We start from the raw sequence: 118,431 nt of genomic DNA on the forward strand, positions 1-118,431 counted from the left end.
TCTGTTATGTTTCTGTCTGTTCCCCTCAGTTTGTCTGGCCCTCCGTCCCTCCCCCTGTACCTCCTCCGGTCCTCCTCCCTCCTGGTCTCCCTGTTTTATGTTTTCATTTCTGGTGTTTGTCCCCCATGTGTTCTGGTCTCTGTGTTGTGTTTTGTCTTGGAGCGTCTGGGAGCCGCTCCGTAGAGGGGGGGTACTGTCACAGTGTCTGGGTTGTTGTTCCCCGGGGTTCCACTAGATGTCCTCCTTCTCACGGTGTCTGTCCCAGATCACTTCCTGTTTCCTTATATGGTCACCTTCCTACTTGTGTAATTGATTGTTCCCACAGCTGTCTCCTGTTTCCCCATTATCCTTCTGTGTATAAATACCCAGTCTGTCTTAGTCTGTGTTACGGAGTCCTTGTTTAATGTTGCGTATTATTCATGTCCGTCAACTCTTGTCTTGCCTTGCTTTGCCTTGCCCTGTGTTCGTGTCCTGTTTATGTTCTGATTTGGATTCTCTGGTTTTGACCCTGCCTGGACTGTTTACCCCTTTGGATTATCCCTAATAAATCATACTTACCTGCAATTGGTTCCTTCTCTTCGTGTTTCCTAACACATTACGTGACACAATTGTTGTAAAAAATTATATTATAAAAATGATGTTCTTTGTTTGTGCTTCATTTGGGCAGGTTTGTAAGATATAAATATTATTTAGTGATCATTCTGAGGTCACTCAGCCCCCCACATGCTCCAAATTTACCCCAAAGTCTTCTTTCTTCTCATGTGCTGGTTTGTACCAGTATTTTTTTTTTTTAACAATACAGTTGAAGTAATAGGTAGGTAAAATTCAAATGGCAAACCAAATCACATGAAATAGCCACAGTCACTTAATTGCTAGTAGCCATATTCATTCACTTAGGCTAATTAATGTGATGATTGCCAATCATACATTGCCAAATGATTAAGCATTTCATGTAAAATTCATTTAAACTTTCATGTAATTGTAGCACTGGCCCCCAAGGTCTAATTTCCTGCAGATGTCTGCTCTAACTCTAGTCAAACACATCCGAGCAAGCTAATCAAGGCATTAAGGATTGCTATGAATTACTGGCAGGTGAAGTTTATCAAGATTGGAGCAAATGCTGCCTCGACATGCTATCAGAATTAACATAAAAACTATTTTATTTTCCTAGTTGTAAATTGAAGCATGAAAGCACTTTAAAGTCGTATTTCCAAATAGGGAACTCTGAGACAATTTTGATACCTGAGTTTCCTAGCTGGGTGGGCCATAAACTTTAAAGGTGCCATCTGTAATGTTTGGCAAAAAAAATCAAGTCATACTCCACATTCCATACCAGATGGGGGCAATATGCCTCAATAAAGTGAATTGGTCTACTCTAGAGTAACAAACGAGAAACGGCATAGTCTCTATTCTCCGCCCCTACTTTCACAACAACACTACAGCCATAGCCGAAGCCTAACTGTGCGTTCACACCACTGGCATCTAGAGCATCAAAAATCGCTCTTGCCGCTCTGCTCACGACGCTGCAGAAAGATTTGTGAGCGCTCAGACGCTCTAACGTAGATCGAATGCTTATTTTGTATTTAAAGCGGCTGCAAAGCAAACAAGCTTGTTGATCTCGTGTAGACTAACCACAAGGAGTTATAACCTCATTAAATATTGTTGTGGACAAAATATTAGGATCCTTTACTTAAAATTAACAATCTCAGACACCTTGGTCCACGTATCACTTTTAATTCATTTTTTATGTCCTTGTACGCAAACAGGGACACATCATAGATTAATACAAACGCAAAACAGCAATAATCAACCTGTCTTTATTCTGCTTGGGAACTAATGTGCCAACTCTCAAGCATTCAGCGTGAGACACACGCAATTGACTCTTTTCACACGCTTTCACTCCACACATCAATTTTTTCACGCACAGAAAAACCACAAAGCAAACAGGACAAGGAGACCAACAGACTAGACAGAGCAGGTTAGTTTTGAAATAAAACAACGGGTAAGTTATAGCTAGCTGTTTATCAAACGCAGCTACGGTTAGCCATCGCTAACATTAGCACGTTTATCGAACAGCCTTCGATACATTTCTATGCTATAACTTCCCGAAAACAAATACACAAACATATAAAACAAACTTCTAGCGAAATACAAAACAGCATCTAACTTACCAATCGAAAAGAAATGTTGCAAGTTCAGAGTCGAACCTCATTTCTTTCAGGTCCATCAATTGTCTCCAGCGATTAAAAGCAGTGCCGATGTTTACTCTGGTTCGGCTCCTTTTCTTATCGGATTTGATTTGTGATTCCGAGCACGGTTGTTTCTCTGTAGCGGGTGGTGGTCTCTTGCCAAGGGCTTGAGCCATCCTTCCGCTATCTTCCCTGAACTGAAACGAAGTACTGTGCTGTACTTTCCACATGATTGACATCAGGTTCAAGTACGCCCACAAGACGTGCGAGTTATTCGTGTATTGCAGGTTGGCTGGTGGTTATGTTGCCCGCACACCGCCTCCCATGGCCAAAACTGGTATTACGACACCTGTCGGGCTGGGGCTAGTAATGCTAATGCTAATTAAGGTTGATATCTCTGCAGCACTATAACTTGACATTTTTTTAATGACATCATCGCCCTTATTTCTTCTCATTCTTTTGATGCGTGTAGGTCATGTTATGGATATTTTTACCTCAATTTTTGCATATGGCACCTTTAAACATGGCTGAGTGACTCGTATTTTTTTATTGTTTTTTGTTGTTGTTTCCCACTAAATCTGCATTGTCTTGTTGTTCAAGTCTCGTATAGCATGTGAAGCAAGCATAAACTCTGCAGGAAACAACAACAATTCCCAGACAGCAAGCAGTTTCAGCCCAGATCTGGCCCACATTTGGTCCGCATGGATTTCATTCGGGCCAGATGTGGGCCAGTTCTGGGCCGAAACTGCTTGCTGTCTGGGGAAAAGGCGGCTGCGCACAAACAGTGAAAAGTGTGTTAGGACTACATCAGCACTTTTGGAACACCGCTTTGCTTGATTCGGAACTAATGTCCATTTTTAGAATGTTCTTGAACTTCTGTTTTGCTCTAGCTCTGTATTACATTTTTGTCAAAGAGTGATTAGCTGGTGAAGTGGATGTACTCCTTGTAGAGTTACCAAAAGTTATCATGAGCACTGTAATGTTTGAAGCGGAAATCAAAACAAATGTCAGCAGACCGGGATTTTAAAGAAGCAGTTCATTCATAAATCTGTCAAATCTGCTGTGGAAACACACAGGATATGGTAAAACAGAAGACGAGCGCCGTGCTCAAAAGTGTCTCTATAACATTCTTCAGAACATCAATTTTTATGTTCTACTTAAGAAAGAAAGACAAGCAGGTAAGTAAATTCTGACAGGATTCTCATTGTCTGGGTCACTTTAAATAACTAACCTTTTAAATCAGCATTGCTTCAATAAAAATCCCTGTGCTAATCAGAAGAGGGCACTATGAGACTAAAGTATGTTTGTGCCATTAATCCAAAAGCCTTGATATCTCCATAGGCCACACGATTTTTCTTCCAAGAGTACATTTAATGAAAAAACCCTTCGCATTTAGTGAAACGTTTCATATCACAGCTGAAAAGGAAATTCTAAACAGTGAAAATAGCCGAAACTGAAGCAGAAGGGGCCAGTGTCCCTTCCCAGCCCCTTAAAGCATTTGTCCGTTCTCTTTCTGTTGGGCAACAGACTGCCTCTCTTTATGAGCTCTGCCTGTCCTCCAGTTTCCATGGATACTTCAGCACTGACTCCAGGAGAAGTGAGTGGGCTCAGGATGTTTGAGACATAATTAATGACAATGGATTACAGTCAGTGAGCGCCCTGAGCTCCCGCAAAAGAAGCTTAACCTCACATACACCATAATTAGTGTTCATGAAAGAGGACTAAACATAAAACATAAAGACTCAGAGTTCTGGCTGAATTGTGCTGTCCTTTCAGTCAGAGGTGATATTTCTGCGGCTGAGGTGACGTGTGTATGTGCCAGTTTGCACGTTCTGGGTATTGGGAGAAGTGTGGCTGCGACACGCGTGGGTGTAATAGCATTAGAAAGTCATGCTTGAGCGCTTGGATATTTCAGAGTGTAACTGAGACTCTATGTGATACATGAATTTCAGTTAGGTGTTATTGGTGATGTTGATACGGCGGATGGTGTTCAAAACGGTCACGCTTTGTGATCATAAATCATCTTTGGTTTTGCATCAGTTGTATATGATAGTGTTTGGATAAAAAGACTTAAAATGACTTAAGTGATCCAGTTCCCAAACCGGTTTGAATGTGAACGCTAAGTGGATTACACAAAAATTAGTTTCACTTAAGTTCTTCTGTAAATGTTGTGGTGCTATATTGTACTATTTACTTTTATATAGCATAAACATTTTGGACATTTTGAAGATCAGGTCTTTTAATGTTTTAACATGTTAAATGTATTTTGATTTTGCAAGGATGGGGACATTCTAGAAGCTTCTGGAACATTTCTAGAATATTCTGTAGTATTCTAGTGTTTTTCAGGAACATTCCGGAACATCGTGGGACTAGTCATAAAAGGCAAAAATCATCCAGTGTACACTTCTGAAGTTTAAGATATTTAGTAACAGTTTATGCCAAACTATTCTAAGCTCAATAATAATCATGATTTTGTTTTACTTAATTTATAATTTTATTATGCATGCTATTTTATAATCTTTATGCATGAGTAAAAACAGCTTGTTAAGTTGTCAAAAATGGTTTGTGTGTGTGAGCACTGTTCATGATACACTAAAAGTAATGTCAAACATCATAAATAAACATTAAAAATAAAAGCAAAACACTTTTATAAAAAGTTGTTTCATGGTGTTATAAGTGCTTCAACAAAAGATGACAAGGAAGCATCTTAAAACCAATTTGAAATACTATTTCGGTGAGCCCTTGCATGTTGATTATGTTTACACTGTAAGCCAAACCCACAGATCGAGCACATTTGTGTTTTTCCCTCACACTTTCTGTAATGTAATATAATGAAATGCATTCAGGTCAGACCAACCCTCGTTTCGCCTGTGGGACTCCCAGAGCACAATGGTTTCCAGGTCAACAGGAACAAGAACCAGCAGTCAGTAAAACACCATGACAGCCCGACTCTTACAGTGAAGCTTTTAAAAAGATTCATAAAAGCATGATTGACAGCTCGCGTTTCCAGCACTCGCTGGGTCGTTCTGAATTATGTTTAGATCTGTCCCAGTACGACACATTGACTATGCTGCTTCTTGGCATCTACAAAACATCATGCCTTGTCCAATAAGGCCACTGCTCCCCTATGATCCAAAGCACCTAGCCCCACCTCTCTGGGAAACCTTGTCGCCTGTCTGTCATGTTCCCACGTTTTCTATTTAATTTGCTTGTGTAACACATTTCTAGGTAAAGGCAATGCTGAAAGGTATAGAGCTCCTGCGGGGGGCAATGATTTACTGTTTTAATTCCCACAACATTAGCTGTAATAAATCAGCCTGCGGTGTTTTCAAAAGCAGCCATCTTACGATCGAGTCTTTGGATGATAAAAGAAGGATTAAAGGGAGCACTGAACATATAAGCAGGAACGTTTTCTGCAGATCACACAATATGAGGCGAGATAAGCAGTGTGTTAGCAGAATAATCTTCTGGGACTCAGAAAAAATAAATAATTCAATTTAGGGCTTTGTCATTATAAGGTTTAAAGCATAAGAAAAAAAAAAAAAATATATATATATATATATATATATATATATATATATATATATATATATATATATATATATATATAATTTTTTTTTGGACCTTTGTTTAATGCAAGATAATGAAATATTTTATTTCAGTAAAAAGAATCAAGTGTGCATTTTTGTAATTCTTTAATGTCTTCTAGTTATGTATTCAATAAAGTGTTCAGTCAGAATTCCATCTGTGTTATTCAGCATAGAAATGGCAGCTTCTATTACATGAAACAAATCTTTTTATTTTGCTCATGATTCGTATTAATATGAACAAAAAATAGTAATAAATAAATAAAAATAAAATCCAAACTATTGTTGTTGTTGTTTGTGGTGTATTAACAATAATATTTGTATTGTATTAATAATTGTTGTATTATTATTATTATTATTTAATATTGTTGTTTTATAAAAATTATTTATAACACTCTGAGAAATGTACACTCTACGTATATAACATACATATATATATATACATATTGTTATTATTATTATTTTTTTTTTTTGAAAAAAACACAAGCCTGAAAAAGTTTAGGTTGGTAAAATGTATTACCTATAATACAAATATAATTTATTTGAATATTACGATCTGAACCTAAATATTTCCACCCCCCCTACCACAAATAAATAAATACAAAATATTTTTTCTGCCTGTATAGCCCTTTGATTACTTAGCATATATATATATATTTTTTTTAAAGCAATCAAGTATAAATTGTATTGATCAGAACTGTTCCACCTTCCATGACATTTGTTTTATTGTTTTTCCATAATTTAAATTCAAATGAATAATTTTCATATCCAAATCCCTCAGTCAGGTCTCTAAAACTTCTGGAGAAAAACAAATGCCTTCTGTCGAAGACAAATGGAATGTGTTGGGTGCCAGAAAGACGAGATCTCTCAAGACTAAAGGTAAAAGTCTAAAGGGTAGCACTGATTGTCAGATGAGGGAAATATACAGACAGTCAATGCTTAGCTTTGAGTAAATAAAAGTGAGGTTTTATGGTTAGTGCAGTGCACCACAGAGAGCAAGTCGTACATCTTCACAGGGGAGGTTTATTTACTCATGTTTAGCAATTGAGAAGTAAATCCCAGTCCAGGACCCCACACCTGCCTGTTTCAGCGGGTCTCCTATAGGCTACCGGGGATTCCTGATGGTGAACGATTGGACTGTCTATTGGAGAAAACAGAGAGCATGGTTTTTGCCGAGCCATCACCAATTATCCCAACTTGTGCTGATGTAACGGGAATCAATTTCACAGCCACGGGCTCTCAGGGGTCCCATCACCTCATCGTCTTCCTGTCAGAAGATGTGGGGCTAAATTTGCCTCTGGCACCATTGGAAAATAGAGAGATTATTAAAGACATTCATCATAGGAGAATCTAAAACTGTCCACTTATTATGAAGTACAGTTCAAATAATAGAGATCTACAGCCCTTGTGGAATAAAAGTCCCCTTTGTCCGGGCTCTTCCCACATTTGGCAGCGAAAAGGAGCCCGGAAGGAGTTGTTTGCCTGAATGTGTGCAGAAGGCTGGGCTTTTAGCACAGCACCAGTGGGAACTCATGAAAATGCCCTCAAGCCAACACTATATATAGCAACGTCCACAGCAGTAAGTAGCACCATGGACTTGGGTTGGTTTTCTGGGCAGCATGGGAGGTATATTGAGGGGTTTTTGTTTTGAGTAGGGTTGGGATAATGTATTACATGTAACACGAGTTATCGAATTACCCCCCAAAGTAATTTACAAGTTACTAACTTTCCCCCAAGTAAATTTACAATAAAATATTGGTGTTACTTTTTCAAATCGTTAATGAAATTTACTTTGTTTTCCCATTCATTGAGAGAAATTGGGAGTGAAGTGCTGAGCAGTTCCCTCAGCTTATATTACAAGTAACACGAGTTATTGGATTACTTTTTCCCTCAAGTAACTTACAAGTTACTTACTTTCCCCCAAGTAAATTGACAATAAAATATTGGTGTTACTTTTTCAAATCGGTAATGAAATATACTTTGTTTTCCCATTCATTGAGAGAAATTGGGAGTGAAGTGCAAAAACAGTTCTCTCAGCTTGATGCTTTTTAATTTACTTTTGGTGCAAAAGTGCATTTACAATTGCAAAAAAAGCTATATATATATATATATATATATATATATATATATATATATATAAATTATAAGTAATAGAGTGAACTGCTATGTTACCTTTTTCTTGACAATATTTTGAAATAAAGAAAGAGTCAAGACATTTGTTTGCAGTGTTCTCTGTCGACTCTTTAGAATCAGAACAAGAAATCTTGATTCTTTCGAATCAGTTTCAGGCGTTTAAAAATATATAGTATATATAGAAGAAAACTATAAAGTAGGTTAAATGTAGCAAGCCACATTTCCATGTAGCCTATTGTGCCAATTAATGATTTCCGAATAATTATGTGCAGATAGAAACTGGAACTGCCTCACACCCCACACATAGACATGTGGGGGCATTTAAACGAGGCGTTTTAGGAGGCTCTGGACGAGTCTAAACTCTTATTAAGAATATCTTTTTGAGTTTGAGACTTAAAGGGTTATTGCATCCCAAAATGAAAATTTTGTCATTAATCACTTACCCCCATACCACAATAAAAGCTTTGTTTGTCTTCGGCTGGCCAAACAGCGCTACACAGAGGAGAGGAATGTTGAAAAGAGTCGTTATTTTTGTTTTCTTCGTGTACAGAAAGTGTTCTCGTGGCTTCATAACGTTACGGTTGGACACTGATGGCAGATGGACTATTCTGATGATGCTTTTCATACTTTTCTGGACCTTGACAGTTTAACTTACTTGGCAGACTGTGGGACAGTCTCAATCCTCCCAGTTTTCATCCAAAATATCTTAAAATGGTTCTGAAGACAAATGAAGCTTTTAAGGGTTTGGAACAACATGTGGGTAACTGATTAATGACCAAATTTGCATTTTGGGATGCAGTATCCCTTTAAATCTTTGCAACTTTATGACCCCTTTAAATGCTTTTAGTTACTTTTAGTAGTTTTGATAGCTGAGATATGGTGACAATATTAATGATCAATATCATAAAAAAAGGTTTGCTGTAAAGTATATAATGTTTTATGTATAAGCAGTGCTGGGTAGTAACTGAATACAAGTTATCTGGATTATGTTATCAGATTTCAAAAATCAAGAAATGTGATTATAGTATAATGTAATGTAATGTTTAATGCATTTTATGATGTTGATATAAAAAAATGGAATACATTTCCATTCTCTTTGCTTTTTTTTTTTTTTACATGTTATTAACAGAAATAATCTAAAAAGTACATTCCCTACAATTAGTATTACTTTACTAACTACAATTTTCATCATGTAATCTTTAATTAGTAACAGACTACAGTTTTTAAGTAATCTACCCAGGCTTTGATTTGATACTGAGAATCATGAAATCTGTAAGGTTTGGTTTCAATACAAATTGTCTAGCTATGGTTATATTATAACACTGGTTTATAAAAATAACGATGCAGGTTGTAGAAAGAGTCAGCATCATCAGCAGCTCTTTTACTGTGTTCTCCCTTCTGTAACACTTCTGCTCAATAAAATTCAAATGACTCATGAACAGGCCTCCTGTAATCATTTAGCTGCTTTAGTGCCATTATTTCCTTCACTCCCCGAACCTCCTCCAGTCCCTCTCTCTGCCCCTCTCATTTAGAAAATATTGATTTACAATGCATTTTACTGTTAATAAACACTTTGATCACTATCAAAGGGCACCTATAATGCACCGGTCCTGGGTGTCCCCAGAATGTGTTTCTCAAGGACACGTGAGGCGCAGCAGAGGTGATGATTTGTTCAGACTGCAGCTGGGGTGTTTTTGCATGAGAAAGTCGACAGATGTAACATCACAGAAGGACATTTTTCATTGTGTTGAACTTTTGCCACACTTATTAGCCACACAAGCAGCCTAATTAAAACTAGTCATCGGTGACTCATCACTTCAGTCTCAAACAGTGGAGGGAGGAGCGGTCCATAATGTGGAATGGTGATATTATCAGGAAATAATGAATTTGGCTTACACAACTAACAACAGACAATCTAATGCTTGTGCGACAGATTCCTTTATATTTACTGAAAATGAGGTGATCTGGCCATCTGTGATCAATGTGCAGTAGAAAGCATTAACCTGGAAGAAAGAAGTAAAAATAAAAAAAGTCTGTTGTGCTGTCAATAGATGTGCTAATTAAGGGCAAATTTCTAAAGCAATATCTCTCATGACCTGACAAACATCACATCTCTTCATAAAATGTACTCATTTGACTAGCTGTTACAAACACGCCAGGTTCCACCTCCACACAATCACAGCGCACACCCTCACCTGAGTTCTGAACCATCACCACCTGACCCTCATCACCTGCCATCCACCACAGCACCATAAAAGCCACACACACGCACACAGTCATTGTCCGGTCACGTTCGCGACAAGATTACTCATCTGCGCTAACTATAAGGACTAACTCCTCTTTACCTTCTCTCCAAGGAAACTCTCCGAGTTCTACTCCTCCTTCTCCTCTCTAAGGATTGTTCCCGAAGACTCCTTCAAGAAGGTGCGTGTGTGTGTGCCTTCACCTCCAACCCAGCACGGATCCATACCCCTCATTCACTCCTCACTACCCGCTCCTCTGCTTGTGTCTTAAATAAACATATTTCTCATCTGTTAATCCTATGTCTCTGAGTGATTCGTAACAGATGACCGGACCATCACCGAGAGACACAAGCATGAGCCTCACGGACCCCTTCCAGGAACTGGTCGATGCACTCCGCCGTACACTCATGGCAGCACCCGCATCACCACCACCAGCAAGCACTTCTGGAAACCCTGTCATCTCTCCTTCACCCGCCGTGCACGCCAGTCCCATGGCCCGGCCAGCGCCCTACTCTGGTTCGGCGGAGGAATGCAGCGGTTTCCTTCTGCAGTGTTCACTGGTCCTGGAGATGCAACCGCTCTCTTACCCCACGGATCGATCGAAGATAGCATTCATCATTTCCCAGTTACAAGGCAAGGCATTGCAGTGGGCAGACTCTCTCTGGACCCAGAATAACCCTGTAACCCAGTCATACTCTAGTTTCATCGAACACTTCCGGGAAATCTTTGGCAAACCAGCCTGGGATTCATCGATCGGTGAGAAACTCTATAACTTGAAACAGGGAACTATGTCTGTCAATGATTATGCCTGACAGTTCAGAACTCTGGCGGCCTCCAGTGTGTGGAACGAACAGGCCCTGCTCACTACCTATCGTCAAGGATTGGATCCCTGAGTGCGGTTGCATCTCGCTGCATACGAGGACACCATCGGCCTTGCGCGATTCATCCAGCTGTCCATCCGCTTCGCCACTCGTATGCAATCGTGCTTGGAAGAGCACCAGGGCCAGGCTCATTCCTCCACACCGCTCTGCTGACCAGAGAACGTCAGCTCCCCAGAACCAGCCAGCGAGCACATGCTCGTGGACTCCTACCGCCTCACTCCGGCGGTGCTCCCGGAGTTCCTCCATCAGTTCGTCCTAGTCTACATCGATGACATATTGATCTACTCCCGGAGCAAGGCTGAACACCAACGCCACGTTGTGGAGGTCTTGCAACGCCTGAGGGACTACCAACTCTACCTCAAAGCGGAGAAGTGTACATTCCATCAACCCTCAGTGCAGTTCCTTGGGTACACCATCGACCGCAGTGGCATCCAGGTGGACGAGGGGAAGGTCAGCGCCGTCAGGGACTGGCCCACTCCAAACACCATAAAGGAACTGCAGCGATTCCTTGGCTTTGCCAACTTCTACAGACGATTAATTAAAAACTTTAGTACCATCACCAGCCCACTTACCAACCTTCTCCGTCAGAAGCCCAAGTCCCTGTCATGGACTCCTGCCGCCTCTGAAGCCTTCCAAACCCTAAAACAGGCTTTCACGACCGCCCCACTCCTTGTGCATCCGGATCCAGAATTACCATTCGTCGTGGAAGTGGACACCTCTACCACCGGAGTGGGAGCGGTCCTTTCTCAGCAGCAGGGGACACCCAGCCGCCTCCACCCATGCGCCTTCTTCTCCCGGAAACTCAACCCGGCGGAGGTCAATTATGACATTGGCAATAGGGAGCTACTAGCCATCAAGCTCGCCCTGGAGGAGTGGAGACACTGGCTGGAGGGAGCAAAACACCCTTTTCAAGTACTCACAGACCATAAAAATCTGGAATACCTCAGAGCAGCCAAGAGACTCAACCCAAGACAAGCCCGCTAGGCACTATTCTTCACCCGCTTCCAGTTTACCATCACCTACCGCCCCGGGGCTAAGAATGTCAAGGCTGATGCTCTGTCCAGATGTTATGCACCCGAAGAAAAATCAGAAGACCCCGAATCCATCCTTCCTGACAAGGTTATAATCGCCCCTATCTCCTGGTCTGCAGAAACTCTCCCTCCAGCCGAGGTCCGCAACAACACTCCGCCGGGTTGCCCTCCAGGCCTCCAATATATCCCCAGGACACAGCGCACTCCTCTCATTCACTCAACCCATACTCACCTGGCACTGGTCTCCCGGGGGTCAATGGAACCCTCTCGTTGCTACGGGAATGCTTCTGGTGGCCCAACATGGCCTCGGATGTCAGAAGGTACGTGAGTGGATGTACCAGCTGCACCATGTCGAAAAGTCCTCGCCACCTACCATCCGGCAAACTTCATCCTCTGCCCGTTCCCAACCGCCCGTGGTCAGCGTTTCACTCCCTCCTAGGTGTGGCCATCAGCCTGTCCTACGGATACCACCCGCAGTCCAACGGGCAGACGGAAAGAAAGGTCCAGGAGATCGGACGCTTCCTCCGTAACTTCTGTCATGGTCACCAGAACTCCTGGAACCAATTCCTGGGGTGGGCCGAGTACGCACAGAACTCCCTCCGTCAACCCACCACTGGTCTCACACCCTTCCAGTGCGTACTCGGCTAACAACCACCTCTATTCCCCTGGTCTGGAGAGCCCTCTGATGTTCCCGCGGTTGACTATTGGTTCCGGGAGAGCGAGAGGGTCTGGTACGCGGCTCACCACCAACTACAACGGCCGCTCCGTAGACGCAGGACGACAGCCGACCTTCGCCGTTCCGAGGCCCCCCAGTACCAACTCGGTCAGAAGGTCTGGCTGACTACCCGGGACATCCACCTGCGTCTGCCCTGCCGCAAGCTCAGTCCCAGATACATTGGCCCAGTCACCATCACTCAGCAGATCAATCCGGTCACTTACAAACTACAACTCCCTCCTGAGTACCGGATTCACCCAACCTTCCATGTTTCACTGCTCAAACCTCACCATCCTCCTGTTCTTCCCTCCACAGAACCTGGCGAGACGACGGCGCCCTAGATGATGGCGCAGCCTACTCGGTCAAAGACATCCTGGACTCCCCGCGGCGTGGTGGTCAGCTGGAATATTTAGTGGACTGGGAAGGATACGGTCCAGAAGAACGTTCCTGGGTCCCACGCAATGACATCCTAGATCCCGCCTTGCTGGACACCTTCCACTCCATGCATCCCAACAGACCAGCTCCAAGAGGAAGAGGACGCCCACCACGTCGTCGGGGTCCCTGGCCCTCAGGAGCGGGCCCTGGGGAGGGGGGTACTGTTACACACACCCCAGGTTCCACCTCCACACAATCACAGTGCACACCCTCACCTGAGTTCTGAACCATCACCACCTGACCCTCATCACCTGCCATCCACCACAGCACCATAAAAGCCACACACATGCACACAGTCATTGTCCGGTCACGTTCGCGACAAGATTACTCATCTGCGCTAACTATAAGGACTAACTCCTCTTTACCTTCTCTCCAAGGATACTCTCCGAGTTCTACTCCTCCTTCTCCTCTCTAAGGATTGTTCCCGAAGACTCCTTCAAGAAGGTGCGTGTGTGTGTGCCTTCACCTCCAACCCAGCACGGATCCATACCCCTCATTCACTCATCACTACCCGCTCCTCTGCTTGTGTCTTAAATAAACATAATTCTCATCTGTTACTCCTATGTCTCTGAGTGATCCGTAACACTAGCTCTGATATATTGGTTGAACACAGACGCCTCTTTGCTTTTAAGAGAAAAATGCTGATCATATCTGAATACAAAAGAGCATGTTTTTAATTTAAGAATTAACATTACAGTTACCAGACATTACATTTAGCAGATGCTTTGATCAAAAGCGACTTACAAATGAGGACAATGGAAGCAATCCGAATCAGCAAAACAGCAATAATAAGCAAGTGCTATGACAAGCCTTAGTCTAATATATATATATATATATATATATATATATATATATATATATATATATTTATTTATTATATTACATTTCAGTGCTTCCAACACTCATTTATTATATATAATCATAAAAAAAAAATATTCTATTTTTTTTTTTTTTTAGAGAAAGGCTGTAAGAAACATTTTATTTTGAATTTATGGTTGTGGTTAATGCCATGACATTTTTAGAATCATTCCATTTAAACGTTATTGATTTTTTTTTTTATAAAAGAATCTGAGTTCAAATGTAATTAACTTGAAGAGTACATTTGTAAGTAATTTTGTTCATCTTTTTAAAGTTTCCTTTTCTTTGTTTTGGATACTCATTTTTTTTCATTGACCAAATGCTATTAATAACAGTATCTCCATTTTGTTAGCTAAATAGAAGTGGATTGTAATCTGGGTGATAAACTTGCTCTTTATGGCAGCCAATGGACCGAATGATTACGTGGCCCAAATATTGAGTTTTTCACAGCCATTAATGCAGACGGTGGGCAGTGATTAGGGCTAAACAATTTAAAATCTGGGTTTTGTGCTCATTTACTGTCTAGGAACCAGATCCCGTGGACATTTCCTATCTTCGGCTCAGGCCGACAGGATTATTGAGTTTGATGGGGTGATGGATCCCGCTTGCAGAAAGTGCCCTGCGCTTTAAAAGAACAACCCCTGAGGTGCTGCTGCCATCCAAAAAATGGATCTCTTTATCAACTATCTCAACAGACATTTTGGAGATATAAAGGCCTGGCTGTGTAGGATGCGTTATCATACAAACCGCAGCAGTAGTAAACAATACAGTCTGTCCCTGACTCATACATATATCAGAAGGCATTGCTTTTAGTCCAGCTGAGCTCTGAAAGGAGAAGGCTTGGCCAGAATTGAGCCATGGTGCTTCACTCTCCATATTAGTCCAAAACACAGCCGCATGTGGTAGTGTGTGCTATATATGTAATCTTCCTCTCCTGTGCTCTGACTGCATGTGATCTAATAGTCTATAGGAGTATATTAAAGTGTAAACCAGATGCAGGCTTTGTCCCGTTCTGTTCAGCAGAAGAAACCGTATGTGTGAAGGATAATCAGATCAATAACTAATCCGGCGCTAAGGGAGCCCGGTTTCTCATTAGTCTGCATGGATCACATACTGTATCTGGCAACTACTTGGATCAATGTAGTTTTACATAACTGTAGTGTAGATAAACATGCGTGCGGTTATATCACGCCGCGCCGCGCCGGTGCACTTTTTCAAGCCCAAAGCACACACAGGGAACGTAATATTACAGTATTCAAAAGGCTTCATTACACCAGATGTGCTGGTTGAACCTATTAACTTTCAAGTGTTTTAAACATGTTTACCTGTTAAATTCACAAAGCGTTCATTTGTGGAACACACACACACACACACACACAAAAAATCATTGCCTTAATTTATTATCTGATTAAAATGCAGTCTTTGCCGTCACCTTAGCAACTGCTTGAAAAAAAGGTGGGCGTTGAGGGGGCAGAGAGACGAGTCTGTGTGTGTCTGAGAAGAGAGAGAGAGTGTGTGTGTGTGTGTGTGTGTGTGTGTGCGCACCTGTCAAATGTAACTTGCAGAGCTCCGTTGCCATGTGTTGGAAAGTCAGATTTCCAGTCGTTGCCAGAAACAACCTTGATTTGAAGAGGAGGTTGATCTTTATATTAGAAGATTGAGTCGGTTTCCTGCTTTAATGGACACTGCAGATAACAAGCAAACCTTCACGTCATCAACTACAGTAGTGCCATGTTTTAATATAAATGTCTGGTTCCTTAATATGAAATGTAACACTTTTTCACTATTCACTAAGAATTACCTAAAACATAATCTTCTCATTGATAGTTGTATAAAGTTATGTTTAGGCATCTAAAATATGGTTATGCAGAATAAGGAATTGATTTGTGCATCATAATTACTAATATACAGCCAAGACACTAGTAATATGCATGCTAATAAGCAACTAGTTAACAGTGTTCCCTCATCTAAAGTGTTAGTGTGTGATTTTTCAGTAGTATTTCATGACACTGTGGCTCTGTGATGCTGTCTAAACATTGCTGTTTGTTTCAGTGGTCCAACACTGGTAGCAGTGGCGGGAGTCGGGGTCCAAGTGTTCGGCGATGCTGTAACTCAGGCCCATTTATGTCAACTACATATTTTATTTTATGGTGATATGGTGATCTAAACAGGGTGAGATGAACAGAGTGTAATAAACCACATTTGTGACCCTGGACCACAAAACCAGTCTTAAGTGTCAATTGCGCAAAATTTAGATTTATGAAGCTGTCCATTGATGCATGGGTTGTTTGGACAATATTTGACCGAGATACAACTATTTGAAAATCTGGAATTTTCAGGTTGCAAAAAAATCAAAATAATTTGAAAATCTCCTTTAAAGTTGTCCAAAAGAAGTTCTTAACAATGCATATTACTAAGCCAAAATGAAGTTTTGATATATTTACGGTAGGAAATGTACAAAATATCTTCATGGATCATGATTTTTGGCATAAAAGAAAATTTTTAATTTTTTGCTAATACTATGTATTTTTGGCTATTGCTACAAATATCACTGTGCAACTTAAGACTTAAGGTTTTGTGGTCCAGGCTCACATTTATTGTGTAAAAAACAAAGTCTGTACCAAAATTACATTCATTATAGACTACATGATGAATCACATACAATTGTGGTGTCATTTCATTGTTGTCATTTCGTCGCCATTTTTGACCCTAAACTCAGTGTTGCAGTGATGCCATTAAAGAACCATTTCTGGATATGTTTGGTTCTTTTTTTTGTGTATGTGTGTGCGAATTTAGTTGTTAAATGCACGAGTTATGAGAAACATGAGATGTGTTAGGAAAAAAAAGTATTTGAATATCACTTGTAAACAGTATATTTTAATAAAACAATATGTGATAAAGTCAAACTATGCAAGAAGTGTAAAAAAATATTATGTTATTGAGTATTTGAGGTACATAAAGTGCTGGTAATGAAATTAGCCTTACAAAGACAAATGAATGTTATCAAACAAATCAAAAGTACAATCTATTTTTTTTAATTCGCTGATAATTTTTTAAAACAGGCGTGCATTCTGCCCTTCTCTCTCTCTCTCTCTTTTTTTTTTTTTCATGATGTGATGAAAAAGTTAATGAATTTTAGAAAAATTACAAAAGTAAGAAAAGTAATGAAACCAGTAAGGGTATATAAACTCTAAAAGTGTTTCATGTATTTTTTTTAAAAAGTCCATAGGGTCAAAAGAACAATGTATATCTTCTTTATTCGCGGGTAATCTTTTAAAAACAGGCATGCAGTCTGCAATATATAAACTACAAATGCTCTATGCTATGTAAGAGCACTTTTTCTCCCAGAATAATTTTTTGACTTCTGAGTTTTCAATCAGCAAAGATGGCAGCATGCAGTTATTTCGGCTCCCTGCACCAGCCAATCAGCTGCCATTGAGATGAATGAGAATGCTCGGTATATGTCTGCAGTCTTAATTCTTATAAGAGAATTAAATCTTAATAAAGTCTTAAGTCTTCAACTTAATGTTTAAATATCTAGATGGCAACCTAAGACCCTGCTTACACAAGTGCGTTTTTGTTTCAAAACAGTGTTTTACAATGAAAACGATCCTCGTCTACACTGGCGTTTTCACTGCGTTTCAGAAATGATCTCCGTTCACACTACACAACGGAAAACACATGTCAGATGACCATACATGCAGAAACAAACATAGATATGTATACGTAAAAAATAACTAAAGAATATAGTAAACTAACACAGTTAAACACAATATAAACATGACAACATAATAAAAAACATGATTAGGTTATCCAAGTTATCGGTTTTTGCAAATAAACTCTTCATATATTATTAAATACTTACACAATTAGCATAGGCTACTAAATATAGCATATCAGCTTTATCCTGTAAACTATTAAACTAGCTTGGATGTGTTATCCAACATTGGATCATGTACTGTGCCTGGTGTTGAATTAATAAGACTGGAACAGCCCTTGGTCACTGCTGCACACTAAATCTGAATGAGAATGTGACATAATCTCACTCTTGCATTATTCATGGGGCGGCAGAGATACAGAGCGAGCCAGCGAGAAAGTGCATCATCCCTCCCTGTGATTGTTTCATCAACAGATGAGCCCACCTGTTTCCCTCTCTCCCTCTCTCACACCATCTCTCCCTCTCGCACTCGTCTTCTCACCCGCTCCCTCTCTCTGGTCTGCTGTCTGTCCTCACATCCTGTGGATCTTGGCGAAGCCGATGAGTGAGTTTCTCTCGGGGAGGAGAAAGGAGAGGGGGCGGTGTGTATGATGTTGTGGATCTGCATTCAAGCTGTGACTGTGCTTTCCATTCGCACTTAATCTGTCAAGATTTCTCCCCTCCTCACACATGAGCTCGGTGCAGAAGTACACTGGCACCATTGGGTACAGAGAGAGAGTGAGCAAGAGAAAAGGGAGAGACAGAAGGAGAGAGAGAGAGAGAGAGAGAGAGCGGCGGTGTGTGCCTCTCAGACTGCGCAGTGATGCCTCGGCAGCTTCGGGAACCAGGTGCACGTTCCTTTCACTAATCGCCTCTTCTTCCTTCTTCCAGGCTTCGGACAAGGAGATGCAGACCATAAGGTACGTGGCTTTACCTTTCTGTCATTTTCTGTTCCTCTACCCCTCTCTTTCTCCCATCCCTGATGCCTGGACTGCAGCAGGAATTCACCCTCGCAGCGATGCCCGCGCTCTCCACCAGAAAACGGGGGTTTAGCTGCTTAGAAAGCTTCAGTCTGTTCTGGAAGCTCAGTTGTTTGGGTTGGTAATGCATTGTGGATCACATCCGAGTATTCTTGAGTAGTTACATTTGCATTTTAGGATGTGCATCCTGAGGATGAAGAGATGTAGAAAGCCACATAATGGCCATTCCCAAACTGAACGGCACCTTTCCATTGGCTGGAGAAGATTCAAGCCGTGCATGTGCTGTCATCAGATAGCAGTTCCCCAAGGCAACTTCAGAGATGGGGCTTGGGATATTATTTATGAGCATGCTAAGTGTTGACTGGCGCTGCTGTATATTATACTATAGAAGTCATGTTTGGGGGGTAGGTATGACTCAAGCTCGGTGGGGGAGGCTTGACGGATTTATTGGGGGTTCCCCCTCCTTCGCATTAATTATGCATGGATTAGAGGGTGAAACAGAAACGCTCCAAATCATACTGATGGATTTTAGCTTTGTGTTGCAAAGAGAAATGGAAAAAGTGCTAAGAAAATGTATTTGCGAGAACTCTGCGTCCGTGATGAAAGCTCTTGTCACAGTGGATCGCCTCGATTGAGATGTCAGTTCACAATACAGCAGTCCAACATTAATTTCCTAAAACATGTCCTGCCATGCATATCTGAACTAGTTAGACGAATTCAATGAACTGCATTGGATACATTAAAATGCATACAGATATTAAGAAAGCAGACCTAATCGTTTGTGTGGGGGGTGCAGTTTTTAATGTGGAATCGAGTATAGGTCGTGGTTTAAGTTAACAGTGCACCAAAATATAATCTGTCGTATTGATATTCCCAGTGCTGGATGAAATAATTAACAAGTCATTTTAATTGAGTAGTAATGAAGTGACTGTTGGTTAGCTTCTGTTATAATCACTCCATAGGTGATGGTGTTGCTGCATTGTGTGGAATAAGCGCATACGAAGGGTGCGAAGGTCTGAATCATTATGTCAGAGATGATTCTGCAAAGGTGGTACATGACGGCTGATGGACAGAATATGCAAACAGAAGGTGAAACACCAATTATCATCTCAATTTTTTGCAAGTGGCCAGCATGGCCTGGACCCCTCGGTGCAGCAATTCTGATGTAACACACTGAAATTGTTCCTTCTTGGTCCTTTTCTCTTCTTCCACACAGTAAAAAAGCATGAGATCCATTCACATTTAATTCAAGAATGATATTTCAAATGACAGGAAGTTACTTTTTTTTTTTTTTTAGTTACAGTATGATCTTTTTGTATATAAATGAGTCAAACTTGCAAAGCCTGTCAAAAACATGCACATCAGATTTCACCCCGAGAAAATACAGACTACTGTATACATTTATGTTGTTAAATTAGATTTTAATTTATAATTGAACTATATATTTATAATATCACTATAAGCAGATATATAGCTAAATATATATATATATATATATATATATATATATATATATATATAGTCTTTTTAAATATGCCATTTTATATTACATTAATGAGAACTAGGGAAATAAGCTTACTGCATCGCAAACTAATCTTAATATGCAACAGGCTTTATTTAGATATAATTTCTTTGAAGGTAAAATATGATTGTGTTGAGATATGTCAAAAAAAAAAATGGATGCATGCGTGGTCTGCCATTTCAAAACATGGCAAAATTGTAGTTTTGTAATACAGTCTGCAATATATATGTTTAGAAATACGTACATATATTATGTAAGAATGATGCATATGAGATTATTAGAGTAACAGAAATTTGCTGCGGTGTAACTATTGTGTAAACACATTACGACGAGGGTCTTTTGAAAAGTAAGGATTATTTTCCAGGCGAAAGAGTGACTTCTGCTCCTACAGCAGCACAGTTAGACTGTCCAGAACTGTTGCATATGATCATTCTCTTGGTTTCAGTGTATGTGGCTCAGTTGAATGATATCCCCAGCGACGTGACTGAAAACAATCTTTGTTTTGCAGCCTTGGGCTCCGGTGTTCTCATCTGTTCTGAAGAATTGTTTATTAAAACATGTTTTAAATCAATCGGTGCTGCTATTTTGAACACTTGTGAGCGCATCTTTTTGCTGTTGTATGTGTACATATCTCCGCATGTTCAGAAATTTCTACGTACCATTCAGCCTGATAACATTCAGGCTTGCAGATGTAATATTTTATTTCTGAGAGTGTAGCAGATCCCAGCATCTCAGAGGTATACTATGTGTGTGTTTGTGTGTGTCACTTAATTAGTTGTTTTTTTACATCAAAATAGTAATAATGGAAAAAAATATTTTAGATAAATATATTTTGCTGAAAATTTTTGCATTGTGTTATTGATATTTGTATATAAACATATATACACTATTTCCACAAATGGAAATGATTCCTACTGAAAATGATTATTTAAGTATTTTATTAGCTAATTGTTTCAATAATTGACGCTAAATATAAATGCAAGTAATTTATGTATTATTCCTTTGATTTGAACTTTGATGTAAAATATGACCCAAGCATGTACTTTGTGAGATGCTGATATGGCTTATCAACCATTATTGCTTTCGAAAGAACCAAGCGGTAGGTGCTAGGCACTGAAAACCGAAACTCGACTGGGACAATTCACCTCATTCGGTGTCATGACAAGATGTCGTCCCCGCAAAGTTTCCTATCCTAGTTTTCAAGCAGTTTTCTACAAAAATGGATCTAAATCCCACAGCAAAAATGACTCCCAGTTGATTTGCTGGGCACCATGACACATTTTATCATGGCCCCTTGGCGTGACGTGTTGCTGCTGCTTCTCAGATTTCCGTTGCTCATCCACAATTCTTCCCGGATAGACTGTCCCGATTCTTTTCCTCTTCGTTTATCTGCCATCTGCAGGCCGCGTAATCCATTTAAGCCATAATTATTCCCCGCTGTTTGCAAGTGGGTGGCTGGTGGATGGAGGGATGATGTGAGATTGAAAGTGATAGATAGAGGGCGAAAGAGACAGAGAGAGTAACAACAGATCAAGTCAGTGCAGATGAATGACTGGATTGTTCCATTGTGTTTTGTGTGAATATAATGGCTTCTCTTGTTACAGTCAGAATGACATGGCATTCACAAATCGTCATACTTCCATAACGTGATGTATTTCAGATTGAAGCAAAACAGTCAATGAGAGAAAAAAAGAAAATAAATAAAGAAATGTAGGGCAGGACTCGATTTTATCCATTGGGAATTTAGCGCATTGTAAAAAGTGGGCGTTTCATGCTAGAAAGGATCCAGACCTGAATGCGATGTGGAGGAGTGCTTCCGACTTGACTTTTGAGGAGGTTTTTTTGGCCAGGAACGTGGAGACTGAAGGTCTGAGTTGTATTGGCTATGACAGTATCCTAAAGTAATGTGGAAATCATTCTTTAGGCAGCTCCTGCTGACTATCAATTGTGACGTTAAAACCCAGAAAACTCAACATGTATTCCCCTTCCAGATTTTCCTATGGGATTTATAATGGGTTTTTTTCAATTCAAAAGTAAAATAGGTCTGTATTAAATATAACTTGATATTACGTGGACGTTTCATTGTACAACGCAAACTGCGCACACTCACACTCCAAACGTTCTTTTGTAGTTACTTATAAAAACATTAAAAAAAATTATTAACATGCTTTGAAATTTCACAATTATGAGAAAATCTCCTATAGAAAGATTTGGTCACACTTTAGTTTGGGGACCAACTATTACCTCTGGCTTTTGTCTCTGATTTGAGAAAAAAATGAACAGAGAAAATACTATAAATACTGTAGGTACAGACTGTGACTAAATATTTATAGTCATTTCAAATGCATTGGTGACACTCAGGAGAATTATGAGTGTATTTATATGTGGTAGTGCAAAGCACGATCAAATTCTTGAACAAATGCCCTCATTCTGCACCAGTTCTTTTTCATGAATCAGTGAAAAAACTCAAGAAATGGACTCGAACTTACTCATGAGTTAGAAGTTTGAATTAGATTCGCTCAGGAAGCGTGCTATTGCTGTCTACTTCACTGAACCGTGAGTTAATTTCTGCCGTTCTTCTGAACTTTATTCATCAGAGAATCCTGAAGAAAGAAAGAAAGCAGCTGTTTTCAACATTCGTAATAATGATAAATAATTATGCAATATATAATAATTATATTTAACAATATTATTGATTTCATACTATATTTTGATCAAATAAATGCATTTATTGTTAGCTTAAAAGACCCCAGACATTAAAAACGGTTTTTAATATTTTAGGTTTGTAAGACTTACAATAAACTACTGTATTTACTGATTTGGTTTTCCTGTGACAACATGTAATTAAAGATATATTCATAGGGTTACACTTTTTTTTTTAAGCCAAGGTGTTCTTGTTAAAGTGTAATTATACATTTAAGTACTGATGAATGTTAATGAACTACATGCATTTACTATATAGAGAGGGTTAGGGTTTGGTTTAGGGTTAGTTGCATGTAATTGTGCATCATTTATTATTATGATAGTAAGTACATATCATGACAATGCGTATGAATACAGAAATACGGCAAATAAAAACGTTGTAAAGTACTCGTGGTATACATTCGAAAAAATTGACTTTTTTCCAACATTAATTTCCTAAAACATGTCCTGCCTGCATATCTGAACTAGTTAGACGAATTCAATGAACTGCATTGGATACATTAAAATGCATACAGATATTAAGAAAGCAGACCTAATCGTTTGTGTGGGGGGTGCAGTTTTTAATGTGGAATCGAGTATAGGTCGTGGTTTAAGTTAACAGTGCACCAAAATATAATCTGTCGTATTGATATTCCCAGTGCTGGATGAAATAATTAAAAACGTTGTAAAGTACTCGTGGTATACATACGAAAAAATGGACTTTGATGCATATAATTTATAGTTTTCGCATGCATGATACAAAAGTTGTTGCAGTGCATATGATATGCAGGTTTTGTGTACATATGCATATATTATTGGTGTTAAAGAAATGAAGGAGACTGTTTATCATGAGATCCAGATGTAAGTTTGGTTCATCGCAGTGTTGGCAAGTCTATGGTATTTGGGCGACTTTTATACTGTTTCCACGTGTTGTTTTTTAGTCCACAGGGCTAGATGATCCCCCATCACCCCTTTTGACTATATTTTGACCAGAACTGGAAAGGAGATAATTTTTAATAAACATTGGACTGGATTTGTTATGCAGACCTGGCAACCCTTGTCCAATTTGATTCCATGTTGTTTAGTTGATCCACAGACTTCGTGGGGTGCATGTGTTGTGCATCATGGGATGTATGCCAGTGCAGCCATGTGTGCACATACCAAGAGGGGGTTTTCTGGGAGATAATGTCTCTGCGTTGCGAGACGCAGAATACAAAGTCCCGTTCCTTTCTTCCATCTCACTCCTTCCCCTCTAATCTTCCAGCTCCACTTGTCTTTCATTCCCTCCCTCGCGTCTCTAAGATGTCAGCTGCTCTTTCCGAAAGATCAAGCACAGCCAATGCAGCGGCTGCAGTCCCCCGTGATATAAGACGCATTGGGTTCTGTGGCCCGCTGTGGGATTATACTTGCCTCTCGTGATGTGGTAAATGTTCGTGGGTGAGGATTTAGGGAGATGTGTTATATTGACACCCTGCAGTGATTCAGGCGGGAGAGAGAAAAAAATGAGTGTGCGATGAGTCAGAGGTGGGGGAAAACCAAAGAGAAATGCATAATCAGTCATCACAAAAATCTCTCATTCCTCACCTGATGGACTGGATGGAAATAGGTGACATGAAGACAGGAAAAATTATGTCTTTCAGTGCAAGTATCTGTGCAAAAATAAAAACAGACAAGTAAAAAGGCACTTTCCATGAATAGGATTTAATAAATGGCATTATTAATTTTTTTAAAGCATTGGAGTTAAATTATAGTGTACTATAGTACTAATATAACAACAACAAAAAAAACGTAATAATAAATAAAACTGTATAGACATGTAACATTATAACTAATAATGTTAAGATAAAAATAAATACAAGTAACAGAAAGTATATGTTAAATCTATAATAGTATGACACTAAAATAATGCTACATTCTGTATGTGAGATTAAAACACTTTAAATGTCAGCAAATTTCTGACTTCATCTTGTTGCACACCACATAATATTCTTGTTTAAAATGAATGTTAATTGTCAACATCACTCGTAGTGTAGTGGTGCCTTGAAAATTAAAATGATGAAAGTAATCAAAAAAATGATTCAACAATGCATTGACCTTCACATGTTATGTTGATATGTAATTCATTTTATTTAAAAATATATTTATTCACTCATTTTAATTGCCCAAAAATGTTTTGCTGTCCCTCGCATTATGTATTTCCCCTATTAGAGCAAAATCCTTTTAGTCTTTGACAAACAGTATAATACAGTTAATGGTTGCACTTTATTTTACAGTACGTGTACTTCCATGTACTTATAGTGTACTTACAGTGTTTTTATCTAAGAAAGTTCTGGTAACACAAGGTAACTACATGTGGTAGGGTTAGGTTTAGAGGTAGGTTCAGGGTTAGTACCTAGTTATTACATAGTTATTGTAATTACTATAATAAGTACATAGTATGTACATGAGGAACAGGACTGTAAAATAAAGTGCTACCCAGTTAATGATAAATGCTATTACAGTTTAAAATAAGTTTTATCTTTTATTATATATCATAAGGTCATTTATTCCTTTGATGCAAAACTTAATTTTCCGCATCACAATCATATTAGAATGGTATCTGAATGAGCAAGTAACACTGAAAGAGATATTACTCTTATAATTTGAGTAAATATTCAGTAGCTAGTTTATAATCTAGTGAGACTGACAATCCTTTTCTGAAGTTTGAGCACCTCCTTTCAAACGTTTGAAGAGTTTCGGGCCTTGTTTCGAACCCTATTATTGGAAAAGTTGCCATAAATGTATGGTATAAATATTCTCCAAACTGCAGTACTCTATATATTATCTGTGTGCATCTATGCACACGTAAAGTTCTGCATGTGAATGTTTCGATGAAGTCGCAAGCGGTCTCATCACTTTCCTTAATTCATCTCGCCGCTCACGATCGCTCCTGTGCGAGGGACCTCCAGTCAAACCGAGGCATCGGCCCAAAGAGGTTAATTACGCCTGTCACCGCGCGCTCATTCTCGCCGTGACAGTTTCATGCACGAAGCTCCAGATGAATCGCAAGTTTGATGACACTTTCTGAATTGCTGTCGCTATTCTTTTGTAATATGATTGCAAGCGCCACCAGCCACTCTCTCTTTGCTCTGTTGGCAGGATCTCCAGCGGTCTGTCAGGGCTGCATGGGAAACTTAACCTCAGACCCAAGCAGGAATAAGAGGAATCCCTGTTAGGGAACCGAGAATACATACACAGACCTTCATGAGAGGTGGTCTACTGCGAAAAACCATGAAAAAGATATACATTGGGAAAACAGCCCTTAAAACACCTCGGAATGGTTGTAAACATCAGAAAAAGAGGTAAGATGCTCTCTCACCCCAGCGCAGTCATCCCATTAACCATGTTCATCTCCGTCGAGTGCTGAGCTGTGACAGACTGACCAAAGACTAATATTACTATAGTGTCACCATACTACATTTTGTTAGGGGAATCTAGCTTTCACTTTACGTCAGGCTTAATGCTTTTGCTTATTGCCTGTCTGCATTGAGGCATCAGCAGTGATAACAGTGTGTGGTGTGTTTTCTGCTGTCTCCTGTCCTGTGGTGGCGTGTGTGTTCTCGCATGTGTATATCGATTGCCAGTACATTAATTGCTCAGACGTGTTACATCCTCACTGCTTTAGACACGTGTCGTCTGGCCGTCTGATCAAGCGAGTTTTGTGGCCGTCGGCTCTGTCAACAGTCAGAAAGTCATTACCATTCACCGCACATCTGTTCATCAATATTAAACCATTAGACGCTGGCAGTGGTTCTCTTTTGCGTATCATAAAACGCTGCCATCTCTCCCACTCCATCCCTGCATGTGTGTTTGATCTATAAATAGATCGTCTGTACATGGCATTGGTCATGTGACTAAGGATCAATATGGGAAAAACTGGAAAAATGAGTGTTAGGGATTAAAAAGGCCAGTAAACCTGATTTACCAAGGCACTCTTAATGCGAGTGTGTTTGAGTTGCACTAAATGTGATCAGTGGGTTGTTTGACAGTTATCAATCATGTCAGCAACAATAAAGAATAAACACATTCATAAATCTGGCCCAAACTAAGGGTGTAATTCATACAAAAATGTGCATTCCCTTTATTGATCCTGAATGTCTGCCTGATCCATGCAGAACGGATTCTGGGACTATTTTGTCCATTTTTGTCATATGAAGCAAATGTAATCACATGCGCATGTGTGTGCAGCTCTCTGCAGGAACAGAAGGAAGACCTGCGCAAACGTCTCTCCTACACCACTCATAAGCTGGAGCTTTTAGAGCGGGAGTTTGACTCCACGAGGCAGTACCTGGAGACCGAGCTGCGCCGAGCCCAAGAGGAGCTCGACAAGTTCACCGACAAATTACGCCGGTAAGACAAGCGGATACAATAGCATCTGGCCTTAATATAGTGGGGCTTTCTATTCACATATGGCAACTAACTGAACAATTGATCAACTTGGCTCTCAATTTGCCTACTTTACTATGCTCTTTAAGTATGCACCTGCTGTTGATGCAAAAGATATTAGAGAAGCACAACATTGGATTTTTGTCAGTAGGCTAATATTTTTCATGTGTTATATTTGTGATTTTTAATTATGTAGGCTATAGCATTTGACCTTTAAATCTTAAATCATTAAAATTACTCAAACTTAAGGTTAATACAGTAATGTAAAAGTATTTGCACCCCACCTGATTTTGAATTTTATTGTAGCCTATGTTCCTCTCATAGTATGGGTTTATATTAGTCAAGACACAAAGTATTCCCAAAGTGTCCGAATATGCCTACTTCTTTTCTATATAGTTGGCAATAATCAAAATTAAAAAAAAATTTGAAGGTTGAAAGTCTTCTTGTAAAGCAGTTACATTTACATTACATTTGGTCATTTAGTAAACACTTTTATCCAAGGTGACTTACAAATGAGGACAGTGGAAGCAGTCAAAATCAACAAAAGAGCAATTATATAAAAGTGCTATAACAAGTCTCAGCTAGCTTAACGCAGTACACGTAGCAAGGGCTTTTTAAATAATATATTAAACAAAAAGAAAACAGATAGAAAAAGAATAGAGCAAGCTAGTATTAGAGGTCTTTTTTGCTTTTGTTAATTGTATAATAAATGAAAAGAAAACAGATAGAATACAAAAAGATTTTAAAAAAGCTAGTGAGTGTTTTTCATGTATTTGCAATACTACTACGGGGGCACCTGGAGTGATGTAAGGGAAGCTGCAAAATATGGCTAAATAACAGAGAACATGTTCATTGATTACAGCAATAATCCAAAATTAATTTGCTTAAATTATTAATGACAGTTCTAACTAATGTGCTTCGAATTACATATTTGACAAAGTTCCTGTTTTCAGGAAACATTAGCTAGTCACAGGCTTGTCTTTCCAACAGTGCATCGTATTACGGTGACTAAGAAAGTTAAGTTACATTGTTGTTCAGGAAACACACCTCTGAAGTATAATTGTCTGCTACTTCTGACTATCTGCATGTGAGCTGAATATAAAGCATAATTGTGTAATTCTGCAGGGCATGATTTACACAGAATCCAACACCAAAGTATAATCAGGTCCATATCTGCATGGCTAAAAACAAACAAAATTGCCCTAGTCAAATCCATGACTTTAATCCAACAGAAACTTTCACAGTGGTGTTTTGAATGTATTTGAAATTGCACTTAGTATTTTTTGCTTTATTAAAAAAAGTTTTACTAATAAAGAAATTGACTTAGTTAACTCTCGGGGGTTGCCATGTTGAGATCCAACACTTTCTCACTACCAACTCTTCAGGGCACTCCTTTGTTTTTAGTTGTTTGCATGCATATTTAAAAGCAGAAACCATTTTATATAAATGTATACTTTCATTGGAGCACCTAACCCCACTCTACCCTAAACCTATCTCAAAAGGATCCCGTTCCATCAAAACAGTTGCATCTTATTCAAAAAGATATTCCCGAATATTAGCATGGTGCAGTTGGTCAAGAGCCAATGGCTTATCACAACCAAAGCTGACGTCAATCAATTTTTGAATTTGTGCACAGACTGCAGACAGGATCTGAGCTTTAAAACAGGTGGAGATCGTGTCCAAGTATATATATATATAAAAAAAAATAACCAAGGGCTTTAAACAAACTCAAGGTCAAACATGACTTGAATGTCACCACCATCAAGCTTCTGACAATTCTTTATTCAAAAAACATTTTGCCTGAAAGTTTGAGTTGGAATAGTTTGCTAGAGTGCAATTAGAAACACAAGAAGACTCTAAAAGCAGAGTAGATAACGCACTGTTTTGCGAGATAACATTAATTGTTCTGACAACCCATGTAGTTCCATTAAACCACTTGAAACTGCCATTTCCAAGACGAGTAAAAACCTAGATGTATTACCAAATTATTTTGCAGTACAAAAATGCAGGCATTTAACTAAAACCCTATTTAAAAACCATTGACTTTAGGATGATAGAAGCAGAAGTACTAAAATTCTGACATGTTTATGGATTTTAGCCCTATTGAACCTGTAGAGTGCAGTGCTTTATGGTCCCATCCCAAATCACACCCTAAACTCTCTGAATCTTCCTCTGAGTCCACACTTTCATGAAATCGTGCCGCTTTAACTGCTGGGTGGAAGTCTACTTTGGAGATTCTGAAGACTGGGACACCCTAAGGCCCAAAACACGCTGCACGATTTCAGCAATCCTATAAATTCACTGCATGTCACACAGTGCGACGTGGATCTAATAAACTTGGCTACGACGTGTGCAGACTGTGCGATGATGACACCCATTAGACCAGGCCTACAATGCACGTTACTTTTAAAGAATAAAACAACAGCATGCGCTTGCAGCAAACAAAAAGATCATGATAAATCACTTTAGCTGTTGTATTTTTTATTTGTGCTGAAAGAAGTGGAAGCGGCAAAAGAAGAAGGAATAGGAGCTCGAAGTAGGCAGTTTTGTGTCACATTGATTTCATGTCGTATTTTTATTGGTTGGTCAGTAAACGTGGATCGTAGCAGCAAACACACTGTGCGATGATCATGCTGTATCCTAGGCTATCTGTGGTCATAAGACCATGACAACGGCCGTCTTTGAACCTCTCGCACTGTACAACACAGGACCACTGATTAGGAGCCACAATCACAGAAATCACCACGACTGTTTCACAATAAAAATCGTGCAGTGTGTTTAAGGCTTAAGGCAGGGGTCTCCAACCCTGCTCCTGGTGAGCTACTATCCTAAAGATTTTAGCTTCAACCCCAATCAAACACACCTGAACCAGCTAATCAAGGAGTTCGGTGCTACTTGGTAACTACAGACAGGTGTGGTGTTGCAAGTTTAGAACTTAAGGCCATATCCACACGTACACGGGGTATACTTATAAACAGAGTTTTTCCTTCTTCCATTAAAAAAAAAAAATTCCATCCACATGAAAATGCAAAAGCATACTATAAAGCACTGTTAAGAGCATGCCAAGCCAACAGGTGCCAATATAATCTCAACCGTGAAGTCATGTTGGCCAATCAGAAGCCTGAAAAAGTTTCCAGTAGGCAGAGATAACAGCGCATGCTCCGATGTCACAAGCCCAAATCTCGATTACGATTACACTGCAACCGGAGTTTCTGAAATTCTTCACCTTGGCAGGGATTTTTAAAAATGTTCTGTTTCAATGACCTAGTGCAGTGTGCACGTGTGGACGAACGGCCAAACCACGTAGAAAAAGCTGCGGTTTTGAAAATAAAGTGGACAGGGCCTATATCTGCAGGACGGTAGCTCTCCAGGAGCAGGGCTGGAGATGGTCTTGTGGACTTGACGGACACAAGCACATGATGGCCATTGTAAATTAGCAAAACTGCAAGTGCACATAAAGTGTTTCATTTGGGACAGGGCCTTTATCATCAGTAAATGAAAATGGAAATGACTGCCATATTGACCACGGTGAACTCCATTTTCAAGGAAAGAAAACACACACACACACACACATCACAACTTCGCATTATGCCTTTACTTAAGGTCTCTTTTACTCTATTTGGGGAGAAAATAGCAACCATTTAGCTGTGAATACTGTTTAGTTAGATACAGTGAATAATAGAGAGTATCATAGACATCTTCACATCATATACATTTTTTTTGGCAGCTGCCATCATGTTCCTATTTTCTTTCATTTAAAAAGGTGCTTTTGCCATAATATTTAAATATTCTACAATTTGGGATGCACTGTTTCTAACCTGGCCTACTATTGTGGATGGATAGTAAGCGAATTGGGACACAGACATTGTTTCACTTCACTTGGCCAATGCCAAGTGCGTAGGAGTCAGTTATACAGTTAAAGCTTGGCTATGTGTTGGGCTCCTCGGTCCATTGTAAAATAAATGTTATGAATTGATGCCGCAACACATACCATAATATAATGTGGAAGATGAACAGGTGGTGAGAGTGTTGGCAACCAACATTTGATTATCTAACAGATGTATCTAAGAAATAAGGAAGGCATTTAAGACCTTCCAGTGGATGCTGGATTAGAAAAAAGACGTTTTGTTCATGTGTTTCCCACAGAATTCAGAGCAGTTACTCAGCACTGCAGAGGATCAACCAGGACTTAGAGGATAAAATCCACCGAAATGTGAGTGCACACATTGGCCACACAACTAAAAAAAAGCACAAATTATACAAGAGGTGTCTGGGTGAACGTACACACACTGCTTTTTTGTTTTAATGTGTGAATGTTTTTGTTTGCATATGTGTTTACGAGTACTCGATCTGCCTGTTTAAGTGTTTTCCTGTTTAAATGGGTTTTCGGCTAAAAGTGTTTACATCGCTGTCCACACTTTCTGTCCATGTGTATGCATGTTTTCTGATGTGGCAGATTAGGGAACGTGTGAAACATGTACAATAGCGCCGAATGCACTAAGAGTCTATTTGAATATCAATACACTGCCACGGGTGCCCCTGACGTTAATTATAGTCCATTAAAGCAGCCTGTCCGCCTTCACATGACAGTGTGATAGTGAGTCTATTATGCTCGCAAAATCTGCATCACAGCCTGTTTGTTAATTTGAAGTTCGAAACAATTCAATTATAATTAGCCTGCCGCTGGAGAACATTGTATGACTATAACATGTCTGTATTAGGTTCCACCCCTCAGGGTTTACTCTGAGTTTGTTATAGTAAACACATTTTTTTAGCAACAGATTGCGCCTATAAAGACGTCAGTGATGACCCTGAAGGTTATGGGTTGAGGTATGAAAAGAAAATCATCTGATATCAGCCTTCTATTGATGTTCCTTTCAGTATGCCAATTAATTCCCATCTGCTGCAGGTATATCCTAGAATTACTAAACACGTGCACTGACTTCTCCCAGTGTGGAATTGTCTATGTTAATACTGGTGGTCTTATTACTGAAAATGTGCTCCTTTTAATCCAGTCACAGCACCACGATGATGAGAAACGGGCTCTTAGCAGAGAAATCATCGTCCTTAACAATCATCTCATGGAGGCTAAGATGACCATTGAGAAACTGAGAGAAGACAATGTAAGAGAAATAATGAAAATGTGATTTCTTTTACACACTGAGGCTTAATGATGGTCTTTCAAAGGATGGTGTATTTGCTTTTCGTTACCTAATGTTCCTTTTCTACCACTATCAATAGGACTTGTACAGAAAGGATTGTAACCTGGCTGCACAGCTCTTGCAGTGTAATAAGTCGCATTACAGAGCCCAGTTATCTGAGGTAAGTTGGCAGACAAACCTTGCTGAGTAGATGTGGCCATTATTGCTTTATTTTTGGGTGCTACAGTATGCAGTAATTTGTGACATGAAAAACTTATTTACTTCATTATTTCCTTTCTCTAGGCAATTGTTTTTTTTTAATTAACCATGATTTTATAAGGATGTGCATGATTTTCCATCCTGTAAGGTTCAACCAAGCAGCAACCTCCCGCTCTCTTTCGTGAAGCCTATACGGAAGTAGTGATGTCGTTCGTGAACGAATTGTTCTTTTTGAACAAATCTTTTAGGTGAACGAATCCTTTTCGTTCATGCAATCCACTGACTCATATTTCTCGTTCACTGAAGTTCCTCCCTCCACAGCAGCGTGGCGCTATTAGCAGCGCATGCGCAGCTCGGTGAACCGGTTTACAACCATTTCATCCTGTCAAAGAATTACTCAACCTCGAGCCAATAGCCTTCGATTATGAGATGTGACAGAGCATGTGATTTGTTGAATGTAGTGAACGAATACGCCCTTCAATGAACGAGTTTCATATGAGTCTGAACGAGATCTAGAGATTGTATCTTTCGTGAATGAATGACTGACTTGACATGGGAATTAGTTCGTTCGTGAACGAGTTAAATGATTTAGTACATCTCGTTCATGAATGAATGACTGAACTGGCACACATGTCATTCGTGAATGAGTTGAATGAACAGATACGTCGTTCGTGAATGAAATGAACTGGTATAGCTTATCTCGTTCGTGAACGAAATGAATGAGAGTAAACTGGGTTAGTCTGCCATTTAGAATGTCAATCTCGCAAAATGCAAAGCGCAGTTACAGGTACTGTGCACATACGCTTGTTTTGATATTTAGCATACAGAACTCCACGTTTAATCCCTGATTTATGAATTTGAATATATAATATACAAACTGTCTGACCAAACAATTAAAATGCTAATTAGGCAAGAAAACCTCGTGCTTTGTTCATCTGAACAACTTAATTAGACTTTATATAATGAATGCGATTATGCACACATTTTTATAAAGCCAGATCAGTTTTTGTAACTAGTAAATACGTTCGTTGACTTAAGACATAACACACTCTTTTTTGCCACCTGGTGGCATATTTTCTGTACCGTATTTTTCGGACTTTAAGTCGCACCTGAGTATAAGTCGCATCAGTCCAAAAATACGTCATGATGAGGAAAAAAACATATAATATGGACTGGACTATAAGTCGCATTTATTTAGAACCAAGAACCAAGAGAAAACATTACCGTCCACAGAGGGCGCTCTATGTCTTCAGTGTAGACTAAAGGAAAACTGAGCAGCATAGAGCTCCCTCTCGCGGCTGGAAACTGTAATGTTTTTTATTATTGGTTTCCATTTTTTCTTGGTTCATGTCAAATTAATTTTGATAAATAAGTCACACCTGACTATAAGTCGCAGGACCAGCCAAACTATGAAAAAAAGTGTGACTTATAGTCCGGAAAATACGGTAATACGAAAAAATTATCACTGAATGAATCAATAAACGATTCTGAACAAATCATTTTGGTGAACAAACTGAAAATGAATGAATCTCTTGAAAGAATCATAATTTCCACCACTATACGGAAGTGACGTAAACTGTAATTTGTAAACTGGTCACTAGAGGCTGGCTGCAAAAGAGAGTCAATCCCAAAGAGTGTTTGCGCTCAGATATTGAAAGGCTAATTATAACAGCTATTAAAAAAGCTTTTTTTTTTTTTTTTTTTTTGCTTTCAACATAAGGTATATATTAAAAATAAAATATAGCCTATAATATACATCACCATTCCAAAAAAATAAAATAAATAATAATAATAATAAAGCTCAGTAAAAAACAAATGACGGTTTTGAAACAAATCTCCTCTGCTCAGTAAGGTTGCATTTATTTGATCTAAAAAATTATAATAAATATATAACTAAATACAGCAAACAGAAAATCTACAATTTGAAAGAACTGCTTTTTCTTTTTTTATGTTTTAAAATGCCTTTCCTCTCATGCTAAAGCTTCCAGCTTTCAGTGTCACAGATCCTTCAGAAATCAAGCTGATTGAAAAAAATAAATAAATATATATATATATATATATATATATATATATATATATATATGCTAATATTAAGTATCTAATAATGAAATGCACATTTCTATTTAACAACGATAAATTGAACAATGAACAAACAAAAGAGCATAACAGAAAATTTACAACTGGTCTGTCAATGTGTTGGATATTAGTTATTTATAGCCAAACTTCTGTTCCCAGCTTTTATATAGCCTATTTGGATATCATCCGCACAATCTCTTTTTCCAAAGGTATTTTATCTAAATAAACTCAGCTATCCCCTTTAGTGCAATGCCACTGAACCAGTAAACTTTTTTTGAAAGACTGTAGGAAATCATGAAGCAGAATTCTGAAGCTGGGATCTATTCATATTTAGGTCACCCACAGTAAATTTTGTTCTTGTTTAAATAGATATTGAGGTTCTGTTCCAATTAAGAATAGATGACTCTTCTGGCATGGTGAAAGTTGGAGGATATTTAAGTAGTACTGTGCCAATAAACCTGGCAGTTTATTCTTCAAATCTGCTCCAAGCCTTATGCCATGATGTCTAGAACAGGGACTTATGTTGGAAAGCTGCCTGCTGTAAAAACCTGTTCATATTTGGAATGGAAACATCAATGTGCCTGTTACACAATGTGTTCAAGGATTCAGTCTTGAATATTGTTTTATATGAAATTGCCAAAGCATTGGCACGAAGCATTCATTAAAATAGCCGGACAAGGTGTCTCGTGGTTATGAGAAAAAATTCTGAATTTCTGAATAACCATAAAGAAATTTCTTTAAAAGCATCCCAAAAAATCTCAGATGTGACAACACTCAGAAGGTCAACAGATGTTGTATGAATTAGATATCAAATTGGATTTGTTGAACCGAGACCAACCCTACTGATTTTGAAGGAATACAGTTTTTGCTTTGTCTTGGCTTCTCTTATTATGTTTCTATAATTAGCCATGTTCTGTTAGCTAATTAGCTGCAATTTACTTTCTTCTTGTTGCTATGGTGAAAGAAATGAGAGGTAAAAAAAAAAAGAGTTGTGATATTGAATTGATGCCCAGTACTCCGTGTATGGTGTCAGTGTTCTTCCCGTGTGTAGTTGAGTTCTTCCCTCTGGCCAATTTTGAAATACTAAAAACCATGTACTTACATAGACCATTAGTACAGACTTGTCTGAAGATTTAATACTGGCCTTTAACAACATCTTTGGCTGCCTGCTTTGCAAATGGTTTTCACTGGGTACTTTGATTCCATTCACTGATCTCTTGTATGTTTTTTACTGCCTCTTAAGGATATTGACCTCACCTAAGCTATTATGCCCTCTTATCCCTCCCAAATAGGATTCCATAAGAGCCTATATTTTTCTCTTAGTGTGCGAGTCTTTCAATTCCTATTGTTAATTTGGTCCATCTAATGGAAATCTGTTTTACTCTCTTTCAGTTGCCTGCAGAGTTTCAGGAGCGTGTAAGCTTGCACATGGAGGGTTCTTCACTCTGCCACTCCCCATATGCTGACACAGTGCCTGCCTCTGTCATTGCTAAGGTCCTGGAGAAACCGGACGAGGTCTGCAGCAGTCAAGCCTCTCGCTCACCCAGCCCACAACCCCAGGAACGCCAGGGCTTCCTTGTGGGCACAAGCCTTGTGGGTAGCACTGAGCGCCTTGGCCTCCGAGCTACTTACAAATCAGACCTTTACAGCAGTGACACAGCACTTTATTGCCCTGACGAACGGAGACGAGAGCGCAGACCCAGCATGGACCTCCATGGACAGCGGACAGTGTATGAACCCCAGAACTCCACTGATAGCAACCCAGAAGAAGGATCCATGTCCCTGCAGCCCGGCTTCTCGCAGGACCACTTCCGAAAGTTTACAACTTCTGTGGGAGGAGGCTCTAGCTCTTACTCCAGCTTTAGTGGAGGAGGGTCAGAGGACAAGGGTCAGGATCCCCCAAGCAGTGCTGCATCTTCTCCACGTCACCAAGCCCTTTACATGGACTGGAGGGATGGGGGTGAATACGAGCACAAGAGTGACTCTTCCTGGGAGAGGGAGAGTCCAAGCGCTTTTTCCAAGGGCCACACTTTTCAACCACCTGAGACCAGCCACCATCAGAATGGTACCTCCCCCATCTACAGTAGAACAATGTCCTCCTGTTACAGTGAACCTTATGAGCCCCTGCCAACTTCCACCTCACCCAGCATCACCTATGGTGACAGCCGGCGTGGAAGTGCTTTTGCTCCTGAGGAAGAAGAGCTGGTTGGTCGGTGGAGGCAACTAAGTGTGGAAGATCTGAGTGCCCATTCATTACGCAGTCCTGGGCGGGCCTCACCCTACAGCTTTTCTGAGCAGCACTTCTCTGTCCGGCCTGCAAAAAATTCGCCTTGGTCCACTCTACAGTAGCTTCCAGGAGGGTACTGACTTATACCACCATCATGCTGGGGTAGTAGATCCCTTCTCTAGCCCCAGCCCTGAATGCAGCCCAGGCCTACGCCAGCAGCAAACCCAACCTCACCTTTACCACTCCAAGGAGGATAGCCAAGAGTCCGAGCACAGCCTCTACAGCCCCAAGGATGGTGGGGTGGCAGCCGGGGGTCAGGTTACAGAGTACGTTGACGTAAGTCCCAACAGTTCAAATGAGTCACTTGACCATGGATCTCTGGAGATGGCTGCTGAGCTACAGCATTACCAACCCGAGAGGCACAGCGTGTCCCCTCAGGGAACAACCCCACCACCTCCTCCACACCAGCCATACCAAAAATTTGGCACACTAGGGCTGTCACGTAAGGACAGTCTCACCAAGGCACAGCTCTATGGTACTCTACTAAACTAAGAGCAGAGTTTCTTGGTTACACTCTTTTACAGTCCTGTGGTTCTCTACTAAACTAAGAGCAGAGTTTACTGGTTACTCTCTTTGACAGTCCTGTGGTACTCTACTAAAATAAGAGCCGAGTTTCCTGGTTACGCTCTTTGACTGTCCTGTGGTACTCTACTAAACTAAGAGCAGAGTTTCCTGGTTACTCTCGTTTACAGCTCTGTGGTACTCTACTAATCTAAGAGCCGAGTTTCCTGGTAACTCTCGTTTACAGCTCTGTGGTACTCTACTAAACTAAGAGCAGAGTTTCCTGGTTACTCTTTTACAACTCCACGGTACTTTACTAAACTAAGAGCAGGGTTTCCGGGTTACTCTCTTTTGTCAGTAGGTTTTGAATGTTTAAGCTACAGTTTGAGCCAAACACATGATGGGATTTTCTGTTGAATATTTTCAGTCCATCAGCTCTCTTATAATTTTCTCTCTATTTCTGTATCTGTTACAGTGTTTTCTAAACATCGAACATTAATTGCTCATGTTTCTACAGTTGATATGAAGCTCTAATATTCAGCACTATTTGTATAGCCTATTTTGACAGTTTATTAATGGTTCTGTGTGGTTTGTGAGAAAGTATTTTAAGTGCATTAGCTGAATTATGAATTTTTGGAAACTTGTGTAAAGAGAGAGAGATTTACTTTATTTTACCAAAAGCCTCCTGGGCTCATAAAGGTTTGTGAATGGACAGCACATGCTATGTAAAAAGAAATGCTAATTTTGACAACAAAATTTATCTTTTATTATATAATTTATGAATAGCTGTATTTATTGTTAAGTATGCTATATCTATAATTGTTTAAATGTAACACTATGGAGAGATTCAAAAATCTATATAATTGTAAATAATTTTTTATTGCTATAAATAAGGCAATCAGCACAATTATACAAGCTGCAAACACTTTAACATGCCTCAAATGAAGTTAAATCATGGTGACAATTTGAGATTAATGATCCAGTGACACATTGTTCCACAGGTTTGTGGGCGAGACTTTTTTTTTAGAATAAATTCTGCATGGATTCATATTACCCCCAAGTCATCCCTTCAAGGTCAGGTCTTAGCCAAAGTGAAATCTATTTCTATTTCAAATAGATTTGATACTACTCAAATCTATTACACCATCAAACAAGTACATTTTGAAAGCACTGGGCTTTTTATTTAATTTTTTTTACTTCTGATGTGTTTTGTTGGGTGATGGAATTTCTGAGGTGATTGCTCTTTTCGATGTTTTCTCTCTTTTGTTCCTCAGTGCTGTAAGCCCCTCCCCTCAGGCCCTCTCTACCTCACGATTCAATCCCTCTCTCCTTTCTTAATCAGCTGGGATCCTGTGTCAGTTGACACAATGATGCATGACTCTGTTTCTTCTGTTTTGCTTTCTATATCTAATAAAGCACAATAGTTGCACGTCTTTCTCTTTAACTTCCTTTTTGTTTCCTTTACTGTTGAAGAGCTAGCCTGGCTACCGATGTGTATTGGGTAGAATTAATAATCTGGAGTTCTGTTTCCTGCATGAAATGTTTCCTTGTTGTATGTGAATGGCAGCATACAAAGGAAAGACCTTGGTCCTCCTCCACAAATGACAAGAGTTTCTTTCCAGCATTCAATTTATTCAGTCTTTACAGAACATCAGAAGCACAGCATTTACACTCAAAACATTTCATGTTAGCGCGTGTGATTAAGGACAGTAGCCAGTAAAATCCCTACAGCTCCACTCTGAATTAAATTGATCTAATAATAGCTAATGCAAAGAGGTATATAGTGGAGGAAATTAAATTCATGCAGCAATTACTCTGATTCACTTTTTTGTTTGAGTAGTGACACCACACTATATGAGCTACAACCTACGTGTTTCCTTTTTGATTTCATTTGGGAACTGAAATGCCACGAACATCATCAAATACATCTCAAAATGAGTCACAGGGTGGGAGTTTATTTCACAAAGATGATATTCTGGGAGACTAAAGTGTGTCTAATTCACGTCAGAGAAGAATATGTCCATTAAATTAATTGCTGATCAACATTAAACTACATTGATGTAATAACTTGGTCACCAGTTAATCAACATTGAGAGATATGCAGTGGTGCACATGCTATTCTGTATTCATGTTAGCTCTGAGCCATGTGTTTCTTGGGCACGTTGCTCCTGTCATTTGTATTCAAGGGATATGTCGGACTCGATACTTTCAGGCTCTCATTCTCAGAGAAGAGTGAGTCACAAGCCTGAGGCCATCGCTGAAAACACTGCAGCAAAGATACAGGGAACAGATGGAAATTTTAATTCTCTGTCCCTTATCCAGCAAATCCCTCAGGTACTAGGCCAAAAACTCTCCCCAAAAATCCAGTGCACTGATATTCGAGGTTTGCATTTGCCACATTTGTGAAGAGTGGTTCTGCTTCATCCCCTCACCCCCTAAGCCCCACCATGCTTTCACTCAGGTCCCAGAGCCGTTTAGCAGTATGGTCATCGGTGGCTTTAGACAACAACTGTTCTTCTTCGCAATTAGCAAAGCATTTTCCAGACACACCCTCAACTTCAGGCGAGCAAGCCAGGTACAGTGGGGTCTGAGCACCCTCCAGTGGGCTTTTGAAGAACATCCAAGAGACCAGCATGAAAAGAGGCTTAATCAGCAGGGGGATGTTGACGTGCCTGCCCAATCTGGTCCTTACGATACCAGGAGTGAGGGCATTTACAGTTACCCCAGTACCATCCAGCCTGCGGGCCAGCTCGCGAGTAAACAGTAGGTTGGCAAGCTTGCTCTGGCTGTAGCAAAAAGATTTGTTGTAATTCTGTTCGCTGTTCAAGTCCTCGAAGTTGATGCTGCCATACTTGTAGAGCTTGGAGGAGACCACGACGATACGGCTGGGAGTCGACTGCTTCAGGAGGTCCAGCAGAAGGTTTGTCAGAAGGAAGTGACCCAGGTGGTTCACTCCCAACTGCATTTCATAGCCCTCTTCTGTCCTACTGTAGGGACACTGGTAGAGACCAGCGTTGTTGATAAGAACATCAATCCTCGGCTCCTCCTAATTTTGTAACACAATTAGGAGTTAAGAAAATTTGAGTTTGTGCACATCTAATCACACTTAGTTCATCTAGTGTATAAATGCAATAAAGAAAACAAACAAGTTTAGACACATGAAAAATGTGGTACAGTCGTTTAGCTTGGCAAAGACTGAAATGTACAAATACAGATAGACTACTATCCTCAAGTCTTCTGGCATGCTGTTTCAGAGGCAAAAACTGTGGATATAAAGACCTCAAGGAGGCTGTCGTAGGAGGGAGAATGCTATTCTATCCAACAGAATTTTGTGTAGCTAGATATTGACTCGCTATGTAACTAAAATGGCTTTATATAAATGTTTATTAAATCTACATGGGAAATAAAGGCTGGCTGTCACTTGAAGTTGATACAATGGCTGTATGTCAGTAACTTAAATGAGTTTTTAAGTAAAACCAGTAAGACATGCTACATATACCACAAATTCATTTAATTTATCAAATTGTTTAATTAATGTAACACTATGAAAAGACTTAAAAATGGATGTAATTGGAAATGATTTATTTAGCTTTAAATATGGCAGTCGGCATATTTATACACATTGCAAGTCCCAAATATTACAAATCCCTCAGATGAGTTAGCCTAAGTCATGATAACAATTTGAGATTTCACTTCGAACCATTGACGGATCGTTTCACAGTTTTGTGAGTGAGACCTTGTGAAAATATCCTCTCAACCAAAGTTATACTTCTAATAAATTTTTCTTGTATGTTCATAATTAAAATGTAAATAAAATTAAAATATGAAAATTAAAATGACGGTAATAATAAATTGTGACGGAATATTTCTGACGCTCTCGGAAATGTTAAAGTATAACACAACCTCAGCAAAATACCCACAGTCAATACCACCCACATTAAAAAATAATATAGTAATTTCTAGTAAATAGTGTTTTTGAACGATACTATTGTAAGGTGCATTATACTCTATATATCATACTATTTACAACACTTTTTTAATGAATGCTACATCATAAATGTAGTATTAACTAAAGTGAACTGATAAAATGTAATAAATACTGTAGTATACTTTAGTTTTTTATAACAGTAACCAGGAATCTATTGTAGGATAATATATCCTATAGTTATAGAAAACTTAGTAGGCTACAGTATTGGGTCAAGTAATTTGATTATATTACTATAGTTGTTATATTACGAATTACCACAATAAATTAATTCAAGAACTTTTCTATAGCATGGTTAAAAAACACTATAGAATTTACTATAAATTACTATATGATTTTTTTCATGTGGGATGTTGTTATGGTATAATTACCACAATAATAAGTGAAGATAATAATATGCAATCCCATTAATCCGTGCTTGTAACATTGTAAGAAGCGAATTTTTCATTTTTCATGACTGGTGGCTAGAACTAAGTTGCCACAATTTAATTGTGCTAACAATAATTGTAGTAATATGGTTAACACAACAGGAAGAGTACATAATATATCATATTTCATATCATATCCAGGACATTGGATAGCTAATTTCACTGAGAAACCCAGGTGCTCAGTGTTTGACCTTTAGTTACACAACATGAAAGTGTTAGCTCTTTTCCTGGTTTTTGTGAACTACTTTGGCTATTTTCTCAATAGTTTTTGCCTGAGCCATTTCTTCGTGCATGAATTCATACTCCATGATGTTGTAGCATACATTTAATGACAGGCAACATAGTTTCAAAAGAGAAAGAGACAGTTGTAAACAAACCCTGATAATTTCCTCGCAGAAGCTGCGCACAGACTGGAGCGACGCGAGGTCCAGGTGTTTGACCACGACCTCTCCCTGGTTCGGACCGGCTTGATTCTTGATGTCCTGGGCCGCCTCCTCGGCCCTCTGTCTGTCCCGACAGGCCATGACCACACGGGCCTGCAGCTTCAGCAGCTCCGCGGCCGTCGCCCTCCCGATGCCGCTGTTCGCCCCGGTCACTATCACAGTCTTTCCGCGCATCAGACCCGCGGGGAAACGCAGCAATTTCAGCGCTTTCCGCCTGAAGAATATTCTCCGGGCAACGAAGAAAACCCCACCGCCGAGGACAGCGGCTAAAATGACCGCAGCAGACATCAGTGCAGGAGAGCAGCCGAGTGTTGAATAACAGCGTGCGCGTGAGCACAGCTGTACCACAATACCCAGAATGCACTGCTTTGTTATGGGTTAAAATGTATTTCCCCTATGTTGGAAGTGTGTTACACGATGCACCATAGAGCTTAATTATAATAATCAGCATCACTGTATGCAAACGAAACGTAAATTTGACTATTAGTGCAGCGTTTACGGTAATTTATTAATAATAGCCTATAACTGTATAAAATAAAACAGTTGCAAACAACATTCATTCATGATCTGTGACAGTTCCTTGGATATGCTATTATGTACAAACGTTGATGTTATGATATAACAAATGTGTTATAATATATAGACTACAACAACATCACTGATAGCACACAGAGACATCTATTTGACATCTGCATCTGCAATAGTTTTTACAGTGTTTGCTCATCTGCAATACGTCCAAAGGATGTTTCTTTTACATTTAGCCATTTAGCAGACGTCCTTCCAAAGTGACTTACAAATGAGTAATCATACGTTTCGTATCAGATGTCAAAAAGGTTCTTAGAAGATGTCTTTATATGATTGAGAAGTAGGCTATGTAAAACTGAAATCTTAGACATCTGCCAGATGTTTATACACAGCAGATGTATAAACATTCCTTTTAACTGAACACAATTGTTTGTAATTTCTGCTTGATTTTTTTTTAGAGTTGGTATTTATTGATCAATGGTTTCCAGCTTCAGAATAATTTTCTTCTTTGGTGAAAGTATTAGCGTTGTAGTTCACTTATAGACATCCAGGGGGTGACACCGTGGCTCGGGAGTTTGCACTGTTGTGTTGTCCCCGGATTGAGTCTTGGCAGGGACAGAAGGCCAATCTTTGTGGAGTTTGAATGATCTTTACTCCAGGTGCTCTGGTTTCCTCCCACAGCTTAAAGACATGCAGTTTACGTGAACTGAAGATTCTCAGACTTGTGTATAGATTGACTTGAGTATGGATTAACTGCTGTAGTTCTCGCCATGAATATAGCCATATATGCTGGAATGGCATTAAATAAGAAAAAAAAAACAAAAACAACCAACCATAGGCATCCCAAAAGTGAAATAAAACAACTGAATACACTTAACAATATTTTTTTATTATTAATTTCAAATACAAAGTTTTTTTTTATACATAAACAGTTAAGTCCAAAGTTCAGAAAACGTACTGTCAGTAAACTTTAATAAATAAGTGTGCTAAAGTGCTACACAACTACACATATGTTAGAACTACTGGTAAAAACATTTAATTCTGAACAGAATTTTGTTGTGTTACCTTTAATTCGATGTCACAGTCAAAAAAATCAAAATCCAAACTACATTCTTAAAAATATATAAACCATATATAAATACAGCAAAAAGGCTAAACACATATTCCTGTTAGTAAGTAGTAATACTAGCTCATTTTAGTACAATTAAGTGGCACTCTGTAGATGAACAAGATCAGTGCAGGCTCAAGAAAGAGAGGAAGTGGAGTTAAAGGAAGCAGACGAGAAGCTTGAATCTACGGTTGCTAATGATATACTGCTGGTGTGGCTGTGGTTCTTAGGACTGGCTCTCAGTATTTGGGTCCTCGTATATGTAACTGCCAACACCTCCAGTGTTCACTCCTGAACAAAAACAGCGAAACTATATTATCATGGGTTAAAGATCAATATTTCAAACCTCAAAACAATGAACGTTTACTAGACTCTAATAAATGCTGGGCGGTTTCTTTAAACATGGACTAACCAAACTTTTAAGTTGAAAATGTAATTGAAAACATTTTGGGCTATATTTTGATCCAAAGTTGGGTTGAAAGAATCCAGCATTTTTTGAGTGTATGATTTAAAGAAGTGTAACAATAGTTCACAAAATCTTTTGAGGCATATTTAGAACAAGAATTGTTAAATTACTAAAACGTGATGATTTTTACCAAGCTCATTGTTCTGAAAAGCGCAGTGTGCTCTGATTGGTCAGCTATCCAGTGCGTTGTGATTGGCCAAATACCTCAAGCGTGTGATGGAAATGTTACGCCCCTTACCATATTTGTAAACACATAGTGTCTCAACAACATGGTGGCTGTGGTAGCAACAATACTACAGTTAAGCCTTTTTTCTTTGCGTGAACATTTGGGCGGTGTTATGCAAATCTTCCAAAACAGTGACGTAGACATGTGGGGGGGTGTTTAAACAAGGTGTTTTAGGAAGTTGTGGACGAGTCTTAACTTTTATAAAGAATATCTCTTTGGGTTTGAGACTTTAGTCTTTGCAACTTTACAGATCTTATATACAGTAGGCACAAACAGCTTGTAACACTCCAAAGAAAAATACAAACTTGAAATTGCATAATATATGACTCCTTAAATATGTGTAAGATAATGAACAATGGGAAATGTACCTTTTGGCCCAAAGAGAACAGCGTAACAGGGTTTATGGCAGTACGGCTGGCCATCGTGCTGCAGTTTAAAACAGAACCCATGTTCACTATTAAATCACATGTAATCAAATCTGGATGAATTGCACAACAGTTTAGTCTAGATGTTTTTGAGCTGCACCTTAGAGAGGGGATAATTACATTTCTATTCCATCCATGCAGATACCTTTTTTTTTTTTGACCGAATTATATTTCAAATGCAGACATATATATAGTGAACATCTCAATATAAGCAACTACATATATATATTATTATTATTTATTATTTTTTTTTACTGAAAATATATTTAGTTTAAACCTTTAAAGGCATATAGATCACAAAATGTACTTTGACGGACAAGATAATGTCAAAATATAAATTATTTAGATTGAAATACAGGCCCAAAATAGAGTAGAGAATATGAGTAACTTAAATTCGCTATATATTTTTGAGCTGAGAATCAACAGGTCTTTCCGTTGAAAGTGTTTAATGCTGTCTCTGTCCCTCACCTCTGCATGGCTGCCTGGAGCCAGAGTCTTGCTGCACCTCTCACAGCGCAGACAGGGCCTGTGCCAGTCTTTACCCAGGGAGCTGACCTTTTCAGCTGGAACACAAAGAAGGAAACACGGGCCCTTCTGTAAGCATCAGGCAACCTCAGGAAATGTTAATGTATGTCCCGGCACTGCTGAACACACAAGTTCCAGCGCAAGTCCATATTTGGTGAACTTTGCTGTCTGAATGTCAGCGCTTACCGAAGTACACTGTCTTGTTGCACCTTGGGCAGATGTTCGGCTGACCAGAAAACGAACTGAAGCTTGCAGCTGGAGAATATTAGGTAAACAGTTATTCTCAAAAATATCATTCATTTAAATGACATTAACATGTAATTACCATAAATTTGATACTCCTAAAATAAAATACAGAACTCATTATCACCACCCTCTTTGTTCTAGAAAGCGCAGTAGAATTTGTCCATGCAAATGTCGCATGTGTATTAAAGCCCAACATATACATTTAAGGATAGTTCACCCAAAAAAATGGAAGTTATTGGTAACAAAGTAGTTGCTGGTGGGCGTTAACTTCCATGTGACCAGCAACTGTTTGATTATCCACAATCTTTAAAATATCTTCTTTTGTGCTCAACAGAAGAAAGAAACTAAATGATAAAATGATGTAATTTTCAATTTTGGGTGAACTGTCCCTTTAAGTCTGTGGGGGGGGCAGGCTTTTTTTCTAAAAAAAAGACTGAAAAATTTGCTTCAGTTACTAACAATATAAAAGTGATTTATACAATTTTATAAAAATCCTTAAAGATTTCACAGCAAAAACAAACCGTGAGCTGAAGGTGGACAACTTTAGAACTATGCTATAAACTATCAATCAGACAACAGAAGTCATGACGCAGATCGCAGATAACAATCATTTTTTTCAAGGCAAGTTTTGATCATGCTGAGAATTTAGAGGCATATCAAACAAATACAGTAGGCTGTGTAGTAAAATATTTAGTCTCTGCATTATTGTCTATAGTAATATAAACTCACCCTTCACTGGGCCCCTAGTAGCCTTTTTCTCTTCAGCCTTGGGCTTGGTTTCCATTGCATCGTGGACAGTGTCTTCACTCACCGGTGTTTCATAGACATATGATCCAGCTCCGCCGATATTGACACCTATAGGGATATGACAGGCAGTACAGTTGCTTCTTTTTCTGATTGTATTTGACACTACAGTGTGTAAGAATTTAACATACATTAGCATTCTTTAACATATCTTTTTTCTCAAAAGAAAAAGTCATACAGGTTTGAAATGACACAAGGCTGAGTAAATGATGATATAAATCACTTTAATCCATATCTGAAGATCAGATATTAAAGCTGCTCTTGTGCAGGCTGTCTGTCTCATTAAGAATCTGTAGCATCAAAGGAAGGGGTGTCCTACTTGCTGCAAGCCCCACAAATTATGAGAAGAAGGCACTAATTAGATGTACTGCACCTTTTGGTCCATAGAGGGCAGCATAGCATGGCTTGTGGCAGTATGGCTTCCCATCATGCTGTTAACAGTGGAATAAAGCACATCACTCAGATTAATTAGGCATCCAGTTCCTGTCGTACTTGTACGTTTTCATCAAAAATTAACACTCATGCTGTCCAGTTTATAATGCATGAAATATTCTCAACATCTAAAGAGTAAACAACTGCACCGGCCCTTTTGAAAAAGAATTAGGCTACGCTTTTAAAAAGAGTCTTATTATGAAAATAATACACTTTAGAAAAGTACAAATGCTAATTGGAGTAATGTTTTCTGACATGTATTTTAAAAATTTTTAATGAATGCAACTAGTTGGACTATGTAATTTCATGTTTACTTTTATTGTCTTTGAAATATGGTTGTCTAGTACTGCCAAATGAAGTGACAAGCATTGATGGTAAACTAAAAAATATCTTAATGTAAAAAAAAAAAAAAAAACTTGTATGCCATGTGTTTAAATATATTTGTATATGAGCATGGTGAAGTTGCATAGTACATTTAAAAATATATTTTTAGTAACTTTTCTTAACGATGACAGAAATACAGAAAAGAGTAGTAATTTGGCATGCTATTCCAAATTCAGAACTGTCTTTATGAGTGTGTCATAAATTGTGATTTACTTACAATTCAATTCAATTCAATTCAAGTTTATTTGTATAGCGCTTTTTACGATATAAATCATTACAAAGCAACTTTACAGAAAATTACGTTTGTACAATATTTAGCAGTAGCTTATAAGTGGTGACTGTCACTTTGTGTGCATATGATAGGAATTTTCAGAAAAATTAATACAAGACGTAGTCAACCAGACGATGAATATTGTTAACAGCAATTATTATATGATGCAATCACACTTGTAGCAATATTTGTTAGTTCTGTTTGTTGTTTCAGGGTTAGACTCGAAGCACTGATTAATAACAAAATTGCTAAATAAGAGTAACATTTTGAATTTGCAAACTAGAAATCAACATCACTGACATCAGATGTAATATTAATGTATATCTGAATATCATGATGCAGCAACTTCCAATGCAGTAGCAAATATACATGAAGGAAAAGTGCATTTAACGGGATCTTTATCTTCAACACACTCTTTAACGGGTTTATTTTTTATGTTATTTTTTTTAGCCGTCTTCCTCTCACCTCTGCATGTCCTCCTGGATTCAGAGTCTTGTTACAGCGTTCACACTTCAGACAGAATTTGTGCCAGTCTTTTCCCAGGGAGGTTACTTTTTCCGCTGCAAGACACAAAGAGATTTATTCCCTTTACAGATCATCATTCATCTGAAGATGTACATTAAGATGATGGTTTAAGGGGCTCTTTAAATAAAAGTGTTAAACCTCTTTCCTGAAGCCAACAATTGAGCTGAAATGACTGCGTAGAGACTCTTACTGTAATGGTGCCCGGCAAAGATCAGAGCTTTTATGAAATGGTGGTTTGAGTCTATCCTGGACCATTTAGTCTTTTGTCAAAGCACATCTTAATGAGTCTCAGTGAGAAATAATGTGAAGAGTATTGTCCGTCTGTTTACTGTCTCACAGAGGATGTCTGGGTGATGTGGATGAAACACTATCATAGAGTGAAAGGTTCTTATCAAATCTGACCTTGTCATATCGAGGCCAAAATATTCCAGACACGTGCCTCAGGGAGCACAGAACACCCTCATGAGGTGATCTCCACAGAGCAGTGTCACGTCTCTCGGAGTTAAAGAAGTGGTTGATTGCGACGTCACTTTTTTAATGTTAGTTAGTGTGTAATGTTGCTGTTTGAGCATAAACAATAACTGCAAAGTTGCAGCGCTGAAAGGTCAAAGTCTTTTTAAATTCTGGCAGTTTAATAAGGGACAACAACGAGCTTCTTCACATGTCTGTTACGTCACAAACCCAGACAAACCCCGCCCCTGGGAACATGCAACAAAGGAGGTGAGGCCATGTTGTGCTGCATTAGAAAAGAGGAAGAGAAAACTAGGGGCGCACGTAAGAATCTGTGCATATATGAATCGCGATTCTGTCTTTTAAGGATGCTAATAGATTCACAAGTTCCAAAATCATTGTTTTAAAGCAGTGGATCTCAATCCTGTTCCTCACGGCGCCCTGCTCTGCATCTCTCTCAATCTCTCATTCAGATCGTAAGAACTGTTTCATTTATACACTGATTTTCACATAGCTATGAGAAGCATTAAACATGGATGCGCGTATGGTTGCTGTGCTGTATTAAAGCTTTAATCAGAATAAAACCGTATATTAAAAGCTAACAGAAGCAGTAGCATTAACAAACAACAGCGTATCTAAAAGTATAAGACAACAACAAACAAACATAGCATTAAGAGCCGTGCTTGCACAGGTTCTGTGTGATCCTCTTCATTAATAATCTCTGCATCTCAATCAGGCTCAAATTGATAAGCAATATAGAGGACGTCATTGTTTACAAAACAACCAGAGCATATTCTGAGCTTGAGGGGGGCGGGATGTTCAGACGCGCTCTAGAGGCGCTTTAGCCAATCACAACACACTAAGCCAGCTGACCAATCTCAGCACATCGTTTATTTCTGAGGGAGGGGCTTCATAATAACAGGAAATAAATAGATGCGTTTGTCAGAGAAGGGACAGATCGGTGTGGAATAAAGGTCAATTCTGTGAAAAATACGTTTTTATTTTTATTGTTGATTAACTTTTGATTAAATGTTAGACTGTACCCCATAAACGCAACCAAGCCTAGAAAAAAAACAGTCAACCACCTCTTTAAGAGCGAAGAACTGCACAGTAACATTTCAGGTCAGACTTTGTGAAATCCATTCAAGGATGTTTAGGCAAGTGTGTTTATTTGTGTGTGTTCTGTTGCAGGATGTTGCCTCAGGGTAACAAATCCATTTTCTTCATTTTGTGAGCACATGATGCATATAAGGCAATAAACCAGCTAATAAAGAAGGGATAACTTTGAATAAACTAGTAAAAACAGTTCTAGCAACTATTTGTCTTAAAAAATATATATTTCTCAGCATGATACACCATGTGTTTCTATCTATCTATCTATCTATCTATCTATCTATCTATCTATCTATCTATCTATCTATCTATCTATCTATCTATCTATCTATCTATCTATCTATCTATCTATCTATCTATCCAGTACTTACACACACGTCAGTGAAATAAAATGAATCATGGTGTCCACCAAAATATTAACCATCACTACTGTTTTAAATGTATATCCAGGAAATGTTCCTTGAGAAATGCAGCATATTTGAATGATTTCTGAAGGATCATGTGACACTGAAGACTGGAGGAATGATGCTGAAAATTCAGCTTTGCATCACAAATACTTGTTAAGATGTATAATAATATTTCACAACATTTCTGTTTCGACTGTATTATTCATCAAATAAACAGCCATGGTGAGCATGAGAGACCATCATCTTTTAAAACAATAATCCATTATTATATATCAAACTTTTTAGTGACTTTCAGAGAAACTGAAATACAAATGTAGCCTATTAGCCAGTTATAGTTCCTTCATGTAGCAGTTTGACAATTTTCCATTGCCATGCAGTTTTGTTTCAGGCAACTGGTTAATTGGAAATAATATTTATTTATTATAACATTATTTTATTATTTTTGTATATTTTATATGTATTTTTTGCTTTTATGGTGTCTATTTTATGCTAAATGCATGCGATATTACTTTTTTATTTAATCTTATCTATTTTCTTCTCCATCTTTGTGCTCACAAACACAGCAGGACAGTAACAAGATTAAAACTGTTTGTTTTTTCGTTGAACAGACAGTAATTAGTCCTTGTCTCTAGATTTGCAGTTCTCTTCAATGCTTTTCATGATGCCATGATGCCAAATGAGCTGTTTCCATAGTGAGGATATTTGTGGCAAATTGCAGTCTGACAGAAAGTTACAGAGGTTGCAAACACTAATAATTGAAATACTAATAATCTAAATAATTTAATGACTTTCATGAACCAAAAACAAAAAAGGTTAATAAAGGAACAGTTCATCCAAAATTTAAAATTTACTCACCCTCAGGGAATACAAGTGTTCGTCAATGGATCCTCTGTAGTGAATGGGTGCCGTCAGAATGAGAGTCCAAACAGCTGATTAAAACAACACATTAATCCTCAAGTAATCCACACCACTCCAGTCCATCAATTCATGTCTTGTGATGTGAAAAGCTGCACGTTTGTAAGCAACAAACACATCATTAATACGTTTTTAACTTAAACAATCACTTCTGATCAAAATACCAATCTCTAGAATCCATAATAACACTTCATCCAGTGAAAAAGTCCATCAATGGTTGTCTTCTCTTTTGTTAAGAACAGTTTTGGACTGCTTTTAAACAGTACTTGATCTGTGCATATTTCTGTCCTTATTCAGACTAAAGAACAATTTCACCAGGCAGAGGACACACTATTCGGGAAAGAGGACTTGTATTTTAGTCAGAAGAAGCAAGCAACAGTTTGAAATGAAAAACATCTTAATGACAAATTTGTAAATTGTCTAAAACACAGCTTTCTGTTTCACAAGACGTTGATTAATGAACTGGACTGGAGTGGTGTAGATCGCTTGTGGAATAGCCTATTGTGATGATTTTATCAGACTCTCTTTCTGACGGCACCCATTCACTACAGTGGATCCACTGGTGAGCAGGTGATGCAATGCTACATTTCTTAAAATCTGTTATGAGTATAGTATCATTTTTGGGTGAACTATTCCCTATAACCACTGACTGGAAAGAGAAAGGCCTGCACAAACTACTGTTATATGGCATAAATACATGTGTGCGGGCAAAATGCATGTACCTAAAAGCCATTTAAAAGTAGCCGTGTGCCAGGCTGCATACTTAAAGGTTATTTGAAGTATTCAAATGAACAAGAATGCTTTCTCGGGTCACAGCTGTGAAAGTCTCAAGTAAGCGAGGAGAAGCCAGAGACAAAGTGGATCTCACATTTTAATTATTATAATGCTCAGTGGGAGGCAGTCAGCTCAGCATTTGATATTAGCACAAACAAAATGTTTAATCATGCATGTTGATTTGATGCTTTGAAAGAACAGAATGAATGAATGAATATTAAATGTCTTGACTGCTGTTAATGATAAATAATCAATTAATACAACGACTAATTACAGTGTGGGGACAAATGCCAGTGACACCTGCAGTTGAAAATAATTTTGGCCTAGTTACATTTCACCATGAGATAAAAAGCATGAAAAAAACATCTCTGTTAAACATTTTCCAATAAATCCAAATCTGTTACACACCCCATTCAAAGGAGGATTTGGAATGAAGGGAAAGTAAAGGTCTAGACTGGACAGGTGAACATGTTTACGGGACTCATAAAATGGCTCAAATCAGGCCGACTGTGGTTGCATTTCAATATCTGGTGGTTTTATTGGTTTATGCTAATTGCATACTTGTTTCACTCATGTTTGTTCACATAAAAGAAGTCTCAAAGCCTATTGAAAACCTAATTAAGCGATTATTCTTGCATGTTTTACAGTCACCAGATTTAATTAAAGAGCATAGCTATTCTAGTGCAATTGGATTATGAGCATTAATAGTGTCATGTAATATATTATACAGTCATATTTCATTCATCTTTATACATTTCACGCGTCTTCCATTATAAAATCAGAAAACTCTCTCTCTCTGTGTGTGTATAGCTATACAGTGGTGATTTCCATTTAGTTTATTTCACTGCACTAGCTCAATTTGATCTCTCAAATAGGTTACCATGCACATAAAATACTCAGCAGATAACATAGCTTGATTAGATGCAGCAATCTTAATCATAAACCGTAATTAATTTACTAAGAATATCGTGCAGGCGTGATTAGCCAGGTAGTTACCATCGAGTCAGCACTCATGTCTGAATGGTTTGCAGAGGTTATTTATAAGGCATACGATAATTAATGTAAATTCATACACTAGGTTATATTACATCTACGGTGCAGACACCCGATTGCATTGTTTTATTCGTGGCACTGCGAAATAGAAGGGAAAAAAGGAGGACTTACCAAAATAAACCGTTTTGTCACATTTGGGACATTTTGATGCCATGTTCCGTGCGAAGCTGGGATTTCCTTTGATTTAAGCACGCTGTTTTTTATTCAGACCTGAGTGAATGCGACTTGCGCGTTCTTAGAGATGCTCAAAGCGCGAGCGCGTCCTCCCTTTCAAGATCGCCGGCGCGGATCCTCCCTCGATGACGTCAGAGCAGCGGGCGCGTGAATGTGCTCACCCTTCATTTCATTAAACATCGATGTCAGCGCACACAGAGCATATAGACACCATGCCATTCATAGAAACCTTATAATATATGACAATATATGACTCCACCACGACCGAACACAATACTACGCTGAAAAACATTTGATATATTATTAATACATCATACATATTATAGAACACATCCATCTACGAAATACATTATATAATAATGTAATTCATTTTTATTATGAGAAATAATACAAGGAATAGATTAGTTACTATAAGAAGTGCAATGCAAGTTGATGCAGTCTGACTTTCAGGAGAAAGATGCATACAATTTAGAAATTCCGAATTTATGCAAATATGACCGATTATTTAAATGCATTCTTTTTTTTCTTTTTTTTTATAATTGCACATTATATATATATATATATATATATATATATATATATATATATATATATATATATATATATATATATATATATATATATATATATATATATATACATATATAAACACTCATTTATTTGTCATAAATCAATGTTTTAATTCAGATTGTTGTATTTCACTGTGCTTGGTAACGTTTTTTTTTTTTTTTTTTTTTTTGATAAACCATTTCGTCGTGTTGATTTTTTATTTATGTATTTTTTTAGGGCAGGAAAACAATTAATTGCATTCAGAATAAAAGTTTATGATTTAAATACTTTATTTTATTTTTTTTATAAAAAAAGTATATATATATATATATATATATATATATATATATATATATATATATATATATATATATATATATATATATATACACACACACATTATATAGGCTACAAGTATATATACAGTATATATATATATATATATATACTTGTAGCCTATATAATGTGTATTACACATAAATAAATATATATATCTCTCTTACAGTTTTTTTTCATTAATATATGCATGTGTGTGTATTTATATCTAAATCAATATACACATTACACACACAAATATCATATGTAAAGATAAACTTTTATTTTGAATGTGATAAATAGTGATTAATCGTTTTGCAGCCCTAATTTTATTATGATTCGTTTTTAATTTCCACATTGGTCACACAGAAAGGCTACAGCATATTTTATCAGGACATATGCAAACAAGGCTAATCTGCAGGCCGATAACATCACGAAGACATGCACATGTTGTTTGTTGACCCTCTTATAAAAGGCAAAGTAAAACAGGATAAGAGGATGGCGTATGTGTGAGACACAAATGGACAGCAAGCCACTGATGTTTTTCAAACTGTTTGGATTTATCCATGTTGACCCTTGTGTGCTATTACAGTGTTTACAGAACTAGAATAACAACTGAACAAATAAAGTACATCAACAAATGAAGCAACCACTGATAATGAACTGCAAGGGCCATTTACTCTAGACAGAAACAGGTGGATCATGCTGTTGAGCTCAAAAACTTTACCTCAGGCTGATTTTGTTGAGAATGTTTAGGCTTTATAAAAGTCTTGCATGCAGTCCTTCTATATACAGTAATGCTGTAAACTGATGAAAACAATATGGTTTGATATTTATCATTAATAATTGACATCATGTTCTGGTTGTTCTGTTGCAATAAATCTTTACCAAAATATATTTTCCGTATTGGCTGGATTTATCTGCAGTCATTCCTCTTGGTCTATTTTAACCAGACCCTCGCAAAGTGTCATGAACAGGCAGGGTGCTTATCTCTAGCAGGTACAGAGATAGTGAAAGACAGGCCCGATACTTTGTCCATACATGGGTCTTTTGTGTGTTCACACCGGCTGTCAAATGCCATGAGAGCAAAGCTGGTGGCTCATACTGTCTGTGAGCTTGAAGACGGGTCAGCGAGTTTCTCTGTACCATAGAAATAACATACTGGTGCATTTTGGTGCTGATTTAAACACGTCCTCAGAGACTTGGTCATCTGATTTGGTCTCCCCATTATTGCCCCTAAATAAAGCATGTTTATTTTCAAAAGCCATAAACTATTTCTGAGGATGGGGACTTTGGCCCCTCACATTTATCATGCTAAAATATTGTGAGAAATGGTTTTCATTTGTCATCTTCATTGCCTTGCAAAAACAAGAACGTTTGAACTTTTTATTCCCACGTGCTTTTAAAAAACCTAAACCTTTTCATTTACATTCTTTTGTTTTTGACTTATGCAATGATGTCTCCTTCTTCCAGAAATTTGATGCATTCCGTCACACCTTGCTTTTCATCCATTCAAGTATAAATTAAGTATCTTAACAAAATTCCCATGATTTTTTGCATTATTCAGATGAGGAAACTATAAAAAAAGACTTCCACTTTATTGATGTCAGGAGGGAAGAGTTGACAGTGAGGCATGACAAAATAACTTGGAAGGATCACAAAGGTTATCAAAACACTAAGAGGTTTAGAGGAAAGCATTTAATCAAGTCAAAATAAACATTAAATATAGCAAATATGATTTATATGATTTGTTTTTAGCTAGGATTAACCACAACTTCCCTTATACATGCAACTTATGCAGTTATACTGTTCATGGCATATTCTTATTAATTAACAAATATAATTCCTTTCAGTGTCATGATTAAATATCAAGTCATTATTTTTCACTTTATTTTATAAAAAGTGGTCAAGAAACATATGCTTTTGATCACATGTAAATGGAAGGAATTACCCCCCCCCACACACACACACTTTACTTAAGTTAGTTAAAATTCAAGTGCAAATAAAAAAATAAAATAAATTATTACAATTAATAAAAAAAAAATAATAATAATAATTGATAAACTAATACATCTTTTGGAAATATTTTTCACAAGTATTACCATTTTTTATTTTCTGTATCTCACAATAATTTTGGTTTAGAATTTAGTCTTTTAAATATTATTCATTTTAATATAGGCTTTCATTTTATTTTGATATTTTAGTAGCCTACTTAATGTAAAATGAAACAAAACGGGACATGTTGCTATGGCAACTAGATGAAATTAATTTGTTTATTTTTTAACAGCAACAACAAAAACGTATGATCCTAAATTAGTTTTATGAATAATATTAATACTATTTTGAGGCTGTTCTTTTGACTGTACATTAGTGCTGTCAAACAATTAATCGCGATTAATCACATCCAAAATATATATACATAATGCAGTGTTCCCTGTCTTGCACTGTAAATAACAATAAACATAATAATAATAATAATAAGGTCCAATAAAATTAATGAGTTGTACCCTGTTTATTTAAAAAAAATATATAATAATAATAATAATGTATGTTAAAAAACAAAAACAAAACAAAAACAGCTTTATTTATATCGTAAACTGCATTACCCACAATCCACATGGACTACATTTTTCCGTTTGCTTCCGGGCGCGCTTCGCTATTTCAAAACTCATAACGTTTTCTTCTTTTTCATGGAAAAGTTTCATTCTAAAGCTCTCTGTGTCATGTGTGCAATCGTTACGGAAGAGTGTAATTTATTATAGTCATATAACGATCGCATAACTCTTATAACGGTTCTTCTGTGTTGATGGCAAGTAAGAAGTTACGAAGGACGGGCGTCTCAGCAGAGCTCTGCGAGCGACTCAAGCGCCATCAACTGGAAACCTGTCAGGTGAGAGACCCAGCCTCAAACCTCCTGCTCTGTTATTATATGAATGGAGGAGGCTTCTGTAAACGCGTGTGCTGTGTGACCTGCAGGATGTCCTGTCCATCACACCCGTGGAGCTCATGCGGCTGGCTGGACTCAGTTACCCCGCGGCTCTGGAGCTCCTGCAGCTGCTCAGTAGAGCCTGTGCCCCGGCTGTGAGCCGCGTGAGTTTCCCATTCTCTGACCCCGTCTTGCGATTATTTAACTCGAGAAGTCTTTCATTAGTAGTGAGTGATGTGTTTTTTGTTGATGACAGGCATGGGATTTGTGGAGGAAGAAGGGAGAGCTGTGTTTCTCGACATCACTTCCTGCCCTGGACACATTACTGCGTGGAGGACTGCCGAGGGGTGCTCTCACTGAGGTAGCGCTAGTCTACCGACGTATCATGTCATTATTCACACCACTGCTCAAGCTTTTGAATATAATTCAGATTCATGTAAAATATTAATACAGTTAAAAACACCTGTGTTCTATTCGATTATATTTAAAATACTACTGAATGTTCAGTAGCCATTAGCCAGACTTCAGCGTCACATGATCCTTCAGAAATCAAGTTTTCATTGAGTGACAGTCAAATGTCATCGGTCATTATGTCAAACTTGTGCAATATTTGATTTATGAGCTCATTTATTTTCCCTACACAAAGCTATTTTATATGTCTTCAAAAGACAACATGTAGCACACAAGTACAGTACTTTTAACATTATACAGGTGTGGAATGACATGAAAGTGCATGAATTATGCCAGTCATCATTTCTGGGTGTTGTTTGTCAGGTGACCGGCCCGTCAGGCTGTGGAAAGACTCAGCTGTGTATGATGCTCAGTGTTTTGGCTACGCTGCCGAGGACTATGGGAGGTCTGGACAGCGGGGTCATCTTCATCGACACAGAGTCGGCGTTCTCTGCTGAAAGGTGTTGGAAACGTTTGCTCACTCTCTGTCATGTACACGTTTAGCGTTTCTCTCACACACACGATCTGCCTCTCTAAGATTGGTGGAAATGGCAGAGGCCAGATTCCCAGAGTTCTTCTCGGTGAAGGAGCGTCTGCTGGAGATGGCGTCTCGTGTTCATCTCTTCAGGGAACTCACCTGCCAGGACGTCCTGAATAGGTTCGGCAAACACTTATACATATTTAATTATATTTCATTCAGTTTACTGTACTTTCAAAGAAATTGTTATCAAAAAATGAAACCTGTTATTTTTCCTTTTCAAGCTGATTCACAATGGCTTCCATTTCATTTCTATTCATTTCTATGCAGAGCTTTTAGAGGATCAGCTCAAACTATAGAGTGTGGCGCTAACGACGCCAATGTTTTGGTTTTGGTTCCAAGGGAATGGAATGGGTGCTATGAAATTATAACATTAACACTAAAAGAATGAATTATTGAATTAATTCATTCATTTATAATTAACACACACACACACACACATTATATATACACAGGTCCTTCTCAGAAAATTAGCATATTGTGATAAAGTTCATTATTTTCCATAATTTAATGATAAAAATTTAACTTTCACATATTTTAGATTCATTGCACACCAACTGAAATATTTCAGTTCTTTTATTGTTTTAATACTGAGGATTTTGGCATACAGCTCATGAAAACCCAAAATTCCTATCTCAAAAAATATTTAGCATATTTCATCCGACCAATAAAAGAAAAGTGTTTTTAATACAAAAAAAGTCAACCTTCAAATAATTATGTTCAGTTATGCACTCAATACTTGGTCGGGAATCCTTTTGCAGAAATGACTGCTTCAATGCGGCGTGGCATGGAGGTAATCAGCCTGTGGCACTGCTGAGGTGTTATGGAGGCCCAGGATGCTTCGATAACTGCCTTAAGCTCATCCAGAGTGTTGGGTCTTGCGTCTCTCAGCTTTCTCTTCACAATATACCACAGATTCTCTATGGGGTTCAGGTCAGGAGAGTTGGCAGGCCAATTGAGCACAGTAATACCATGGTCAGTAAACCATTTACCAGTGGCTTTGGCACTGTGAGCAGGTGCCAGGTCGTGCTGAAAAACGAAATCTTCATCTCCATAAAGCTTTTCAGCAGATGGAAGCATGAAGTGCTCCAAAATCTCCTGATAGGTAGCTGCATTGACCCTGCCCTTGATAAAACACAGTGGACCAACACCAGCAGCTGACATGGCACCCCAGACCATCACTGACTGTGGGTACTTGACACTGGACTTCAGGCATTTTGGCATTTCCTTCTCCCCAGTCTTCCTCCAGACTCTGGCACCTTGATTTCCGAATGACATGCAATTAGCTTTCATCTGAAAAAAGTACTTTGGACCACTGAGCAACAGTCCAGTGCTGCTTCACTGCAGCCCATTTCCTGCACACGCCTGTGCACGGTGGCTCTGGATGTTTCTACTCCAGACTCAGTCCACTGCTTCTGCAGGTCCCCCAAGGTCTGGAATCGGTCCTTCTCCACAATCTTCCTCAGGGTCCGGTCACCTCTTCTCATCATGCAGCGTTTTTTGCCACACTTTTTCCTTCCCACAGACTTCCCACTGAGGTGCCTTGATACAGCACTCTGGGAACAGCCTATTCGTTCAGAAATTTCTTTCTGTGTCTTACCCTCTCGCTTGAGGGTGTCAATGATGGCCTTCTGGACAGCAGTCAGGTCGGCAGTCTTACCCATGATTGCAGTTTTGAGTAATGAACCAGGCTGGGAGTTTTTAAACGCCTCAGGAATCTTTTGCAGGTGTTTAGAGTTAATTAGTTGATTCAGATGATTAGGTTAATAGCTCGTTTAGAGAACCTTTTCATGATATGTTAATTTTTTGAGATAGGAATTTTGGGTTTTCATGAGCTGCATGCCAAAATCATCAGTATTAAAACAATAAAAGACCTGAAATATTTCAGTTGGTGTGCAATGAATCTAAAATATATGAAAGTGAAATCATTACATTATGGAAAATAATGAACTTTATCACAATATGTAATTTTTTTGAGAAGGACCTGTGTATATATATATATATATATATATATATATATATATATATATATATATATATATAAAAATGTAAAAAAAAATGTATTTAAGTCTGCTAAATATGTAAATCTAAATATGAAATGAAAATGCAATGAAACAAATCCTGAATTTAAATGGATTGGCTGTAGCATTATTGAATATAGATGGTATAGAGGTCATGATAGTCTCTTTTGTTACGGCAGGCTGTATTTAAGCTTGTAAACACATATTAGTGGGGCGTTTTATTGATGTCGCACAGGCTGGAGCGTCTGGAGGAAGACATAATTGCGTGTCGAGCCGGGCTTCTTATTTTGGATTCCGTGGCTTCTGTTGTGAGGAAGGAGTTTGACACGTCGCTGCCGGGAAATCTAACGTTCAGGAGTAACCTACTGGGCCAGGAAGCTGCTGTACTGAAGTACCTCTCGCAGGCCTTCTGCATCCCAGTGAGTGTTTACATGGCTGTGTGTCTCTGCAGATCAGATCATGGCAAAAATCATGCACTTGTAGTACACACGTTAAACCTCAAGGTGTCGCTACACATTTACGTTTTTGAGTTTCAGTGCTGTGTTTTAGGTCACCTCTGTATTTTAAACACCAGAAAGCATCAGAGAGCCCAGATTCATTAGAAAAAACACTCGAGGCCCATTCACACAAAACCTGCGGCTTGTCCATGTTATCTGATCTTGGGAATTTCCACACTAGTCTAATCTTCAAAGATATATACCCGATGCCTTCCTTTTATCTAGAAAAGGAAAGGTAGGATTGCACAGGAATATGGTTTTCCGCTTCCTACTTATAAAGAGTATAAGAGCTAGAGGATTGATCCTGGATCAGGTTTCGCTCGATCTACTCTTCTTATCCACTAGGAGGACAAATTAATGCATACAGTGGGGTCCAGTTTATTTAGATATTTTTTCTAATTTAATATATATTTTGAGCAAATTATATTTTAATCATTTCAGTGTTAATGATTGATATAGAGAAGCATATAAAATAACAAAGTCATGTTAATTGCTTTTATATTTCTATTTATTTTAGCTTCTGTTCATTTTTACCCAGCAAATAATTAAACATTTAAGTTATTATTATTATTATTACTACTACCACTACTACTGTTGTTGTAACAGAGAAACATCAAATGCTAAGAAATTCATGTTAATTTGTTTTGTATTTCTAGTTATTTTTGTTTTTATAAAAAAAATATTTTCAGCAAATTATGATTTTGAAGTATTACTATTATTTTAGCTATTGTTATTATTATTATTATTATTATTATAGATAACCATGTAAAATACTAAGAAATGTGTGGTTGTTAATTGATTCTATTTAATTTGGTTTGTGTTTAATACATATTTTTAGATTTTAAATATTTAAATTCTAGATATTTTTACAGAGAAGCATACAATACTAAGGAATCCATATAAATGTGTTAATTGCTTATATTCTGCTGTTTTTTTATTTATTAAAAAATCATTACAGTATTATTACAGAATTAAAATAAATTGAAATATTATAATATAATTAGCTGAAAAGGCAAAAGAGTAGAAGTTAACAAGCTAAGTATTTTGCTTGTTTCCTTTTTGCTTTAATGGCAGGAACATATCTTATTTATAACATTGCTCAAACTCTGTTTTAAATTCCTGATTTTCAGACTTTAGTTTGGACTGTATTAACAAAAAATAATAATAATTTAATATGGGTTGCATTACAAATGTGTTAACAAGTCATGTTTATAGTTACTGAAGGCAAACTAGAATGAATTTATCATTTTATTGACTATTTTCGGGCTTTGTTGACATTGGGATCAAGTTTAATTAGTGTCCTTCAACAAAATACTGTGCATTCCCTTATTCCAAAATAACTAGTGAACTGTTCTCAGAGGACATCCCAGGCTGTAACCCCAAACTCATCTGATCTGCAGTTTTCCTGTGGTTCCCTCCAGCCAGGCTCATTTTAAAGGCGGCTTTTGTGTTTTAAATCAGTGCAATAAATGTCTGTCTGACACTGCCACTGGCCACAAGTGAGTAGAAATGGGCCTCAACATGAAACCACATGCTAGATAACTCCTAGAGGTAGGTAACAATGTTATAGCCCCCCTCACGCACATAAAAACTCATAACCGTAAAACAGGTCACCCAAAATAAAACCTTACACTTCAGCACCTAGAGCCAAACCCTAATGAGGTTATTAAGTTTGTTCTCCCGAGCTTTATACATATAAAGGAATGTTGAAATGTTTTAGGTTTTGGCTGGTTGTTTTTATCTGTGTGTTTTTGAGAAAGAAACCGTGTGAGATTTAATCACATCAGAACATCGACCTAGTTACAGCACGAAAATCATTTAGTCTTTTTCAGTGCAATCTTAAGTACTGTGAATGACGTACAGGTATATTTTAATTAACTTCATAATTAATAGTTAAAATAGATCATGTTGTAAGCAACACTCCCTTGCCTGATCCTTATTTCTGGAAAAGCCCTATTAGAAAATACCACATTAATAAATTATATTTGTTACAATGTAATTACATGTTGAGACACTTTTACTTTAATATTAAAATATTTGTATATTTATATATGTATAGGAACAGCTTTAGTGAGGGAAAGAATACAGTCCCATCAACCACTGAGAATGACATTAAACCAATGTACATACATGAAAATATCTCACTTTTCGGGGAAATTCGCCGTTTTGAAACCAAAATACTAGGTGACCTACGCGAATCGTGTAGATTCGATGAGAAAAAATGTTCATATTCAGTGAACTGCGAATAGTTGCGCGTGCCAGAAGGGTGCGATGGTGAGTGATGGTTTTAATAATTTTTTGATTTTCTGATATATCTAAGTTAAGTTACCCAGGAGCTCTGTTGACATAGACTTAGCTAACGTTAGCTAGAGCTTGATGAATTGTGTCAATGAACACAGCAGTTAACATTAGCTAAAGCTCCGGTGGAAAATTATTAGCTAACGCTGCCATTTTTGAGGAGGTAGATTTTGAGGTGAGGGGACTGACAAGGCAGAAGGTAAAGTGGTACACCATTCTATAAATAAGCAGACCTGCCAACCTGTACGCAATTTGTGTAGCGGATAAGCATTTTGATTTCAAAGTACACTGGTACGATTTGTCACTCTAAACTAGGGGTGGGGAACGTTGATCCTGGAGGGCCTGTGTCCCTGCAGAGCTTAGCTCCAACCCTAATCTACACACCTGAACAAGCTGATCAAGGTCTTCGGGATACAGGTTGGTTGTTTTTTCTTCAGGGAAACAGGCTCTCCAGGATCAACATTCCCCACCCCTGCTCTAAACTACGCAAAAACCTGGTGAAACCTCTGTGCACGCGCAGTCCTCAAATCAAGCAAAAGCAAAAGAAGAAGAGTTCGACCAATCATAGCGCTAGGTTCTTCCCCCAAATAGCAGGTGGAGATGATTGACAGATGCGTTAAGCCTATCATTAAAAAGAGATTGAAAATCAACACCAATAAAGATTCCCGCTCGATCCCCCTTCCACCCCCGTCGTTTGACTTATGAACAGTAGGCTACAGTAATCGTAATAATTAATAATAATTTTTGACTTGTGGCTGAAGTTAAATTTCTCCAGCTCTCCCCAGGTTTGCAAAAAAGCATCTCAAAATGCATCAGATTGATGCTTTAAAATATGGAATATTTACATTTTTCTTCCGGAGGACCCCGGACCCCCCTAGACGGGTAATATATCTTTTTCACCCCTGACCCGTGTTCATGCCTGAATGTAAAAACAATGGAGAAATGTCAAACTGCGTTCTTATTTAAAAGATGTTGGCTGTATCTAGAAAGAATATGTTTTAAGTTCCATGCAAAATATGCATATACAAATTTTGAAGTATTTTTAGAGCACAAGGAGACCACTTCATGGGAGTGGGTGGAGCTAAATATCTCTTTTAACCCACTTTGCTCACTGCGACTCTGATTGGTGGAATGTTCTGCACAGTATCATGGGTAATGTAGTTTTCAACATTAATTCTGCTGTTTAATTCTGCTGCTTAATTGTTAAATTTAAGTTGAATTAGTGTGAACAGATGGGTTCGACAAAAGCATATACAATTGATTAAATTAATTAATTTAGCAGACACTTTTATCCAAAGCGACTTACAGTGCATTCAGTCTATCAATTTTTACCTATCATAATGATTAGCAACCTTAGAGATTATAACAGGTAGGTTCTTAAAGGCTTATCGGTTATTGTTCAAATCTATTTCCCTCTGGAGAAAATGAATGATGTTTTTACTTCTGGAACACAACTGTAAAGGCCAGTTCAATATACACCAACAGATGCCGGCAAATGGCAACAGGCACATTTATTATTATTATTTTTTATCAATGTGTTATTCCTGTTGCCGTTTGCTGGCGATTGATTGAACATGTTAAATCGCATTTGGCGGGTCTTTGAAATATCTGAGAAGTGACATACTGTCCTTGGTCGAAAAGAAATTGAGGTTTTTGAGGAAAACGTTTCCATTTAAAAAAAAATTTGTTTTTTATTGTGGTCTCCAGTGGTAGCCAATTGGTTGATGGTCCAAACTGCAAACTGCACACTATCCTACTATCACACTATCCTAGCCAGTCTTATCTACTGAAAAAATTCGTAATTTTTCTGGTAATTTTTTTTACCTCAAATGCTTGTCTTGACCTAGCTCTTCGATGAGCATGTGCGACTTCACGCATTACGTAATCACATTACGTGTTTAGTCAGTTCAAAAAGGTAGGGTAGGGCGAAAAATAAGGTCAAATTTCTAAATCATCCGACATTGTTGTTTTACCTTTTTTTAATAATGGTGTTTAACTTTCTTTGCGAATTTGCTTTGTAAATACTGGGTCGGTACTTCCGTCTGTGTCACATGTGACCTATCCGACTTGACTTCATAACATGTGAAGACAAGCCAGTGCATGACGAGCATTTGAGGTTAAAATGTCATTTTTTTTTTTTTTAAATGACAGATTGTTTCACTAGATAAGACACTTATCCCTCGGCTGGGATCGTGTAGAGCTCTTTGAAGCTGCATTGAACCTGCAATTTGGACATTCAACCTATTGGCTCCCATTTAAGTCCACTATATGGAGAAAAATCCTGCAATGTTTTCCTCAATATCTTGTCTACTGAACAAAGAAAGACGTGAACTTGATCTTGGATGACACCTTAAAAATTTTTGTCATGCTGGGGGCCCTGCTAGAATTTCTTTGCCTATTTTTTACTCACATGTATATACCACTGATTTCAACAGTGTTAAGTATTGTGATGATAAATTCAGCGTCTGCCGAACTTCCATAGTGACAGCAGACTGTTTATTCTCATCTTTGTGTGATCCATTCAAACTGGACTGAACTCAAGTACAGATGTTTCCCTTCTGTCTCCCTCAGGTGGTTTTAACTAACCAGATCACCACACGTGTGGGCGAGAAGGTTCACTGTCCTCAGTGGAATCAGGCAGATGGTAAGAACTGGAGTCTACACCGATTTTTTGTGGAGAATGTTTTTGTGTAAAAGGGATTCTATGGTGGAAATTTAGACCAGATATTCCCGTCAAGAGGCTCTTCTGTTTCACCCCTCCCTAATGAGCTGTTCTCTGATCTCGCTAATGGAAGCCATCGTTCCGAGCCTTTCCAAGATGTTGTGTGGGACAAATGAGCATCAGTTATGACCTTCCACACATGCAGCTGTTGTAGATTCTTTGGAACTACATCCTTAACCTTGGAGAAGATGGGATTACGCTAACCAGGGGGCTGAAACCACTATCCTCCCACTCTACAAACCTGTCTGGGCCTTCTGCGAATCCCATGACATCTCTGATTCCATGGCTGTGCAGTGACCTGCGTCTTCTGTCACTGTATTTATGGACTTGAGCAAGTATCTTCTGGCGTATGTCCAGGTGTACAATGGGAAAGGGTCTAGTTTTGGGGCAAAGCTTTGGGAAAAGAGATAAAGGCTCCGTTCTCATGTTATCTAACAGGCACATGTTTGTGGCTTGTAACTTTACCCCCAGACACCTCTTTCTTTACATCCCACTGTTCCACTCGACAAGGTGGGGTTACCAGTAACTCTTTCTCCCACTCACTTACTCTCTGTATCTTTCTCTCACACATCTCATCTCTTGGGATTATGTGGGAAAAGAATGACCCCTATACAGCCTCAGCCTGTTGATCTCTTCTTTCTGCATTTCTCTCTCCATCCTTGGTCTTATCTGATGCTTAAAGTTACATCTCGATTTGTCGCAAGACACAAGAGAACCAATAATTCAAATGGTGTATCTTTGAGATGCCAAATTTGAATGGGCTCAAGTGATAATATTGAAATCAAATGAATGCTTTTAGTGAATTTCACACACAGCTACTCAAATTTTGTATCTGTTCTATTGTGATATCTCACAAAGATATCATGGATTAGACAAACTTGAATATGGATTACATTTATGGTGCTCTTTTATCATTTCTGGAGCTTTATAGTAGATATTATTTAAATAAATTTTTATAAGAAAAATGCCACAACAAAGTCATGCTATAAACATATAATGGAAATGAAAAGAAAACGTTATGATAACTTAACTATAATTCATGTTAACAATAATAGTGTGATATCTATTGAAAATTAAATGAAAAAATCACAGTTTTTCGATATTCCACTATGTTCTTCCCTCAACTTCCCCCAATTACTTAGGATCCAAACTGGTTATCCGCTTAGGAAATCACCACTGTTTATTTTGTGTCGCCATACTTGTTACACCATACTCGTGTAACTACTCATGTAACTGTCTTTAAATAGGGAAAACATGGATGTGTTTGGTGGCTTCTAAATACATCCCTGTTTGGATCCTAAGGAATGAATGGTGCTAAGCTAAATGCTAGCATAGTGCCGGCGCACGCTACAGTGATTGTGTGCACGCACTGAGACAGGAGAGGTACGTATCAACCCGTCGAGGGTTGAGGGAAGAACATAGTGGAATATTGAAAAACGGTGGCGTTTTCCTTTAAGAAAAATAAAAGGTATGATAAATAAATCCAATGCTATGGTACATTAACAATATCATGATGACAATATCTATAGTACTTTTAAGAAAATGGCATGATAACAAAATCAAATGCTCTGATTGACGATAGCAATATTATCACAATATATATATATATATAGAACATTTGAAAAGAAGAAAAACACCATGATAACAAAATCCAACGCTACGAATCACGTTAACAATATTATTAGAATATCTATAGAAATTTTTCTATAAAAATGGCATAAAAAAATCTGATGTTATGATTCACATTAACAATATCATAACAAAATCTATAGAAAATTTGAGAAGAAAAAACTATGATATCTTGGAAATTTGAAAAGGGAAAATGGCATGATTAAATCAAACGCTATGATTCACGTTAACAAATATTATTCTAATGAAATTTTGAAATGAAATATGTCATGATAACCAAATCCAATGCTATGATTCACGTTAACAGCGGTTTCGCAATGTCTGAAAAGAAAAATGCCACATTTGTCGCTATATTACAACATCCCTACTTCAGAGTCTCTCTTTTTGTGTTTCACAAAAGAAAGTCTTATTTTCTTTAGTTGCTTCATGAGGGTGATTTAAAGGATGACAGAAACCATATTTTTGAGCATTCACTTTCTTTAAATGTTTACATTTCCATAAAATTGTAAAATTAGTTTACAAATACTGATTGCAGCTTGGACGTCTCTTAGCACCTCAAATAAGGATGTCTGCTTTTCAAGCTGTTGTTGTACTTTGTAGCTAAGAGGAACTGATTAAGACTGGGTTTTATTGGTTCTCAGACAGCCAGTTATTGAGAAAATGTGTTTTTCTTTGGCCTTGGGAATGGAAACTGCCTTTGAGGTCTTTTAGTGAAGTTGTAGACAAGAGGCCAAACCTTAGCAGTTTGTATCTTCTTGCACAGTTGAATCTAAGATGTTGACTATGGTCCAGAATAGTACAGTAGTTGCTCTCGGCTACTGCTTCACGCTTGTTATTTATAGGAGGCCAATACACATAACTCATAACCAATCTGCAGATTTACTGACCATTTCCGCTTTGGCTCAAATACCATTTTTTCCATTAGACATCAGCTACTGGCTTTAGATTAATGTGTTTACTTTTGGGGTCAGATGTGATTTGAGTGCTTGTAGCATGAGCAGACAACAGTTCAGTTGTCAGCCCCGGGCTCCCCCACCGTCTGTGTGTAAAAGAGGCCACAGTGATTCACTTCGAGCTCCTCAGAACATTGATAAGAAGGCTATTTTGTGTAGTTCACTAAGAAACAAGCAAGACTTTGTTTCACTTTGTTTTATCTTCTCCATTTCTTGATACTTTATTTTGTTTTAAACATTTCTAAAATAAATATTTTGGTAAGACTTTAGTAACCAATTCTCACTATTAACTATTCGCTTATTACCATTCCTATTATTAAGATATTGACTGTTTATTAGTACTTAGAAAGCACATATTCTGCATGGCCATGTTCTACATCCCTAATTCTACCCATTACCTAAACTACCTTGCTAACTTGGGAGTTTGAGATGAAAGTAGTTGTTAATGGTTTGTAAATTGCGAGAATTTGACCTTAAAAAAAAGTGATTATATATATATATATTTGGGGTGGCACGGTTCAACTTTTTCACGGTTCGGTTTGTTTCACGGTTTGTTTCTGTACAGTTCGGTATGTGCTATGTTTATGGAAAAACTATACTTTCTAATAAAAAAAAGGTCTAGCATAGGTTTTTAGGTACAGAAATTGAATAAAGTCATAAAATGTAAAACAGCATTGCATACTGGACTATATTCCAGGCATTTTTACATAATTTTTGTGTGAATTTGTCCATTTAAACACAATACTTCAGAGAGAGCTCACATTTGTGCGCATGCTGAGGCGTGGGTTTGCGCGCTTCGGATGGGCGCATTCACAAATCTTCTCACTGCGCACGCGAGCTCGCGTCCTTTGGCTCTTTAAATGTTTAAACTGACAAAGCTAAAATGAGTTTAGTATAAATACATATTAACGTGTGCTGTTCAGGTCTCATCTGTGCGCGCGCGCTTTCAGCACCCGGATGATGACAGAATAAATGACCGCTCATATTCCAGCATAAGTCATTCACATTGATCAAGAGTGAATGGTTTATCAAGGGTCTTTTTCTTCTCATCAATATTGTTTTAATGTAAATGCGCATCCATCAAAAGAAACAATATTAACTGCTATTTATAGCAAACCATATTACAGATGCTTTGGATTATTACAGATGCTTTGGATTTAAATTGAACCGCAAACTGTGTGTGGTGAACCGAACGGTACGGGTTTTTTTCAGCGAACCATGCCAGCCCAAATATATATATATATATATATATATATATATATATATATATATATATATATATATAACTACGTTGAAAAAATATCCTGTTTAATTTACCATAAAAACAGCAGATGAAATTCACCATAAATAATACAAAATAACAGTGTTTTGGGTATGATGATAGCATGTTGATACCTAATATATTTATTATACCAGTTTACTTACAAAAATGTACATTTTACCTTAAAATGTATGGATTAACATCATAATAAAACATGTCATAGTAGAAAACAACAGGATGGATCAGAGTTCATCGTAAGTAGCATGTCTATAAATATAGCAAATACTTATATAGTGCACATGGTCACATGACAGACAAAATATCATCAGATTCTAACATATACACTAAAATAATGCAAAAAATTAACTAAATAACAGAAAATGTAACACAAAATGTACATTACTGATAACAAAAATACAAGAAGAAACTACATTATTTACATAAAACATGTTATGCAGGGAATTTTGGAAATTTGTATTTCAGATTTATTTGTTAAACCCATAGATTTGACAAGAATGAACAGTAAGATTGCATGTATTGTTTAACAATGTTAAAACTTACAGTTTGTAACCATATATAACAAAGTAACACATTTTTGTTTGTTGTATAAATTGGCACGTAAGTAGCCCTTTTGCGATGAGGAACGGAACTAGATTATGCACTGCACAATGGTTTTGATGTGAGTGCACCACATGAACGATAATTTATGACTCTTTCTACCCCCTATCCAATGCAAATTGACGATTGTGCAAAGTTTAAAGCAGTTTTTAAACACCGAAATGAATCCTCTGTGATCGCCCCCTGAAAAACACGTCTGATCAATGTGCTGGATCTGACCTTAAATCAGTGTAATTACATCTTTTAAACCCGACTGGTCATTCAGACAACCCACTGATGAAAGCATATAGTTTTGCACAATCTACTTGTGACTGAGGAAAAGAACAGTATGTGTAAAACAAATCACCACATGAGCTTTACAACATCAATGAGACATTCACAAATATTTTTCCCAGATGATGGAGAGTATTCGAGAGAAGATCGATGGAAAAACTGCACGTCTGCATGATTCTTGGCTCAATTCATTTGCCAAACACTACAGGCTTTCAAACCAAATCAGCCCAGAGGACAAAAAACTATTTTTTAACCGTATTATCTTTGAATCTGCATCACCACACGAGAGCCTCTCCCTTGTCTATATCCAGTCCAAGTCAACAACTTTCCCATTGCCCTGTTTGACAACCCATCAATAAAGAATATTTGGAAATGCTGAATTTGGTGCTGATTTGTGGATTATTAAAAAGACAGCTGATTGAAGTCTGTGAATAACCATGCTGTCACGCAGTGTGGGAAAGCACCCATCACTTCTGTTGAGATCGGAGAGAGTAGGCGGATTGTTCTGGAACCCAGAGCATTGATTTAAGAAGTTGGGTCTTAACTGGGCATCACATTTGTTTAGTCTGGCCCTCTCCAACCTTATTACCATGAACTTGCATTACAATGCATGCTCATTAGTCTGCGTTTCTTTCAGACATCAGAATGAGTTGTGCCTGCTGATACTGCTGTGTATTTGCACACGGTTTTAAGCCCTTAGTCACTATAGTAATTATGCAAATAAGGTAACAGCACAGACGTGCCCACAAAATCTGTTGAATGCAATTCACACGGTGCAGTTCATCAACGTGCTGGTTGAGGTCGCGTTTACACGACAACGATGTAGTCAAAAACGGAAAAGTAAAATTTTTGCAGTAAATCCACACTGTTGAAAATGCTTTAGCAAACTCTTGAGCAGCAACAGTACCATGTACTCCGCCATTGTTGTGTATGTTTGTTCATGCTTGCCTTTAAAATCAACATGTACTGTGCATGTCTACATAACTAACACATACTACACATGTGCATGACGTCACCATTTTCAAAGATTCCTGTATCAAGTGTTTACACAGAAACAATAACTTTGCCATTTCAAAAACTTGCACTTTGAAATCTGTTTTCCAAAATATGCATTTTCAGTCCGCAAAACACTGTTGTCGTGTAAATGAACAGGCAAAACGTATATAAAGAGTTTCCAGTTTTCTGCTGAAAACATTGTAAAAAGAACCTGGGGGATACAGCATACTAATGCTATCTGGTATATTTTACTTGCACTTTTTCCCCTTAAGCAAAACTTTGCTGTATATGGGGTCTTTACAATAATTAGGGGCCAAGCACCAAAGGTGCTTAGGCACCCATTAGCCGCATTTCCACTGTCGGGCCAGTGCGAGCCAGGGCTTAAAGCGGGCCGGGCGGGGCTCATAGCCCCGGGCCAGTAGCACCGAGGCCAGAGTAGCGGAGGGTTTCCACAGTGGAGCTTGAAGCACCGCTGCACGTCACTAAAACACGCCCTTTAGACGCCTCTCAGAACGACGTCATGCAACCTCATTATTTCACCATCAAAGAGAAGTTATCAGAAAACTAAGAAATAAGTCTCTGGAACATGCGCGATCACAAAACAACATGATAAAAGAGCGGCAGTTTGTTTGCATGCTTTGTTATATATTCAAATTCAAAAGCATCGATGTTTTAACTATAGAATACGTGATACATTGATCATATTGATTTGATTTATCAAGACTCAAAATTAATCACACATAAATACACTTTCTATTTTATTTATTTATTTGTAACGCTTATGAAAATAGCTGCTTATTCAGTCGAGTCTGTTTCTGTTTATTTGTAGTCACAGTAGCCTATACGTCACATTATAAGAATGAATGATAATATCTTTATTTTTTTATAAAGGCTCCCGAACAAAAAAATTATTATATTTTTATGATAGGCTACGTGGAGCTAAACTCTCGAGACGAGGCTTGTGACAGATAATATAAGTTAGCCTACTAAATAATTACACGATTGTGATAGAGAATAAGAAGCTGAAGTCTGATTTCTTCAAGCAGTTATATTTACCATGTTTAATGTTAATGCCCAGCGTGCATAGTCTTTTACATCGCTCATAAATATTTTTGCCTTGTATGGTGATTATAATCCACATTGGATCAAGTAATTTCAAACACTCGTTAATGACTGAAAGTGAGTTTTGAGCTTGACGTATTTAAAAAAAAGTGTTTAATGCTGGTGTTAAAGCTGTTATCTTTCTGTTATGATCCACAGCGCAGACTCTCTATTTTTATAAAAGCTCACGAACAAAAATCATTATTGTATTTTGATGATACGCAACGTGGAGCTAAACTCTTGAAACCAGCGACAGATAAAATGTTAACTTACTTAATAAATACACAGTTGTTAAAGAGAATAAGAAGCTGATGTCTGAATTCTCCAAGTGGTTGCATTTACCATGGTAATTTCAATGTTTAGCGTGCATAGTCTTTTACATCGCTTATAAATATTTCTGCCTTGTTTAGTGATAATAATCCACATTGGATCAAGTTATTTCAAACACTTGCTGCTGACTAAGAGTGAGTTTTGAGCTAAACTGATTTTTAAAAGTCTTTAATACCTTTCTGAAATAACCTGCGCTGACGCTCTCTAGACGCTGAGAAACTTCGCCTTTGTTCATAACCCCTCATCTAGCCCCAGCTGGCCCGCTTTGGCCCAACGATTTCGTCGGGCCGAAAAAACCTGGCCGTTGGCCCCGAGGAAGCCCCGGCGAGGCACGATCAAGCCCCGGAAGTGACAGTGGAAACACGACTGGCCCTGGCACGCACTAGCACGCCCGGTCTTAGCTCGATAGTGGAAACACGGCTATTGTATCTGTTAGTTGTTGTTGTTCTTCTTCTTTTCTCTTCCTACGATCTGGATGACTATGGCTGCCCATAGAACTGCTTGTGGGAAAGTTATGAAATTTGGCACAAAGATAGAGGACAGTCTCAATATTAACTATTGGAAATTTTGAGTCGATACTCAATATTAATTATTGGAAATTTTGAGTCGATACTCAATATTAATTATTGGAAATTTTGAGTCTATCTCAAACTGTCTAGCGCCAAAATTAGTTTTTCTTCTGATTCCTTGGCTCATAAATTTCCAGAGGTAAAATGTTACATTTTTAAAAATACTTTTCCGAATTCTTCCTAGGGGTTTGTCCGATGTCCGATCAAAATGATATGATAGGCCTACTTAATTTTCATATGGCATTGCAAGGTCATTTTCACTACAGTCCTACAAAATGGTAGCAGTTGTGTTAGTATGAAATTAATGAATAGATACATTGAAGGGTTATATCCGCCAGAATTGAAAATTGTCAACATTCATTCACCCTCATGATCCAAATTTTTGTTCATCTTTGAAACACAAATGGAGATTTATAATGAAATCTGAAATATTTCAGTCCTTCCATTTTACCAATACTTTGATAATTCAGAAAGTTCATAAGAACATAAAAAAAAATGTAATCCACATGCAAGTCTTTGATCAATGCACACAGAGCCCGTTAAACATGGTAAACACGGATTAATTCCGTAAATGTGAGCAAAAAATAGATTTTCTGTGCATCAAACAAGCAGCTTCTGTTTACCAATCAATAGTATCTCTTTAGAAGACGGATTAAACCACTGGATTTATATGGATGTTTTTATAAACCTTTTTGGAGTGTCAATGTTTTGGTGAAATATAGGCTTTCAGTGGAGGCGAAATTTTTCGGGGTTCATTAAAAATATCTTAATTTGTGTTTTGAAGATGAGCTAGAGTCTTACAGGCGTGGTGCTATTTCAGTCTAGTTAACACCTAGTTAAGCAGGATTGCGTGTGTTTAGTAAATAAAGCGTGATTTTTGTGGTGCAATTCTCTGTGAAAAGTAGCACTGTTTAGTAAAGTAGCCCTTTTTATCTGTTGATGTGAAACAGAGCTCAGCCCGATCTGCAGCTGTGAAGTGGTTGCCTATTGTTTCCAGATTTTTTAGGTTTTTTGAGGATGTTGTTTTTTCAGAGGTGGGGCCTTCCAGGCATCCAGTTCACTGACATGCCGTGCCAGCCTTTTCAGGTTTCCCCAGCACTTGACTTTCCACAGGAAATGTTTTGAGGAAGTGAGAGTTGCTGATGTGACAGTTGTGAATGGTATTACAGCATGGTGCTTAAATGTTGCCCAACAAAGAACCATGAGAAAGACTCTCAGACCGTGACCTCGGAGGCCCTGACTGTTTCTGGCTGCGGCACAGCAGGAGAACAAAAACACACAGGTGTGTTTACATAGCAGTTCGAAGAAGACCCGGATGAGTGTTGTCAATAGTAACATTGGTCACTTCCTCAGGTGTCTGACCTAAAAAGTGTTTCCATTGTTTCTCGAGCTTATCATCTGCTCTGCACTCAATCCTTAAACCACAGTAATGACTCAATGGCTCAAAGTGATTCACAGTGGATGAGTGAGTTATGGCGATTGGGAAATGGAGCAATATTCAGAAACAGCTAGTCTAAAATTAACCTCCCAGTGGCGGGTGAAATGAGAAATTTATATTTATTTCTGATTATTAAACTGTATTAAATATTTCATCAAAACATATTATGTAGCACAACTGTTTACAGAATTGATAATAAGGATAACTGTTTCTTGAGCAGCTAATCAAAATATTATAATGATTTCTAAAGGATCGTAGGATACAAGACTGGCGAAATGATGTTGAAATTGCAGTAAAATTACTTTTTAAAATACAGTGACGGTATTACAGATTTTATTATTTGATCTAAAATATATAGCACTGGTTAGTGTCTTTTTAAAATTATTAAACATGTTAATATTTAAATGATGATAATAATGCAAACTTATATAAAGAAATTAAAGGTTCATAAGTAACACATAATTGAGTGCTAATGGATATTTCTATAGTATCATGTGTAACATTTTTTTTTTAACAACCAACACATTTTGTCATTTATATTACAATTATATTACCAAAAAAATGACAGTGTTATGAGGAATTTATGTATAGTTATTGTGAATAAAAATGTTATGCATCCTAGATATATCCATATGCAGTAAAAGCTTGTTTGTCATTTGAATTTTAATCAAGTAATTAAAATCAAGTAAATCTTTCCCTGCCATTGACGAGTTTTTACAACTTTTCGTGTTTTGACTGTTATACACTCGGGGACGCTATTACATGTCTTCTGAATGAGTACTTTCAAACACAAACACACGTAAAACAGGATGGAAAAACTAGTGATCTCTTATGTAAACAGATGCATATGATAAATAATGCGATCATCAGCAATAGACAGCATATTAATGAAAACTGCGTAATGTTACGGAGTAAAATTATGATCCAGGAAGTGGTATATGTCTGTGCAAGCTTTGGAGATGTTGATTAACTGGATTTATGCTTTGATATCCGTACTGAATACTATCCAGATGTAGTTTTTGATGGAAATCTGATTTTCTCATCTTTTTGCTCAAAATAAGAGATTTTTATGAAACCTACCTATATTCAATTGTTGATTGAAAAAAGTATGCTTTTTTGTTTAAAAGTAGAGGTCTTTTATTTTGGTGCATTGAATGTTCAAATATTCACACAACAAAATATACTGGAGGCCATCAAATTTTAGAGAAAATCATCAAAATGGCTACCAGTGGCTAAAAACTTTTTTCAAAAATGCTGGCAGGGAAAGAGTTAAAAGAGAATAGGTTAATCATTGTTAGAATTAATTTTTAAAACATGATCTAATAAAAGTTCTAATAAAGTGACTAGCTGACTAGCAATTATTTAAAAAAATATGTATTTTATTGATTTTTATTTATTTATTTATATACCAAACTGAGTTTTTACTCCAATTTGGCACAAATGTTAATGTCGAACTCTTGTCTTTTTTTGTTTGTTTGTTTTGTCCTTCAGTATCTAAGGAGGAGGACTCAGGTTTTGTGACAGCGGCGCTTGGAAACACATGGAGTCACAGTGTTAACACACGCCTCATCGTCCAGTACGAGGACACAGAACGGAGACAGGTAAATACCATAGACAGTAAAAGAAATGGTCACAGCGACCCCATTGGATTCAACTGAGACAAATTAAGTCAATTAGAAGCACGCACTTCCTGGGGGTCGAGCATACTGTGCAGACTCAAACTGAGCTTGATGACGTAGATGTCACGTGAGCAACCTGTAAGTCTTCTAATCGCTGTGCCAAGAGAAATCTGAATCACCCACTGAATCTTGTAGACGTTGTTGAATAATTTACAGTCATTTCTCTACTGTGCAACAGAGAGTCGCAGGTTATGATGCAATCTTTAGCCTATTTTTACTAAGAAAAAAAGCTTCTACGGGGCCACAACGTAAGATACAACGTAATGGAGCCTTTTATACATTTTCGTGTTTCTTTAGAAATAATGAATGCACAAATGGAGTCTTTAAACGCTTCAGATGTAAAGTTATTCGCTGTCAAAGTGACGCCACAATGAATGGGAGTCAATGGAATGCTAACAGCAGGTGGGGGTCCGCTAGCGGCGCCCAGGGATGCTTCAATAAAATATGAAACTCTGCCCCCTGGTAAATACTTTCTTACTCCTTTGTGTGAATTCGCAAAACTTTGTTTAAATATACAAAAAGGGAACTCGATGTAACTTAACGAACAAATGCAAAACCAACCGAAAAACACCTAACCAGGTGACAAGTATATTTAGTAGACATGTATAGGGCTAGGCGTTAAAACGATAACGATATGTATCACGATATACATGTAATCGATATCAATAAAAAATGCATTCAATAAAACGTTACTTACTCTCTGGTAACCTAGCAACGTAGGTGTGACACGCTACCAGCCAATAATGTAACAGTTTGGTTGCGCCATATCGTTGTCTCGTGTTAGATCGTGTTAGTCTTGCTCTCCCTTCCTCGCACATATTCATCAAAATTTATATTACCATCAAGATTAACTGAGAATTGACACGATGATAGGTCGGAAGACCAATGTTTCATGTGAAGCAGTCAGAGATTTTTTTTCCCCAGAATGACCGCTGGGTGAGGAATTGTACTAAAATAATGTTGCCTTATCTTCTCTGAAAAGTGTTCCGCACACTCAGCTGACATAAACCACACTTTAAATAAACAAACAAAACCTATCCAGTGATTAAATATTTTCTGAGTTGACACAAATCTTGTGCGATGTCCTAACTACCGGAATAATCACATAATCATGAAAGGTGCGCCTTATATTTTCCTTCTTTTTTGTCCTTTGCTAATCACACCTATGAATCAGAAGGTGGTTAAAGGATTAGTTCACCCCAAAACGAAAGTTTCCTAATCATTTACTCAACCCCAATGCCATCTAAGATATCCATGTCTTTCTTTCTTCAGTGGAAAATAAATTAAGTTTTTTGAGAAAAACATTTCAGGGTTTTTTTCTTCATATAATGGACTTTAACTCAGTTAGTTGATATTTATTCCTCAAAAAAAAAAAAAAAAATTCCATTGAAAAGGAAATTATTAGAAAATTTTCATTTTGAGGTGAACTAATCCTTTAAGTTTATAATAAAAATGTTTAAATGTTATATATTTTTCTCCTGGTCCTTATTTTAAATAGGTCATAAAATTATCAATAATTATCGATATCGACCAATATGAAACACTTATATCGTTATACAGTTTTCAGCCATATCCCCTAGTCGTAGACATGTAAGCTTTAAAATTGATCATGTTTTCTTGAGAAAAGGGATCAGTGGTATTGATGACAACATCTTGCAACACACCATTTTTTTTGTCCAATTATATTCTCTCTAGAATGATCATGTCCCTCCCCCATTATCTGAAACTGATTAGCAGCTTGCAAATCAGGGTTTTGCTGTTTTATTTATATATATATATATATATATATATATATATATATACACACACACACACACAGGTGCTGGTCATATAATTAGAATATCATCAAAAAGTTTATTTCACTAATTCCATTCAGAAAGTGAAACTTGTATATTATATTCATAAATTACACACAGATTGATATATTTCAAATTTCATATTTATTTTAATTTTGATGATTATAGCTGACAACTAAGGTAAATCCCAAATTCAGTATCTCAGAAAATTAGAATATTACTTAAGACCAATACAAAGAAAGAATTTTTAGAAATCTTGGGCAACTCAAAAGCATGAACATGAAAAGTATGAGCATGTACAGCATTCAATACTTAGTTGGGGCTCCTTTTGCCTGAAATACTGCAGCAATGCGTCGTGGCATGGAGTCGATCAGTCTGTGGCACTGCTCAGGTGTTATGAGAGCCCAGGTTCCTCTGATAGTGGCCTTCAGCTCTTCTGCATTGTTGGGTCCGACATATCGCATCTTCCTCTTCCCAGTACCCCATAGATTTTTTATTGGCTGAAGGTCAGGCGAGTTTGCTGGCCAATTAAGAACAGGGATACCATGGTCCTTAAACCAGGTACTGGTAGCTTTGGCACCGTGTCCAGGTGCCATGTCCTGTTGGAAAATGAAATCTGCATCTCCATAAAGTTGGTCAGCAGCAGGAAGCATGAAGTGCTCTAAAACTTCCTGGTATACGGCTGTGTTGACCTTGGACCTCAGAAAACACAGTGGACCAACACCAGCAGATGACATGGCACTCCTCTCTTCCTCCAGACTCTGGGACCCTGATATCCAAAGGAAATGCTAAATTTACTTTCATCAGAGCACATAACTTTGGACTACTCAGCAGCAGTCCAGTCCTTTTTGAAGTGAGACGCTTCTGACGCTGTCTGTTGTTCAAGAGTGGCTTGACACAAGGAATGCGACAGCTGAAACCCATGTCTTGCATACATCTGTGTGTAGTGGTTCTTGAAGCACTGACTCAAGCTGCAGTCCACTCTTTTTGAATCTCCCCCACATTTTTGAATGGTTTTTTTTTCACAATCCTCTCCAGGGTGCAATAATCCACAAAAATACCACCTAATACCACATATTTCCATTCCCTTCGCCTCTCTATTAATGTGCTTGGACACATTACCTATTTTCTATATTTTACCTATTTGTCAGTTATAATCATCAAAATTAAAAGAAATAAACATTTGAAATATTGCAGTCTGAGTGTAATGAATGAATACAAGTTTTACTTTTTGAATTGAATTAGTGAAATCATCTTTTTGATGATATTCTGTTCATATGACCAGCACCTGTGTGTGTGTGTGTGTGCGTGTGTGCGTGTGTGTGTGTGTATATATATATATATATATATATAAGGAAAGTAGCTTCAATGTTTCCCACCTAAACTTCCTACGTCCAGGAAATATGTCAGTACAGGGAATAAAACTGCTCTTATCCAGCGATTTCATTTTAAGACAAGCTTAAAAAGAAAGAAAATGTCTTACTCCACCAGCCCTCTCATTTTTAGGCCTGCCCTACTTGTTTTCATCCTGTCGAATGATGGCATACCTCATTGCCCCTACACCCTCAGAGCCCTGAGGACTTTGTTTTTCTCTTTTCCGACTGAGCTCCCACCTAAAGAAAAGAGCACTGATAGAGAGGCAGTGGTCCAAAACTGCTGGTACACAAGGAAGGCAATGGTGCCTGGCTCTTTTGTGTGGTTCAGTAGCTCTGGCAAGACCACTTCAGTAAAAAAAAACCTCAGAAACTCCCTGCTTTTCTGTCATTTACTGAGGAATTTATCCATTAGAGGTAAAGTCATATGACTTCCTTACATGAAAGATGTGCGTTTGAGTTAAAGCAAAGAGAACTGTGCTGTTTTGGGTGACCAGAAAGCTTTGTGTTCGTGTGTCAAGGTGCGTCAGTAAGGAACAGCATTCACACAAGGCAACTGGCAGCAGGTTTTTAAAAACAAACTCATTCTTAACCACTGGTAACCGGATATTCCTGCAAATAAGCCTAGAGCGAGGCTTGCTGTCTGTGGATGGTTCACTTGAGACAGAAATTTGTTTCATGAAGTCCCAAGGAATACCGCAGTCATATTAATCAGAAGTCACAAAAGAGCCGTTTGTTTACTTGTGTTTGGGAGTCTGAATCATTTCCGACGTGTTCACGCAACCATTAGCAGACAGTAGCGTCCTTCATCTCACTCCCATTTCCTCTTTTGAGTTTTGATGAGTACGTTTTTTACTAATGTGTCTCATTTTTAACATGCCACACCCCAGCGCAGGGTTTTGATATTAGAGGCTGATGACAAAAAGAGTTATGTAGATTCTCAAGGATCTCTAGTAGGCATTGACGCAGGTTGCCGGCAGACTCTGCTGAGTCTGGTAACTCAATGCCGCTCCTTTCTAACAGGAGTTTTCCAGGATCCTTTAATTGCTTATATGCCCATCGATGCAACAGCCACATAAATGACTTTACTTGTTGCCTGGGGGAAAGAGTTCAGTCATGTGAAAACTGAAATTCAAGTAGTATTATTAGGGTTGTTAATTTGGTCTGCTAAATAATAATAATGATATATACTGTAACATATTATATATATATATATATATATATATATATATATATATATATATATATATAATATATATAATATATTAAATATTATTGCATTATAAAGTATTATTATTATTATTATTATTATTATTGTTGTTGTTGTTATTTTAGATAAGTAAATAAAATAAGCTGGTGGAAAACAAGTGTCTCCTGACTTATACATAAATGTTGTGGTTGTTTATTTAAAATAAAAATGTAAACGTTGTCTCATTTACACTGAACAAAATGATAAATGCAACACTTTTGTTTTTGCCCCCATTTTTCGTGAGCTGAAGTCAAAGATCTAAGACTTTTTCTATGTACACAAAAGGCCTATTTCTTTCAAAAATTGTTCATAAATCTGTCTAAATCTGTGTTAGTGAGCACTTCTTCTTTGCCGAGATAATCCATCCACCTCACAGGTGTGGCATATCAAGATGCTGATTAGATCGCATGATTACTGCACAGGTGTGCCTTAGGCTGGCCACAATAAAAGGCCAAACTCAAATGTGCAGTTTTTACATTTACATTTATTCATTTAGCAGACGCTTTAATCAAAAGCGACTTACAGATGACTTACAGTTTTAGCACACAGCACAATACCAAAGATGTCGCAAGTCTTGAGGAAATGTGCAATTGGCATGCTTCTTGTATGGACAGCATGCTCAATGGACATGTCACCCTTTGAGCATGTTTGGGATGCTCTGGATTGGCGTACACAACAGCGTGTTCAAATTAACCAGCAACTTCGTACAGCCATTGAAGATGAGTGGACCAACATTCTACAGGACACAATCAACAACCTGATCAACTATGTGAAGGAGATGTGTTGCAGCTCATGACAAATGAGGGCAAAAACAAAAGTGTTGCATTTATAATTTTGTTCAGTGTATTTATTTAAAGGGGAGGTGAAATGCTCGTTTTCACTCAATATCCTGTTAATCTTGAGTACCTATAGAGTAGTACTGCATCCTTCATAACTCCAAAAAGTCTTTAGTTTTATTATATTCATAAGAGAAAGATAGTCTGTACCGATTTTTCCCGGAAAAACATGACAGGCTGGAGGCGTGACGTGTGGGCGGAGCTAAAGAATCACGAGCGCCAGTAGGCTTTTGCGTTGAGGGCGTCTGGAAGCTGTGACACAGATCCAGAGGCTGAAATTTAACAAGAGCAGCATCAGCAAACGACGTCTCTATGTGGTATGTACTAAAACTGTATATATTTGCTTAGCGGTTTTGGAAAATGACTAAGGTACGGAAGTTCTAAGCGGCCATGCATTATATATTTTTTTCTTTTTGTTTTCTCGTTATAACGACTTAATTTTCTCGTTATCTCGACATAACGAAGTTCGTTTTCTCGTTATAACGACTTAATTTTCTCGTTTTCTCGACATAACGAAGTTCGTTTTCTCGTTATAACGACTTAGTTTTCTCTAAGAAGTTACAAAACTGCGCCAGCAGGTGGCACTATAGACCTGAATATAACTGATGGGGCGTTGTGTACTCTGTCCACTTTACTGTACGTGGACCTTCCTCATGATCGCTACAATTTTTGCAGTCTTGTTCATTACTGACATTTAATTAATTCATAAATGTTAAATGCTTGAATAAATATGAATATTTTGTGTATTAAGTTCCTGCTAGATGAATGAGTTTCACCAACGCGTTCTGTGTCATAAAATAACTGCTTACAAAACCAAGGTTGACATCACTGTATTCTGTTTATCTACAGTAGGACGGGATTTAACGATGTAGGCTGATGTGCTTCTTTTCCTTATTACTAATCTTTATTGTTAAACATATTGATGAGAAATGTGATGTATATGTAAAATCCATAAGCTAATTTAATTCAGTTTTGTTCTATAATGTTGTAATCGTTTTTTCTACACACACATACACTACACGTACACATGAACGCTCTTTTCAAACAGAAGCTTGTAACACACATGATATTTGCCACATCATATAATGACTACTACAAAATACAAATTATAATTTTATTTCAAATAAAGGGAAAATGAAAAGTGAGTTTAATCCAAGCAGCTCTAATGGCGCGGTGTTGCCATTTAAACATGTTAATTACAAAAACAAAACGTTAGTTGTACTGTCTCTGGAAAAATCAACAGTGATTGATCAGCCTTTATTTATATACAGTATTGTAGACGTTATTACCTAGGCGAAGCAAAATTTGCTGAAATATAGGCTACAGTAAGAGCGTCTGCATGGTTGTCCATCAGCTGCCTGTCAAAGTTGAGTTCGTTACTATAGCAACAGTAAAACTGTCATGTCGTTATAACGAGAAAACAAACTTTTGTTATGTCGAGATAACGAGAAAAATAAGTCGTTATAACGAGAAAACGAACTTCGTTATGTCGAGATAACGAGAAAATTAAGTCGTTATAACGAGAAAACAAAAAGGAAAAAAATTATAATGCATGGCCGCTTAGAACTTCCGTACTAAGGTCCACTTTATGTCATCTTTTTTTTTTTTTAAGCTGTACATGTGGAAAGTACAGTTTGATGACAACATCGCATGTTGTTTACTTGATGTGCTTACGCCGATAGCTAAGTTAACAACACAGAGATATTTTAAGCAGTTTTACTCACCGCATGCGGTTCCAACACACGATCGTGACCCTTTTTCGTTGGAACTGCATTATCCTTAAGAAATAAACAATGTGCAAACCCCGCGTCAAACTGGGCCTTGTTTGTAAAACAAGCATCTTCGAAATGCAGGGAACAAACAAAAACACTTGCACAACTCCGTTGATGCTCTGTAAAAATAAACTCCATCCACTGGTCCCTTAATGCTGTTTCTCTTTTGGTAATCTGTGCAGGGTTGTCTTGCCCTGGCAACCAAAAACACACTTCTGTGACATTTCTCTGACGCTCTCGCTCTGATCAGTGAAATGCCTCGCTGTACGGGAGCGTGCGCTCTTCCGGCAGAAGTGTCCTTAGGACCCATATAAGGAAATTCCGCTCCATCTAACGTCACACAGAGCCATACTCAAAAAAACTTTCTGAAACTTGTGACAAAAATTAATTTGTACGTTTGAAGGAGTATTTTTGTTCCAAAAATACTCCTTCAAACGTACAAATTAATTTTTGAAACTTTGTCCATGTTTAGCATGGGAATCCAACTCTTTAACAGTGTAAAAAACTCAGTATGCATGAAATAGCATTTCACCCCCCCTTTAAAATATAAAAATGAAATCAAAATAAAGAAAACATTATCTTTTAAAGCCCTGGGCTCTTTGTGTGTTTGTACACTACTGTTCAAAGTTTTAGGTAATTTTTTCTGTTATTTATTAATTTATAGTTATTCAGTAGGGGTTGCATTAAATTGATCAGTAAATAGTTAAATTTTACCAAAAATATTTTAAACAAATGTTGTTCTATTTAACAACAACAACAACAACAACAACAAAAATACAGTTTCCTAAAAAAAATGAATTAATGCAAATTAGCATTAGCGTGCTTCTGAAGGATCATGTGACACTGAAAACTGGAGCAATGATGCCAAAAAATATCACAGGAATATATTCCATTTAAAAAATATATTAACATGAAAATCTTGAATTGCAGCAATATTTCACAGTATTACTATATTTATTGTATTTTTGATAGCATTAATGAATCCAGTTGAGAGACTCCCTATTTCAAAAGTATCATATTAGCCAAAATTTTGCTTCGCCATAACAAAAATACATTTCATAAAAAAAATAAAAAATAATAATAAACAAAATTATATATATATATATATATATATATATATATATATTAGGGGTGTAACGATACGCGTATTCGTATTGAACCGTTCGGTACGATGCTTTCGGTTCGGTAATCGGTACGCATTATGTATACCGAACGGTTCGTTGGAGTAATTAATTATATTTGAAAAAAAAAAGAGAGAGAGAAATATAATGATATGCGTTCAACAAGGTAGCCCAATAACCCAAACAACGCAACAGGCAACGCATCTGACACTCCCGAAGAAGAAAAAAACACCAACTTATATGTTTAGGTTAGGCTATTCAGTGAGGCGCTCGCTCACTCAGTACGCGCTGAAGGCTCGTTGCAAAATAGCCAATGCGTTTAACAGACTAGAAATGAGAAGATCCTCCAGTAACCAACAGGTCTGGTGTTTGGGTGCACTTTGGATTCCCTTTAAGCTATAATGTAGATGGCAAGAGAGTGGTGGATAAAAAAACAACGGTATGTTGCATCTGCAACATGACAGGGTACACCAGCGGGAATACAAAAAAAAAAAAAAAAAAAACACCAGCGGGAATATCTGGGATATATGCGTCAGTACAATCTGGGAAAAGACGAAAAAAAGGAGAAACATGCACGCAACAAACTATCTCTGCAGCATTTAGACACCGGTATTATAGCTTACAGGGAATCCAAAGTGCACCCAAACACCAGACCTGTTGGTTATTTTAGGATCTTATATTTCTGGTCTGTTAAATGCATTCGATATTTTGCAACGAGCCTTCAGCACGTGCTGAGTGAGCGAGCGCCTTAGGGGCCGTTCACATGTCGCGCCTAAAAAACGCATGGAAAACGCTAAGCGCGTCTTTCTCCTCCTTTCCAAAGCGCTCGGGCAGAAGCGCTCATGAGGCGTCTGTCTTTGCTAAGCAACAATGACGTGCTCTCTCCATGAGACGCGGAAATTTCAGCGAAGGATAAATGGATTTGCAGCTCTAAAAATCGCTTGCAGTAGCTCTGCTACTAAATTTATTTCAAAATTGCAATCCATATACAACTATGATCAGCTGTTCCTTCATCTTGGCTGAGTTTTCAATGTTGTTACGGGAAAGGATGAAGCTGATTGGTTAGTTCTTGTCACATGACCCGCGGTGCGCTTGCGGCATTCTGAAAAGTTGAGATGTTTTTACATTTTGCTGTATCTAAAACGTACCGAACCGAACCGAACCGTGACATCGGTGTATCGTATCGAACCGAACCGTGAATTTTGTGAACCGTTATATATTAGGGGTGTAACGGTTCACAAAATTCACGGTTCGGTTCGATACGATACACTGATGTCACGGTTCGGTTCGGTTCGGTTCGGTACGTTTTAGATACAGCAAAATGTAAAAACATCTCAACTTTTCAGAATGCCGCAAGCGCACCGCGGGTCATGTGACAAGAACTAACCAATCAGCTTCATCCTTTCCCGTAACAACGTTGAGAGCTCAGCCAAGATGTAGGAACAGCTGATCATAGTTGTATATGGATTGCAATTTTGAAATAAATTTAGTAGCAGAGCTACTGCAAGCGATTTTTAGAGCTGCAAATCCATTTATCCTTCGCTGAAATTTCCGCGTCTCATGGAGAGAGCACGTCATTGTTGCTTAGCAAAGACAGACGCCTCATGAGCGCTTCTGCCCGAGCGCTTTGGAAAGGAGGAGAAAGACGCGCTTAGCGTTTTCCATGCGTTTTTAGGCGCGATATGTGAACGGCCTCTAAGGCGCACGCTCACTCAGTACGCGCTGAAGACTCGTTGCAAAATGTCTAATGCATTTAACAGACCAGAAATATAAGATCCTAAACCAACAGGTCTGGTGTTTGGGTGCACTTTGGATTCCCTGTAATCTATAATACCGGTGTCTAAATGCTGCAGGGATAGTTTGTTGCGTGCATGTTTCTCCTTTTTTTCGTCTTTTCCCAGATAGTACTGACGCATATATCCCAGATATTCCCGCTGGTGGTTTTTTTTTTTTTTTTTTGTATTCCCGCTGGTGTACCCTGTCATATTGCAGATGCAACATACCATTGTTTTTTTATCCACCACTCTCTTGCCATCACCATTATAGCTTAAAGGGAATCCAAAGTGCACCCAAACACCAGACCTGTTGGTTATTGGATGATCTTCTCATTTCTAGTCTGTTAAACGCATTGGCTATTTTGCAGCGAGCCTTCAGCGCGTACTGAGTGAGCGAGCGCCTGACTGAGTAGCCTAACATAAACATATAAGTTGGTGTTTTTTTATTCTTCGGAGTGTCAGGGGCGTTGCCTGTTACGTCGTTTGGGTTATTGGGCTACCTTGTTGAACGCATATCATTATATTTCTCTCTCTTTTTTTTTTTTCAAATATAATTAATTACTCCAACGAACCGTTCGGTATACGTGATGCGTACCGCGTACCGAACCGAAAGCGTCGTACCGAACGGTTCAATACGAATACGCGTATCGTTACACCCTAATATATATATATATATATACATACATACATACATAAATAATTGTAATAGTTTTTCACAGTATCACATTTTTACTAAATACAGTATGAATATTAATAAAATAATTATATTAATATATTAGAATTCTCAGTCTGTTGTATGTCTTAATTATTAGTTATTAAACTATGGCCTTATATTGACATCGTGGCTTCGAAGCTGAGCCCTTCCCTTATTCATTCTGAAACTCTTCTTGTTTCTTGTTTTAGATTGTCATAGCCAAATCACCTGTGGCCCCTTTTGCCGTGCTGAGCTACACTGTTCAGAAGGAGGGCATCCGTCTTGAGGGTGAGTGTGCTAGATAAACAGAATAAACTTCATGAACTCATGCCCATGTAACTTCCTGAAATAATCACATCAGTGCTTCCCACACATAGACTTTACTTGGTATATATGGAGAAACATTTTTGCTTTTATTATTTTTATCCTCATATATTTTTTTTTTCTGCCCAAAATAATGGAACCATCAGTAATCGATTAGCTAGTGTAAAATCTCCCCTCGCCCTACACTTTTCAGATCCCCCTAGTGACTTTTTCCAAAAAAGTGACTGGCGACGAGTCTAGCAACTTCTTGGACAAACCTTAGCAAGTCTCATATTACTCACTTTTACTGGCGCATGAGCGCAATATTTTGCTTTCCCGGTGCGCACACACACACCTCTTTCTCTGTTTCTAAGTTTGCTTCTCTAATTTTGCATGCAAATATAGCTGAAATCACAGTTTAGGAATTGTCTTTTCTTGTTTTATCTTATGTTTATTTAATTTCATCAGACGACGGCTCAACTATAAATTAGGATTTTGTGCAGATTTAACATCTTGGAAGGGAGAGCTGGTTAATATGAAGTCTTAAAGCGACATGTTTCATATTTACCCTGTTGTATGACAACAGTAACGCGTATAAAAATATAGTATTATAAAATATATAAATGAAAACAGTTTTATTGAGAATTTGGCTAAATGAAAATACAGTATGTGAGCACAGATGATGTGTTCACGTCCTCTTGTGAAGTTCGTATTTACGAGTTGACAAGTCGTAATTATGATGTCGGGTGCATTCAAGTCAGTTTAGTCGCCACAAGATGGCAGTGTACCTTCTTTTAATAAATTTTATAGAAAATGATAGGAAATGAAGAGCAAAGAATTCGCATCGGGTGTGTTTTGCATTTTTTATATTTTTTGTAATAATTCATGAATCCACTGTAATCCGTATTGCATAAAAATGTATTGTGACGAATGGGGCGGGGCCGAGAGACGTGGGCACGAGGAGTGAGGCCAGGTGTAGTGATTTGAGATGAGCTGCACCTGCGTCCTACCACCTGTCTCCAGTCCCACGTAGGAGATGGAAGGATATAAAACTGGAGCGACTACCGTGAAGGACGAGAGAGGACCAGGCCTGGATATTATTTTATGTTTTGCTTTTTATTTATGCGCACCAGTCGGCCGTGAGGGGATGGTGCGCTAGTTTGTGTTTATTTTGAATAATTAAAGTGTTTTGATTGTGCGCCGGTTCCCGCCTCCTCCTTCCTGATGAGTATGGAGTTTTATCGTTACAGTGGTGCCGAAGCCCGGGAGAAGGAGGGACGCGCTGCTGAAGATCCCTCGCCGCTGTGGTGAATCCGCGGTGCCCTCGAGCTGGCGAAGTATGTGCCGCCATGGACGCTCGAGGCGGTGGGCTGGAGCGAGTTGCCGGGGACGGACGAGCTCGCTGCCGGCCGCCCACGATATGGAGGGGCGGCTGCCGTCCGTGAGGGAGCGGAGGAGTCGGCGCCGTTCGCCAGGGGGCCGGAGTCTGCTGCCCTCCGTGATGGAATCCGGAGGGGCAGGGAACGGGGGACTCCTGCTGCTGCCCAAAATCGGAGGAGCCGTCGCCGTCCATCGGGCGGCGGAGGAGTGTCGTGCCGTCCTCCGAGGGCCGTCCAGTGCCACCGCCAGGCACCGCGGAGGAGATCACCCAGCTGGTGGAGGGCCGAGCAGCAGTGCGTCTGGGAACCAGAATTTTTTTTTTTTCCTCTCTCCCCTCTCTCGTCCCTGTCGCTCCTCCTTCCATCTCCTTTTCTCTCGCCTCGTCTGTCCTACCCCCAGGTTCCTGCAGGTCCCCGTGAGCGGCCCCCCGGAGGGAAGGGGGGGGGGGAGTAGAGCGCAGTCTCGAGGGTACCCCCCGGCCTGCGAGGGGCGATGGGGGTATGTGGCGAGTGGGGCGGGGCCGAGAGACGTGGGCACGAGGAGTGAGGTCAGGTGTAGTGATTTGAGATGAGCTGCACCTGCGCCCCACCACCTGTCTCGAGTCCCACGTAGGAGATGGAAGGATATAAAACTGGAGCGACTATAGTGAAGGACGAGAGAGGACCAGGCCTGGATATTATTTTATGTTTTGCTTTTTATTTATGCGCACCAGTCGGCCGTGAGGGGCTGGTGCGCTAGTTTGTGTTTATTTTGAATAATTAAAGTGTTTTGATTGTGCGCCGGTTCCCGCCTCCTTCTTCCTGATGAGTATGGAGTTTTATCGTTACACGTATTATTTGTTATTTTTATATATATTGTACGATGACGTTTTAATACATTGGGAAAAAAAATCTAAGATTACAAGATTAAAGTCGTAATATTTTGAGAATAAAGTTGAAATATTATTAGAATAAAGTCAAATATATATGATATGATATATGATATATGATATAAGTCAAAATGTGTCCGAGCAGCTACATCCTCTTACTTTCAGGACTCGCGGAAACAGCTTAATGTCAAGATTATGATATTTATTAACAGACTGAACCGGGGGGCAATGTAGCTCTCTTAATTAATACACAACAAATATATGTGGGATTATTAGCAAAAAATCATACCATGTGTCATACTCGTGGGGACAGTATGCTTGGAAATAATATTTAATATCTTCCATTGCATTCGTTATTTGTAGTGCGGCAGCCACCCAGTAGCAATAAGATTCATGCTTTTGATAGACATACTTTTAATGTCTCATCTTTCAAAATCAATTGTATAGCGAAACACATATTATGTGTCTCACAATAATGTGTTTTTCAAGCTCTTTTATTATCAGATTGCTGTATTTATGTGAAATAAATTAATTAAATTAAACCGTTTTCTTTGTGAAACTTCCAAATAGTGAAAATGTATTCTCGTAATATTTCGACTTTATTATCGAAACATTTCAACTTTATTATCATAATATTTCGAATTTAATCTCGTCATATTTCAATTTAAATCTCGTAATCTTAGATTTCTTTTCAACTAATAAAGTTGAAATGTTTCGAGAATAAAGTTGTAATAGGCCTATTACGATAATAAAGTCGAAATACTACGAGAATAAAGTCATAATACAAAATGTTTCGAGAATAAAGTCAAAATATGACAAGATTAAATTCAAAATATTACAAGATTAGAGTTGAAATGTTACGGGATTAAAGTCGAAATATGAGAATAAAGTTGAAATATTACGAGATTCAATTTGAAATATTACGAGAATAAAGTCATAATACTACGAGAATAAAGTCAAAATGTTTCGAGAATAAAGTCAAAATATGACAAGATTAAATTCAAAATATTACAAGATTAAAGTTGAAATATTACGGGATTAAAGTCATAATACAAAATGTTTCGAGAATAAAGTCAAAATATGACAAGATTAAATTCAAAATATTACAAGATTAGAGTTGAAATGTTACGGGATTAAAGTCGAAATATGAGAATAAAGTTGAAATATTACGAGATTCAATTTGAAATATTACGAGAATAAAGTCATAATACTACGAGAATAAAGTCAAAATGTTTCGAGAATAAAGTCAAAATATGACAAGATTAAATTCAAAATATTACAAGATTAAAGTTGAAATATTACGGGATAAAAGTCAAAATATGAGAATAAAGTTGAAATATTACGAGATTAAATTCGAAATATAACGAGAATAAAATCTAAATATTTCGAGAATAAAGTCAAAATATTACGAGATACATTTTCACTATTTGGAATTTTCACAAAGAAAAGTTTAATTTAATGAATTGTTTAAAAAAATTAATTTCATAAAAAGTCTTCATTACATGAAATGGAAAAACATCTTAATTATCATTTTAAGTCTATATTTTATGAAAAATATCAAACGCAATACAGCCAATTGATTATTACAATAATAATTGATTATTAAACTAAATAATTATTTAATTAAAAATTTTAAAAAGAGCGCTGCACGTTGCAGTGTCACAAGAGGCACTATATGACAAAAGAGAACTGTACCATTTAAAATCTGTAATTTTGCATTATTTACAATGCATATAATAATACATTATATTATTATGTAATAAAATCTAATAGAAGCCTATGTAATTAAAATTAATTTCAATAAATTAAAATATATTTTTTTAAATCCCACCACCGCAAGCATATTTCAAAGCTGTGGGAAGCACTGCACAGTATGTCATGCTACAACATGACACCAATGAAAGGCAGGTGAGTGCAGGTCTGAGTACCAGAGGAAATGAAAATGATTCTTAAAGAAGTAATCATGATATCACACAGGAACTTTATAGGCGACATTAATCTTGTATATTAAAATTGTTTAAGGGACTTTTTTTTGTTGATCTAGGTCATATTAGGTCAAACAGTGTGTGTGTGTTTATATATATATATAGATTAATAGATTAATTTTTTAATCTAGATTAATTTTACTGTGATTTTGAAATTAATCTAGATTAAAATGGCTCATTCGAATTCTGACTAAGGAATTCAGAATATGTGTGTTACCCAAATAAAATTGACAAACGGTAAGTCTTTGAGAAGGGGTTTATCAAGCTAGGTGGTGCATTAGAAAAGGGGCTCATCTCCTGTTTCCAAGATGCTTCATAAAGTGCTAGAAACAGCTGTAAACTAATTCCACATTGCACAAGGTGCAAACAACCTTACGCCTGTTTCCCACCAATGTTTAAGTTTTTTTCAAGTTTGTAGGTGTTAAGGTACAGAAACCAAATAATTAAATGTAAAATAGCACTGGATAGTCTTCAATGTAAAAATGAAATATACAATCAAACCTACATTTATTCAGACATCTTCAACATTTCTCACATTATTACAGTTTTGCTATTTATATCAAAAAATATACCTGGTGTCTGAATAATTTTTGGTTTGACTGTTAAAACTACAAAGTAATTCAGTCAAGAGCAGTGAGTGATTTTCATTTTCTTGGATTAACATTACAGCAGCCAGTCGCTAAATTAGACGCGGTCACTTTAAGAGAAGATGAATGCATTCAATATAATACACATCCCATTTTTTCTCTCAACTGTTTACTTTCACTTAAGAAATAACTGACAGTTTTTCGAGCATAATTTCCAAGGTGGATATTTTAACATATTTTGTATGTATTTGTCGGCACAAGAGCAAAAATAAGCAAATTCGATGTTCAAGTGTTTTGAGACTCCTTTCTCATCTCAGAAGAGAGCTCGGTTCAGTGTCGCTGTCTGTGATACGCGGCTCTCTCTCTCGTGCGCACCTAACACGGCACGCGCTACTCCGTTCAGCTTTTCCACGTCTTGTGTTTGGATGCTTTAATGTTTAAATCGACAAGCGGTAAGGCGTAAAAACATGTGAAAAAGATAAGCTTTCATGAAGATGCGCAGCAGTGGCCCGTCAACTGTCCTGAGCATCTTTTTAGGCTGGCCTCAGCGAGTCAGTTATATTAAATATCAAGGTGAAAGTCATCATAGCTTCCTTAGTATAGACCTAGCTTCCAACCCAACTTTGAGAATAGATTAACGGCGGTATTTTTTTTATCGCCCGATAAGAGTCTCGCGTTAACGCAGCACGCCGATAACGGCCCACCACTAATATATATATATATATATATATATAAAATATCTTTTAAGGTTAAGTTTTGTTTTAGTCATGCAAGATTTCGGTGGTTGCAGCCTAATCTAGATTTTAGGAACTGAAAGTCACAACAAAATTAGATTAATTTTTTGTGTCAGTAATCTGAATCATCAAAAAAAAAAGAAAAAAAAAGCGCGGTTGGTTGGAAAAACGCTAATAAGACAAAAACACTAATTTGTGTGTGTGGTTTGTGTAGTTAAACCTTCTTGGTCAGAGCTTCTGCCCACTGCATTTTAACATCCAGGACCTCTGGCTGTCCTGTCAGGACCATTTGAATTCATCCGTGGGCTTCACAGCTTACCTCGCGGCGGTTTGTGTGGATTCTCAATACCACAAAACTTTAATGGGAAACAGGATATCAGAGGAGAAACATAGTGGGAATGTTTTGGCTCTTCGGCAGAGGTTTATGGTGGTGTATGTGTGGTGGATTTTTTACAGCACTTGGAAGAGAATTCAAAAGTAATTCACCTTGATGTACCCAAGTTCATTTTAGGGTTTGGAATAGAAGTCGTTTGCTTATGTTCTTTTACAGAAAGCTATGATTTATATCAGTGGTATCAGTTCAGCATAATTTAATAACAAAGAATAGTCATACGGCTCACACTTCCTGTTAATGTCTGTTCTACAGTTGATATGAGCTCACATTCAGGAGCTTGTTCTTGTTTTTGTTGGCTTTTATTAGAGGAAGCAAGTACTAAATTAGCACATTTGGTGCTTTTGTTTAGAGAGTTGTTTTAGATTTGGTATGGGAAATGTAGTAAAGAAAAAAGTTTAGAGCTGCGACTAACAATTATTAGGATAATCTTTTAATTTTTTTTAAATCATTGTGTTGGTTAATTGGATATTCTTTTTTTTATTAAATCAGCTTGCATTTGAAAAGTCAGAAAAAAATAATAAAAAATATATCTCACCTTAGTGACAGGCGCTAGTCAAACAAGTATGAGATAAGTATGCGAAATAAACTATGAAATATCATAGTAATGTCGTCAATTAAGTCATGAAGTTTCCAAAAAGGCGATTAAAGCTGCCTTTAAAATGTTATAAATGAGTCACTCTTAAAAATGCATGTCAGATCCGCATTACGTTTAGCAGCGGCATCTCTTAAAGTAATAGCAGCCAAATAACCTAATAACCCAGCTGCTGTGATGTATGTTAATCAAAGAGCAAAAGAACAAAAGAGGAAATCAATAACTTTTGTATATTTAAGGATTCATCTATTTTTATTTTAGAATTTAGTGTCTGCTAACAAGGCTGCATTTCCTTGATCAGAAATAGTTAAAACAACAATACTGGGAAATATTTTGCTTCTGTTTTTATACATTTTTAACAGCTGTGCTGCACAATTTTGCAGAAACTTTGATAGTATTTTTTTTTCAGGATTCTGTGTGTGTGTGTGTGTGTGTTTATATATATATATATATATATATATATATATATATATTAGAGGTGGGCATAGATTAATTTTTTTAATCTAGATTAATCTCACTGTGATCTTGAATTTAATCTAGATTAATCTAGATTAAAATGGCTCATTCGAATTCTGCCGACGGCATTCAGAATATGTGTGTTACCCAAATAAAATTGACAAACAGTAAGTCTTTGAGAAGTGGTTTATCAAGCTAGGTGGTGCATTAGAAAAGGGGCTCATCTCCTGTTTCCAAAATGCATCACAAAGTGCTTGAAAAAACTGTAAACTAATTCCACATTGCACAAGGTGCAAACAACCTCAAGCCTGTTTCACACATACTCCGTCTGCAGTGCGTATGCGTTGCATATTTTTTTTCGCACCCATGTTAACGGATTCCAGTTGTGTTCCTGGAGTGTTGCGTCTGCAGCAGTGCAGCGATCGTTTACGTACCGAGTAGCGAACTGGAAATGCGTCCTGTGTGAAAGCACATCGAGTCCGTGCTGCACCACATACGTAACGAACACGGACTGCATACACACTGCAGATGGAATATGTGTGAAACAGGCGTGAGCAGAGCCGTAGCTGGGGTCAGCGGGGACCCGGTGAAGGTTGTACAAGTGGGCCCTGTTTTAAATTTTTCAATTTGTATGTTTGTTTATTTTTATTTATTTGGGCTATTTACACAATGTTTAAGTTTTTAGGTGTCAAGGTACAGAAACTAAATAATTAAATGTAAAAAAAGCACTGGATATTCTTCAATGTAAAAATTAAATATACAATGAAACCTACATTTATTCAGACACCTTCAACATTTCTCACATTATTACAGTTTTGCTATATATATCAAAAATTATACCTGGTGTCTGAATAATTTTTGGTTTGACTGTTAAAACTACAAAGTAATTCAGTCAAGAGCAGTGAGTGATTTTCATTTTCTTGGATTAACATTACAGCAGCAAGCAGCTAAATTAGGCGCGGTCCCTTTAAGAGACCATGAATGCATCCAATATAATACACATCTCAATCAATCAATCAATCAATCAATCGGTATGTATCCTAGACATTTGGGATATTATTTTAAATAAGTAAATTAAAAATTGTTTGGTATGCACTTGTGTTAAAAATGTGTTTATATTAGCCAAACATCAATAATTACCTATAAAACATACAATATATATTACATCTATCAGATAGTTGGGTTTATTTACAACTGATTTACAAATATTATCCAATATTTTAAATGAATACTTTAATTACTTAGAGATATGTATGATATTATTTCGAATTTGCTTACTTATTCCAAACAAACGTCTAACTTAATTATTTTTCCTTCAATTTTCGGCCCAGAGTGTCCTGAATTTTCACGTTCATCCAAGAATTTTGACTTTTGATGCATTGCTATGTCTAAGCAATTCTCTATTTCTGTATTTTGCTTACAGAGATACTCTATGAAGTGTTTGTGTGTCTGAGAGTGAGAAAGTCTTGTGTGTCCAGTTCAGTCCAGCTATTGAATAGTTTGACTGTGGTCTGGCTCTCTGCATCAGTTGTGTTAATCAGTCTCTCTCTTTCTCTCAACAAGTGCATCTTTGATGTGTGGCGCACAAGGCCTTCCAGCTTTAAATAAAGCCCCTGTATGAGAAAGGACTTTGAAACACTATTCACACACTTCTTTCTGAGCTCTTTACACAATGTCCTCTAGTCAATCACACATGCATACACTAATGCTTCCTGCCAATATTTGATCCCAACACATCTCTGTACTTCACTATAATCCAGAAATAATTATGATTGGTTACTGGTGTACGGGTGATGCCAAAAATGCTGATGCAAATAAGTAAAATAATAGAAACCTTGACTTCCTCCTAAATATCTGAAACATACACCTTTTCCTTCAGCTGTGACATATATGATGTGATGTGAGTCTCATGCTCACCAAGAATGCATTTATTTTATAAAAAAATACAGTTAAAAAAACAGTAATTGTTAAAAATTTTAATAATTTGAAATCTTTTTTTTACTTTCTGGAACCCACTTTTTTTTCATCCTTGCCCAGTGCTGTCCAGTCTTCTGCATCACATGATCATTCACAAATAATTAAAAATTACTGATTTGGTCCTCAAGTAATGTTTCTTATCATCCCAAAAAGGTGCTTAATATTTTGGTGGAAACCATTATTTTTCCCCCAATAATTATTTAATGAATACAAAATTTAAAAAACAACAACATTTATTCAAAATAGAAACTTTCTATAACTATGTTAAAGTTTATTGTAAATTTTCTGTCATCCTTGATCAATATAATATATGCTTGCTGAATAAAAGTATTATTATTCATATTTTTTTTAATTATGTGAATTGCATTCTTGGATTCAAAACAGCTGTTTTCAACATCAGTTTAACCCAACTGCTTAAAAACAAGATGTCTCTCATTTAGAAACGATGGAAAAACACGCACTTGGAATAAATATTTTGGCCCTTAACCCACCAGTAAATGATGCCTCATCTCGATAAATGATCTCATTACTTTGAACTCATTCTGTATTGCTGTCATCCTTCCATGTTGCATAACTTCCTTTTCCAGAAATGTCGTGAGACATTTTTATGTGATTTTCAAAGGAAGTTACGAGATGGTTAGTTAATCTCAGTGTTTAAAATGTCCAATAAGCCTAAAGTTAAAAGTTCCTGGCAAGGAACAAAACCATAGGTCTTATTACATCAGACATTGTCAAAAAAATGTGAAAACGAACAGTTTCAACGTTTCAACATGTATTCCCACTTATGAAAATGATTTCTAAAGGACACTTAAGACTGGAGTAATGATGCTATAAAATCAGCTTTAGGATAAATTACATTTACATTACATTGGAATATTCTACAATATTACTATTCTTACTGTAGTAATTATTATACCGTAGTTATTACTATTCAAATAAATACAGTCTTGATGAACATAAAATACATTTTTCATTAAAACTATGAAAAATATTTCTGATCCCAAACCTTTGTACTATAGTGTAATTTATTATATATATATTTTTTTCATGTTTTACTTGTGTTCATGGTGGCATAATATAAATTTCTGATCCAAAATGAGAGAATTGGTGCTCATTTGGAATTTTTTTGTGCAGTGTGACCCGTTTACTCAATAACTGAAAAATGATTAATTTGAGAATACTTCTCAGCTTCTTTTTGATTTGTTGACTACGCAAAGGAAATGGTATGCAGTTGATCCATACAAATAATTTCATAATTATGTAAATTATATTAATGAAAATGCATTGATTGTAATATTAGGATAAATAATCAATCATTGTTGTCATAATCGTGCAATTCTAATACAAGGCAAAATGCAGAGGAGAGAAAGAACAAAAGAGATATTAACCTAGATCTCAAATGTCTGGGATTTCACTTATGGATACAGGATTGTTTAACAGCCTGCTGTGACTCACCGTGGAGCACATAGCTGTCACTGCAGAATAGAAGAGCTGGACGGCACTGTGTCTATCTGTCCATATGGTCACCCTTTTCATCTCACCGTGAGTGCAAAGTGACTCGAACCTGCTTTCATACTTTATAGTAAACGCCGTTGCACCATATGATAGGAGCATGCTGACATTACTCATGAACATGTCTCTCAGTCTTATTCAGCACACACTGATTCATTAAACTGAGCTTAGAGCTTCATGCCTAAATAAATATCAGGATCATTTATTTAATAACTCTGCATACAATAAGCTCTAAAGACTCTCAAAACACCTATATCAAAGTGTTAGTAAAGGTGTGTGCAAATGTATCACTATGAATTATAGGTCATAATGCTGATAGTTGTACAGTGTATAGTACTGTGCACATCATATTCTTAAAAGAAAAAAAAAGGTAAGAACAAAATTATGCCTCATATGTCATATCAACTAATCACAAAATTTCATAATGGTAACAGATTAGCTGCTAATCACCTAAGATTTGCAAATTGCCACCTTGAGAACAAAACTCTTGAGCTTTATTTATTTAACCTAACTAGTCCAGAGTGGACCCTTAAGTAATTTATATAGATTCCTTTGTTTGAATGAGGTCAGTGGGAAGTGGGCTGAGAGAGATACAGTACATGTGTGAAGTAGTGCTAAAGATTTTTGGTTTAAACCTAATTTATTTTTATTAGGAAATACTTTTTTGGAGTGTTGGATCAGTTACTACAGAATAAAGAGTCAGATTCCTATGAACTATTTGCCACTACTCAAAAAAAATATAAGGTGAGGTGTTTTATTACCATTCCACTGTATGAATTTCTAAATTGTTATCCAGTCTGAGGGATTGTAAAACATATTTCTGTAATGGGACTTCTCTTTCTTATTTGTTACTTGTGGTTTATTATGGTTTTCTTTTTATTAATGTTTTCAGATCTAGAGCTAAGCATGCGCATAAGAAGAATTCTACAAAGGAATCTAATATATTTGAGTCAAATGTTGTGCTTGCTTCCAGCTAAGGCCCAAGGCCATGTCATTAAAGAATGGTAGAATTGCCATTTGGCAAAGAGGATGTAGTGTGGTCTACCACTCATGTCTTGCTGGGAAACTTGAAAAAAACATATATCTTTGGTAGTCATTTGAATATATGAGTGCAACATAATGATGAATGGATGAATGGAACTTGCTGAAGTGGATCTTTTCTTAAAGTTCAGCTTGGTCTCATTCTTTTTGAATTGAAATGACTGAACTTCTCACACCTGAATTCTTGGCAAAGGTAAATTTCCTTCAACCTAAGACGGAATGTCTAAAATAGATGGTATATGCTACAAAGGAAGTTGTATGGACAAACTTACAACTCATGTGCAAATCTTATTGAGGCGTGCAAGCCTAGGTTTCCTGTATGTTCATGGCCAGTGGCATAACCCGGTCAATCCATGAGATGGATATGAATGTAGCTCTTTATTGAGGCAGCACTACTGGGTATCGTGTGGCAATCCACAACCACAGAGACTGACACTGGCACCCCTACTAAATTCATGTGGATTGTCTTTAAATGGCTTATTATTATTGGGCAGCACCTCCAGGACATTTAGAAATGGTTTCCATGGACTATTTCATGGACCATCAACACCTTCTCCTTGGGTTGAAGGCAATCATGTTCCTGTCCATTTGTAAATAAACACCAAGCAGAGACATCTAGTGAAATGGGCCGCTATATCACCTCCTTCAACTAGGACCAGGTTTCCTTAGCATTAGCTTTCCCCCACTACAATTTTTAAACTTACTAGCCTCTTTCCTGAACATGCAATTAAGGCTATTGCAAGGGTGTCAAATCTTGTTCTTGATGAGACACTATCCTGCAGAGTTTCACTCCAATCCTAATTAAATTCTTCCAGTCTTCCAGATTTTTAGAAAATTCCAAGTTGGTGTGTTGGCAGGTTGAAACTAAACTCTGCAGCTAAACTCTCCAGGGGAGCAGGATTGGCAACCCCTAGTCAACTGGACCTGCATGTCTGCTCATGTGCATACACAATGGGTGAAGTGCCAAAGGTGGAGAAGAATGAAGAATGAAGTTTTACCCAAGAGCCCTTTAACTGAACCAATCACTGAAAATTACTGCAAAGCCTTCTAACTATGGTGTATGTATGGTGTACCTTGATGTTATCCTGGTCAAACAAGAGTCAGGACATTTAACAAATATCATCTGAAGTACCAAGAAGCAAAAAAAAAAAAAAAAAAAAAACCCTAATTCAAAATCTTCATTTTCCACTTTTGTAGTTGACAAAGCATTGAAGTGCCTTGGACAGTTTTATCTTGTGGAAAGTGCCATGGTTACGTAGGAAGCATAGGAAGCAGTGAAGTGCATTTGGGTAGGTAGTTCAGGGTTTTTTTGGTTTGTAATGTAGTGTAGGAGTCTGAATTGAGATGCATGCAAGATGCCCCAAATCTGCAGTACTGTTGCCTCATTGCTTTGCTACTCGGCTCAGCTGCATCGCCAGTGGTCTCTGTTGCTTGGGTCATTAAAAATGAATGATGTCCGATGATGTTGTTGCCAATACCAGCTCATTTGAGTCTAATTCAAGAATGAGACCAAAAGAGAGTTCAGTTTGAGTCAAAACCAAGGCAAGAGGAGGATTAAGTATAAGTCAAGACTTTGACCAAGACAAGACCAAGACATACAGTCAATGCCAAGCCTTTCAAAGTATACTGCGATTTGAAAATTGTATGGTTTAAAAACCACTATTTTCCATTATACTGTTCCTGCGGTATGCGCTGTTATCCATATCTCCTCGATGACTTAAAGAGTAGGAATCCCTCAGACTGACCCCTACTCCTGTGTGTAGGATGGTCGAACTCAAGGCCCGGGTACACTTCACATTCAGAATTCCTTTCCATCTCATGCACAGCCGCGTCCGCACAGCTTTTAAAAGTATACTCAACCACAGATGAACGTGAACAGATGAGCTCACATGTGCAGTACCATGGGGTGCGCAGCTGTGTGCGAGCCCTCTTGTTGACGAAAATAACGTAATAAAGTTTTTTGCCTTATTGCAACGCTCTGTTCTGCACTTGCACAAACTACGTTGCAATGCAATAATTGTACAAAATGTAATTTATGTGAAAATATGAAGTCTGTTAACGCCCGTTAACTTATTAATTTATTTATTAATTTTTTGTCTACTGTTTATTGAAATTTTCTTCAAGGAAAAGAGATTAAACCAAAAAGCAACTGTGCAAATTTAGAACCCATCCCAACCCGTCCCACCCCCTGGTATGCTTCAAAATAAATAAAATAAATAAAATAAAACTTTTTTTTTTAATACCGTATTTTCCGGATTATAAGTCACACTTTTTTTCATAGTTTGGCTGGTCCTGCGACTCATAGTCAGGTGCGACTTATCAAAATTAATTTGAAATGAACCAAGAGAAATGAACCAATAGACGGTAATGTTTTCTCTTGGTTCTAAATAAATGCGACTTATAGTCCAGTGCGACTTATATATGTTTTTTCCTCATCATGACGTACTTTTGGACTGATGCGACATATACTCAGGTGTGACTTATAGTCCGAAAAATACGGTAAATAAAATAAACAATAATAATAAAAATAAATGAAGTAATATTAATTCATAAATAACAATAAAATATTTTTTACAAAGATTTTAGAAAAGATGGCACAACATTAAAAACTGAAAGCCATAAATGTAATTTTTTTGACATTAGAACCATGTATACGAGAAGTTGAGAGATAATGTCCAACAAATACAAAGTCCAGGTTTGTGTGAGGAGGATTCCAATTGAAAAGTTTTCTTCTGAAAACTTTGTGGTATAATTTCAAAACGCTTGTCAGAACATTCTGTTTTTGCTATTATTAAATCAAATTATGTGTATGGTTATTATTATATAACTAAATGATATGAATGATATGTATATGAATTATATAACTAAAATTAAATAACTATATTTACAGATTTAGGTTAACTAAAGATGTCAGCCTTTATTCATTTTCTCTTCTTAGGAAACAAATCAAAGAAAAAATAAAACAATTCTACTGTTTCTAATATTCTTTATGTTGCTCAAAAACAAAATATTTTGTGTCCAGCAGAATTTTTTTATTTTTTATTTATATCATTTAAAAATTTCAGAGCTGTAACAACAATACCGTAATACCGTGATATTTTTGCTCAAGGTTATCATACCATCAAAATTTCATACCAACTCATGCCTATGCACAAATGCAGGTGGTCGACATGTGAGCTCTAGAAAGTCTTAGCTTTTTTTCAGTGTTTGCGCTATTGTCTCCAGAAGTGGTTTCCAGTAAAATGTCTTTGCACTCTTTAAACTTAAGTTGTGGCTATCTCATAACAAGCGCTTGTCAAAACGGGCATTTGTTCTTGTTGCAGTCTCCAGTACTATGTTGCTGTTGTTGTTCTGTCTCTTTAGTTTTTGTTTTGTACTCTAAACCAAGTCCTTGTGGAATGACGGATTACTCAAGACAAATTCAGTGCGCAAACATGACCTTCGCATAAGAACGCGTGGTTAAAGGGGGGGTGAAATGCTCGTTTTCACTCAATATCCTGTTAATCTTGAGTACCTATAGAGTAGTACTGCATCCTTCATAACTCCAAAAAGTCTTTAGTTTTATTATATTCATAAGAGAAAGATAGTCTGTACCGATTTTTCCCGGAAAACACGAGCGGCTGGAGGCGTGACGTGTGGGCGGAGCAAAAGAATCACGAGGGCCAGTAGGCTTTTGCGTTGAGAGCGTTTAGAAGTTGTGACATTACGGTGAGAAAAAAAAAAACGATCATCCAAAACAAACCATGGCTAACAGTCAGATTCAGCCGTTTATTTATGATCCAGAATCAGATCCTGAGGCTGAAACTGAACGAGAGCAGCAGCAGCTACGACTCGCTCCGGGTCTCCGGCATGGGAGGCGGACGCACTAACAAGGAGGCAATGAATGTCTGTGCTCTCAGTGCTCTGCTATATGGGAGCGCGCGCTCTTCCGGCAGACGTGCCCTTAGGACCCATATAAGGAAATTCCGCTCCATCTAACGTCACACAGAGCCATACTCGAAAAAAACTTTCCGAAACTTGTGACAAAGCGGAGTCAACACCTTTGGGAACAAAAATACTCCTTCAAACGTACAACTTAATTTTTGAAACTTTGTCCATGTTTAGCATGGGAATCCAACTCTTTAACAGTGTAAAAAACACAGTATGCATGAAACAGCATTTCACCCCCCCCCTCTAAAAATTAAGTGGTGCGCATACAGTACACACGGTTAAAAATCAGGGGGTGCACATACAGAACGAGTGTGCTATTCTGGTAATTAAATGTTCATCACATCCACTATATGCCACAGACCCTCGCGTATACTTTGGGATTAAAGGGATACTCCACCCCAAAAATGAAAATGAATCACTTACTACCCCCATAAAAACTTTGTTCATCTTCGGAACACATATTAAGATATTTTGGATGCAAACTGGGAGGCTTGAGACTGTCCCATAGACTGCCAAGTAAGTTACACTGTCAAGGTTCAGAAAAGTATGAAAAGCATCTTCATAATAACATTGAGTCAGAGACTTTCATAACATGGAGTCAGAGACATTCGGATCCATATGCAGTACTTTATTTTCTAGAGCGGTCAAGCAGGCAGAGATCAGAGAACAGCGTCAGGTATGTCAGGGGATATCCAAAATCAGCAACAGAAGCAAGCAGAGGTCGGGGCAGGCAGCAGAGAATCACAGTCGTTATACACAATCCAAGATCAAACACTGAAGGAACAAACACAGGGAAAACGCTCGGAAATGCCAGACAGAACTAAACAAGACTTCTCCCTTTATGAGAGTCCAAACACCGTTTATATAGGGGAGTGGTAATGGGGAACACCTGGTGGTGATTAGTCCTAAGCATGAGATTCTGGGGAATGGAGTTGGAAATGGAAATTCAACAAGTCCTGAGTGGAGAGCCCTCTTATAGGTGTTCATGGGCACTCAGTGGTTCAACCGTAATGTTATGAAGCGATGAGAATACTGTTTGTATGCAAAAAAATTTTTTTGACTTTATTCAAAAATTCCTTTGTCAACAATGTCCTTAGTGTCTCTCTACATCACTTAAACTGCCCACACTCTTCTGTGTCAGACGCGCCACAAGGATGTGCTGTTATCTTTCAAAATCAAAGCATAAATACTTGTAGAACACAGTGCATCCTTGTTGCACCGTGGACACAGGAGAGCATACCCAGCATTCGCTTCATAACGTTACAGTTGAAATACTGATATTCTGACGATGTCTTTCACACTTTACTGAACCTTGACAGTGTAACTTACTTGGCAGTCAATGGGACAGTCTCAAGCCTCCCCTGTTTTCATCCAAAATATATTAAATTGTGTTCAGAAGGCGAACAACGCTTTTATGGGTTTGAAATGATATCGGGGTAAGGGATTAAAGACAAAATTTTCATTTTGGGGTGGAGTATCCCTTTAACCCGAGTGGGGCATCAGAGGCTGTAAATCCTCATCTAGAGCCTCGGCAATACTTTGCACAGGATTATAATGATGTGTGAAGCCTTCTGCCAAACTACCCTGATTTAAAAAATAAATAAGTTAATATCTTGAGGATCATGCCTTTGAGGATTAGTATTTGTAAGGATTTAGTAGCTGAATTCTATGCAGAAAATGAAGCTCCTTGTGCTCAAATTGTGATTCAGGGTAGGTTTGCAGTGTGAGCCTGCGATAAACTGGGATTGTAATGGGGTTAGTCATATGCCTTTCTTGTACCTAAGGGGCCATTTACATGACAATGTTTTCAGCCAAAAACAGGAAAAGATTTATGCGGTTTTGCCTGTTCGTTTACACAACAACTGTGTTTTGGGGACTGAAAATGCATATTTTTCTAAATGGGTTTCAAAGTGAAAGTTTGATGTGTCAACTACTGGCATGGCATACGTAATACAAAGTTTTTTTGCGGATATGTGTAAATGTGAATTGGTTTGAAAATGTTTTTAAAAAGAAAACTTTTTAAAAAATGCAAGGGAAAACGTTTCGATTTTTGACTACATTGTTGTCATGTAAACATGACCTAAGAAATGAGTGTAGGTGTATATGCACTTTAATGATTAACCTTTACATCAGTGTTAGTGAGGTCACAGACGGCAGCTTCTGGTGTCAGTCAGAACACAACAGCTGTTTGTAGGGGTTAGCTGTCTATTTCTGTCTTTTAGATCTCTCTCTCTTATTCTGTTTCTCACCATCTCAACACTCATCCCCATAATTTTGCCCAAAGTTTCCTTTCGGATTGCGTCCTAATATACAGTATTACTCAGTTAAAATTGTATGTGCACCTCTGAGCACTCATTCTGTAAACATGAATTATACCCTTTCTTTATAATTGTCCTTAGCCCTGCCTATGCTCTATTAGGTTCTGTTGGAAAACTGTTATGTAACACATCTAAATGACAGTAGCTTTGGTCCAAACTCATTGGATTGTGGTTAGACTGACAAAACTTTCTTTCCGTAATGGGCAGGGAAAAGCAGGTCTGGGATAATGCTGCTCCAGTTGCTACACTACAACTTAAGACTGTGCCTTTAATGAGAGGGATAACAGGCCTAGATGGCTGATGGCAAAGGGAAGCCTTTGTGAATGGCAATATCCTCTTGGAATTAAATTGGCAAGTTTAGCATTGCTCCTTTGGAGGGGAGATTTTATTTAGTCCAGCATTGGTTTTCCCCCCACCCACCCACCCACCCTCTCTCTCTCAGCTGCTCCTGTTTTTTTCCCCAGCAACTGGTAGAAATCGATGCAGTTGTTGAAGAGGGGAGTCTATAAGAATATATGAATAGGTGGCTCGAGAATGAGTAGGCTATATTTGTGGCCTCAGGGAGTGCTCAACCCCAATGATGTGCTGCTCTCTCTTCATTATCTAATTTCCCCTCTCTCTGTGTTAGGTGTAAACACACAGAATCATAGAGGGAGCAAGGGTGGGCCCGTCAAAATAGAGGTTGTCTTCTCTAGCTGACAGATCTGTGTGTGGTCTTTCAGGAATTGGGAAATTGGAATTGGTTTGTGTTGCACTGTACATCGGCTTTCTAATGAAAATGGTCCTATTATTCAACAAGCTCAGAACTGTTTGGCCTGGTGGTGAAAAAGCATTTTAGTTTATACTGAATTGTTGGTCAAAAATGCATATTGTTCTGAATTTGCATTTTGATCTTAATACAAATACACTAAGTATATTTATAATTAGCTAAATATAATCAGCTTTCTTCCTTCATATTTTTATAATTATCAAAAAATCTTCCCCCTTTTTATAGACCAGCCAAGAAATTGTGCCCTTCAGGTAAAATTAATCAAGTTCTTTGCTAAACGTGCTTTGGCATGTTTAAGTTGTTCTAACAAATTTCCTAATTTAAATACTTTTAGTTTCAGATAAAATGCGTGAAGTTTCACTTCAGATTTGCCTTTGCGTACTACCTAAAGAATATCCAGTGCTGGGAATCCCCAGCGTTATAGCTTCAGGCCGAATTAGCCTGGATTTAGAGTAGTCTGACACCGCAAAACACAAAGCAAAGTCAATGAATGACTGTAAAGCAATCACCAGGAACGAGTCTGTTGTTGGTTCTTTTGGCAAGCCGTGTTAGATCATAACTAAACTGTTTTACTTGCATGATATTCACTTACTGGATAATTATAAAGGAAAAGATTTCCGGTTCAAGGCCAGTTGATGCGAGCCGATGGACAGTGAAGGGTTAAGTATGTTTCCTGTAGGAGAATATATTAAATGTGGCCATAATCACATTGCAGGAATGCAGTCAGTGTACTCTTGTGAAACACCCCCTAAGCCCTGGCTCTGCTCCACTCTCTCAGCGCCTCACACAAAGATGGCTTTGTTCTCTCCCCCTCTCCCTTTTCTCTTTCTCTTTCCCGACTTTTCATTTCTTTGCCTCCTTTTAACTCTCATTTGCTGTCCTCTATCCCAGTTTTACTTTCCTTCTCTCAGCCAGTAAGTCAGCGGTCCTCTTTTCCACTTTTACTTTCTCTCTTTTTCATGGATTCTGGGTTTTTCCCATACCTTCCCCTACTTTTATTTTGTTTGGAAGATCATATTTCTGGACTGCCATGTTTCATTTTGTTCATGTTGTGTAATTGCTTGTTTTCTCTAGAAGAAAATATTTATGATTTATAAAGAAAATCATTCTTTTTTTTTTTTACATCGCCCAACCAGAGAACCGTATCTACAGTGTGCTTTCAATGACTAAATTATCAGATATACTTTAATGCAAAATTGTGTTTTGCATTGTTATTGATGACCATTTTAGAACCAACCTGTCTGCAGAAGTTTGAGAACCTGACCAAATTGTCACCAAAACAACTTTGAACTTCACACTTTAGTTATGTTGTGAGACGCTTCCCAAGCTCATATTAGAGAGTCATTGAGAGAATTGTCTTGCTTAGAGGCGGTTCATTTTCAGTTACTGATTTATCCAGGTGTTGGGTAATTTCTGGAAATTTGTTCCTTCTTGCCTGTTCAATTGGTGAAAAGACGTGCAAGAACTGGTGGGATTTCTTCTAGGAACCGTCATCTGGTCACATCTCAGACTGCAGCTGCTGCTCTGTATTCCAGCCACACGTTTATCCATGTGAATATGGAAGTACCAGATGAAAGCCTCTGCATTAGCCATGTTTCCCTTAAGATTCATTCGTTTCACAGGTGCTGGTGCTTCACCAGTGCTCATTGAGTGTATGTGTGTTGTTATACAGAGGCACATGTGCAGATTTCTGTCTGTACTTATGTGTCAATGTCATTGTTGAACAGAAACCCCCTTCTATTTCAGTGCTAAACAGAATGACTCACCCAGTCAAAGCTGCAAATGTCCGTACTCCCAGGACTCAGTGTTCCTCTTTCAGCAGAGGGCATTGCATACATGGGTACCAAAACTCCTCTTCAGTAACTTTCAGTCAAACCCAGACAGACAGAGCCCTGTCAGTTGGATTCTCCTTCCTGATCCCCAAGGCCTAGCCTGTAAAGAATGAGGTTAAGTTGAGCTACATGAATGACCCTGACCCTACCTCCAATGAAAAACAAGCCTGCAAACAATGGTGTTTACTGTCAATGGTGGTTATCGTCAAATTCATTAAATTTATATTGAGATTATGTAAGGGCAATTACACAACTGCAATCCCCCATTTCTGTTCTTCATATTTTGGCTCTGTTGAAAAGCCGCAGTGTCCTCAAATCTCCACAGAGAAAATGGAGCATTTCTGAGTTAGAATTTTTTTTTTTTTTGCTGATGTCCCCAGCCTTGGCTCACAAAGGACAAAACGAGGCCCTTATTAAGCTGCCCCTTCGCCAGGCCACATGGAGGATTTGCGAGGTTCAGTGGTATCTGCAGAAACAACAAGGGAACAACGAAACTCTTCATTCTGTCAGGAAAGCATGGCAGAGGATCCTGGACCTACGGTCTGTTTTCAACTTATTTGAAGCCTGGGCAACATGAAAGTACCATTTTTTTTTTTTTTAACCCAGCGTGTCTAAGCTGAAGCCTCACATTATTTTCACACAGATAAACTTGAAACAAAAAGCCCTGGCTGACTCAATGTTTCCAGCAGGGTGAGGAGTAGATGGATTTTACAGAGCTGTACCATGTGTCTTGGCCGGTACCGCACTGACTCATTATTAGCAATCAGTGTTGGATCTGGATGCCTTAAGCTGCTGTGGTTCTGCGGGGTAAAGGCTCCCATGATTGTGAAACGTTTTTCGAGCTGCTCATCTCTGTAATTTAGCAATTTGGTTTGATTATTGTCGGGGTTTTGTTTCGACTGTACCCAGAATAGCTTGGGGGGTTTCAAATCATTTCTGTTTCCTAAGATATGCTACTCAAGTGAAGAAACAGATTCTGATCGGGCTGACAGGTTCTCCACAGCTCTGGTTTCTCAGTGCCCAGACCGATGTGTCCCCCTAATGAGAAGATTTCTGGACTGCGGTGCTCCAGGTGAAGGGGCCCTTTCTGTGTTACCTTATACAGCAGCAGGTTTCACTGAGGTGTTCATTTCAAGAAACCTTTTATCTCCTCCCAGCCCTCCAGACTCCATCAGAGCTTCATAAATCAAAGAGGCAGAGTCGCAGGGGTTGACACGAGAGCCGTCGAGAGAAGTCGTCTCTTGTTCGCTCTGTGCTTGTCCTGGTTCAGCAAGTTGGGCCTTGCGAACCGGGTCACTTATTTTACATCTGTACTACTTCATGCAACTACTGTGTTCTCAAAGCACTTATATGCATGCCATTTCTAGCATGAAGAACGGTGAACGTCAGGCCATGAACACCCCTCCTAAGCTACAGGTTTCCATTTGCTATTTCCTGTCTTGCTACTCTACTAAGGACTTGCCCCATGTGTTCTGCTTTATGGAGTAATAAAAAAGCATAATAGCTCTCATCTATTCTTGTTAACAGCACAGTGTGCGCTTGTCTGAGTGTGACAAAGGGTGAGAAAAAGACTGGATATGAAGTGAATTTGGAGCGGCCCCCTTGAAGGCATATGTAAACATTTACGGTTTGTCTCAAGCTGCTGGTGTGATTACAGAGGCCGTACTGTACAGAGGCAGTCAAATGGAAAATGCAGAGCACATGAGTATGAGTGGCCTACTTGCTGGAGAGCATTTCCCGACCACTCTGCTTCACTTTATTAGGAGGGAGCTGCCTCTCAAAACTAATGTGTTGCGTCTCATATAGAGGCTTGTTGGGAGATCCATTCAACATCCGTCTACACTGTTCAAGTATGTTTATGGGATTGCTTCTCTCCAGATTGAATAGATGCCGTAGTATAGGGAGGGGATCAGTCTTGGTGGCATAGAGTGACGCAATGGAAATGCAACCAGATGAAGTAAATGGTTGTTTGTAAGCAGCATGTTCACGCTTAGAACATTGGAATACCAGCCATGTGAAATCAGCAGTCAGTTTTGAAGGATTCATCCAATACAAACCCTCTTATTATGATGTGTCATGTGTTGTTACTGGTTGTTATTGTTACAGGGAACTGGAGAAATCAGTCATGCCTGTTATTACACCAAGCATGGAAGTTGCCAATGTGTGGGATGCTAGTATCACTCAAAGGTTGTACATTGTACAAGGTTAAAGGTGTTCACATTGATTGCGATGTGTGATGTCAAAGCGACAGACATCATTCTTTTTCAGTGAAAGCCCAAGTAATGGAGATAGTTGCTGATGCAACAGCTTTATACAAATAAGCAATGCAGGGAGTGCCTACAGTGATCTTCCAATTGATGCAGATTTTTTAGCGCTGTCTGTAGGAAATGTGGCTTCACTGGAAGTTTGGTGTTCATGTATTTGCTTTCTATTCTAGGGCCCCATCATGAGGTTTAGACTGAAAATGAAACAAGACTAGCACCCAGCCTCATGGGAGATGTTTTTCTCATGAAAAACCAGAGCTTGGGCATCAAGGGGTTTCATAATAAGCATCACGGCCACAGGAATGACTGTAGCAAAACATAGCTGGATGTGTACTTAGCCATGTTCTACATTGTCGTCCCCCACAAACCGTGCCACAGTAAATTTGGCACTCATTTCCCTCAGCTGCTTACTTGGGGTATGTTTGCTTGGGTTTTATGGGAATTCATATTGAACGTTTAACCACTTCGGTTCCTTACCAAGACTAATAGCACCGTATATTACAATAGACAAACAACCAAACGGCTCTGTGGAACCCTTATTTTCTCCCACAAACTTTCACTCAAATTGATGTCTGTGTAAATACTGTATATATGAGTATAATACCTTCATGATGTCAGTCTGTGCCAAAGTATAACCAACCCCTATTTTTCTTGTCATGTCTGTTTTGGAGTCTTTTTTGTAGCAATTTCCAGAAACATGAGTTAGTTAAGTTTAATAAGGTAAAAACGGTAACACTTTAGAATACTGTTTCTTACTTACTACATAACTAATAGGGAATTATTGAAGAACTAACAGGTGATTATTCATTAACACTTAACTCACTACTGTTAACTACTAAGAAAGATGTGTTAGCTAATCAGTATGTAATATAATTTTATGATTGTGTTAAGTAACAGTTAACTAATCAGTAACTAATATATTCTGTGAAACCTCCTGAAGAACTACTATTAATTATCTACTAGTTAAGGTTCAAGAAAAATAACTATGAAGTAACTACTAATGAACAGTTTTACGCAAAAAAAAACACTATAATAATCAGGCTGTGGCCCACAAATCAAGTACTGGAGTAAAAGTACAGATACCCCAATTAAATATTACTCCAGTAAAAATAAAAAGTAGGCCTATTCATTTTCAAAATTGCTTGAGTAAAAGGACAAATACAAAGTACTACTACGGTAGCAACTTTATTACAGCCCACTTATTAGCCTATAATGTAAATTAAATATGGATTTTGTTTGCTTCTAAATGTTTAACTTTTGATTATGAAATGTTTGTTAAATTAGTTAAAATGTGGGCAGTATACATGTTAAAATGGAATAAAATATGCTGTATTAAGAAATGTTCTCATCTGAAATAAACAGATTTTAGTCAAAATGATGTAGTTTATTATTATTTACTAATAGGTTCACTTTAGAATTCTGTTTCAGGTCTCAAGTCCTGCAAAATTATCTGATAATTGTTTATTAATTACTAATAGGTTCCCTATGTTTTCACTTTAGAATACTGTTTTAGGTTCTAAGTAATTCCTGCAGAATTATCTAATAATTCTTTATTAATTACTTCTGGGTTCTGAACATTTCACTTTAGAATATGCCTAATGTTTCAGGTTCAAAATAAGTCCTGCAGAATTATTTGTTCATTAATTATTAATTACTAATGGGTTGCCCATGTTTTCACTTTAGAATACTGTTTCAGATTTTAAGTAATTCTTCAGGAATTATCTGATAATTCTTTATTAATTACTAATGGTAACCCAACATTTTCACTTAAGAATAGGCCTAATGTTTCAGGTTCAAAATAAGTCCTGCAGGCTTTGCCTTACATAAAGAAAGTTAATTAATGATAATTTATATAAAATATAAAAACTAAGGTAAGTTATCGCAAGGTACTGGGGTCATAGTAGGGTTCCTATTGCAAGCTGATTTCTTACAAAACACACTCACAAAACAATTGACTACTACAAAACCTCTATAAAATGTATTACATTTATTAATATTGCATTTTTATACTACTATTACTATTGCTAATAAAATTTATATGAAAGGGTCACAATTCAATGTAATTGTGTAAAACTGTTCATTAGTAGTTACTTCATAGTTATTTTTTCTTGAACCTTAACTAGTAGATAATTAATAGTAGTTCTTCAGGAGGTATGACAGAATAAATTAGTTATTGATTAGCTAACTATTACTTAACATTGTCATAAAATTATATTACATACTGATTAATTAACACATATTCCTTAGTAGTTAACAGTAGTGAGTTAAGTGTTAATGAATAATCACCTGTTAGTTCTTCAATAATTCCTTATTAGTTATGTAGTAAGTAAGAAACAGTATTCTAAAGTGTTACCGTAAAAACTAGGGAGACAGTGATCAACACTAAAGGGTCGACCAAAAAGGTCAAATAAATGGATAAAGAGAAATCTTGCAGATGGCAAGTTTTAGAAATCATTTGTATTCATGTTGTCTTTAAACTCTAAAATTATTAAAGGGGTCATATGATGCAAATAGAATTTTTCCTTTCTCTTATATATATATATATATATATATATATATATATATATATATATATATATATATATATATATATATATATTTAGATAGATATAGATTGATATAGATATAGCGTACAACGGGAATAAAGGTGCCCGGGTGTAAAAGGTGCCTTTGATATTAGAAAAACTCAAATGATTCAAAGCGTCAAACGCGTGTGAAATCAGCTCTGAAATGCGTTACTCGGCCCGGTGACTTTTTATGAATGGTGGTGAGAATTTGAGATTGCCTAGTGCTGTCATAAGATTCCCAAACGGTTGCGATTTAATTATAAAATAGGCTGTAGTCTGACGTGCTACATGTCTGCTGTTACAGTACTGTTTAGTTTTGATTCAATGTAAGTGCTAGCTCTGCTTGGTTTGAGCCACTTTATTTTATTTCAATTCAATTTAAGTTTATTTGTATAGCGCTTTTTACGATACAAATCATTGCAAAGCAACTTTACAGAAAATTTAGTTTCTACAATATTTAGTAGTAGCTTATAAGTGGTGACTGTCAGCTTATGTGCATATGATAGGAATTTTCAGAAAGACGTAGTCAACCAGACCATGAACACTATTAACAGCAATTATTATGTGATTGCATAGTAAGTAGCAATATTTGTTAGTTCTGTTTGTTGATTCAGGGTTAGCATGATCTGAGGTCCTCTGAGGGTCAGCATCATCTCTTCTCAGGTGTTCTGGATCCAGACTGGAGCTTGTGTGAATCCTAGTTACCAAAGCAGAGACAAAAATAGAGACATAATTAGCGTAGCTTCTGTTTCAACCAAGTAAAATTAATTTGTTTAACCCAAGCTAAAGAATAATAATGCACATTGGATCAGATACAACTGCAGTCACAAATTATGAGATGCATTATTCAAATGCTTGGCGAAAGAGATGTGTTTTTAATCTAGATTTAAACAGAGAGAGTGTGTCTGATCCCCAAACATTATCAGGAAGGCTATTCCAGAGTTTGGGAGCCAAATGCAAAATAGTGAACTCTGCTATCCTAGGAACTACCAAAAGTCCAGCGTTTTGTGACCTTGGGGAGCATGATGGATTGTAGCGTGGTATAAGGCTAGTTAGATACGCAGGAGCTAAACCATTTAGTGTCTTATAGGTAAGTAATAATAATTTGCAACTGATACAGAACTTAATAGGTAGCCAGTGCAGAGACTGTAAAATTGGGGTAATATGATATTTTCTTGACCTGCTAAGCACTCTAGCTGGTGCATTTTAGACTACCTGTAGCTTGCTTATTGAAGATGCTGGACAACCACCTAGAAGTGCATTACAATAGTCCAGTGTTGAGGTCATGAATGCATGAACTAGCTTTTCTGCATCTGAAACAGGTAACATGTTTCTTAGCTTGGCAATGTTTCTAAGATGGAAGAATGCTGTTTATGTAACATGGGAAATATGGTTTTCAAAAGACAAGTTGCTTTATAAAAATAGAAGAGGACCTAGGACAGATCCTTGTGGTGCTCAATATTTTACTGGTGATAAATGAGATGACGCCCCATTTAACTAAACAAAATGGTAGCGGTCGGACGGTTAGGAACTAAACCATCTTAAAGCCAGCCCTTGAATACCTGTATAGTTTTGTAATCGATCTATGAGTATGTCATGATCTATGGTGTCGAACGCAGCACTAAGATCAAGTAAGACTAGAAATGAGATGCAGCCTTGATCTCACTCAAGAAGCAAGTAATTTGTAATTTTAACATGTGCAGTTTCTGTGCTATAGTGGGGCCGGAAACCTGACTGAAATTCTTCTTACAGACATTTTTTTTTTTGGAGGAAGGAGCTCAATTAAACACAACTTTTTCGAAAATTGTAGACATAAATTGAAGATTTGAAATAGGCCTATAAATTGCCAGTACACTAGGATCTAGTTTTGGTTTCTTAATGAGAGGCTTAATAACCGCCAGCTTGAATGGTTTTGGGACCTAAAGATAACGACGAGTTAATAATATTGAGAAGTTCTTCTGCTACAGGTAACAACTCTTTCAACAACTCTATTTGCATTTGGGAATGCAACATTTAGTCATTAGAAACTTATAAATCTGTTGTTTACAAAGAAGTTTCAGAGTCACATAATCCTTCAGAAATCATTCTAATATGCAAATTTTCTGCTCAAGAAACATTTCTTATTATTATCAATTTCAAAAACAGTTTCCTGCTTAATATTTTATGTGGAAACAATTAATACCACTGAAACATTTGTATAATATTTTTTTTTTTAAAAGAGAGAGAAATTAATAACTGTTCTTTAAGCATGAAAGTGACGAAAAGTGAGTGAAAACATTAAAAATGATTTCTATTTAATAAATCCATTAACAAATTTAATTAATATATTTGATAAATGCAAATAAATGCTATTCATGAAACTTTATATTTATCAAAAATTCCTGAAAAATAAAGTGTATCACCATTTCCACACAAAATATGAAGCAGCAAAATTGTTTTCAACATTGATAATAATAAGAAATGTTTCTCAAATTAATTGTAATGATTTCTTAAAGGTCATGTGACACTGAAAAGTTGTGATGAAGAAAATTCTGCTTTGCATCGCAGGAATAACATTACATTTTATAAAATATTAAAATTTAAAACTTATTTTGTATTTGTAATAATATTTCACAATATTTCTTTTTTCTTTTTTTTTACTTTTTGATCAAATAATTCAGCCTTGATGAACAGAAGATAGTTATTTCAAAATCATTAATAATTGTAATGTTTCCAAACTTTTGGCAGGTACTTTAATAATAATAACAATTCTATATACTTTACTATAATATATTATAGTACTTTATTATATTATTATATTGTTGTCATGATTTTTAAATGCTGCCTTTTATTTTTTACAGAACAGTATGTATTTTTACAATATAACATATATCTTTTAATGTGCTAAAATACATATATTACATATTAATAATGAGTGCTTGGGGCGTGGCTTGGGGCATGGTCAGATTTTCCTTCTTTTTTTGTCTCTAGCTGATCAAATGCCTGAGATATATATATATATATATATATATATATATATATATATATATATTAATTTATTTTTATAAAATAGATTGTTACATGTTAAATTGCATCACATTTAGGGATGACAATTTAAGGATAAAAAAAAAAAACTTGTTAATACCAAAAAAAGTTAAATAATTGAAAAAGTCTGCACACTCCCTACAAACAGGCTGCTTTTTGTTTAAAGAATAGCTGGTTTTCTATATTGAAGTCTCTTCACAGTTTAGCCACTTTGTTTTAATGGTTTAAAAAATATAAAAATTAATTTGTATCCTTTTATGTTTTTTAGGGAATGAAAACCCAGAAAGTGTTTTAAACCAGGGAACCGATCCAGGGCTTCAGCCAATCAGAGTGAGGTCGGGGTTCATCTGCAACCTTTCCCAGGCCACACCTTCTACTTGTTAAGAACTTCCTTTGGCCCCAGAATGCAGTGGCCGTTATTGCCCTATTTAAAGGCCAGTAAACAAATGTGAAGTGACTAATGTTTTCTATGTCAGTTCAACTCTCAATGCCGTCCATTATCTGAAACTACGGTGTGTGAAGGTTATTTTGACGGTCATTTGGTGACTATAGTGACTACCATGACTTATACAGAATTTAATATTTATCATCCACCATAGCTATTCCTAACACCACGCCTGCTCTATTATTTCTTTCAGGTACAAGCTATGGTTAACCATTGCAGGAACATGTGGAGGACATACACAAAGCAGACGGATTGGACTTTGTATAACATTACCTCCGTTCTCATCCAGTTAGAAAACTGCAACATCAGTCAGCTATTGATTGACAGCTGTATTTTTCCTCTCGCTGCTCGTGTGATAAGACGGCAGTCTTGGACAAACGCTACTTGACCCTGGCTGGCCGTTGCCATGGATTCTGTTCCCATGACTCCTGTTCCCATGGTTCCTTCAGCCTTAAAGGGAAGTTTGTCTGATTAGATGAACAATGGTGTTATTTTGGCTGGTTCCCCCTTTTTCGCCTTGTTTTGCGTTTCGTTGTATATGTGCACAGATACGCATTGACACATTCTTTGTATTTATTTTTATGACTTGTTTCTTCCTAATAGGCTTTTATATAGAGTTCTAACATTAATAAATGCAAACTCAAGGTCTTCCAAACTCTTAATTATTGTGATTTCATTAGTAGAATCTGCTCACAGTGCAGACGTCAGGGACATCTTTAGCCCTCGGCCAGCAGATAAAGTCAGTTGTGACAGCCGAACACGCAATGCTGAGTAGGTGTTCTTTCTGTCTATCTTTCTCTTTCATCCTCTTTCTGTATATCTCTCCTCCCTTCCCCCCATAAGCGGGCTGATAGGCTGAGAGTTGACATGTTTTTACAGATCTTTTAATGGTTGACCTGTGGCGATATCACTGCCTGTGCCTGTAGTGGAGGGAGGAAAACTCTCCTTCCTCGCCTGTAAACCGGAAGGCAAAAATCAGAGCAGAGAGTCATGAGATCCTGACGTGGGTGCAAAACGTCCACAGCGATCAGTTCTCATCCAAACCCATCCAAACCAGCCACACAAAAAGATCATGCACATGGGCTAGATGTCAAATATCAGTAGATTTCAACTAGCCTTGATTCTTTTCTTTTTTTTTTTGCAGTGTTTGTTTTTGAATTGATAAAATTGGATGCTTGTGATCTCAAGTCAGTTCTGTTTGGAACCTTTTGTTTTGTTCTGCTTTCTTAGGCTTATTTAGTTCTTGCACTGGCTTGAGGTTAAACCGACAACCACACGTTCCCTTATCTAGAAACTCCCCGAAATGCCCCTTTTAGTGCAAATCGTTTCAATCTTCTGATACTGTGAACTCGAGAGCAGAGCTCTTTTTTGATTATTCATTGCACTCTGAAACAAAAAAAGCTGATGGAGTTATTACAAAGTCTATGCGGGTATTGCTCAACTGCGACTTTGGCCTTATTCCTCATGTCTGTTCTTAAAGGCATAGTGACCCACAGCCCTGGTGCAAATGGACACGCACTGTCAAGTGTGTGTTCCTGAAAGAATAACTAACAATTATAGCACTTTTCCCAAAAATGACAAGCACTGGATGGCTGTTATGCTTTGCTACATAATGTTTTAAAGGGTTGCCTCATATAAAAAATTATATTATGTCATTAACTTCCTCATGAAAAAGACCCAATGACAATTATATACAGTAAAAATAAATTATACAATGTTATGACTACACTGTAAAAAAATTTGACATTTTAATATATTTTAAATATTATATATATATATATATATATATATATATATATATATATTACTCCAATCTTCAGTGTTGCATGATCCTTCAGAAATCATTCTAATATGCTGATTCCCTGCTCATAAAACATGTCTTATGACCAATGTTGAAAAAAGAAGCTTCTTAATTGTTGAAATGGTGATCTGTTTTCTGTTTTTATCTTTCTGACCCCACACTTTTAAACCGTAATGTAATATCTCATTTTATTACATCTAATATGGTTAGTAAATGACAACAGGGTTTTCCATGAACTATTTCTTTAAAGACCGAAGGCTAAAGCATTGAAACTGCTGAACTTTGTACTGCTCAGATGGTCATCTGGCTCCTATCTGCTACGATTGTATTCATGATCACAGCTTTCCTCAGGAATCTCTCTCGAAGGGAAATTAAACTAAACCAAGCAAAGACTGCTTGTTCGGTGACGCAGGGAGCAAACATGCTCTATAGACTGCTAGTCCCAGCACAAGACCTCTCCTGACTGTTACTACAGTAACAAACTGTCTGTTCTCAAGGGGCCTGTGCTTTCTATCTAGTAGTCCCGTCATTGCCGGTACTTTTGAATGAGATTCAAAAAGCCATAGACATCCGTGCCAGGAAAAGACACAGT

At 37.6% G+C, this 118,431-nt stretch overlaps 3 protein-coding genes and 1 pseudogene across 4 annotated transcripts; 2 read left to right on the forward strand and 2 right to left on the reverse strand.

The window, feature by feature from the left end:
• Positions 1 to 18,622: 18,622 nt before the first annotated feature.
• Positions 18,623 to 37,814, forward strand: LOC113121118 (brain-enriched guanylate kinase-associated protein-like; annotated as a pseudogene).
• A 1,400-nt stretch (positions 37,815 to 39,214) lies between these two features.
• LOC113121119 (retinol dehydrogenase 14-like) lies at positions 39,215 to 42,786 on the reverse strand. Its single transcript, XM_026291360.1, has 2 exons — positions 42,393 to 42,786; positions 39,215 to 40,648 (listed from the first exon to the last, which is right to left on the reverse strand). The coding sequence occupies exons 1-2, from the start codon at positions 42,744 to 42,746 to the stop codon at positions 40,031 to 40,033; spliced, it is 972 nt and encodes a 323-aa protein (XP_026147145.1). The 5' UTR covers positions 42,747 to 42,786; the 3' UTR covers positions 39,215 to 40,030.
• A 1,160-nt stretch (positions 42,787 to 43,946) lies between these two features.
• Positions 43,947 to 53,355, reverse strand: LOC113121120 (cysteine-rich protein 2-like). Its single transcript, XM_026291361.1, has 8 exons — positions 53,219 to 53,355; positions 48,336 to 48,430; positions 47,157 to 47,214; positions 46,709 to 46,834; positions 45,920 to 45,988; positions 45,677 to 45,771; positions 45,152 to 45,209; positions 43,947 to 44,382 (listed from the first exon to the last, which is right to left on the reverse strand). Exons 1-8 carry the CDS (start codon positions 53,259 to 53,261, stop codon positions 44,318 to 44,320), a joined length of 609 nt encoding a protein of 202 aa, XP_026147146.1. The 5' UTR covers positions 53,262 to 53,355; the 3' UTR covers positions 43,947 to 44,317.
• A 3,435-nt stretch (positions 53,356 to 56,790) lies between these two features.
• Positions 56,791 to 117,400, forward strand: rad51b (RAD51 paralog B). Of its 2 annotated transcripts, XR_003294675.1 has the most exons (11): positions 56,791 to 57,035; positions 57,122 to 57,235; positions 57,328 to 57,432; positions 57,846 to 57,982; positions 58,060 to 58,179; positions 60,316 to 60,499; positions 65,447 to 65,519; positions 76,257 to 76,366; positions 87,270 to 87,348; positions 115,862 to 116,027; positions 116,232 to 117,400. XR_003294675.1 is itself a non-coding variant. In XM_026291362.1 (10 exons), exons 1-10 carry the CDS (start codon positions 56,952 to 56,954, stop codon positions 115,975 to 115,977), a joined length of 1,122 nt encoding a protein of 373 aa, XP_026147147.1. In that variant the 5' UTR covers positions 56,791 to 56,951; the 3' UTR covers positions 115,978 to 116,114. The 2 variants fall into 2 exon arrangements, 1 of the variants encoding a protein (XP_026147147.1); XM_026291362.1 differs by lacking the exon at positions 116,232 to 117,400 and having other exon boundaries at positions 115,862 to 116,114.
• The last annotated feature ends 1,031 nt before the right edge of the window (positions 117,401 to 118,431 follow it).

This window comes from Carassius auratus, chromosome 20 (assembly GCF_003368295.1).
Source record: "Carassius auratus strain Wakin chromosome 20, ASM336829v1, whole genome shotgun sequence".
NCBI classification, from domain to species: domain Eukaryota; kingdom Metazoa; phylum Chordata; class Actinopteri; order Cypriniformes; family Cyprinidae; genus Carassius; species Carassius auratus.

Coding starts and splice junctions, on each gene's coding strand:
- LOC113121119 (XM_026291360.1), bottom strand. CDS start 42,746: ATGTCTGCTGCGGTCATTTTAGCCGCTGTCCTCGGCGGTGGGGTTTTC. Junction 40,649..42,392: donor TCTGCGAGGAAATTATCAGG/GTTTGTTTACAA, acceptor TTACAAAATTAG/GAGGAGCCGAGGATTGATGT.
- LOC113121120 (XM_026291361.1), bottom strand. CDS start 53,261: ATGGCATCAAAATGTCCCAAATGTGACAAAACGGTTTATTTTG. Junction 47,215..48,335: donor ATCCAGGAGGACATGCAGAG/GTGAGAGGAAGA, acceptor CACTGTTAACAG/CATGATGGGAAGCCATACTG. Junction 45,210..45,676: donor CTCCAGGCAGCCATGCAGAG/GTGAGGGACAGA, acceptor TTTAAACTGCAG/CACGATGGCCAGCCGTACTG.
- rad51b (XM_026291362.1), top strand. CDS start 56,952: ATGGCAAGTAAGAAGTTACGAAGGACGGGCGTCTCAGCAGAGCTCTGC. Junction 57,983..58,059: donor TCGGCGTTCTCTGCTGAAAG/GTGTTGGAAACG, acceptor TGCCTCTCTAAG/ATTGGTGGAAATGGCAGAGG. Junction 65,520..76,256: donor TCAGTGGAATCAGGCAGATG/GTAAGAACTGGA, acceptor TTTGTCCTTCAG/TATCTAAGGAGGAGGACTCA.